The sequence below is a fragment of the Dermacentor silvarum genome, chromosome 1 (assembly GCF_013339745.2).
Source record: "Dermacentor silvarum isolate Dsil-2018 chromosome 1, BIME_Dsil_1.4, whole genome shotgun sequence".
Classification (NCBI taxonomy): Eukaryota; Metazoa; Arthropoda; class Arachnida; order Ixodida; family Ixodidae; genus Dermacentor; species Dermacentor silvarum.
In genome coordinates, this window is record NC_051154.1 from 181,304,321 (window position 1) to 181,448,499 (window position 144,179).

Below are 144,179 nucleotides of genomic sequence, written 5' to 3' on the forward strand. Positions count from 1 at the left end.
CGGATGGCGAACATCCTTTTTTTTTTCGATGGCGTCACGTTACACGTGAACTTGGGAGAGTAGGCACGTGGCTAAAACCTCGTATGCTACGTAATGACATGAAGACCGCCAAATTCGAGACCCTCGCTACAAGGGCCCCGACGAATAAGATGAACTGCCCCTTGGCCTCGAGCTGCCGGCTGAACTGGCCAGCGCTGCAGTTGTGTTTATAAATATACATTGTAAACAGTCTTCAGTGTTCATGCAAGCCCTCGTTCGCGTAACAATATACAAGGTGATCAAAGTTAAGTCGACAGATGTTTTTTTTTCTAATTAGGCGCTTAGATGTACGTGAAGACCACCTCTACAGTAAGGTTATGCGCCCAGGTCGACACAGAATGAGGTGGTAATTATTGATGTCAGTGGCTTAATTAACTAAAATTGAATAATTCACCTTTTAGTGGTTGCAGTAGGCAGGCACGTTTGTATTAAAAAGTTAGGTGCAGCCGTGTTTCTACACAGTTTCATTTGGAAGAATTCTTCTAGCGCATCCGTACTCCGACATATCGAACTGCGAAGTTTAATTGCCGTTCGCAAGATTACGCATAAAAGACAGCGAGGACCGGCGCAAAGCTCCTCCCTTTTGTGACGTCGCCGTTGTGGGGGACTTCGGAATAATTTGGACCCCCGGGGGGTTCTGTAACGTGCACCTAAATCTAAGTACACGGGTGTTTTCGCATTTCGCCCCCATCAAAATGCGCCCGCGGCAGCCGGGATTCGATCCCGCGACCTCGTGCTTAGCAGCCCAACACCGTAGCCACTAAGTAACCACGGCGGGTCGAGAGCTGCAGGGGTGATAATTTTCCTGTGCAGCGTTCAAAGGACAGGGCTAAGTCAAAGGGGACGACACACAGCGCTGAACCTCGAACAGGTTTTGTTCGGCAGAGTGCGCGAAAACATATACACCGGCGACCATTATTACCACCAAGGGTACCGCCACGTGCAAGGACTGTTTTACTAAAAATCAAATAAGGCCTATCTGCAACCATATACCTAAGAAAACGCAACTTCTCCTCTTATATAAAGGAATCAATGGGGTGGTAGGCACAGGACATTCCCGAGCGCGCAATCTTTTCGGTTTCAGTGGTTTCTCGCATTAGGCGATCCCAGTGTCCTCTCAGAATGGTACATTCATTTCACAATTCTAAGCAGGCGCACACGCGTGCTTCAATGGGCTGACAGGCAGCCTTCATGCTACGTTTGACATTGTAGTGATGTTCTATCATCAAAACCGCGGCCAGCCTGTCCGACACGTTTGCCACATGTGAGGGGTTTCAGGTATATACGCCACGTTTTCCCGCACATCCGACATACGTGGAACCACTATATATATATATATATATATATATATATATATATATATATATATATATATATATATATATATATTGTCACGTAGTAGTGACCATAGAGAAAGGAATTCAACAAGAGGGGACACTCCCATAGGGCCCAGCGGCCGAATGGACTGCAGTGTGCCAAGCGGTCGGTGTCGATCACTTACATCACTTCCGGTTTCGGTTTTGGGCGCGCGTATTTTGAACGTAAGCTAGCACGCCGGCTGCGCCCCCCCCCCCTCTTTTTTTTTTCTTTTTTTTTTTTTTGCTCTTCGTGCAGAATCAGTTTATTATTTAGTCAAAATGATTAAAAATGATTGCGAACGATCTCGTAAAGTCCCATCGAATCTGTGCCACGTGCAATTTCACAAAGTAGACGCACGACCTTTTGTGCAATGAGGAAATATTTATTTTGCTCTATATAAAAGCTCGTTCCGCGCTTTTTGTGCGTTCATCCAACGTTGTGACACCAGCAGGTAAGGCAGTAGTTCCTGTATGAAGCTCCACCGGACGGCACCAGCTGAAAAAAAAAAAAAGTAAATTACAAGCATGTTACATTTTCAAGCACGTAACAGCATGTTACAAGCATGAGTCATTTTGGTATTTAGACATAGGAATACTGCGTGTAGAGGCGAAACGTGCGAAAGTGGTGAGTGGGCGGCATTACAAACAAAAGCAATTCGCTTTTACATACATGGCGTAGAAAATACCCGACTCATCCCAAACATATATGAAAACATCTGATTTCCAAGCGTTCCCCCATTTCCGGGCATTACTTACTGCACTTTGGCAGCACAAATACACGAGTGACTTCGCGTTTCCAAAACTTGGCCTCGGGCGAGGTGACGGTACGCTAGATACATAGAGACGGACGCAACAGGCACTCAAGACAAATGCGTGGGTGCAATGCCTTTTTTCACTCCTTTAGAAGACGTAATTTTCGAATTACAAGTTTCTGATACGTTCGTCGTTCGCGCGTTCTGCCGGCGCCAGCAGCACACCCCATGTTATCACTCTTGGCAATCGCCCATCGCGTTTTCAACAGGCGTGAGTACCGAAAGAAGGTATATGTTGTTGCGGAGCCATAAAAAACGTCACAGACTTGTCCCTCTAAGATTCATTACACGCCAAACTAACTTTATCACCACGGCCGAGCTGCTTATCGCTAACTGCGTCACAGCGCGCTGTGCGGCTGCAGCGTGCCTCAAAAGTACCCCAGGAAGTGCATGGAGAGTCACGCGACGCGTCCAAACTTCCGAATCCGAATGGGAGTCCAGGCGAACCAGCACCGTGGTTCTAACGTTCGCTCCGAACACAGACCGCCCAGAGAAGATCAACTTGGGCTTCACAAGACACGAGACCATTGACTACGTTGAGACACCACCGCGGTGCTTCAAGTGTCAGCGCTATGGACATGTGGCCAAGTACTGCCGTGGTGATCAGCGGTGTAAGAGATGTGGAGGACCGCATGATTTCAAAACATGCACGTGCAGGGAGAACGTTCTTTGTGCAAAATGTAGTGGTGGTTATCCAGCTAGTTATAGCAAGTGTCCTACGCGGGCAGCGGCAATAAAGCGAAAGAAAACGTTTATCTTGGGGCCAACAGCAAAGGATGAGAAGAATAAGACGAAGAAAAAGACGGAGAGTCGCAGAGAGTCAGATGACATCAAATGGAGTGAAACTGATTTCCCAAGCCTGAAGCCTCCTTCAGGAACCCAGAACGCAGTGGTGCCATTGCGCAGCGGACCGGCTAAAGCAGTCAAATCAGTGAACAGAAACCCCATAGAAGAGAAGACTGCTGAACAACCGGAACAGCGAAGCTATGTGTCTACACTGCAGCGACCCCAATCGCGTTGCGTTGAAAAAACGCCACAGGAGGACTGCCAACAGGTGCTACGTGCTCTCTTCAAGGCCCTGCGATCACACATAGAGAAGATGCCAGCGAGCTCGATGAAGGACATGCTCGAAGTAGTCCTGGCTCTCGAGTCAGTGATTCTAAGCTCTGCCTCTTCTTAAAGCACCAAACAATATGGATGTGGTCAGGACACAATGTTCACTGTCTCGCCCAAAGGTGCCACTTATTATGCAATGGAACTGTGCGGGTCTTGCGTGCCATTTACCTGAACTGTCGCTTTTCTTACGCAACATGCCTGTGCCAATATTGGCCCTGTCCGAGGCTGGTCTTCCAAGTTCCAGATCAATTGCTGGTTACGTCGCACATGGAAACCAAAGTATTCCGACATTTCCGAATGGAAGCGCCACACTATATGTGAGACGTGAAATACCGCATTACGTTCTCCCAGTTCAAGACCTTTGCAGCAGTGCTTTGGAGGTCACTGCTGTACAAGTGCGGCTGGGAAACCGAAGCCTCAGCGTTGCATCCGTGTATGTGAGCTCTCGCCAGAAGGTCTCGATGGGAGAGATCATAAGAGACCTCTGCAGCCGCTGCCCGGCTCCGAGGATTATATGTGGGGACTTTAACGCACACCATACTCTTTGGGGCGACAAGGTGACTGATGCACGTGGGAAGCAAATTGTGAGTGCCTTAGACACTGAGGGACTCTGCGTGGCGAATGACAACAACCAACGTTTTTTCGACCACCGGCCTCTTACAGTGTCATTGACTTGACATTATACTCAGCAGACATCCTCGCATCGTCAACGACGAGCAAAGATAGAATGGGTAGTGACCATTTTCCTGTCTTCGTCAACATTGCTGGATATAGAACCAACGGCCGAAAATCCTGTCCTGTCACGCATTGGGATACATACAGGGACGGCCTAAGTGAATCATCTGGAGACCTGTTCGCGGACATGCTACGTAGCAAGAGATTAGCTACCGCTGAGCTGAAGCTACCCGACCACTTTCCCGCTCCGGATCTAAAGCTAAAAAATCTATGCGCTGCTCGTAGAAGAGCGGAACGGAGGCTGATGAGGACGAAGGGCGACCCACCAATGAAGACAGTATACAACAGAATTAACGCGGTGATTCCACGTTACACGAAGAAACTAAGAAGAGATCAATGGGCAGCATTTTGTGCAAGCCTATCGGTCTTCACGCCAGTTCCAAGGATATGGTGTGTCGTTAATAACCTTGCTGGAAACTTTCGACCAAACAAGCCATTTGAAGCCCTAGCATTGAAGTTAGGCAAGACGCTCGATTGTCTTGCGAATGCCTTTGCCCAAGTATACTCTTCTGGAAGGTCAGCCGGCACAACCAACCCGCCTCCGCCGCTATCGTCGTCTCCGATGGATGCTCCTTTTACACTGAGAGAGATGGAGCTAGCTATGAGCAGCCTCCGACGTCGCTGTGCAGTGGGACCTGACCGCATAAGTAATCAGATGCTGACGAACCTACCTATTGAGCAACGACGTGACTTGCTGGCATTTTGTTAACAAAGTGTGAGCTAGAGGGGATATCCCACATTTATGGAAGGTACCATGGGTGGTACCGGTTCTGAAGCCTGGAAAGAATCCTGCAGCTCTGAACTCATACAGACCGGTATCGCTGACCTCCTGTGCAGCGAAGCTAACGGAGAAGATGGTGTGCACAAGACTCACTTGGTCTGTCGAGCAGGGTCGAAAACTACCGCCGTGCATGACTGGGTTTCGCCAGCGTCTAAGTGCTCAAGACAATGTGCTAGACCTGCTAAGCTACATAGAACATTACAGTGCGGATGGCCTGTCGACACTTGCTGTTTTTATGGATATTTCCAAGGCTTACGACTACGTGTCTCCAACAGCCATCATCAGCCAGTTACAAGTTATAGGCGTCACGGGTCATCTCTTGCACTTCATACATACGTTTCTCAATGATCGCCGTATCAGAGTCCGTCTTGGTAACACTTTGAGTGATGAAATAGGTATATTTCGCGGCGTGCCACAGGGAAGTGTTTTATCTCCCTTATTGTTTAACATCGCCATGGCTAGCCTCCCAAGAGTACTAAACCATCGAACACCAGTGAAGATATCTATATATGCCGATATCTGCATATGGGTCTCCGGCTACCAGCATCGGCGCCTCGCACGAATAGCCCAGGGAGCAGTAAATGCCATTCAAGGCCACTTGGCAACGCTTGGACTAACACTATCAGCAGAGAAATCATCATTCATACTATTTCCTGGAGTTAAAAGAAAATCTACACGCTTGAAGCTGAATATGGACGGATACCACATTCGACAAGTCACCAACGTCCGATTTCTTGGTGTTACCTTGGACCACAGGCTAATCTGGCGCCGCGCTGTTGACCACGTTGTGGCGTCATCGTCACAGAGGCTACATGTGCTCAAACGAGTCGCTGGCATACGCTGGGGCAACCACCCGACATCGATGCTACGGCTACATACAGCGTTGGTTACCAGTCGGATCCTGTACCAGCTACCCCTGATGTCACCCTCAGATAGCCAATACGAGCGCTTAGAAGCCATCCACAGAAAAGCTATTCGACTTTGCCTTGGAGTCCCTCAGCCAGCGTCGAACAAGAAAGTGCTCTACGAAGCTGAGTCACGCCCTCTGCGACTTCAGGCTTCCCAGAGTCTCATGATCCAGTTACTACGATTGTGTGAGTCTACGCCCGGGAAAGCCCTGTTAAGACGTATAAGTAACAGGCCACGGTCACATTTTTATGCAGCACTGAACACACTTCGCGTCTTAGGATTGCGCTGCTCGAGACAGAGGGAAAAGATAGAACCGCCCTGGACATTCGAGGACATCACATGCGACTTAAGTATACCACGATTGCAGTCAAAGAGCTGCATTCCATCTGCAGAAGCCAAGTCATTAGTCCTACAACATTTGCACACAACTTACCCGAACCACCTACAAGTATACACAGATGGCTCTGTCAAAGTAGACGAAGACCGCTGTGCAGCTGCATTCTGTATTCCCTCTCTGAGATATACATGGTCTGGCCGTCTAGACTGTATGGCCTCGTCGACAGTTGTAGAAGGCATAGCAATAGCTTTTGCGCTGCGCAAACTAAAGTCTCTGCCTTCGCAGAAGGTGGTTGTCCTTACGGACTCAAAGGCCGCGTTACAACAACTATACCGCGGTCTGCCATCCACCAAGTTCCCACGCAAATCACTAGCCCTTGTGAAAGAACTCAAGAACAAAGGCTTCACGGTAAAGTTTCAGTGGATTCCCTCCCACATTGGTATTACTGGCAACGAAAAAGCTGATGCGCTTGCCTACGCAGCGCTCTACCATCCTCCCAAAATCAAGGCTCCAAAGAGTAATCAAGTGAAAAAATCGGACATTCGAAATCACTTTGGGTCGCTTTGGGTTCCACCACATATGCCCTGCGTAACCAAGAGATTTCATCGAGAGGAAGCATCACTTTTATATCGAATCAGGACAGGATCTGCTTGTACACCGGCCTGGTTATTTAAGACGGGACGAATCAATTCTCCGAACTGTACGGCATGTGATGAGACAGGAGATATTGAACACTTTCTGTGGTCATATGCCAGCAATTCCAAGTTGAAAGGGACGCTCTCCTGGAGAATCTACAAAAAAAAGACCTTCCGCATGCGTGCCTGCAACACCTTATATTTCCCGAGGGATCAGTTATAGCCCGCACAGAAACTTCACGTCTCCTTATAGAATTCTTGAAAGAGACTGGTTTGATGGACATATGGTGAAACCATTCAGCGATATTGTAAGAGACGCTCAGGCGGAGCAATTGCCGGCCTTGATCGCCAGGCTAAACCCGCCTGTTGCTACAATCCACCACCACCACCACCACCACCTACCCCAGGAAGTAACGAAATTACTTTTTCAGTAATGTCTGGCGTCAGAGAAAGCGGCACAAACTTCTAGCAAGATGCACTAGACTACACATGCACCACGGCTGAGTTCTCGCTAACTGCGACACGGCGCCCTGTGCGGCCAGTGTGGCTCAAAAACCGAAATAAGTTACAATCTTCCCATAGGAAGCGTAGGAAACATGTCTCAGCACGATTTATTAACTCAAATTAACTGCGCCAGGATGGCCGAGCTGTTTTTCGCTAATTGCGTCTTAAGTCTCGGTCCCGTGCCGTATAAGCCTAATTGCGTCGTAGACTGTGAAACAAGATTTCTCACCTTGCCGTAGTCCAATAGTGCAGTGGTGTCTTGTCCCAGTGCAGAAGGAACGCAAGAATACGCCGAGAGCCCAATAAACCAGGTTACAGTTAAGAAAAAAAAAAAAAAAAAGGAGACAGACGGGTCGCCGCGCGCGAGCGCTCGAACGCGCGCGCAGCCATCCTCGCTGGCTTCGGGGGAGTGTCTGGCGGATGACGCATGTATCTGGCGCGTCATTGACCTGTGGCTAGGTAAGGCAAGGAAAATAAGTAGCAAAGCTTAAGTTCATTTATACGAAAAACGTTTTAGTTTTCGCGGCAAGTAATTAAAAAAATAAATCAATGCCTGTTAACTTAAGTTCACTTTCTTTTTTTTCGATGCTCGCGGCAGCTAACGTTCGGTGTCAAAAGTATAGCGTGACGTATGGTGACGTGTTTCCTGTTGCCAGTTTTTGCCGAGTGTCCCCTCTTGTTGAATTTCTTTCTCTATGGTAGTGACGCTGAAGTAAACAGTAGTAAAACTGTGCATGACGAAACTGGTTGTTTATTGGGCGAACCTGTGCCCACAAAAGCAAGCTACACTCGAAGCACAACGAAAGCGGCGAACACAGTCGGCGGTCGTCGAAATCTCATCAGCGGCGAAACGCGTCGGCTTTTATACCTGAGTCATCGAAGGTTCCAGATTAATCCCTGATGCCCGCGTGTCTTCCAGAAAGTTCTAGACAATTCGCGTCAGTCATACAATCAGATAACATAAGCGTCGGTGAAAACAGGCAACGGAAAGAAGCATCGATAACGTTCTAGAAACTTCCGATACAGGCGCGTCCTGCGCCGAGCGATAACGTTTAACATTTGTTAGCCGGTGGAAAGCGGCCACCGGTGAAAGATAAACATGTATACGTGTCAATACCCTCCCCTTAAAAAAGCATCGTCCCGATGCTACAAACATGAAAGCGAAAACAAAACTACGCGTACAGAAAGGGACAAAAATAACAAAGCAACAAAAAAGTTCGTCAGCGGGCGTAGAAAGGCTTAAGACGCACCACGTGGACGACTTCAGGTCGTGCGCGGCGCCGCTGTGATTGCGAAATACCGTCTGGCACGACCTCATAGTCCAGTGCGCCAATCCGTCGGATAATCTTGTAGGGTCCGAAATAGCGTCGTAACAGTTTCTCGCTAAGTCCTCGTCGGCGTATCGGAGTCCAGACCCAAACACGGTCTCCGGGCTGGTACTCGACGTAGCGTCGTCGAAGATTGTAGTGTCGGCTGTCGGTTCTCTGCTGGTTCTTGATGCGCAGGCGGGCGAGCTGTCGACCTTCTTAGGCACGCTGCAAATAGGTGGCAACGTCGAGATTTTCTTCGTCGGAGACATCCGGTAGCATGGCGTCAAGCGTCGTTGCCGGTTTCCTTCCGTAGACCAGGTTGAACGGCGCCATGTGCGTCGTTTCTTGCATGGCCGTGTTGTATGCGAAGGTCACGTACGGAGGATGGCATCCCACGTCTTGTGTTCTACGTTGACGTACATTGCCAGCATGTCGGCGATGGTCTTATTTAGGCGCTCGGTGAGGATATTCGTCTGCGGGTGGTAGGCGGTGGTCCGGCGATGGCTTGTCTGGCTGTAGCGCAGGATGGCTTGAGTTAGTTCAGCCGTGAAGGCCGTACCTCTGTCGGTGATGAGGACTTCTGGGGCACCGTGGCGCAGGAGGATGTTCTCAACGAAGAATCGGGCTACCTCGGCGGGACTGCCTTTGGGCAAGGCTTTTGTTTCGGCGTATCGGGTGAGGTAGTCCGTAGCTACGACGATCCATTTATTCCCGGACGTAGACGTCGGAAAAGGCCCCAGTAAGTCCATCCCGATCTGCTGGAACGGTCGGCGAGGTGGCTCGATCGGCTGTAGAAGTCCGGCTGGCCTTGTCGGCGGTGTTTTGCGTCGCTGACAGTCTCGGCATGTCCTTACGTAATGGGCGACGTCGGCAGAGAGGCGAGGCCAGTAGTATTTTTCTTGTATCCTCGCGAGCGTGCGGGAAAAACCGAGGTGTCCAGCCGTTGGGTCGTCATGGAGAGCTTGCAGAACCTCTGGACGCAATGCTGAGGGTACCACGAGAAGGTAGTTGGTTCGGAGGGGCGAGAAGTTCTTCTTTAGAAGAATGTCGTTTTGCAAGAAAAATGACGCCAATCCTCGCCTGAACACCTTCGGTACAATGACGGTCTTGCCTTCCAGGTAGTCTACAAGGCTCCTTAGTTCGGGGTCGGCTCGCTGTTGTTCGGCGAATTCGTCAGCACTGATGGGTCCCAAGAAAGTGTCGTCATCCTGGTCGTCTTGTGGCGGCGGTTCTACGGAGGCGCGAGGCAAGCAGTCGGCGTCAGAGTGCTTTCGCCCGGACTTGTAAACGACGGTGATGTCGAATGCTTGAAGTCTAAGTCTCCATCGTGCGAGGCGACCTGAAGGATCCTTCTAGTTAGCTAGCCAACACAAGGCGTGGTGGTCGCTCACAACTTTAAAGGGCCTGCCATAGAGGTAGGGACGAAACTTTGATGTAGCCCAGATGATGGCGAGGCACTCCTTTTCTGTTGTGGAATAATTTGCTTCCGCCTTCGATAGCGACCGGCTAGCGTAACTTAAAACCCTTTCTAGTCCGTCAGTCCTCTGCACAAGAACGGCGCCGAGTCCTACGCTGCTTGCGTCGGTGTGGACTTCGGTATCGGCGTTTTCGTCGAAATGCGCAAGTATTGGCGGCGATTGCAGGCGTCGCTTGAGTTCTTCAAATGCTTCGACTTGCGGCGTCTCCCACTTGAACTCGACGTCGGCCTTCGTGAGGTACGTCAGTGGCTCGGCGATCCGTGAAAAGTCCTTGACGAAGCGCCTGTAATAGGCGCACAGTCCAAGAAGTCTACGCACTGCTTTCTTGTCGGCCGGTGGAGGAAAGTTGGAGATGGCTGCAGTTTTCTGAGGGTCGGGGCGCACTCCAGACTTGTTGATGACGTGGACCAAGAACAAGAGCTCCTCATATGCGAAGCGGCACTTTTCTGGCTTTAACGTGAGTCCTGAGGTTTTGATTGCTTGAAGAACTGTTTCAAGGCACCGCAGGTGTTCTGCGAAGCTTGAGGCAAACACAACGGCGTCGTCCAAATAGACGAGGCAAGTCTGCCACTTCAAGCCTGCCAGTACTGTATCCATGACGCGTTGGAAAGTCGCAGGTGCCGAGCAAAGACCAAGCGGCATGACCTTGAACTCGAACAGTCCGTCTGGTGTTATAAAGGCAGTCTTCTCCCGGTCCCTCTCGTTAACTTCGATTTGCCAGTAGCCGGTTTTGAGGTCCATCGACGAAAAATACTTTGCGTTGTAGAGTCGACCCAAGGCGTCGTCAATCCGTGGGAGGGGGTATACGTCCTTCTTCGTGATCTTGTTGAGGCGACGATAATCGATTGATTGATTGATGTGTAGTTTTTATTGGCGCAAGGGCCAGATATGGCCAAAGAGCGCCATGTACGTAGTGATGAGTAATCAATGAATGGTTTGTTAACAGATTAAGAAATTAAGAATGGTGGATAAATGTGGCTGTAAAGGGGCCTAAAATCAATCACTAAGATGTTTAGAATATAAATATACTAAAATTATCGCAATGATTTGTGATGTGCGCTATGATCATAAAATATTTGCGATGAAGAATGGTTAGCAGGACCTGGAGGTGACAGCAGCACTAGTACCTCACAGAGCCCTTGGGGGCAAGGACTGGTAGGCACGTGCTTACAATTGTGCTTGTATTGCAGCTGCAACCTCCAAGAGGAGGTCGTGCTACAAGTATCCGGGCCAAATGACTTTTAAGATGTTGGTTTCAGCTAAAAATTTCAGTACTGTTTGAAATTCAAAAAGCGGTTCATTGCTCAGAAAAAATGCAGGGTGTGTAAGTGGTGACGATATGCGAAACGGAAGTACTTTTTCCTCTCTGCTTCTACTTCAGGGCACTCAAGAAGAACATGGAGGACTGTAAGACTATCGCCACACTTTGTACATGTCGGAGGATCACTTCCATTCAGTAGGAAAGAGTGAGTGCCGTAAGTATGCCCTATTCTTAATCTACAGAGGAGCACTTCCTTGTGTCTTGCTGTTCTCTCAGATATCCAGTTTCCCAATTTTGGTTTTATGGTGTGCAGTTTATTTAATACTTCGTCATCCCACTGGCTTTGCCAATACTTCCTCAACTTATGGCGTAAGAAGGGCTTGAGGTCTGTAGCTGGTATGGGTTTATTTACGTCTGTCTCACTAAAAGTAACTAACGAAGCATTTTCATCAGCAGCTACATTGCCTTTTATTCCTCTGTGGCCAGGTATCCAACATAAGACAATGCTTTGGTTTTGCACATATGCTGAGCATAGTGAGGTGTATAGCTCATTAAATACAGAGTTTGTGTGTCTTCGGAAGCTCATTAGGGCTTTTACAACACATAATGAGTCTGTGAATATGATAGCCTTATTGAGATTAGTCTGCTTGATATGCTTTACCGCTGAAAGTATTGCGTAAGCTTCAGCTGTGAAAATACTTGTGTTTGGATTTAGAGCACCGGACGTCGAAAACGACGTCCCGAGGGCTGCGTATGCGACACCAGAAGATGACTTCGACGCATCTGTATAGAATTCTGAGCGGGAATACTTCGCCTGAAGTTCAAGGAAGTGCGAGCGTATGTGCGCCTCAGGCGCACGTTTTGTTATTTCGACAAAAGAGATATCGCACTCTATGGTCTGCCATTCCCACGGCGGTGGCAGGCGAGTGGGAGCCATAAGGGTATTTTCTGCTAGTGGAATACCTATTTCTTCTGCCAATGCTTGCAAGCGTAGGGACAAAGGTGTTCTAATAGCTGGGCGGTTACGACGAAGTGTGGCAGTGGAGAGGTCCTGGATAGTTATATAGCATGGATGCTCAGTATCTGATTTTACCTTCATGTAGTAGGATAAACTGAGATATGTGCTTTGAAGATGCAGAGACCATTCATTGGACTCAACATAGAGGCTTTGAACGGGGCTTGTCCTAAAGGCACCTGTTGCCAGACGAATACCAAGGTGGTGGACTGGGTCTAGGATTCTTAGGGCACTGCGTGTTGCAGAATGGTACACCACGGCACCATGGTCAAGGCGCGAACGTATGAGACTCCTATACAAGCTAAGGAGACATCTTCTGTCAGAACCCCAGCTTGTGTGTGACAGAAGCTTCAGCAGATTCATCGTCTTCAGGCACTTCGCTTTCAAATATTTCAAATGGGATATGAATGTTAGTTTAGAGTCTAGAATGACACCTAAAAATTTATGTTCGCGACTCACAGATAGGCGTTCTCCATTTAGATGAATAACGGGGTCTGGTAATATACCTTTCTTATTAGAGAAGAGAACGGACGTACTTTTCTGAGGGTTTAGTTTAAATCCGTTCTCGTCTGCCCACTTAGACAGCTTATTTAAACCAAGTTGTACTTGTCGCTCGCAGATAGCCAGATTACATGATTTGCAACCGATTTGTACATCATCCACATATACAGAGTAAAACAATGTACGTGGAATGATGGTATGCAGCGAGTTCATTTTTACGACAAAGAGGGTACAGCTTAGCACACCGCCTTGTGGTACACCAGTCTCCTGCGTAAATGGACGGGACAGGGCGTTACCGACTCTAACGCGGAACGTGCGATTGGAAAGATAACTTCAAATAACGTTCAGCATATTGCCTCGGACTCCCATACCAAACAGATCACGGAGAATTCCGAAGCGCCATGTGGTATCGTATGCTTTCTCCATGTCAAGAAATACCGACAGGAAGAACTGCTTGTGTACAAAGGCATCACGGATGTTATCCTCAATGCGAACCAGGTGATCTGTTGAAGATCTACGTTCCCGGAACCCACATTGTAAGGGGTCTAGTATTTTATTAACTTCGAGATAGTGAAGCAGGCGTCGGTTAATCATTTTCTCGAACAGTTTGCATAGGCAACTTGTCAGAGCAATAGGCCTGTAACTGCTGGCCAGGGATGGGTCCTTGCCCTCTTTGAGAATTGGGATTATAATTGCTTCTTTCCAAGAGGAAGGAATGTACCCGGCAGACCACATTGCGTTAAAAAGTGATAATAGTGTTTTCTGGGTTTCAGAGCTTAAGTGTTTTATCATGTCATAAATTATTCGGTCGGTTCCTGGAGCCGAATTATTGCAGCAGTTCAGTGAAGCTTGAAATTCCGCCATGTTGAATGGATGATTGTATGGTTCAGTCTGTCTGCTTTTTTGAACCAGAGGAACTCGTTCTGCTTGTCGCTGATAGCTCAAGAATGTGTCAGAGTAGTGGGAGGAACTGGAAATGTATTCAAAGTGTGCTCCTAAAGTATCAGCTTGTTCTTTAAGCGTGTCTCTCTCGGTATTGACTAAAGGCAGAGGCTGAGATTACCGGCCTTTTAATTTTTTGACTCTGTTCCAAGCTTTCCTCTCGTCTCTGTAAGAATTTATACTTGAAATGTATTTTTGCCAGCTGTCCCTTTTGGCACGGCGGCGTGTTCGTCTACCCTGAGCCTTTATTTCCTTGAAGATGATGAGGTTTTCTGTTGTTGGTGAGTCGCGAAGACGACTCCAAGCCTTATTTTGCTTCCTGCGCGCTTCCCTACATTCGTCATTCCACCAGGGAACACGACGTTTTGAAGGCGTCCCATTAGTTTCCGGAATACATATTGACGCTGCATCGACTAGAAATGCTGTTACGTATGCCACTGCGTCATCAATATGGAGTGCACAAATATCATCCCAGGTCAAGTACGTGAGCTCTCTGTATCGCTTCCAGTCGGCTGAGTCTACCTTCCACCTGGGAGCATGTGGAGTGTTTTCATCTTGTTTTGCACAGTTTAAAACAATGGGAAAGTGGTCGCTCCCATAGGGGTTCCTAATAACACTCCACTCCAGATAGGGAACAAGAGTACTTGACACTATGGTAAGATCTGTCGAGGAAAATGTTTTGTGGCAAGACTGTAGAATGTAGGTTCCTTCTTGTTAAGTAAGCAGGCACCCGAGGAAAACAGGAAATTTTCTATTAGGCGCCCTCTCGCATCACAACGACAATCTCCCCAAAGGGTACTATGCGCATTGAAATCTCCTGCAACTATATAGGGCTCAGGAAGTTCATCGATAAAGTTCTGGAGGTCTGTTTTCAATAGTTGAGAACCAGGAGGAATATATAAGGAACTAATTGTAACTAATTCGTTAAATATCACAGCTCTAACTGCGACTGCCTCAAGAGGCGTTTGCAGCTGTAATTGCTGAGCAGCAACTCCCTTATCAACTATAACTGCTACACCGCCGGACGATGCGGCAGCATCGTCACGGTCTTTGCGGTAAATGGCATATTTCCGGAGAAAATCGGTATGTCTAGAATTAAGGTGTGTCTCTTGGACACACAGCACCTTTGGGTTAAACTTATGTAGTAGTTCTTTAATGTCATCAAGGTTCCGCAGAAGACCTCTGACATTCCATTGTAATATTTCAGTATTCATGTCTAAATAAAAAGAGGTTTGTGCTGTGTGTCTAAGAAGATTACTTAGCTTACAGAGCCCTTCCCGGGCGCCGTAATGCATGGTTTGTCTTTCTTGCAGCGGTCCTGAGACTCGCGGCGGTCCTTCGGCGCTGGCTGCGCCGTCTGGCTGGGATTAGTGTCCATTGCCTCTTGAGAGGTGCTGGACATCCGCTCTTGTGAGCGGTGTGGTCGTCGTGAAGACCTCGCCTCAAGAGACGAAGCCTTAGAGCCTATCAACCCAGAGGTCGATGGGCCTTGCATTAGGGACGGCGAAGCAGTGCTGGCTGCTTTCACCAGAGGGGCTGGTGGCACTTCCGCGGCCACACTCTTTGTGGACCGGGCAGATGCCGGAGTCTGCTGCGGCGCTGCCCCCTTGCGCACCGTATCAGCATACTTTGTGGTATGAAGAAATGATACACGCTTTCGCGCTTCCTGGAATGAAATGTTTTCCTTTACTTTGAGGGTGATTATATCTTTTTCTTTTTGCCACGTAGGGCACGCTCTAGAGTAAGCTGCATGTCCACCGTCACAGTTCGAACAGTGGAGTGCGCCATCACAGTCATCTGAGGGGTGATCATGGTCACCGCACTTGGCACAGGTTTGTCGGCCTCGGCAACTTTGTGAACCGTGGCCATACCTCTGACACTTGAAACACCTTCGAGGATTCGGTATGTATGGTCGGACACGGACTTTCGTGTATCCTGTTTCTAACGTTTCTGGCAGCACACTGGACGCAAAGGTGACGATCAGATGTTTAGTTGGAATTTCCTTGTTTTCCCGTTTGATTATTATTCTCTTAACTATGGTGACATTCTGCTCCTTCCAGCCCTCTAGGAGCTCTTCCTCGGTCAGGTACAGCAAATCATCGTCGGAAATCACTCCTCTGCTTGTGTTCATGGATCGATGTGGAGTCACTGTGAGGTTCACACCACCGAGTGAGACCAGATTTGGGAGTTTGCCATATTGTTGTTTGTCGCGGACCTCAAGAAGAAGGTCACCGCTCGCCATCTTTGTAACTTTGTAGCCGGGACCAATTGTTTCGGTGAGATTTTTCGCAACAGTGAAAGGTGAAATCATTCTTACGGTCTTTCCAGGGTTTTCACTGTGAATGACATGGAATCGTGGGAAGGTTTCTTTGCGTTGAAAGAAGAATTGAGCTGTTTCTTCGGTGCGCCCTCTTTTTGAGAGAGGACGATCAGGTAGTTTAGGGAATGATGCTAATGCCATACAGGTTTATTGATTTCGGCAGCGATGGTAGCCGCCCACCATGGAGCCCAACAAGGGGACGGTACAAGGTTTGGAGATTACCTGCACACGCCAGCTATACACCGCCACTATAACCTAATATATATATCCAAGGTTGGATATAATACACAAGGTTAACCCTTGCCGCCCAGAAATTTGGAAGTGAGAAGAAGTGACTAGAAGACAGGAAAGAACGAAAAGTGGGAGAGAAAGACAAAAGATTGAAGAGGGGGACAGGAAAAGGCGACTGCCGATTTCCTCCAGGTGGGTCAGTCTGGAGGTGCCGTCTGTGTGAAGCAGAGGCCGAAGAGGTGTGTTGCCTCTGCCGGGGGGCCTTAAAGGTCCGAACACCCGGCATCGGCTCAACCCCCAGGATCCCCCTTTCCCCAGACACGGCTCAGCCGCGCACGGCTACACGCGGGAGGGTCCAGCCCTCATGTGCTCGGGTCCGTGGTGTCGCAAACCACCAAACGCCTGCTGACGCAGACGCCCCTGCGGGGGAGGCGACGATAATCGACGCAGAAACGTAGGGTTCCATCCTTCTTCTTCACTAATACCACGGGGGACGCCGCCCACGGACTCTTGGACGGCTGGATGATGTCGTCGCGTAGCATTTCGTCGACTTGTTGCCTGATGGCTTCGCGTTCGCGCGCCGAAACTCGGTACGGGCTCTGACGGAGTGGGCGGACATTTTCGTCGGTTATGATGCGGTGCTTGGCGACAGGGGTTTGTCGAACTTTTGACGACGACGAGAAGCAGTCCTTGTATTGCAGGAGCAGAGCTTTTAGTTGTTCTTTCTTATGCCTGAGAAGGTTCTGATTGACGTCGAAAGTTGGTTCAGGTATTATAGTCGTCGTTGCAGGTGCAGTGGAATCCGTGAAGGCGAAAGCACTGCTGGCTTGTACTATTTCGTCGATGTAGGCGACCGTGGTGCCTTTGTTAATGTGCTTGTATTCGGGGCTGAAGTTCGTGAGCATCACCCTTGCTTTCCCTGCACGCAGCTCAGCTATGCCTCTAGCGACGCAAATTTCACGGTCGAGCAGTAAGTGATGATCGCCCTCGATGATGCCCTCCATGTCTGCAGGCACTTCGGTACCGACGGAAATCATTACGCTGGAGCGAGGCGGAACGGTGACTTGTTCTTCAAGCACATTCAAGGCATGGTAACTTATGCTTGTATCCAGTGGTATCGCGTTGTACGTTGAAAGCGTTATCGACTTGGACCTTAAGTCGATGACTGCACCGTGTTGGTTTAGAAAGTCCATGCCTAGGATGACATCCATGGAGCAGTGCTGCAGGATTACGAAGCTCGCCGGGTAAGTGCGGTTGTTTACCGTGACTCGCGCTGTGCAGATTCCAGCCGGCGTTATTAGGTGGCCTCCCGCTGTCCGGATATCGGGTCCTTGCCAGGCCGTTTTCACCTTTTTTAAGTTGGCGGCGAACGCGCCACTGAAGACGGAATAGTCGGCGCCAGTGTCGACGAGAGCGGTGACGTTATGACCATCGATGAGCACGTCTTAGTCGGTAGATCGTCGTCTAGCATTACGGTTAAGTCGTGGCGTCGGATCACGGCTTCGTCGGCTTGCTCCGCTGCTGCTACGTCGCGTCGGCCGGTCTTCCTGCGGCGGCGAAGTGCTGTCAAGGCTGTTGGTAGGCGGCGTGCTAATATCTCGTCGTGATGATTCGCGAATCGTCGTCGTCGTCGGCGGCGGCGGAGGATCTTCGGCATTGCGTCGTACAGCAACCGCACCTCCATCGGTTGCTGCCTTTAGTTTCCCGGGTAAGGGCTGGAAGATCGGCCCCGGGTGGGACCGGTGCACTGACGGCGATGCGGCGAGATGTAGCGGCCTGGTGACGGCGAGCGTGAGGGTCGTCGGGGTTGCCACTGGGCTCCGGCGAGGTAGTCGGCGATGTCGCGCGGTCGTTCACCCCGCACTGGACGCGGCGCGTTGACGGCGAACCCTCGTAGGCCCATCTCGCGGTATGGGCATCGGCGGTAGACATGGCCGGCTTCCCCGCAGTGATAGCAGAGCGGGCGGTGGTCGGGGGCGCGCCAAATGTCCGTCTTCCTTTGGTAACTGCGCTGGGTGACGGGCGGGCGTGCTGGCGGCGGCGGCGGCGGTGGACGACGGAACTGCGGCGTTACGGGGCCCTGGCGCGAGCGCGGAGGGGGGCCTTGACGACGGGCGACGGCGGCGTAGGTCATCGCTTCCGGCTCGGGTTGCGGCGATTCGGGAAGTCCTAACGATTGCTGTATTTCCTCCCGCACGATATCGGCGATGGAAGCAACTTGAGGCTGCGACGACGGTAGCAACTTCTGCAGCTCTTCGCGTACTATCGCCCTGATGGTGTCTCGTAGGTCGTGGGAGAGTCCTTGGATTCCGGCGTACTGTGGCGTCGAACGGCGACTGTATTGCCGGTTGCGCATGCCCAGTGCTTTCTCGATCGTCGTAGCGTCCGAGAGAAAGTCTTGGACTGTCGTTGGTGGATTCCACACCAGTCCGGCGAATAGCTCCTGCTTAACTCCCCGCATGAGCAAGCGAACTTTCTTGTCTTCTGGCATAGCGGGGTCGGCGTGCCGGAATAATCGAGTCATTTCTTCAGTGTACACACCGATGCTCTCATTCGGGAGCTGTACACGGTTTTCCAACAAGGCTGCAGCTTTCTTTACGGACGACGCTCGTGAAGGTGTCCAGGAATGCGGCTCAGAACAGGTCCCAGGTTGTTAGTGCACGCTCCCTATTCTCGAACCAGGTTCTGGCGCCGTCTTCAAGCGAGAAGTAAACATGGCGCAGCTTGTCGTCGCAGTCCCACTTGTTGAACGTAGCGACCCGGTCGTACGCCTCCAGCCAGCTTTCGGGGTCTTCACATGGCGATCCGCGGAAAGTCGGCGCCTCCCTGGGTTGTTGCATCACGATTGCAGATGTTGGCGCAGGGGCTGTCATGGTAGCTGCTGCCGAGGTCGTGACTTTTGTCCTCTTGGTCGCTGTGGTCTTCTCGGGAAGAAGTCCGTACTCCGGCAGAAGTCCTTGCTGCCTACGGCTAGCTCGCTGGTCCTTGGCGACGTTGGCGCTGTCCTCCGGTTTCGGGCTTGGATCACGGCTTTGCGGGGGCGTTCGCTGCATGAACGCACTAGCACCTCCACCAGATGTCACGTAGTAGTGACGCTGAAGTAAACAGTAGTAAAACTGTGTATGACGAAACTGGTTGTTTATTGGGCGAACCTGTGCCCACAAAAGCAAGCTACACTCGAAGCACAACGAAAGCGGCGAACACAGTCGGCGGTCGTCGAAATCTCATCAGCGGCGAAACGCGTCGGCTTTTATACCTGAGTCATCGAAGGTTCCAGATTAATCCCTGATGCCCGCGTGTCTTCCAGAAAGTTCTAGACAATTCGCCTCGGTCATACAATCAGATAACATAAGCGTCGGTGAAAACAGGCAACGGAAAGAAGCATCGATAACGTTCTAGAAACTTCCGATACAGGCGCGTCCTGCGCCGAGCGATAACGTTTAACATTCGTTAGCCGGTGGAAAGCGGCCACCGGTGAAAGATAAACATGTATACGTGTCAATATATATATATATATATATATATATATATATATATATATATATATATATATATATATATATATTGGCTTCTTCTGGCGTTCTCTGAGCGTTGCGCTGCTATAAGCACGCGGTGGCGGGATCAAATCCCGGCCACGGCGGCCGCATTCTGATGGCGGCGAAATGCAAAAACACCTGTGTACCGTGCATTGGGTGCCCGTTAAAAAACCCCAGGTGGTCAAAATTAATCCGGAGTCCCCCACTACGCGTGCTTCATAGTCGGATCGTGGTTTTGGCACGTATAACTCCAAAGTTTAAAAAAAAAATTGGCGTTTTGTTCCCGACTAGTTTTTAGGCCGGGTCAGGTTACCGTCGTGTCTTACACGAACGTGTCCAGAAAAGAATGACAGAAGCAGCACAAAAATAAATCGGTTTATGAACAAAAATAAATAATCGTTTTGACGCGCTCGGTGCGCTTGTTTGCGTCAATGAGTGTTTCAATCGTTTCAAGGAGCGAGTTGCCACGACCAAAGGAGAGCGTTTGCTGCCTGAAACGACGCCAATATAAGCCAGTGACATGGCGAACCGACCGTTCGTTACCATAGCGACGGGACCGCGTTGGTGGCTAGGCCCCTTTCAATCCTCAATGTCGAAAACCAATCTCAAGACTATACCGCCGAGATAAGGCCCGAACTTTGCTGCCGAGGTGAGATGGCAGACGCAATAATAGGCGCATAAACGAGGCCGAGGACATACAGCTTGCCTTGCGTAGCAACGGCAACAGTGTTTCCAGGTACCGAAGACAATAACTAAAAGTTATCAAACTATGTTTCCAGGTACCGAGGCTAAAAACTGACGAGCAGAAAGCGAGCGACAAGAGCTGGACAAAGCAGCGGCCACTCCGGCAGCTAGCGACACTCATACCTACCACGAACAATGGAGGAAGAATAAAGACTAGGAGAAAGCTTGATGTCAGGCAGCCTCGGCAAGGCATACCTCATCTGACGCTGTCCCTCGTTTACTTCGGGGGCCTAACTGCGCGTTGAATCTTCGGACCTAGGCCATATACATGGTTACCGGGCCTTTCAAAATGACATACTTTTGGGCTGGTTGGTTTGATACAATTACCGAGACCACAGCGCTCAAGCGACGCGGACAAGACAGCGTACCATACTCGTCGTCATTTTTGTCCACGCCGCTTAACTGCTAAGGTCGCAGTAAATAGTCCTTTCAAGGCATTGTTTGGTTCGCAGTAGCTCTTAGTGACGCCCTCGTCACGATCAGTCCTCGTCGCCCGCTTTCCTCTCCCTCACCTTCATCCACGAGCTCGGCGGCTAGAAATTAACGGTTGCCTATCAAGAAGTGAGGGCGTATTTTCCACGAGTCTCTATATTTTTCATAACTAAGCTTTAAAATTCTCCCGTGGCGCTCCCTTCTAGTTTATTTTTCCTTCCTCTATGTCACGAATCAAGCCACGAATGGCGTGCTGTTCCCAGGATTCAACGCGGAGTGTGTGCATTGCCATTTGCCATGATTCCTCCAGGTTAGGGTGGCTAGAATTCTAGCCACCCTATCCAGGTGAAAGCACAGAAAGACACCAGGTTGCCTGGCGAATGCCTGACGTCATGCTCCCTTATACTTTTTTTTTCCCCGCTATGCTAACAGCGCTTTTCTGAAGCGTACCAGCATCGTCTGCTATATAAAGGCGCCGCCGTCGCGTATTTACATATGACAGCGCTCATGCAGTGGCACAGCAAAGTAATTTTAAGCTCCGCTCGAAAGCAGGTCGTTGGAGCATGTTTAGCGTTCTCAGTAATCAGAAAACCTCTTATGAAAAAGTGCGTTAAATGCCACGTTATATGCATCAATATGCTTATTCACTCTTTTCGCGATTTTAGATACCATAACAAATACAGAGTCCGCCTCAAATTCTTCGCGTGGCAAGTCATCTAAAATTAAGATATAACACGCGCTCGTTGGTGGAGATATAAATCTGTTTGAATGTCCTTTACCGGTTGATCGATAATATTAACCGGTCCATTGGCCATATACAACGTACCGTTTCTATGCCAACGCGTCTCTCCAGGACTACGGACGCCAGAATCGCCGAACGATCTCGGAAATTTGGGGGCCTCGCCGCTCATAGCCTACGATTCAGGTGCGCTGAGGGGAAGCCTCCTTCATCGGGCACTGGCCATCGAGCGAGAGCTAGATAGATAGATAAGCTTTATTGCAAATATAGAGTTTTGTCTTGCCCCAATGGGGCATCGCTAATGGTCGGGGCCCCTAGTCCAGGGCTCCGCTGGCTCTTGCCATCTTCTCTGCTCTCTGGATCAGCTTGAGCTGCTCGTCGAGGGCCGAGCTGGACAGCAGTGCCCCCATTGCTCCCTCGTGGTGTTCGTGTCATGGTGTTCTATGTTGTGTAGCGTGCACTCCCACCTAATGTGGTATAGGGTAGGTGCGGCCCCACACCACGGGCATTCGTCCCTGTAGGCTGTGGGGTGCATGCGATGTGATATGTGAAGGTTCGTGTAAGTGCCTGTCTGGAGCCTACGCCAGGCAGCGGCATCGTCGCAGTCATCACAATTCAATAGGAGCCCCCGGTTACAGTGTACTTCTAGTACACTGTACCCCGGTACCGCCATGACTGACAATGCTAATTAGTAACGTACGTTAAGACTGCGTGTCAAAGCATTGAAACACACACACACACACACACACACACACACACACACACACACACACACACACACACACACACACACACACACACACACACACACACACACACACACACACACACACACACACACACACACACACACACACACACACACACACACACACACACACTCAGTGCAAACTGGTATTCTTTCTAAACTCTACATCCGTTCCTTTTCTGCATTAGTAGGTAGGTTACTAAAAAGGAAATGAGTTTTTCTTTATTATTTCGCGCCGAAACCTTAGCGCCGGGACGCCAGTGCGACGTCACTCATTTCACAGCATTTGTTCGCATTTGGGACGATGTGGCTCAGTAAAAGTTCTTGAAGCTTGTCAAGTTCAGTCTATGGATCTTTTTGAACACAATGTAGTCCACTTTAACCGATGGGAATTTAACTAGGTCCGACCAGACGCAGTCAATATCCATGACGTCACGGCGAGCTGGTGCGGGAACTTCAAAGCGGCCTCGCCACCAGTCTTTCGTACTTACCTTGAGAATCATGCAGAAAAGACGGCAAGAGTGGCATTTTTTAAGGCTAATTTACAAATATCCCAGTGAACCACAAATATCCATTGGATGTACCACAAAAGACCAAATATCCAAGACATTTAACGACGTCCAGTTTACATCTATCTTACGTTCGACTGGTACGTGGCAGTCAAAGGTGATCCAGAGGACGTCGAATGTCCTTATGATTTGGACATCTCTTGCACATTCAAAGCTCTCGTGCATTGATCGTACATAGTGCGTTATGAGTAGATGCACGCACTATGCCGCAGAAATACAAGCAAATTGTCTCTAATGCATAACAATGGGAAGCTAGGAGAGCAAAATCATTTAATTAGTTATTTTGAAATTTAGCACGACCTTTGCTCGCACTGTTGAAGGTCTAGTAACGTTGCTGCCGGACACCGCGCGCAAAAGCCAATACTTTCGCCATTTTTTCGCTATGCTTTCGGTCTCGGTTACGTCATTTTCTTTCTCATACAAAGATGCTTTATTTTTCAGTTATATCTATTAGTACACTGTTGAAAATACGTAACCTTTAACTTGCTGATGTAATACGACAATTTATATAGAAAAAAACAAGAACTCGCAATAGCTCTGACTTCACATCGCCACTGATATCAATTCAGCAACACGCGCCTCGATGCAAGTGCGCAGCAATGTTCCGGGCGTGAGCAGCGTGTGCTTTATTTGTGTCTTTTCGACTTTTGTGCGGTTGACCATGGCCCAAGTACGTGTATACTAGGCAGAACTGTACAGTTGCGTGCTGAAATTTCGAGCTGTGCTTCTGACTGCTATTTGTGGTACGTTTGTTCGCCTTGCGGAGCGCTTACGGGAATACTCGGGAGGCAATGTTTTGATGGTTAATTTTCGCACATGTTTGTATCGCTTGGTTTCCTGCGTTCCTCTTCAAGTGTCAGGTATATTTCTCATTTGCAATGCCTATCTCTAAGTCTCTGGCAGCTCTATGTTATTGGCACTTTTGTGATCTGAGAAGCTGCCTGACCAAGTTGCCTATCAAGATGAACATTCCATCTCTGGATTCTGCTTGCGTGGAATTTATTTCACCATATATTTTTCAATGCAGCTAGAAAGTACTGGCTTTCTATCTTGAATCCGGTGGCCCCAGAAGCAAATGCTGGCAAGCAGGCCATGTGCTTTTGGTCATTAATTAGTATGTTATACTACCTCTTACGAATCAGTTTTATTCTTTTTAATTATAATTGTGGCACTGTGCCTACTAGTCATTTTGTGCCTACTCGTTACTTGTGTTTTAATGAAGTTTAATTTTCCAGAATCTGTTTTTGATTACGTTTTTTTTTTAAGATCCGCGTTTAACCTGTTTGTATACAGCGAGAACATGTAATGAATAATTTCATACATGTGCGTGGCTGGGGGCCGATCATTTTTGTAATAAAGCTTTATCAGTTGTATAAATAAAAAAAGTAACATTGGTATGACATTGTGAGTTTCACTGGTGTGCTTTACCTAGTGCTTACTGAACTCACTATTTTTCATTTAACCATTGCAGGATTTGTAATGATGCATAATGATCAAAATGCGGATTTACGGTTTTGTTAGCACAGTTTTCGCATTTTGATGAGCGCTAGAACTATATATAAAAGTTGACAGTCACTTTAGCGAACACTGAAGAGGATGAAGGCAGAAGCCTGTGCACTCACGAAGCAATAATTAAATTATTTGTGATTCTCATTCGTATGCGTTCTTACTTCTATTGTTTTCTCCTACCAAAGTTGTGGGCTCGAATGCCTTAATTAACTTCGTCATAATTAACACCAATGGTTGCGGGCTCTACTCCCACCAAAGGTCGAGGGTTTGAGTGCCTTAATTGTATCTTAATTAACTTTGCCTTAATTAACACCAAAAGTCGTGGGTTTGACTTCCACCAAAGGTCGAGTGTTTGAGTGCCTTAATTAACTCTGCCCTAATTAACTTGCCTTAAGTAACTTCGCTCTAATGAACACCCAAGGTAGTGGGTTCGACTCTACCTTCACCATGTCAATTGGAATCCAACTTGGAGATAATTTGGAGATGTGGCCGATTCGCCCATCTCTCCAAGTGGTTTTGACTCCCAACAAAGGCCGTGGGTTAGAGTGCCTCAATTAACTCTATCTTAATGAACTATGCCTTAATTTGCTTCGACCTAATTAACACCAAAGGTCGAAGGTTCAATCCCCAATTTTGGTGCCATTAAATTTTGGTGCTGCAACGCTGGACATCGGATTTTTCGACCATTGAGCCATCTAAGGATTTCACCTTAATAAGTGTTGCAATTTATATTTTCACATTCACACGTTTACACGTTAACAAAACATTTCAAGCAAAGTCACTAGCTACATGCCGACAATGGGGGTAACTGTGCCATTAGTGTGCCTCAGCAGATGTACCATCGAGGACAAATTAAATGCGAACAGCGGAGTGTGTGGCCGAAGCATAACTAAAGGTATACGGTGCATGTCGTCGGCCAGTCGTTGTGCACGTGCGTGGGGATGTAGTTCTCGAGGAAGAGTGCAGCGCTGCTCGCCCTATTGCGATAAACGTCAGCCGTATTTTGTCCGAAAGTTGTTTTCTCATCTCTCCTCGACAGTGCCATACCCACCTGGCAGTACAGTGTTATGGTGACTAGCACCATCGCTACATCTGTAGTGTGATATAGCTGGCATGCTACCCAGCTTGCTAACGTGCATTGCGTTGCTTTTGTTACCACCATCAAAGCTGACAGTGTCTACTCGTAATTTGAATAGCACGAAAAATGTATTGCACCTTAAAAGTGATCACAGATAGGAATGGCACTGCAATAGTGGGGTGAGAATACAAGCTTCAAACAAAATACAGGTGACGTAATACGCACTAGGACAAGCAGCCCCGCACTCCGCATCGAAACCACATGCATGTACATGTGGTTGTACATGTAACCACATGCGTGTAAAATGATCGCTGGCCGACGCCGCAGACTGTGCTTTTAGTTACGTTTTGGCCACACACTCTGCTGTTCCCATTTGATTTGTATTCAATAGTACATCTGCTGTGGCACTCGCAGGTATGCAGCTCAGTATAGCGTCAGCAGGAAATATCCACTAGATGTTCTATGGACCTCCTGCATCCCCAAAAAGAACATCTATTAGAGGTTACTTATGTCCAGCTGCGACATCCTTTCAACGTTAGAGCAACGTGATCTGGATGGGACTTAGATTATCCATGGTACGTATTTGTAATGTTGTTTGGATAAATATAGATATCTATAGGATGTGTGCAATGTCTCAAACATGATGTTCTATGGACATCTATGGTACATTAATGGTTCACTGGGATATCTCGTTATATTTCTCATTAGCGTCCATTTAAAGGGTCCCTAAATCCCCACCGACATATTTTTACATTTTAATTAAACACGCGCATCAGGTACAGTATAACACGACGATAATCTTTCGCGAACACGTACGGCAGCGCTACGCGCCGCGGGTACACCGCCAATTCACAAACCAATCCCGTGCTCCTCTCAGGGCTCTTCCTGTCCCTTCTTCGTACGTCGTGACGCCAGCAGGGTCCTGCGCGTGACGTCACCATGGGTAAATGCTGTCGATTGGTCTGCCGACGAGGGACGATGGTACCAACGTGTGATGGAAGTCGGCTGTGTGTTCCGAGAAGCGCGGGAGGCTCGCCCATTGTGCGCGACTAATCATTTTATGAAGCTTCCATTCAGTGGGCGTCGCGCGATCACGGGCGGACAATGCCTTTCTTCTTGGCTGACAATGCCAATTGATGATTGGCGGACAAAGCCAATCACGGGCCTTTCTTCCTGACGCACCCCGTAGCTTTCGCTACACTGTGCGGAGTTGGTGAGAGTGTGTTCACCAGAGGCCTCGAACTTTGAAATTACGAAAAAAAAAAAAAAAGAACCAACTGGTTGCGATCCAATAATGCGTTTAGCATCCTTTCACAGGCGTTTATTAGCGGCACAATGTTGCACTACGTGTCATGGGTGGCGCTCTCCTTACCACCGTGCCTTTCTCGTACGCGGAAGCCAACTGGTACTTCGAAGCGAGTTGTCTTCAATTACCAGTTCGGAGCACCGTGCAGCGTCTCAACGACAGCGTCTCAAAACGCTAGCTGTCACGAGGGAAGAATGCGAGAACGCTCTTCTCACCATCGCACGTTAGGACGCCGGACTTAATAGTAGGTGACCGAAGTTGATGTGCCACGGGAGTCAGGAGACCAGGGGTTTATCCAGAATTTCGACTTTTGGGGGGGGGGGGGGGGGGGTGGATACACAGTATTGCTCTTTTTTTGAGAGGAATGCGGGGGGGGGGGGGGGGGGGTAAGAGGTTCAATGGGCTAGCGCTCTTTTTACCACGTTGTATTATTTAATTTAATTAAGGCTTAACGCTTGTTTTCAACAAATGGCGACGGAAAGGCTGCTACTTAGCAGAAGTACACTAAACCACATCTTACACGGTAGTTCGTCCTTGTTGGTGCATGTACAGCTGATGTTGCTGCGCAAACAATACTACAACGAAGATGGAGACAGGCAGGCACGAACGAGCGCTGTATAGAAGGCCAAAATGTGTGCCTAGTTTTTCGGGAATATAAATACAGTACTATATTTAAACACCCATGGCATTCTGTCACCACGTTTGAAAATTGCAAGAACGTAAGAGGCAGCAATTAGAGTTTTCATTCGATTGCACCAAATTCATTCATTTTTTCTATGCAGAACAAAGTGAAGCAAGTTCTAAACCTACAAGTCCTATTGAAAGAACAAAGTGCAGATGTTTTCAAAACTAAGTACAAGATCACTTCGCACTAGGAAAAAAAAATAACAAGCACAATAGGCACGCAGAAGCCATATACCTTAAACAATACATTTAAATATAACTAAGAAGGAAAAAAAAAATGCGACCCGCCGCGGTGGCTCAGTCAGCTAAAGCGTTGCGCTGCTGAGCGCGAGGTCGCGGGATCGAATCCCGGCCACAGCGGCCGCATTTCGATGGAGGCGAAATGCAAAAACGCCTGTGTGCTTGCGTTGGTCAAAATTAATCTGGAGCCCTCCACTACGGCGTGCCTCATGATCAGAACTGGTTTTGGCACGCAAAACCCCAGAAATTAAAAAAAAAAAAACGCCGTCAGTTCCCACGCCCTGTTGGAGTCGATGTTATGCGAAGCAGTGTGCGGGAGCCCACCAAGTTGACCAAACGACCATGAGAGCCCCCAGACGTAGGCGGCTGTTTCATGACCTACATGACGCACATGCCATGACCTATCATTTATGTTCATCATACACTCTTGTCATACTATGCCAATTTTGGTACATACTAAGTTAACGAAACGACCATGAGAGCACCAAGACGTAGGTGGATGGATAGATAGATAGATATACTCTCAAAGTGGTACATGATCGACGCCATGATCGACGTCAATAGAAGCCGTCATCAGACTTTGGGCGGGCGAGTATTTTGGCGAAAAGATGCACCGTATTCCTTCCGATTATCTGCTCAGTTAACCAAAATTCCCCTCCCTTTTTTTCCAGCGAGAAGGTGATTCCCTTGCCCCTATAGTGTACTATATATACTTGCCCCAGGTGGGCACAGCGTTGTTGAGTGTAGAGCTTCCTTTCTCCGCGATGCTAACGTCTTCTGGACAGACGGAAATACTTTCAAAGCTCCCACAAAGGGCCGACAAACGACGTCAGTGACGCTCCATGTGGCCGCTGCATTCCACCAGTCGCGAAGTTTCCGTCTTCCACAAAGCACGAACTGTGCATTCTTTGTTATACGAGAGGGACGTTCTCCATCACCGCATAGCAGCTATCACTCAAAGATGATCTTGTTGACCGGATGCCCTTCTCGAACGACGCGACACTCAATAGATATTTCGCACTTGTGCGAAAGATCTATTGAGTGTCGCGTATCTGTCGAATGTTGATATTGCACAAGTGATATCTTGCACAACAGATCTCGTGCACTTATAAAAAAGATCTATTGAATGTCGTGTCGTACGTCAATATCCCACCCTTGTAAGGATGGGGTATTGAGGTCAGCGTTCAATCAAGCACCACCCCACACACACAATATTAGGGATGTTAAGTTTCTCGCCGTCTGTCCTCTCGAGCCACTCAAAGCATAATAGAATTGCACCTTTTAGAAATATACCGCGCAGTTAAATTCGGCAGGCTGGTGCCATGCCAATCACAAACATACAAGGCGTGAGTCGCACACCACACTTAATTGCTTTGGCGGAAGGCCAGTCGTAAAACACTGTACCACCGTGCGGTTTTTACCGCTGCAAGACCACACTATCTTCACGATCAGCCCACGAAAACGGTTAGACAGTCAAGAAATCGCTGTTAGTTCCCAAAGAATGCTAAACGCATTAAAATTCTTGTGGCTGCATGTTCATTGAAGACTGGCACACAGCTCAGGATGGTGTCCTAAATAACAGGAGCGCCGCTCTCGGAAAAAAGTGGAGAGGGTTCCGCCATTCCAGCTATGGGCATACTTCCGTACTTTCTGTCGTTTGCTTTCTTCGCAGCCCGCAGTGCAGCGCAGACACCCTTAGCACAGCGTGTTTCGTCATGGCTAGTCATGGTGCACCGCTGCCCTGCCGCATCAGCCCTAGATTTTTACAGAAACTTCAATGCGACGGGCACGAAATGTCACTTTCTGCATTTCGTATTTTGCAACGTGCTCGAATGAGCCGAGATTTAGGCACACGCTGAATAACCACAGGTAGGCAAGTGTTGTCCGCCCCTTTACTTACCCACACGGCGTCCCTCTTCACCGAGCACCCAGACTCCCTTATTTATTTGAGAGCTCAATCAGTCTCATGTTAGAGCCACGGGAAGTCAGCCTCGAATGATGCTCAGGCGCATTCATTCGAACATACAATGACAAGCTGGCACACTTCAAGGAAATGCTTCTCTTTATTTACACCGACAAAAAATAAAAGAATTGAGAACAAAGCTGACCACCAAAGCGTGTGTGTCATCGTGAAGGTGCAAAAATCCGCACACCCGAACATGAACAAATGCTTCATACATGGCGCTTCAGCAGAGTGTCAAGGTTACATTTATATTAAGAAAAAAAGGCAAGCGCAACATACACGACCACGCTGGTACTTATAGCAGACCGATTTAAACAGAGCGAGGTCAACAGGGCGAGATCCACATGCTCTTTCTCATATATCAATTTCTACATTGCAGTCATTAAAATAAAGCCTGCCTTTGGCGCAGGGGCATCTCGGTTGTTACTCGAAGAGAAGTTACGACACAGCAGAAATGCATACACGACAGCTCGCGTAATTTAGGCCCGCACTAACAGACACTGCACTGCACTAGGGAGGCTAGGAGCCGCTCTATCGTGCAGAGCAGCGCTGGGGACAACAGCAACAAGCGGTGCACAAGCCGCGGGCGATAAGCAATGGCTGTCAGACCCACACCGCGGCCGTTCGGGGAGGTGGTGCAGATAGCAGGTGAAGCGGAAGCCAAAAATTACGCGAGCCGTTAACTCGTGGGCAGTGTTCCCATTCCAAGCTGCCTTGAAGTTTCAGAACAGCGTTGGCGTTTCACAACACAACTGGAGAGCTGAAGACGCCTTCGCATGGCACTCGCTATGCGGTCTGGCGCTCCCCATTTCTGTGACTGCAACGACTCAACGAAGCTCGCAACGGAAAAGTCAGCCAATAAATTGTGTAGTTATTAACTAGGCTGATGGCACCAGCGTGGTTGCGGTTGCGACACCTTTTTGTCAAAACAGGTACCTCCACTTGCTGTGGCAACACCCTGCATACTACTTGTACCTTGGCATCCCTGCAGCATGACACTTCTGACTCAAGTTCACCAAAGAACGCAAAATAGGAATACTGAAACAATTTGGCTGCTTTGTTGCTATCTGGGTACAGAAAATCACTGAAACAATGAGGTCAATTTCTTTCAGCACTGTATCCCCAGAGCAATGCATTAAAAGCTCAAGGCTCAGCTCTTGAATTCTTCAAGCATGCAATATGCAGTACCTGACCACCACCACCACTGCGAAGTTCCAATATGGCAAAACAATACTGCTTTCTAGATGCTGCTACTACTTCTACCAAAGCCACAGCATAAGCAGTTATTCTCGCTAGCTTATAAACTACTGAGAACTGTTTCCACACCACATAAATATTTTTGATCGCTCTAACAATGTCATTTACAATCAGTGCACAGAATTATTCTTTTCCTTCTCTGAACTATTGCTGCAGTTTCCCTAACATCCAATTATTTTGCCATAACAAGAGGTCAAACTCCAGGAACATACTGCAAGATGTCAGCAAAAGCTCGCAAGTCAATTCAATGTGAACCATTAGATTATGAGAATATAGAAAGCTGTATGTACAAAATAACACAGGAACCTTGAATTTGCAGACTTCATGGCTTAAGTTTTTTGCAGAAAGTATGCCTCTGATACATTAGGATCCTATTGCAGATAAGTCAGCCTTTCATTATGTAGTATATGAAGGGAATGAGAATGGAGACAGCTGTTTGTACAAAATAACACAGGAACCTTGAATTTGCAGACTTCATGGCTTAAGTTTTTTTGTGGAAAGTATGCCTCTGATACATTAGGATCACATTGCAGATAAGCCAGCCTTTTATTTAGTATGTGGAGGGAATGCATTGAAAGTGGTAAGTACACTGAAAGCTACCAGAGGTGAACACGAACATTTTAACAAAATACTATGTAATATCTCATTGCTCACTTTGCAATCTCTCAATGGCCTGAATGACAGGCTGACTAAAAAATCTGTACTTTTCCCTTGCTGACCCTAGCAAAGGTGTTCAGAAAGAAAGGTTTGATTATGCTATAAAAGGTGAAAAAACAAAACCGTAACCATTCTGCATATTCATGCCACTAACATGAAAGCCCTGCATTGTGCGCAATGATAAAAAAGAAGGAAAAAAAGAAAATGAAATAGGTACATTCAGTTGAACTTAAATTATGTGTTTCCCTTCTCTAGCCTACCCACCTGCCTTACCCCCAAAAACAATTTTCAATAAAATAGTACACCTGAATTTACAAATCGACACACTTGGATGAGATTTCTGTGCGTACTAGACAGAAATATTGTACAAAGTTTCAAGCCTATGAGTATGCTGGAACACAACAATGAACTTAGAATGTGTGGAATATAAACATAAACCAGTGATGTATTACCATGTACTGGAACAGTAAACCTGGGGAAATGTGCAGCATATATACATAACGTACCAAGCTATATTAGAGCAGGATTTTCAAATAGTCAGGTGAAATGCTGCAACACAACAGGGCTGCTACTTTAAATTGCACACGCATACATTGCAGCCCTGTACAGAAAAAAATTACTAGTCGGCGTCACATGAATAAGCTGCTTATAATTGCATCTCAAGGTATCTCATAAGATATTAAGCATGGGACCATGTTACCAACACAGAATATATTTTTTTAGCTACACATGCCATAGCCTCTGCCAAAACAAATTCCACATCACCTCATGCTTTTTTAGATTTGAAGAGTAGTACACTGTGCACTGGTATGGATAAAACAAGCAACTATAACCTTGCCAGCAATGGGGCATGCAAGAAAGAAAAAAACAACATAGCCGCTTTACAGTAACAGCAAGTTACTGCATGACGACGGATATGTCAAGCGTGTTCATCAAGAACTAGACCACCTAAATAAAGCGAAAAGCTTCGTAACCACTCAAAGCAAACGTGCTTGTTTGCCCCTAAGTCTTTATAAAAGATATACATATTGTATGTTCGAAAATAAATCCACCACATGCTGCTATTACACTTTCAGTAACCAAGATTACATTTAGCTGCTTACGGCATCATACCGATAATGTCTCTACATTTATGTATTTTATCTTGGTCTAAACTGCTCAACCTTAAATTTGCAGCAATAAAAAATTGTAGCAGAAAAGCTGCCCTGGAATGAAAAATGTCGCTTGAAGCACACAAAGTGCATTCTCAAAACGAGAAGCTGCTGCTGCTGCTGTGACAGTTACTGGTTAACGGCAGCATGTGGCAAGAATACCAACAATGATCTGCACTCTGCCGACAGAAGTTAACATATAAAAATGGCTTCACAGAAATAAAACCAACAAAAACAAGCAGCCATAGTAAATCCCCCCAAAACCTTGTCCCCTTTTGCAAGACAGAACAGTAAAGGCAATAAATGAAAAGTCAATTTTATGACATGACAGAACTGCAAAAGAAGAGCTAAGGTTGCGGTACTGTATTGCTGCATAAGACATACAGCCAATGTTGGTCAAGTAGTGTAACATGACACACCTGGCTCTTTTGTAATGAGAAATGCTACATAACCATCACATAGCCCTTTAACATAACACAAAGGCAATACACTACAATGGTCCACTCCCATGAAGTACCAAGCACCCACGCACGACTGGCACAGTGAATGCACATTTGATGCCTCAGGGCAGAATACTACATTAGGCAAATGCCCAATGAGCTATGTTAAATCATGTTTCCTGCAACAGAAACATTGAAATTGGGTTCAAATAAAAGGTAATGTAGATTGACATCAGTGCCTTTGTTTTTCTTTTTTAATTTCACCACTGCTCATACTCAAATAAAGTAGAATTTCTTTGGCTGAAACCTAACTGCAAGGGTCCCGTAAGTCAAGCCTAGTGTCCGCACATTTTACAACAACAAATTCATGAATGCAACATGAAAACACCACACTGAAACAAAATAAAATCCAGAAATAGTAAAAGATATGAACATAAAGATATGACCTCTTGAAAATATATCCCTGGAAATACATACACCACAGACTGCTGAAGTGGCACCAACGGAACTACCTGTTAGATCACGAAAGTAGTTCCCAGCTTGACTGAGACCTGCTAGGCAGGTGTGGCTTTGAACTATGCAGCCGCAAAGCCTGTGTGATGTTGCTCAGACTCTTGGACACATCCTCAATCTTGTTGCGAAAAGCTGCATGGCACTGCAAACAGATTATAATACATAGACAAATTCATGTTGTACACAACACTACCCCAGAAGTAAATGCTCCTTTACTATGGGTAATCTAATTCCTGAATTCTTCCAAGAAAAAAAAATTAGTGCAACATTTTGTCAGTACTTATATTTCAAAAAAAGTATTACGCATAATATTATTGCTCAAAAATTATATTACATTTATGGAATGTATCATTTATATTCACATACGACATTAGGGAAATGAACTAGTTGAACAAAATGCAGCAGATCCAACGAGTTGGAATCTATATATAGCGAAGCTTTGTGTGAGTGCATAAAGAGTCAGAACACGAGTACATGCACACACACAAGCGGGGGCACACACAAATTATACCGAGCCTTTTGTTAAGCGGAGTTGCTGACTACTAGCGAGTACGACAGACGCCTTGAACGCATCATGGTTTCAGAGGCAGCATGCGCATACATAAGTAGTGCAATTCGAATCCATTCTATCTTCAAGAAGCGTTTAATTCCTCATTACTGTGCAGCCGCGGATGCACGAAGGCGAGCATTCTGGTTCTTTTTTTTTTTCTTTCCCCGCAGGGCCGGCACCGCTGCTGCTGTGGATGGATGGATGGATGGCTGCTATGAGCGTCCCCTTTAAAACGAACGGGGTGGTGGGTTGTGCCACCAAGCTCTTGTTCTTATTTTGCCTAATGTCCTACCTATCTTTAAAAAACACACAAAGAACTTCCAGCATTAAACTTTCTGAACCACTATTGGGATCTTTGTTTTTGTACGTCTCACTACTTTTCTGCCACAAAACCTCCAATTGCTCCTTAATAATTTATTTATACATGTACCTACAGCGCCCTCTAGGGGCATTTCAATAATCTTTATTGCAGACATGTTTACTTTCCCCCTGCTATCCCTGAACCCAAGGGCTTCAAGGAGGCTAGAGGAGCCTAAACCGACAGCTGGCTAGATATCTTCACATTCCAATAAAACATATTCCACTGTTTCCCTAGCTTTACCGCAGCAAGCACATGCTTCTTCCTTGGTGTACCTGGCTTTATAACTGTAGCGCCCACCAACACTGCTAAGCGGGGACGCTAAGGCCAGAGCTCTCGGCCGGCGCCTTGGGGCTGGCTGCGACTGACGAGAAAAATAAAGTTGGGCGGCGCGTGCCAGCGGCGCAAGCACGGCTCGCGCTAGTCCGTTCTGAAAGCCTGCCGAGCTGGTCCTCTTGTTCTAGCACTCCGCTGCGACCCCTTGGTTCCCGACAGTGGCGACTCCGGCCTAAGAGATGACCGACCCCAGCAACCTTCCGCCTGACGCTACCTCGCGCCCACGGGACGTCGCAGCTCTACAGCTCCACCTGCCCACGTTCTGGCGCCAGAACCCGCAGGTTTGGTTCGCCCAGGTCAAAGCCATCTTCGATCTGCACCACAACACCTCGGAGACTTCGCGGTTTCGCCACTTACTTTGCAACCTGTCTCCTGAGGTGGCTCAAGAAGTGGCGGACGTTATCACTGCACCTTTGAGTGATGCCCCGTACCAGCAACTGAAGCAGATTATTTTAGAATGCACCACGGCGTCTGAGAGCGCGCGCCTCCAGCACCTGCTCACCTCCGAAGACCTTGGAGATCGCCGCTCTTCCCAGCTGCTCAACAGCATGCGACAGCTCCTGGGCACAAGCAACGTCGACTCGAACAGTGCGCGGTTGAGAGCGCTCTTCCTGTAGCGCTTACCACAGTCCACCCGCCTTGTCTTGGCCGCTACAGAGGACTTGACCCTCGACCGCCTCGCCCAGCTCGCTGATCGAGTCCACGACGCGACTTTTCCTTCAGTTGCCGCCCTCTCTTCAACGCCACAGTCCTCAATCATGGCCCGCTTAGAGTCCCGGAGTGACCAGCTCGCTGTTTCCATCGACACCCTTCGGACGTCCTCCCATGACCAGCGCGGCTCCACCTCATGTCCCAGCCGCCATCCCTCTTCCCCGACCAGTCGCCGCTCGCGCAGTCCTCGACGCTCGCCTATCTCCTGGTACCATCGCACTTTCCAGCACCGCGCCCGTCAGTGCAAGTCCCCATGCGAATGGTCGGGAAATGCACCGTGAGATCACTGACGGCGGCATGTGACCTCGCCTTACAACCCGGCCGCCTTTTCATAGTCATGGATCGCATTTCCGGCCTGCGGTTCCTTGTAGACACGGGTGCCGAGGTCAGTGTACTGCCTTCCTCCAAGCGTGACCGCATTTCCAAGTCACCTGGACCTACGCTCCACGCGGCAAACTCTACCTCCATCGCCACGTATGGTCTGCGGTCCCTCACACTCGACCTTGGCCTGCGACGCACGTTCCGGTGGGTCTTCATCATGGCCGACGTCCATCAGCCTATCCTCGGCTCCGACTTCCTGACCCATTTCGACCTCGACGTCAGCATGTGCCGCCATCGCCTGATTGACAGCAAGACGTGCCTCTCCATCCCTGGCGTTCTGCCGGCTGTCGCTCCCACTGTCATCCGCACGCTGATCCCATCATGCCCGTACGCTCGAATTCTCGAAGATTTCCCTGAGGTGACGAGGCCCTGCAATTTAAATCAGCCGCCCAAGCACAGCGTAACCCACCACATTGTCACACGTGGTCCGCCCGTCACAGCCCGTCTGCGCTGCCTCTTCGGTGAGCGTCTGGCCATTGCTAAATGGGAATTCGATCACATGCTCCAGTTAGGTATTATTCGCCCTTCGTCCAGCAGTTGGGCCTCCCCACTCCATCTGGTGCCCAAGAAGGAACCGGGTGACTGGCGTCCGTACGGTGACTACCGGGCGCTCAACGCTCACACGGTCCACGATAGCTATCCCCTTCCACACATCCAAGATTTCACAGGCCACTTGGAAGGATGCAACATCTTTAGTAAAGTGGACCTTGTCAAGGCCTATCACCAAATCCCCGTTGAGCCTGACGATATACCGAAGACAGCCATTACTACACCCTTCGGCCTTTTTGAGTATGTGCGCATGCCCTTTGGGTTGCACAACGCAGCTCAAACGTTCCAACGATTCATTGCCGAGGTAACGCGTGGCCTCCCGGCTGTATTTGCCTACATCGACGACATCCTTGTCACGAGTCGCAATCCACAAGATGATGAGCATCACCTACGGGAACTCTTTGAACGCCTTCAACAATTTGGCCTCGTTGTCAACCCCCAGAAATGCGTATTTGGGTCCTCCGAGCTCGAGTTTCTGGGCCACCACATCTCGGCGCTGGGAATTCGTCCGTTGCCCTCTCACGTCCAGGCTGTGAAAGACTTCCCAGCACCCACTACTCTACGCCAGCTGCGTGAGTGTCTCAGCCTAGTGAATTTCTCCCGACGTTTTATTCCGCACTGCGCTGAGCTTCTACACCCACTGACTGACCTTCTTCGCACGACCAAGGGCTCCTCCTCTGCGATTTCCTGGTCTCCCGAAGCTGACGCTGCTTTCAGGGCTGCTAAACAAGCCCTCGCCGATGCGGTGCTTCTCATCCACCCGAGAACTAACGTGCCAACCCGCATCATGGTGGATGCTTCCAGTGTGGCCATTGGCGCTGTTCTCCAGCAGAAAATCAACTCGGAGTGGTGCCCACTGGGTTTCTTCTCTTGGAAGCTCCAACCTGCCGAGACTCGCTACAGCGTTTTTGCCCGCGAGCTGCTCGCCATCTACTCCACCATCCAGCACTTTCGGCACTTCTTGGAGGGCCAGCCATTTTATATTCTAACAGATCATAAGCCTCTGGTGTATGTCTTCCAGACAAACTCTTCCAAGTACGTCGCACGTGAAGTTCGTCACCTGGCCTATATATCAGAGTTCACAACAGATATCTGGCACATCAAAGGCACCGACAACGAGGCAGCTGACGCACTTTCACGCATCACCTCCCTCGGCACTTCTACATCGACTGTAGATTGGCAAGGTCTAGCTCGTGCGCAGATAGAAGACCCCGAGCTGCAAGCGCTGCGTGACCATCCCCGTTCCCTCCGTCTACAACTCGTTCCTCACCCGTTTGTGCCTGGCTCCCCCTGGTGCGACATGTCAGCGGCTGCACCTCGCCCCTTCATTCCGGCTGATTTCCGTCGTGCGGTGTTCCAATCACTTCATGACATCTGCCATCCCAGCATCCGAGCCACGCAGCGCCTCGTTACACAGCAGTATATCTGGCCAAGCATTAACACTGATGTTTGCCAGTGGGCCCGCTCGTGCCTCACATGCCAGACCGCCAAAGTGACCCGCCACACGAAGACTCCCACGCAGTCGTTCTTGCCATCTAGCTGCCGTTTTGACCACGTCCATCTTGATTTGGTTGGACCACTTCCTCACTCTCACAACTGTTGCTGCATTCTCACAATGATCGACCGCTTCACCCGTTGGCCTGAAGCCGCGCCCATTCCGGACATCACTGCTGAAACGGTCGCCAAAGCCTTCGTTTCAGCATGGGTTTCCCGCTTCGGCTGCCCCAGCATTGTGACAACTGATTGTGGCCAGCAATTTGACTGTACACTCATCACTTCGCTCAACCACCTGCTTGGCACTAAGCACTGCCGTACCACTGCATATCATCCCTGTGCCAACGGCATGGTCGAGCGGCTCCATCATCAGCTCAAGGCTGCACTCACTGTGCGCCTGGATCGAGAACACTGGGTCGACCACCTTCCTATGGTGCTTCTCGGCCTACGTGCCGTCCTTCGTCGCGACCTTGGCTGTTCAGCGGCCGAACTCGTCTACGGCGCACCCCTGCGGCTTCCTGGAGACTTGTTCGTTCCTTCGGCCCCCTCGCCCCAGCCGCTACAGTACCTCCAATGCCTACAGGACTGTATTCAGCAACTGCGCCCCGTATCGCCTCGATCACCGGACCACAGCATCTTTGTGTACCCGGACCTTGAGTCCTCGTCCCACGTGTTCCTCTGACGAGACGCTATAAAGGCGCCTCTTACACCATCCTACGACGGACCATATCGTGTCCTCCACAAGACGCAGAAGTCCGCCACCATTCTCTTGAATGGCTGCGAAGAAGTCGTTTCGCTGGACCGCCTCAAACCAGCCTACATCAAGCCTCCCAAGGAGCTCCCCACGGATGTCGCTAGCACACCCGTCGATCTGCTTGACTCCAAGACAGCCTCATCTCTGCCTCGTCGACGAGTACATTTCGCCGTTCCGTCTGGGCGGGGGGCCCTGTAGCGTCCACTGACGCTGCTAAGCGGAGACGCTAAGGCCAACGCTCTCGGCTGGCGCCTTGGGGCTGGCTGCGACTGACAAGAAAAATAAAGTTGGGCGGCGTGTGCCAGCGGCGCAAGCACAGCTCGCGCTAGTCCGTTCTGAAAGCCTGCTGAGCTGGTCCTTTGTTCTGGCGCTTCGCTGCGACCCCTCGGTTCCCGACATAACTACACGTTCTAAGGCATCCTGATCTCGCTTCTAAAAGTGAAGAGCTTCCCTTTGAGTTATCATAAATTGTCTTTTTCCCGATTTCGTTCTTTCCTCTTAGGTAGCTACTCATAGCAGGTTTCTTTTCCATTGCCGCCACCGATAAGATTGTCTCAACCTATCTGACATTGCGTTTGCTGTTCTTTGTTGCCATGTTGCTTACTATACCAGTCACATACTTGTTGGTAAGCTTCCTAGTTCTCTTCCTCCTCCACTGTGAGTCAATCTCTTTCCTGTACAAATACCTGGACACTCCTCTTTCATATTCTTCAGTTGTTCTTCAAAATCAATTTTACTCTGAGCTTCCCTTACTTAAAAACTTGTCCAGCCCATATGCCCCTGCACAGCTTCATTTATAGTCTTCCCGTTTGCACCCAATGTGAGGCGCCCCACTGACCTTTGGTTGCCATCGAGTCCTGATTGTACCCCTGACTTCAAGCAAACAACTGCATTTCCAAATGTAAGTCCTGGTACCATTAGACCTTTCCACATACCATGGAGCACCTCGTACATATTGTACCCCCATAGCGCTCAGTGTTTCATTATGGCTGCATTTCTCTTCCCCTTGGCTATTATTGTTTTTTCCTGTGTTTCTATGTATTTATTGCATTTGTTTATCCATACACCAAGGTATTTGTATCCTTTTACCCGAGGTGATTCCTGGCCCTGCATTGACACTGTTCTTCACTGTTTTCATTGAATACCATAAAACTGTATTTTTTAAACACTAAATTTCAATCCTAAATTCTCACCTTCCTGTCCACAGATATTAGCCAGACGCTGCATATCACTTTGCTTGTTAGCAAGCAATACAATGTCGTCCGCATAAAACAAACCTGGAATTCCTTCTAGCGCCCTTTACATCCTTACCATGTACATCATAAACAGCAGCGGGAATAAAGGGTACCCCTGTCTCAGTCCCTTGGTGATATCAACTTTCTACTCGCTCCTCATCCCTTCCCATCTGGTGGTGCTAGGAACCTAGTGGTGTGCACGGCCTGCGTGCTCTGCTGTGATTGGTTGGCCTATTCAGCAAGAAAACAGCCAGTGCCCACGGTCACAAAACCCAGCGAGGTTTGCAAAGAAATGCTTTGCTTTTAAAAAAAAATGCTTTCTAACACAAAAGGCTAGCTTTACTTACGCAATAATGAAATTAATGCAAATTACCAAGTAAGATCCATAGAGTAGCTAAATTGAATGACTGACAATGGGTAGACAAGTGTGGTCTACTAGTGGCAAGCAAAGCAAAGTGACTGTGGACCTCACGGGTAGTAATCATCTTCAGCAATACGAATATAAAAGCTAAGACAAGCACTGCTCATGCCTGAGGGGGAGAGAAGGAAAAGAAATACAAGGAGGTTAGCCAGTGTAAGTACCGGCTGGCTACCCTGTGCTGGGGAAAGGGGTAAAGGGAATAAAAGGTGATAGAAGAAACAAATAGAAAACGCTCATGCCTGATGGTTAAATGTATGCTGTAGGCCTACAAACAGCATGCTTTGCCGAGGTACTGAATTCAGAATATTCACCACATCCCAAATGATTGCGTGTTAATATTTAAGGGTTTGTTCACATGGCTTGACAAGTCATACAGAGTTAAAATGCACAAATGCATTCAGTGTACTGCAGGGTGAAAATATAAAATGAGTCATTCTTTATCAGGTGTCACATCATGAGGGTGCTTCAAAAAGCAACTGCAAGTTCAAAGTATTGAAACATGTCTTTCAAGTAGAGGCACAAAGGTCACTTCATCTTTCACATAATTGCCCTTCTTTTCAAAGCAGTTCACATAATGGTGTATCAACTTCCATTTACTCCAGGAGAATTACTTCTTTAAGGTCTTCACTCTCAAGCTTCTTAGGTATGTTTCATCAACCTGCCTCCTTTCAACCACAACCACCTCATGAATACACCATGCTCCTTAACAGAGCGGATAGCAGAATCCATCTTGCCCAATGACATTCTAATTAAACCCATACTGCAATGTATCGTCAACATTCAACACATTCACTAGAGATGCTTCTTGTATTTATGAGGATTTAAAATGCCAGGCATATTTGTTTTAGTAAATAGTGTGACCCGAGCTTTTATTCTAAAATCTAAAAAAAAAAAAAAAAAAACAATCCTGCCCCTACAGCTGCTTTTTTTTTTTTTTTTTTGCACTAAAAGGGCACTACAAGATCACATTTCTTGGTTTGAATCATTCAGTGTAGCACTTGGTATCATTGCTTGTCTGGTTTATCCATAAAAATTTTTATAGCACCATTATTAAGCATAAGTGAGCTGATTCATATATATGGACTCATTTTGGCACCTGTCGACAACTAAGGAAAATAGCATGGATAACAAGTGCAGACTTCGAGAGTTTGCTGTTGATGTGAAATTTTTATTTTGTCTTCTCGCTTTGATTGAGATCACAAAACTGTTATGCACTACTGAAACTCGAAACAACACAAAGCAACAAATCACATGAAGCTGCTACACTGGTTCACCTGTTATCCATGATGTTTTATTTAGATGCAAACAGACGGCAAAACTAGTCTACTCCATGTGGAAGCTCACTAATGCTAAAGAACCAGGCATGCAACAATGTCAAGTGGTATATTTAACAATTTGTATCATAAAATGTGATCCTGTGGCACAATTTCAGGGCAAAAAAGGCAGTGGTAAGCACAAAATCTATTACTGAAGTTGTTAGAATAAAAATGTAGGTCACTGTACAATCATCTTGCCATTACTTCTTCAAGAATGCACCATCAGCAGTGCCATGCACAAGAACATAGCTTGATAGAATGCACAAATTGCAAGAGACTCTCTTCCAGTAATGAGTCGCTGGGCTAACAAGATACAGGCCTCATCGATCCTCATAAACACAGTGCAAAAAAAAAAAAAGAAAGAAAGAAAAACATGCTGCCTTAATGGGACCTGGTTTCTAACCAGACATAAATATGAGGGTCATACTGAAAGTAAAGACCAACTTTTCTCAAATGATTACACTGCATTACTAAAAGTGAAACCTTGTCGCTTTATTTTTCAAGCTTTTGTCCATTTTTCCATATATTCTACATTTCTCCCACCAATCGCGCAACTTGAATATACCCCTTAGAACTCCATTCAAGCCTTGTAAAGATGGTGATGCACCACTGCAAGGATCGTCTCTTGTGTCTCGTATCATGGGCCTCGCATTTGAAGGCATTTGAGGTGATTGCGGAAGCGCTTCCCTTCTATTCTGTCAAGAAATGTAAGGGCGTGCATAGTCATGCTGCTAGATCACTTTCATGCATTTATGCATATTGTGCAGAGACAGAGCTTTTGCAGTGTTTCAATGTATAGAGCAACATTTATTTTTGGGTAACCTAAGCTTTTAATCATCTCCTGGACAGCACTGTGCCCCATTAAAATCCTTCTCGCTATTTAATCTTTTGTTACCCCCTGCCTTCTTTGATGAGTGCATCAACGCTCTCCTTGCTGGCTTCAGTTGCAGCGTCCAAGCACCACCACTCTGAGATTGATCTTCAATTTTACTATGGTCATCGTTAAGATGCCCGATCTATCTTCGCACACTACTCGAGCTCATTCACACGTCACCATACACCACCTGAAGCCTCTAATGAATTTCAGCAGCTTAAATGCACTCTTTCATCAGAAATTATATCACCGCACACTGACGAAACGAGATGCCGTGTGTTGCCATGTTGCTTAGCCTACTGGTGGCCAGATTATGTAACCTGTTAATGCAAAATGGCTATTTGTGATTGCAGAAAAGATGGTGCCCTGTACCACAATACACCTATTGTGCACTTTCAATCTTGCATAAAAAAAAAATTGTTGTTCATTACTTTTAGTGTGGCCCTCATATTACACAACAAATATGTGCACGAGAGAAACAGTCAAACATTAATGACTCCTGAAAAAGCTACTTACAATGGAACTTGACTTGAAATGCTCTTCAAGGGCATTCTTCATATCAGAACTGCAAACAAAGTGCAACACTTAAATTGGGTGAGGAAAAGAAATGATCATGTAGGCTATAATACCTTCCACAGACAGAACTAGCAGATTTTACTGCCCATAGCAAGCACATGTTTGACAGTTCTACAAACACACTACAAACCAAACTACAGAGCTTCACATGAACCAACTATGCATGCGTCCTACTTGCGCTGTGGTGTAAACACACAGCGCATGATCACATGGCTAGCTAGTTCAAGAAAGCACGCTACTTAACACCTACACAGATGTAACTAGCTGTATGTCATTTGCAGTCATGAAATAAACCCCACTTCTTGCATGGTTCAAGGTTCCGCAGTGGACAACAATTTCAAGCGCAATTGCTACATTCACAGCAGCAAACGGTTCTTAAATATTGCAGAATGCTTGAAACTCAACTTCCACAGGACCTCTGGGCCAATGATTTAGGATCCATTTACCTGTAGCATGTTAGAGAGCAGCGCTATCAAGGTGCAGAAGCAAGCTATCATGCAGGTGAGAAAGTTCTGTGGGCTCTCCTCTACAGGTAGTACTATGCTGCAAACAAGTGAGTGCAAAACTTTTAAAAGCTATATGCACAGTGCTACTTGGGACATACATACTTATAATTTTTTTATATCTTAGCTTTAGTTAGCTCGTAAAGCAGAATTTCTTAAAAATTACTGGCGTGTTCGGAATACAGTTACTTATAATATACAAGTAGTATTACTGTTGTATGTTGGCACATTTTTTCTTTTGAGTTTGGCACAAGTTGGTTGGTGCACTCTGCAGTAAGAGTAGTTGTTTGCCTAAACCGCAAATAGATTTTAAAGTGTCAAAGCATTTTCTTCAAGTGAAACCCATCATTAAACATACTATACTGCACTCCCCACAAAGTCACACCTGCAAAAATATACTGGCACATCTTAAAAAAGTATTGATACGTACACAATAGGTGTGCAGCTACACACGTGATCCAGCAAGAGCATTACATGAATAAGGGGGAAAAAAAAGGAGTTCAGCAATGAGTAAGGAAATTGTAATGGCAATATTTAAGGGTCAAACACGAGCAGGTATACTGAGCAGCCAGGGTGCACAGAAAAAGCAGTTCCTCCTGCTCTTTCACTAGAAAATGCACATTGCATAAAAGAATGTGAAAGGTAAAAGGGCTAGAGCATGAGCCTTGTCACTACCTTTCTCCACAGCAGCGCAACTCCAGTTTTCACACTGGCGTGTGCTTTTTTTGTTTTTCCACACACTTCCTGCATTTTCAACTCTTTGGTGGACCACCAGTGACAAATGTTTATGGGCACCAGAGTGTACCACACAAAACCTAACAGAAACCTAATGCTGTCGCCGCCGGGAATTGAACCCGTGACCTCCTGCTCAGCAGCAGAACGCTACTGCACCACCGTGGCAGGTCCATAATGACAACTTTCAGGACTAAGACTATCGGCAATAATGATCAGGCCCCTGTCTCAGTTCAACAAGCAGAAGATGCATGCCAGCTCACAAGCAGGCAGGCAGGCAAGCAAGCAAGCAAGCAAGCAAGCAAGCAAGCAAGCAAGCAAGCAAGCAAGCAAGCAAGCAAGCAAGCAAGCAAACAAAGCGTAGTGCAAACAACTGTGCCACTCATGCATCTATGTGATCATGTATACCAAAGATAGATAGTTCACCTCAAGAACAGCTCGTACATTTCTTACTCCAAGTCAAAGGTGCATCAATGATCAGTACAGTATGCATTTGAATCAGTAAAGCTCTAACAACAGTCGCGTGAACAGTGAAGGAATTACAGGGTCCCGACCCGTCCCAAAATTTTCAGTCAGCCATGAGCATGTATATGTATTAGACGTAGTTGGCATGCTGGAAAGCCCTTCCCGAAAGAAAATCTAGGTTACAACACTCTTGAAAATAAAAAATACATAGTAACCTTTTCTCAGAAACAAAGCCTCCAAATCCAAATAGGAGTAGATTCACAGTAACGAACTTTAGTTAACTTCCAGATTTGTAAGCACCATTAGATTCAAGTAGTTAACAAGTAGCAAAGAGGCTGCCTAGTTAACTGTCACAAACAGCAGCAAGTTACTAAACTCGTAGTTCGTCAACCAAGGCACATATTAGGCCTAACAATGACAATAAGTGTAGCCCCACATACTAAAGCTAGGCAAACTGCACGTTAAGTTTTTCTTGTTTATCAACACACTTTTGCATATGTAGCCAAAAGCAAAAGGTGAATGCTATTTCGCCTTGGGGAACCACTCATGCTTCGAGCTTTAAACCATCGCCGACTGCCTGCACACCGCTTATTCTGGGGGCCCCCTCAAACGGGAACAGCTGCAACAATGGTGTTGGGAAGTGTCTGGTGCTGAGCAGCAACAGAACCAAAATTTGCAGAATAATAGAGTGAAAGAGATAGAAACAGACTTCAGCATTTCCTCCAGCTCTGAACTCATTCACTGTGACAGCAGCAGGCTCTCACAGTGGACATCATCTTCTGAAAAACTTCTTAGCGATGCACACAATGTCACCTTTGTCTGCTACAGTACCGCTGGTATCAATTTAAAACTTCTAAAAAATTGACTCAATGTGTTCCCATCAGGAATTATTCTAAATGAGAAGGATAAAGAACAAGTGAATGGAGTGAAGAGAACTTTAAAAAGAAAGTAGGAGGTCCCCTTTTGATGGGCACAACTTGTGCAGCTTCAGCAGCTGTCGCAACACATTATATCCACTTGCTGCCAGAAAGCTGTGTGCCACCTGGTCAACGGCTCAGTCCATGCCAGTGCCACTTAGTGTGCTGCAAGGCCCAACTGCCTATAAGAACACCTTTGCATCTATGAGTGGGCTTATAAGAACCATAAAACAGACTTCGTGAAAACACTGCATTTCACATTTTTACATTTCACCCCTAGTGAAATGTGGCCCCTGCGTTTGGTTATTCAATCCATGACTTCCGTGCTCAGCAATCAAAGCTGCAGCAGCACTACAGCAGTAACTCTCATATGGATGCTTCCTCCTCGCATTTTTGCCTACAATCGCTGCTCTACTCTTTCGCATGCACTTCTTGGACATTTTCCTTTACCCATAGCCAAGGCTTTCTACAACTTTGTTTAAATGCTAGCATCTCATCTTCGACAAACAAATACCCTTCTATTTCAGCACAAAATAAACCACGGACAAACTTGTCTCCGAGCGATATATCCAAAAAAGGCAGCCACATTTGCATAATTCAACAGGCATTTGCAATTCTGCTACATAGTAGTGTATGATGCTTGAATGATTCACCTAGTTGACTGAGCCTGTGAAATTTAGCACATTTACCAACGACATACACTTTAGGCATCAGGTGGTTGCAAAGAAGTTTTGCAAGTTCCTCGTGCATCTTTTCTGATGGTTAAGATGGTGCAACTAATACTTATGAGCTCTACAACTCCGAGCAAATGATGCGCAATGTCATCTGTTTTTTTACATATGCTTGCCAATGCGTCATGTATTGCGTGGCACTCGAAGCCAACCACAATAGAGAGCCGAAGAGGAAGTGGTGTTATTTGCACATGTGCACCCTTTTAAATTGTGCCACTGGTATGGCTACCAGGTGATGTACTCTAAAGAATAAAATAAAGTAAGTTTGATCTCTTTACCCCCTTAAAAAATTGCAATAAGTGAAGTTGGGAACCAAACTTTCAACCACATACAGCAGCACACTTTACCCACATTGCCTCAAGAACAGGTCAGACCAATCGTTTTAAAGTCTTGATCAACATTTGTATTAAATATCAGCTCAGAATAACAGTAGTAAAAAAATTTCAGTTAAACATAAGCACATAGTTTATTACAACAGATCCGGTTAATTTTCCTCTGTACTTTTGTGACACTTCCAAAATTATGCGCTGTAGTCACACCTATTTAATCAATTTCCTTTTGACATTGTTTTTATTTATTAAAAAGAAAGCAGTTCAGGATGTGTGGGATACAGCATACAGTTTGCTTAACCCTTTACAACACTGTGTACACATCTACAAATGCATTCATTACGTTCAAAACTAGGCATTTTTGTTAAATTTACACAAATCTTGTGCTTCTGCTTTGGCGATCTGCACGTTTGCAGCACCCTGCTATTAAAGAAGCATAAACTATGCACCAGAACAAACAGCATGTTCCCGCCTGTGGTAACGTCAGCTGGTAAGTGCAAATAAACATTTTTTTTCAGATTTTCTCGAATGCCCTGCAACGTTTATAAATCTGTCAAATGTGTGAAATTCTTCAGACAGTACATACAACATACATTGCCTTGGTCAGCACTCTGGCAGCAGCAGAATTAATGCATGGTAAGAAAATGTGTACAAAGCGCGATGATGTACCTGAAGTGACCCCCCCCTCCCCCCCGCTGGTCCTCTTGCGATAACCACCTTATGCGTGTACCCTGCGCAACATGCTTAAAAAGAAAAAAAAAAGTCTCGCAACGGGACGTCACATTCAGTGGAAAGGACATTGCTAGAGGACATTGCTTCTGGTAGCATATAAGATTTTGGTGAAAGCTACAAAGATGAGGTTGGCCAGGAAAGACTTCATTCTCAGTGTTCTGCCCATAAAGATGAAAACATGCTGCCGGATGCATTACTGCAAGAAATACCTTCTTCAGACAATGTTCAGAGGAATTTCCAATAGAGAAAGATACAATACATGCTCCGCTTAAGATGGAGCTGTGCAGCCTCACTGACAGCAAGATGAAATGTGCCCTCCATACGACTACTTTGAAAAGTATGTGCCCAAATCTGTTTTTGAGTACATTGCAGCGCAAACTTACACAGCGTTCAGACATTCCAAAATGTCAGCACATCTGAAGAAATAATAAGTCTTTATTATGTATCAAGGATTATCCAGAAGGTCGCAGGACAAAGCTTCTAGACTTTTTGCACTTCCTACTACAGGTTGCAGAGGCACTCAATACATCTGTGCCAAGCGCAAGGAAGCATAGAAAACCATCACATGAAATTCAAGCCCTGCCGCCTGAACTTCTCCAGGAAATAATGTGTTCAGTGGCCCAACGCAGATGCCCAGTATGATGCCATTGAACACTGGCCTGAAGCTCGGGGAGCAAGTAGATTCGTCCAGATGGAATCGTAAAGAATGCAAGAGAGGGTCAGTCGAGAATATTTTGCGTGAACTGCCAGATGCGACTGTGCCTCAACAAGAAGTGTAGTAGCTTCTTCCAATTTCACAACTAAAATGCCTATGCCGGTTTCATGACCACTGAGACGCTTTCTACACAATTGTGTACACTCACATAAAAAATAAACCATGTTTGTTTTCTCTAAGCAACCTTGTCATTTGGTTTTATCTGGTCACGTGAAGGAGATTCAGAGTGAAAAAATTTTTTTGCAGTGGACAACTTTGAAAAGCAGTTCTACATGGTGTTTCAGTAAAGGTGTTTCCGTAAAGGTGTCTGAAGATAGAGAGAAATAGAGAATGCAAGATAAATGATTGGTTTATTAGGGTTCAGTTTAGCCATAATGGTTGGCATATTAAAAGCTCAGACCTATAATCAATCATGTAATTAACCAGCATTCATTTGTTCTCCGCCGACAACAGCCAGTGGAGAGACAGGTGAAGGATACTTATAGTCTCTGGGCATGAAAAACACTCTTCATGCATACATTTCAGTTTTAGCCTGTGAAACTTGTCAAAATTCATTGAGTCATAGTATTTATTAACCCGAGCCTTCAAATTTTTTAAAACTATTCTGCAATGCACCTGAAGAAACTACAAGCTTCAGATTTGCATAAACCATCTAAACGCACTTGTTAGAAAGTTTGTGCATTTTCAGTTAGCTGCCACAAGCGTGCCACTTTGTCTGATGCAACCTCATTAAACCAACACGCATATCGCATACTATACATAAAGGAATTATCTGATACATCAACTTTGACACATTGTACTTGACTGCCTTAAGGCTGCTCTAACAATTAAACTATATTATACATGTACACAGGACCAAACGTCACTTATGCAGCTTCTGGGACAGCATGCTAAGTGTTTCACCTATCCAATTAGTGATTTCTTCAATACTTCCTTTTTCCAGATTTTCTTTTCTCTGGCTTTTGTTTTTCTAGTCGTATTTTTTTTTCTCCGAATTTCTTTCTTTCTTGTCATTTTCCAATGATCAAAATGGGCCTACACAAGTTTCTTACAAGTACAGTTCGTTTGTAACCCACCATGCAGACACACAGGCGTAATGCAGCAATGTGTAAAGTTCAACCAGTAGTTATACTATCATTATGGCAAACAGCACTGGGGCAGGACAAATGGCCACAATAAAGCTGACACAATGCTACACCCCGTTTATTTTTCTGTCTGGTCCTTGTTGGAAAATTAATTTTCCATGAATTCATTACTTTAAGTACACCTGACACACAACATTTGTCTTATTCAGTTCAGCTTAACAGGACCCTAGTAAGAACTTCAAAATTAAACCTTTATTTAAATTTACACTTCCTGTGCTTAAAGTTAATTAGTTTTCTAAACCTATGTGTCTGTAGCTCAGAGGCACAAGTTCCATCTCAAGTAAATGATAAAAGAACCATAAATTGTTAATGTAGGTACATGGTTAATTCTTTCTTTCATATCTAAAACAAGTCAATATTGAATAGACTGAAGAAAGACCTTTTAATATACACCTCACACACAACGTGTAGAAGCACCCCTACAGGCAAACTAGTGGCCACTTCTGCAAGCACACTGCATAAACAGCTTTTTCGTGATAAGTTTTCGTCCCATGGAGAGCACAGCAAGATATTTTTATTCTGCAGCAACAATAACTCGACTGCCGTTTGCGAAAGAAGGACTGCACATCATTTTTAAGCTGTTTGGAGTTATACAAATCACACAAGCAAAAAATGCGATCTTTCAACAGCCATGGCAAACACTGCTCCACTGTTGCAGGCAGCGCAAGAGTCTTGGCCATGAAATATGGCTCATTATATACTACTGCCACAAATTAGGTTTTAAATAAATGGGTTGACTTAATGCCGAGATGAAAAGTTGTTGGACTCTTCATCCTAATAGCGTGTGGTACAACAGAATATGCGCAGTACTTTGCAAACTATCACAGCTTTTAAAAAGGCGCGCGAATCTGCTGAAGGAAATAAAGATTTGGCCCTCTGACCGAGTGACATCACTGTTCTTTTTAACATCTTTGAGATAGGCATGTGAGGCGCTCATGTGAAGGGGTGTCAGCCTTTTACATACCACCGAACAAGAGGTTAACCTTCTTAGTTTCGTGTCACAGAAATCAAATGGAACACCAAAAATAATTAAAAAGTAGCAGCAAAATGAGTAAATAACTGGAAGCGTGGTGTGTAGCAGGGAGAACTTTTAAATGAAGCAGATCACGTGTAATGGGCATTGCAGTAAAATACATATTTAGAATATATGAAGGCAGCTATTTGCAGCCAACTGCAAATATTCGAGGGCTAAGAATACTATGCAATGGTGTGTGCCAAAAGGACAAGAATTTATCATGGAAAAGAAGCAGTACGAAAATAGGACGACTGCCTAAGGACGCAGGAGACAGCCCTGTCTACAAGGATTCTTCTTTCTAGGGTTTTACGTGCCAAAACCAGTTCTGATTATGAGGCACGCCGTAGTGGAGGGCTCTGGATTAATTTTGACCACCTGGGGTTCTTTAATCTGCACTACAACACAAGCACACGGGCGTTTCTGCATATCACCTCTATTGAAATGCGGCCGCCTACAAGAATTATTCATTCTGAAAGCTATATTAAGTTGTTTCTTTGGCATAAGTCCCCCAACTAGCTCACATTGTACACAGCATTTTAATTTCTTTAAATTTTGATCCGTGATTCACGAAATATATGTAAAGTAGGAAGAATACTATATTGAGTAAAGGTGCCAAAAGGTTAAAGTAACAGATGCACAGGGGCATCACTAGGGAAGCCACGCAGCTGAAATGTCCTTATGCAATGAAATTGGCAAGGTTCCCCAGTCATTTTAGAAACACCTATAGTGCCCTCCAATCAGGAGCGATTTACGCCTCTCCCACGCTTCCGCCGCCGCCGCGGGTGGTGAGGAAAAAAAGCGCAAGAATGCACGAACAAAACAACACCAAAATGGTGGCGCTCGGTAGAGCGGTGGAGAAAAGGCGTTCGCGCCAAGTAGGGGTATTTTGAGCGCTTGAGGGCTGCCACGGCTCGTTATAAACTTTTTTTAAATAGTTTCGCGATGAATTAGACGTTGATATTTACAGAAATGGTAGTTTATAGGACATACTGCCCGAATATGTGGTTTTCCAAAAATCGACTTTTTCATGATTTTTCGGTTTTCAAAGGCACGCCGCGGCGTCCCTCCTTAAGGGGACATGCATGTCGAAAAATTGCATTAATCTTTTAAAAATAATTTTAAAAAATTTTGGTAACAAAATTACACTTCAGCATTCTAATTTCATGTGTAAAATATCAAGACATTTATACATCCATAAGACTGCAAAAAATTATTCTAATTGAGGAGTGGTACAGTGGAACCCCGATTATATGACTTTCTCGAAACCGTGCGAAAACGCTGTATAATCCGAACAACAAAAATTAAGTCTTTAATGCATGGTCTTGCTCAACAAAGTTGAGAGAAGTTTCAATTTAAACTACAAAATACTACTCTACATGACTCAGAAATAAAAACCAATAAAACAAATGTGAAAAAAATACTGCATATTGCGATCCTCACCAGCCAGCATGCTAAAGTGCTTTTCTTTCACCTGCACACTTAAAAAAAAAAAAAGTCGGTCAGCTTTTTCTGGACCTTCTTTAAAACATACAGCAACAGCTTTCTTTCGAGCCAGCAATGTCCGGAAGAATGCCACCTACGGCTTCATCTGCACAGGTGCATCTCTGAATGCTGCCAATGTTCCGTAGCACTTTCGCAAACGTAGACACAGGCACAGCAGCATCTATGTGGTCGTCCTCCTCGTTCAAGGTGGCAGTGGTGTTGAAATGAGACAATGTCTCTTTGATGGCATCATCCAATGACAGCTTGCCGCAGATAGCAACATTGTCGCAGGTATTAATGAACTCCATAAAGGTCACAGGAACGTTTTAACCTTCAAAGTCTGGATCACCGTCGGCCGTGAAGGTGCAGTCCATCCAGGTTGTGGCGTCACAAGCATAGGAGGCACAGTCTTTCCTGAAGCCACAGTTTTTGAATGAATTCACAGTGGTGGTCTCAAAACTGGCCCGTGATTTTGCAGTGATGCCTTTTCCCAATTTTGGCGCTTTCCACGTTTGTGAGTGGTCAAAGCAACACTCAACACTGCCGCCGTTCTCGTCCAGCTACATCTAAAGCCCCTATATTTATAAAAAGTAGCGCCATTCTTAGATCTTGCCGCCACCGCGCTCACCCCGGCGCTTCCTCCTCGCCCTCTCTTAGCCGCCTCCTGTCGCCCCAGCCTCCTCCGCTCCTCCATTGGCCAATCCGTGTCACGTGGAAGTTCGCGTCGTGCTTTTGTATATTTTTTTTCTTTCCAGTGCGCTCCGACTGCCATTCTCGGGCCTGTGCGACGAAAGTGCTGTACGCACAAATGGATCAAACGTGTTAGGGACAAGAACTTCGTTGTGATGGCATGCTGCTGCGCCTTAAGTTGCCGCAACCGACAAGGCGAGGGCAAAAGGCTTTTCTTGTTTACCATCCGGCGAGCGCAAGCGCTTGCTGCACACTTGGTATTTGCGCCGTCTCGCATCGTCTCGTTGCTACATTTAAAACGGCATTATTAAGACCAGTTACTGACTGACGAAGCAAAATCGCGCCTCAAAAACGTCTCCGCAGGGCGCGATCGAAGTTTTCCTCGGATTTCCTCTGGTAGCGCTTTAGCTGTCGTCTGCCATGGCAGGCCCGACGCAGGCGGCGCCACTGTCGATATCGCGCCTCGATCGCGCTGGTCGCGCCGAGCGCGATAGTGGAACGGAGGAGGAGGGAAGTGGATGGCGCTACTTTTATAAATATAGGGGCTTTAGCTACGTCAGCACGTGGTTTGCCCAGTTCGAGGCGGCTCTGGAGCTGAACCACATATGAATCCAGGAGTTCAAGCATGCGGTACTCCTCGACATCCTGCCGCTTGCTCTCCAGCTCCACCTCAGTGTTCCATCTCCTGGCCCGCGCCCGTAAGACGAACTGCGGCAGTCCGTCCTGAACTTCTACGGCGCTGCCTACCACCCTCTTCCAGTGGCTGACCGCACGGTGCGCGAATCGCTGCCTGCGTTCCCACCACCAGCGCTACCGACATCTCATCCTGTGCCCGTAAGCCACCATCAGGTAAGCCTTCCTCCCTCGACTTGCCCCGCTACCGTCTCGGCGACCACCCGATGCGCTACCGCACAGTCCCCGGCCTCCGGCTCTCTCCAAGGGACTCTTTCGTGCGAGTACGCGCACAATATTGTCGACAAGGGTATCGTCACGACCATGACACTGGCCACGTCATCGCCTTTCTCGCCCTCAACGATGGCAAGCGACAGTGGAGACATCGCTGACCCAACGCCGGCTACCGTGCCGCACACCATTAGGTCTGTCTCCAACGCCATCACTCCTGCAACAATGACACCCGACCCGTCCACGCGGTCCGCAGAGCCGGTCTCCGAGCCGGCACGCGAGCTCGGCACCATTCCGATATTCCTGCCTCCGACCCTGCCGGCTATCGCCACTGTGGACGCGAATCACGACTTTCTGTGACCCCCGCTGCTTTCCACGTCAGGGGTCCTCAACAAATCACCGGACGCTCCTGCGTTCCTTGACCCCCCTTTGCCCGGCCAGCCCGTGGCTTACTCGCGAAGCACCCCGTCGTTAGCTGCGCCAGATCGTGTTCGCCTCCCGACAGGGTGCGCCGCTGTCACCTGCAAGGCACGCATCGTGGCCCGTCCAGGGCTTCGACTCCATCGCTCGTGCACGCATCCTACACATCATGCGAAGGTGCGGTCCGTGATACGCCTCCGGCAATGCGTGCGCTGGCATCGTCGACGCACCTTTCGCCTTACAAGCCTCCCCCTTCCTCCAGAGAGATGTGGCGTCCGTCATATCAGCGGGTAGCCGCGCTCCTGCCAACAGCGTCCGTTCATTCCGCGAGTCCCTCGCCCGTTGAGGAGCACCCAGTGCCACACGCCTGAGTGGTGGTGGCGACCCGATGCCTTCACGTTGACAACTCGGACTGGACACGGCCACTTTTCAATTGAGATACAACTGGTTCGTCATTTCAACATCCCGTCTGGGCGGCGGGCCCTGTAGCGCCCACAGACACCGCAACGCGGGGCGCTTTGGTCGGTGCTCTCAGCCGGTGCCTTAGCGCTGGGTGTCGAAGTGAAAAATAAAGAAGCACAGCGCGTGCTCGAGGCACAAGCTCGGCACGCGCAGTGTCCTTCTAGAAGCCAGCCAGGCTGGTCGTTGCAGCCGCCACTCGGCTCGCCGCCTTCGCCTTCCGAGTAGGGACAAGGGCACGGCTCGTACAGCCGCCATCACGTCCTACTACAAGTCTTAGTATTTCATGTTGTTTCTAACTCCCTTTATTGCATCATATGCTCATAAAATGCATAAAGGGTAACCTTCTTTGATGAAAGAAATGATGCCAGTGCTAGAAAAGTGGAAATATAAAAAGTATACCGTACATACTCGTGTAAGGGCCGCACTCCCAACTTGGCAGCCCAAAATTTGAAGAAAATTTCCAACAGAGAAGCAATCGCGTTCAGTGCCCCGATGCCGCGCACGCGTATCAGCGAATTTTCGCACGCAGTGTACTTCTGCGTGCCGCTACTCCATCTAGTAGTGTCTAGAGCAATCTAGTAGCGGCCATTACACAGGACTGAATCAAAAGGTTCAGTCCTGTCTAAGGGCTGCACCTTGTCAAAATTGTAAAAAAAAAAAGTGCGGCCCTTACACGAGTCTATACGGTAACATCGGAAATCTGTGGTAATTGGAAAACTTTATTCAAGACTGACCTGCATATTTTAAGTGAATCATATCTCATGCAGACCGAGTGCAAAAAAACTGGTCATGAGCAACAGTATCCCTACAAATAACGAGAGGCTAGCACATGGCCAACTTCACGGCACACAAATGTAGCTTGGAAGCTTAAATATTCTCGGGTGGACCATATGATGCACCACTTTCGGCTTGCACGTGCAGCTCCCGAGGAAGGAGCGATTGCCTAGTAGGCAATACAAATATACATATGCAATGGCAGACTGCTTCCCTCCTTCCCCACCCCACAGTATGCTAGATTAATGCTGCTGGCAAGTGAAATGCAAACATGACAAGCAAACATGCCAGGGGCATTTAGCAGATCACTGAAATTTTGAAACACAATGAGAAGAGCATGAAAGAATTAAAGCCACTGTCACTTTCCAGAGTGTACTTTGCAGGGACACCTACGCCATTGTGCACAGGGTGTATGTATAGCAATTTACCAACTGTCACTTTAATGCGGTCACATTCCGCAAGTTTCAGCAGTACCTTGCAATCGAGAAGCTGCTTCAAATACAATAAATTTCTGTACACAAGCCATAATTGCGCAGCTCTGTACAAATTGTTAAAATAGGTAGTCAAAAGAACATATTGCACTGTGGTGCCTCAAAGGGGCTATGAAACCATATTTTCACACAGCAGCTCTTCACCTCACCGTGTTCATACATTAAATGACCACTCTGTGAAATATGAGTCAATTTGATGGTCTAGATATCTTTATATGACAAATTTTATGAACTTTTGAGTGCCTTGGTAGACTTGAAACTCTTGAGCTTCCACAGCTACTAACGCTAATAACCCTGACTCACTCCTTATGTCACCTGCTGCATTGAATGCTGGCATTTGTTTACAAATGGGTGCATTGAAGAGGCCACCTCTTGTTTGCTTGACACAAAATACAAACAGCACGTAGCTAAAAGAGCACCTGTCTCCACCAGAACTGCTTACTATGTACCCACAAGCAACGATTGCGTGTGCACAAACTTGGTGTGATAGACCCAACATTTACATAAAAGTAACAACACTGAAAAAAATTTTTTTATATATGACTGCCAAGAACTAGGTTTTGGCGGTCTGAGCTTCAGGGGCTAGATTCTATCCATTTCGAGCACACAACAAAGTAGATAGAGCTGCTGTCATCTAGGCAGAATTTCCTTTTTTTTTTTTTTAGAAAGTTTTGACTCAGCAAGAGATCTCCCGATTGTCTGATGACAATGAGATTATTTGTGTTGGCACTGCCAGCACAAAAGCTGGCCAAACTAAGTTCAACTTGTCAGCTGCGTCTGCTGTTATCGGCATAGCATGGCAGACCAATATTTCAGCAAGAATGTATGTCAATGGCTCTGTGATCATTGGCACCAACATCATGTCAGTGTCATGCTTGCCTAGAATGACTATGGTCACACAAGGAGAGCACAGTTGCACTTTGCAACTGACGGGAAAAATCGGCAACCCTAATCAATTGTGATAACTGTTTAAATGCTGTGTCAGCTCAGTGTAGCTGTATGTCATATGTACTATGGGTCTATGTGTTGCATACAATGCACAGGTGTGCCAAGGTTCTTGACGTCACACCCTACATATCAACATATTAGTCACCGTCGGTGGGACCAGCTTCAAGCTTATAATTCAAGTTGATTTTGGAAGAACAGAAGTCTGCAGAGTCAAAAACTTCTTGATTAAGTAACCAGGCACTCTTGGGCCAATATTAAAGCAGTTTCTTCATTTAAGTACCTGAATATATTCTTTAACTTCGATATAAGCAGGAATACTCAAACAGAACATATTACTACTAAAGCACTAAGGACTTGGGTCTTTTCAAATATAGTCTATATCTCACAAATGCAGATACAGGGCTATGTGCATACAACATTTTAATCAGATCATATCGGAAATATGCATCAATCATATGGCACCCTCATCATGAAAACCACAGGAGTCTGCCAGAACCAGTACAGAAAAGAGTAGCATGCTTTATCTCCCAGTCATATGCACATAATAATGTCTAAACTTTGAAAATGAGCCTTAATCTAATGTTGCTTGCCCTACCAAAAAAACTTACCTTTCTTTCTTTCCATCACACAGTAACTTGGTATTCGCTTGCACTCACATGTTATAGGCAGCAGTAGCCATGCTTATTAAGTTAAAGTGATTTTCACTCTAACTAACAAATATCAGAATTCACCGCTTGTTCAATAAAAGAACTACCTACCCTCTGACTTTGTCGCACCTAACAGATTTGTCCACTTTCCAATTGGTGCTACTAACCTTTATAACAAGTGTAAAGCAGATAGTTTCTTTTTTTCCTGTTGTCGCGATTTTTCTTATTTCTTTCTTTTCTCTTTCTTGAACTTGCTTTGAATACTTAGTGTATATACATCTGCTATGTTCCCCCCTGCCCCTTTTCTTTCTGTAGTCTCCTATGCCATTGCTGTTTCAACTGTACATGACTCACTTTGTGACTCACATTGTGATACCTGTGACACACTTTCCCTATGTAATAAATAAAAAAAATAAAGAAACTCCCAGTATGTCAGTAAACCGTGTCACAGCCACTTTCTCTAATCATCCGAACGAGCAAAATAACAGGCATATGAAAAAGAATGTCGTAACATACCACAATTGTAGAAAATAAGTGTCATGATCTTGTAACAATACGTTTTACTAATAGGACATTGATATATCGCAAACAAAAGACCTTGAACTTGCTGCAACCTGTGGCTTATGCTGCATTATATGAGCTAGTAGGCTTCTCCGATTAAAAAAAAAAAAGACTAGTTTACGTAGCAACTGCACATGAAAATCCATAGGTTTAGTTTTCATCAGGCCATCAAGAAGCTGTTAAGATTGCACAGTAGCCCATCTTTTGACAACAAACGTCTGTTTACAATTTTGAAAACCCAACATTACTATCACTAAGCAATGAAGCACTCTGCCATCAAGAAAGACAACCTGTCTGCAGTGGAGATTCCATTCAGAAAGCATATGAATAATAACATAAAGGATATGTTATAAGTATGTGTACACCATGCAATGCACCTACTGGAAAAACATACAATTCCAGTCATAAGAAGCAGTTGTTATGCACATTTTGAAAAAACATACATGCAATGTTAAACACCCAGTCTAAGGGCAACTATTATGCACTAACATAGACAAGAGCAATTCCACTTTCATACAAGTAAAAAATTTATGACTAACATACTGCTATCAAGGCTAATCGCAACCACAAACACTTCACTAATTCTTTTTTTTTTTCTCACAGGAGACAAGTGTTATTAGTCCCATATCAGTATGTATCAGTGACCTTCACTGCATAAAGAACAGAAGTAGACTGACCACAGCTGCCAGCAACAGAAAACCTTCTTTTAACTCACCTGCCAACAACTAGCACACACACACAATTATGCTCAGTGCTCCACAATGAACAGGTCACATGTGCCAACAAATGCACAGAAAAAAGTACACACTGAGTATGTATAATGTTTACAAATATAACATATTCAGTGTTGAAATTGCCATGAGCTTCTCAGAAATTGCACATGCATCTAAAAGAAGGTATGCATTTGGATACACATGTTTGATCAAGCAAATCGCACCTTTAATGCTTTCTGGCCCAAATTTTTTCAATGAAGTGAGCATTTTATATTATGCGTATCTGAAAGCAAGCCCAGGAAAATTTTAAAAATATTTCCATAATGTTCTTGGCAATTAATCAAAGGATTTTCTCATGAACTTCCAAAAATGAAATGTGTTATCACCAGTGATTTGGTTCTTCAGATCTGAACTCGCACTCATAGTGGCGTGAAATATGGCCACAAATTATTTGGAGACTGTGCCACCCAAGGCAGGTTATATGCATTAGGCAGCAGGCTCCAAAAATTGAGCACAGAAGCCTAACCTCAGTGTGATGCAGTGTATGGACATTTGTGAAATTTCAAGGAGAGCCATATTTATCTGCAGCACAAAATCAGCCAATCATGTATTCGCATTGCTGGCACTGACATTTCCGAAAAATATTTTGCTTGTTTTTCCCAATGTCAAATATTTCCTGCAATACATTATGATTCCTACAGGAATCATTGGAAAAGAAATAGTCAAAAACACATGCATTAATTTGTGCCCCTTAATCCATTACTTGCAATTCAAGCAGCCTTCATATGTGTAAAGTGTATGTAACCTTCCTAACATTGTGCACTACACCATGTTCCACCTCTTATCTTATGCGTGCAATACACAGAAAAACAACTTTACAGAAAAAAAAAACGAAAGAAAGAAAGAAAGAAAGAAAGAAAGCTGGAAAGAAGTACATCAGCAAGGCTTGCAGAATAAAACAACATGCTCCTACAGCCCATGACACCATACCTGTCCAATCCGGAAGCTGCTCAGAGGTAGCAGTAACAAATAAGAAAGAGAAAAGAAATGAAGTCACAGCCTACCTGGCACACCATCATAAAATAAAATAAAAAAAGTTGTACAACTATGGTTGTGGTAAAAATTAAGCCTAAAGGGCATAAAGGGGCCCTGCAGCACTTTTTGAATACGGTAAATAAACCTGCCCAATAACTATGCCATGTTAAGAGTACATGAGCCAAACATAATTCCCCTACACACAACAGGGACTTACAATTTCACTAAAAACATTGCTTATCGTTCCTTGCAGACATTTTAAATCTCTATCATCCTTTGTTTGCAAGGCTGACATAACCAAACGGCTATTTACCAGATTCCATCAACAGGTGCGGTATTAGAAATAACACAAAAATTGAAACGCCAAAGTGCCACAAGTTCGACACTTAAAACAGGCCAGAACCATTTTAGACATGCAAGATGAAAAGATACTTTAGTCAACCCATGAGTCTTCGAAGAATTATTGTTCAAAGACCAGCAAAGCTTCCCCAACAAAGAGGATCCTTCCAACCTGACATTTAGTTTTTATATGGCTTCTCGATTATCTGCACAGCCCACTACAATAGTGCAACTTTGATCATTTGTTACGACTCCCACAAATGCCCCACATCTTTTAACTTCTCTAATGCGTTCTAAAAAGTACCCATTCTACCTTTTAAAGTTTCATTCCAATTTAACTAAGTTCTCTTACAGCAATCATTTCAAACATCCTGGTGGGTGTCACTTGCAATCAGCAAAACTGATAATTCTATGCAACTTCTAAAATTAACCCAGATCTTTATAATTTCACCTGCACATACCTCCATATTGTCACATTGTAGTGACGTTGAAAAACTCAGTAGGAAAAACTGAATCCCGAAACTAACTCTTTATTGGGCCAACCTTAGCCCAGAAAACAGGTTACACTCAAAGCATAACGATAGCGGTGAGCACAGTCGGCGATCGTCGAAAATATGATCTGCGAGTCAAGCACATCGGCTTTTATACATGACTCATTTAAGGTTCCAGCGTAATCACTGGGGCCTGAGTGCCTTCCAGGGAGTACTGCACAATTCGTGTCGCGCATACAATCTGATTCCACAAGGTTCGGTGAGAACATACACAACAGATAGAATCAACAATAACATTCGAGTAAGTTCCAATCATGCAGGGGCGTCTTGCGCTGAGCGATAACATTAAGTTGCTAGCGGGTGAAATGCAGTTCCCAAGAAAAGGATACGTAAATAAGTATGCGTGTCAATATCATTAAAAGGTTTTGTCCCAATCTAATTTTTAGCTCTCTTGCACTTAGTGTAGACACTTGCTGTGCACACACTTTTTGCACACTCTTCTTTGCATACTTTAATGTCCGATTCTAACTGCAGGAACAGCTTTTCTATAGTACTACAATTTCTCTGCCTACACAGTGTCCCCCTCACTGACAAAGGAAAAGCCTACTAGAAAAGACAAAATGAAAATTCTAAACGAAATTTATTTTTCTTTTTTTTTAATGCTGCTGCTGCATAATACTTTGAGAGTATTCATGTAAGAGAAAATTGACAAGCTGAGGCCTATTAAACGCCAAGACTTATTGAAACTTTCATGAAATGTGCTGTAGGGCCCTTTTGATGCAAGAGATTGCTAGGCATAGAGTATACTGCATACAGAGCAAGCACTATTCAGTGTAAGACAGCCATAGTTTTTGATAAACTACACACAAACTTTTAGTCACAGCAGTAGAGTAAGATGGACAGAAAAAAAAGTGAAAGAGAGAGGCTTCTAAGAAACAAGCAGCCTAAAAACAATGCAGTCCTCAACCCACCTGACTAAACGCCCCTGAGAAGAACCCTCCTCCGAAGATGAGATGCTTTGAAGAAATTTTGGCTGTACATCAAGAAGAGAGAGAGAGAGAATAGAAAATAAAGGACCACACAAAGAAACATGCACAGAGTACCTACAACATCATCTCTGAATGGTCATAATTACAGAAAGACATGCACCATTATTATACACACTAAAGCACTGTCATGTATCCCTTGAAGTCGTCAATATCAGGTATTTTCACCGTAATGCTAACAAAACGTTAATATAACATCACAGAAAGAATGTGAAAAGAGAAGCAGAACAGAATACAATACACCCTTTTAGAATGGAGTTCAAAAGTCCTGCCACAAAACAATGTTGCCATAAAAGAATGTTAAAAGTGAAATTTGCGAATTGCAACAGCTAGTTCTTGCTGCAGCAGTCTTTATAAAAATAGGTGATTGATAATGCCAAGGTAACTAAGGCCAACATATACACAATACAAGCCTATCCCCTGTAGCATATAGCAGGATTCCTGTTTGAGCAGACGTTCACTCAATCCCAGCTGCGGTACAATATTATTCTTTTCTGAACCAAGGGCTTACTGCAAGTACTATGACCTAAATATACAAAATATTTCATTTGTTTAATGAAATAGGAAACGTGATAGTGTATACGATAAAAATGGGCCGACAGAAAAGGAAGACAAATTTCATAGGAAAGTTTATGAAAGATTTGCTCTTAAGCTTCAACTTTGTCAAAAACATATTTTTGGTGTGTTTTATGGCTTTCATTGCCCCGGCAAACGCCTAATAGATAATGTGCCATTCCGAAACAATAGGTGCCATCACAAAAACCTTGTAGGAGCAGTGAAGCCAACCTTGTGTTTTGCAGGTTTTAGAAAGGCAGAGCCCAGCTCTCACTCTGTAGCAGATGGGTTAAGGCAGTGAAACGTTTGTTGAGTGGTTAATTGTAAAATGTTAACTCACAGTAAGCTCATTTCTTGAATTTTGCAGGTATCACCACCTAAAATGTCATCATTCAGTTTGTTGTGCTAATTCTCTCACTATTTACAAAAGTAGTGATCATTCAGTTTCTTGTGCTAATTTTCTCCCTATTTACAAGAGCACTGACAGGGCACATCTTCAATGTTTGGTGGCCAGCACTACCACTGCAGTGCCACTTAACAGATAGTTGAGTAGTAGGAGAGTCATAATATTAAAGGCCGAGGAGGACATTGATGAAACCTGAATTTTCTTTTAGCCAAAGCATGCAGCATGTCATTCAGAAGAGCAGTCTGTGCTTACACATGTCACTATTTTAGTGAACCTCTTAAAACCATGGAAAACATGGACACTGCAAGATAATTAAGCTTTCTCACTGCTCGAGCTATAGTCTACAAAATCTCAGTCACCAATAGCACATGCAACATACATGTAGTTTTCACTTTTTTTTTAAAGAGCACAATAAAAGCAGTAACAATCACACGGATGTTCAAGTATGAATGTAAGCCAAACCGATGTCAACAGCATGTTTAAGAAAAGTCGGTTTGAGTGTTCAAAAAAACTACATGGGGCAAAATTATGAGGCAGAAACTCAGGTCTGTCTCTATTTGAAGCATGAAGTCAACAGCAACAACTCAAGCATCTTAAACTGTGTTTACACCTTGCTCTACATGTTTTGTGTTTTCCAACTACGCTTACATTTTTTTCATTCTTAAGCCCCTATATGCGTTTAGTTCCTTTCTATCAGCAACTGTCAACATCTCCAAAAAGCACTCACCAATCATTAGAAGCATACAGCTGAAACAAACTGGTCAAAAGATTTCTGATGATTGATGAAAGTACCCCACTATTGTGGGGCCTTGGGAGTGTCGTGTGCCAGTCTGAATCAGCATGTGACTAAGTGTCAACCAAACAGTGGGACTTAACTATTCATAATAGCTTTTTGATACTGTAACATTCCAAGATTTATATACATGCAAATGTCAATTCATTCTGCTCTTATTTGCTTAGTCGCTTGCTAACTTGCTCACCATTGCTCAGTATGTGTTCAACATGTTTTGCTTCTGTGCTCTGTACACACTACCATTTAAGCAATCCAGGCATACCAATTGAAACATTAAGCTAGTCTTTACATCAAATTAACTGATAACCTTGACAGTTTCGTCATGAGTACTTGGGGCATCAGCACTCTGAACATTATTTACTACTGCCATGTATAAAACAGGTAACATCCAGCAATTGCTACAGAATGTTAATCACAGTTTACAGGCAACATGTCGAATAATGCTGTGAAAGTAATTCTCTTCAATTTCCTTTTACTATTTTGGCAAAAATAATTTCTTACTATTTAAATCTCTTTTTCAGCCTTCAGTAGTATGAATTCTTTGGCAACTTAAATGGAAGTATCGTCAAGCAGCTTGACTTTTATAGACAAGGCTTCAGCAAGTGATGGTTTATGTTTCAGAAAGTGCATATCGGAAAAAAAAAAAAAAAAACAGTGATAGAACACTCAGGAAATGAAGGGCCATAAACTGTCATATCACATATTTCCAAGTTCCACACAATCATGTCTCAAAAGATGGTCACTTGCGTACATTGGAAGGAACATGAGGTCTGTAAATCATCATGAACACTGAGCAACAAATGCACAATGACTCCAAAAGCATTCATCTAGGCCTAGCACCATTTTTTTTCAGGTACAAACACATTAAGATGAAGCTAATAAAGAAGTGCAGAAACAGGCAGAAAGGAATACATTTAACAAAAGGCACCCTACCACCATCTATGCAATCACCCCACTTACTCATGCTTTGTTAAAAACCTGCACACTCACAGTGTTTTATACTAGACCCCAATTCAACAAAGAAGTTCCAATATTCAACATAATGCAATGCAGGTAATAGATTTTCCAGCAATACAAAATGGTAAAAACTTCTTAATTTGGATTTTACTGAACCAGGAGAAATTTTCAAATTTTCCAAATGTCAAATAACCGTATAGACAAAAAGGAATTAAATCAGCAATGGCATGCCTTTATTTAGTGAAAAAAAAAAAAAGAGGCATAACTGATTTTCTATAGCACACAAAATCTCGGTGGAAACTGCAACTTTCATTGCAGAAAGAAAGAACTCTGACAAAATTTCAGTGGAACATCATGGGCCTCATGACTTCGTATTACAAATACAGCATCACGTGCAGTGCAACTAAAAAAATAAAAAAGTTATATTTTGGGAGATTTCTACAGCACTTCATGATAACTGGTGTTTGCACCTGCAAAGAGGCATCCTGTAGTGGACTCAAGTGACAAGCAACCCTCTATGTACACCGGCCAGCTATGCACTATCACCTCCTAAAGCAACCGGCTTCCACAAAAAAGAGTGCTGTTATTTTGTTGCTTGTTGTTTTACAGTCTCAATGGTCTCTGCTCTCTCTCTGTCAAACTTTTTTTCATGATGTGGTTTCTATTTCACCTCCAGACTACTAAATACTGCCCTTTGCCACGCCAATCTAAGTCAGTTGCATCACTGCCTCTCCACCCTTTTCCTCTCTTCCATGCACAGGATATCACCCTTTTCTCTCTCCACCATGTTCAACAAATCCCTGCCACTTTTTTTTCAGCAGGCCACCGTTGAAATCATTCTCCAGATACTGTGCTTAAGACAACTCTTCACCATAAAAAAACCGCAGAGCACTCCCACATAGATGGTTCTCAAAATGTTTATATGATGCCTACCATTTGTTTCCAAATTATTACATTATGCCATTATTACACGTCTGCCATTACGATTCAGTGAGATGCTAGCATCACTCTTGAGCCGCACATTTGTGATGCACTGCGCTAACTAGGCACCAGGGCCTGTCTTAAATAATGCATGACCAAACACATCCATATTGACGAACGTTTGATGCCAATGAATAAGGCGCATGTTTACCTAAACCATATGGTAAGCTCAATTTATTTGATTTTCCGAATTAACACGGGTCAAATCAAAAAGGTTTTACTGATTAACTACAGCAGCGAAAATCAGTAAATGCACAATATTTTCTGATTAACTAATTACCTCTATTATTATAGTTTAATTAGTTTAGGCAACACATTGAAACTGTGCAATCGAAGCTAGTCAGTTCTCAAGACATGTTTACTTTGTTGTAGATATCGTTGAGAGTAGTACAAGTTCTGAGATCATTAACCTCGCCATTATACTCTACAGATGAAGGCCTTTCACAAAGCCTTCCTTGCAAACTGCAGGGCATAACATCATGTAACTCCAATTTTCTTCAGGAAAATTTCAAAAATTAACATATCGAAATTGGAGCTAGTCTCAAGCTTCCTATGGATGTGCCTTGAACAGACTGGTTTCAATTTCGCTTGTGTCCTAAAGTAATTAATCAAAACATGTATTAACTAATTCGATAATAATTAATCAGTGGCTAACATACATTACGGCACTGTCTTCAAGATAACTTAATGCTTCTGGCTGAAACAACTGTACAAATGCTTCTTAACCTGTGTACAATGAGCGATAGAATACGCAAATAGTACCTTTTTAGTCTAGTAAGTTTAAGGTGTGGTAAAAGCACGCTTTAAAAACACAAGTCGCAACAAGAATCTTTCTTGTTAGACAACTCGCACTGCAGAAAAGGTATTTGGTACATGTTCTTGACAAGTAGAAACTTTCTGTGGCTTTGCGTCAAAAGTTGCAGAACTAAAGGCCACGTACGACAGCCACTGCTACAACCTCAGATTTGATTTGGCAATATTTTAGTAAAGAGATTTACCATTTTTATTATTTAGTCCATTTATGCAAGAATTACAAGCTAACAGTGTCACATGGTGGCAATACACATAATGTCATGTCTTTAGTTTAATGGGTGTTCCACATCTGCTGCCTTGGTCCCGAGTGGCACCAGCTAACACTAGCAGGTTTAGGTTGTCATCACCATTATCATCAGCCTATATTTATGTCTACTGCAGGACAAAGGCCTCTCCCTGTGATCTCCAATTACCCCTGTCTTGCGCTAGCTGATTCCAACTTGCACCTGCAACTTGGAATCTACAGTGATTGGCCCTAGGTTGTCAATACATGCAAATAAATACCCAAAAAATGTGGATAGAGGGACAGCCACCACCATAGGTTGTGGGAATCCTCGGGTCCCATAACCGCCGCACGGGCAGCGAACGTCGCGTCAAGCGCATGCGTGCCAGGGAGAGTTGGGAGAGGGGAAACTTTCCTTCCGCGGGCGGCGCGCGGGAATCGCAAGCGCTATCAGCGCCACCGGGTGGGTCACGTGAGATCCCGCTGATATCGCCCGGGTCTCTTTGGTCTCCAGCAAGCGGCGACGACGGAAGGCTCCGCCGTCGCTCCCGTATTCCCGCACGTGGTTAGTCAACCGCGTTCTTGCCGCGGCAAACGCCGTGGCCAACCCCGTATTCCCCAGTTGGTAAGTCGGAAGCCCTTCTTTACCTAGTGTATTATTCTCTTCGAGGGAACCCTCAGCGATGTCAACCATAGCTAGCTGGCCTGCTCGAAGTGTTAGTTGCAGTCGAAATAAATGCTTTCCGAGTGTACACGTGGTTGTCGTCTATTGTTTCCTCGAGCTTGTACCGGACCGCGGTGGATGCGCAGGCATGCGCCAACCGCGGGGCTCGGTGTGTCGAGGCAGAGGGCCGTTGGCATCCCCCCATATCCCGACATTTTGGCGTTCCCAACGTGGGGCAAGCTCTTGGAAAACGGGACGACGATCGGTTCGGATGCGAGGAAGCCTGAAGGCTTTGTCCGGACCAGCGTTAGGCCTCAGCCGAAAGCGTGATTGCTAGCTAGATCTGTGTGTGCTTTCTTGAGGGCGAGTTAACGCTGCGCCAGTGTCGCCGAACTCGTGTAGACGCCGAGATTTGCAGCGAGTTTTCTCCTAAGAGTACGCCCGAAGCGAGCGAGTGCAGCAGCCGACGCAGTGGTCGATTTTCCCTGTACATATGTAAATAGCCTCCTTTTTGTATCTTTGGCTCTGGGAGCTGGGCGCCGGAAACGCTGGCTAGGACGTCAGCGGGGCGCAGTCCCAGGAGTCGGCTCGAAAGCTGCGTGTTGAGCAGCGAGTGGGGACCACTTAGCTAGGCCTGCATCTCCTCGCGGCGGCTCATTGGAACCCTTTATGGGTCTTTTGTGGCATTGGTATCTGTCATGGACGCGATTAGGCCTAAGGCTTTGCGGAGCTGCCGGTCGCAAGTTCGAAGATGACCATGCCGCGACATTTAGCGGGTGCAAACGGATTTGCTAGTTTTGCTATACTCGCCCAAGCGGAGAAACCTCATTCGAAATAGAAAGCTTATGTTGTTCAGTTGAACTCAATATTTTGCGGGCGGAATAACCGAAATCTCGGGGGACCAGAGAGTGCTTTGTTCATACGAGCATCGCCCTTTTGTGCGCTGTATGGGACCGGAAAAATTCGGTCGATGCGAATAACTTCATTCAAACGAACTGGATTGTTTTTTTTCTTCTCGTTACCACATAAAGCTATGCGGTAGACGGGTGGTTCAGCATCGTGTCAGACGGCCGACGCTGCGGCGGGCTCTACTGCCTTAATTCTAAGTGTTTGTGGAGTGCATTTGAGCGACTTTGCAGAACGAGTGAAGCCGCCTTGACTTGCTATTGCTGCCATGGTCCACGTCCCTGCCTGCTGTCTCGGCCCCTCCCTGTTCGCGGCCCGATGCAGCAGCACATGACAGCCACGAGGAGGGAGGCCTACCATCATACTCCCACGACGGTGTGAGGTTCATCGTGCCGGCGCGCGCGCCGCTTCGAGAAAGTCCTGACCCGCTGTTCCAGGGTGGACATGGCGGCGCGCATCTTGAGGGCAAGCCATCTTCAGCCCCCGTCATCGTCAACCACTTTGACGGCTGCCACATGTGGGCGGCCGCCACACAGGACTGTGCTGCCTATCAACGTGGATTCGGACATTTCCTGCCGGAGTTTACCATCGCATCTGCCCGGATACTTCGTCAATGCCGTCGTTCCTGCGATTTCTCCGTCGTAGGGCAATATTTAAGGGTGGAGGGATGTGGGAATCCTTGGGTCCCATAACCGCCGCACGGGCAGCGAACGTCGCGTCAAGCGCATGCGTGCCAGGGAGAGTTGGGAGAGGGGAAACTTTCCTTCCGCGGGCGGCGCGCAGGAATCGCAAGTGCTATCAGCGCCACCGGGTGGGTCACGTGAGATCCCGCTGATATCGCCCGGGTCTCTTTGGTCTCCAGCAAGCGGCGACGGCGGAAGGCTCCGCCGTCGCTCCCGTATTCCCGCACGTGGTTAGTCAACCGCGTTCTTGCCGCGGCAAACGCCGCGGCCCCCCCCCCGTATTCCCCAGTTGGTAAGTCGGAAGCCCTTCTTTACCTAGTGTATTATTCTCTTCGAGGGAACCCTCAGCGATGTCAACCATAGCTAGCTGGCCTGCTCGAAGTGTTAGTTGCAGTCGTAATAAATGCTTTCCGAGTGTACACGTGGTTGTCGTCTATTGTTTCCTCGAGCTTGTACCGGACCGCGGTGGATGCGCAGGCATGCGCCAACCGCGGGGCTCGGTGTGTCGAGGCAGAGGGCCGTTGGCATCCCCCCATATCCCGACAAGGTCAATTGGTATAGCACCACACACATCATGTTGAAGTTGTGGATTTGGCTCCCATTAGCAGCAAAATGGCCTTTCCACTTTCATTTACCCTTTCCTGTATTGGGACTATAAAGATTATCGTAAATTTAACCCGGATCTCTAATTATAATAAAGCATTTATTCCCCCATATACCTCCCTCGGTTTGTTAACTCCAGAAAATTGGCACTAAATATTGAGGCCCTCTGTTCCCCTATTCTTTCTTCTCACACATGGTGGTAATCATATCCAAGCAGGCAGACAGGGAAGGACAGTGGACTTAGCTTAAAATTCTGTGCACCATATGATCTTCCCATAAACAATTCTGTGGCACAAAGAGTAATATTGCGGTCGGCAGCCATCTGATGAAATGATAACTCATTATATGGTGTTCCTATCTATAGGTCATCATGACACATTCCGGATCATGCAATGATTATCCTGTCATTTCCAGAACCTACTACTATATATGCATAACGGCATGCCTAACATACGAAAGTGAATGTGACTCATATCAGGACAGTTTTAGAACATGCTAAATACAAGAATTATGATGCGAGCTGAAAGACAACATTTAGCATGACAAATATAAAAGATGGCAAAGCAATACAAATACACAAGGCAGCATCGGTATTTATGTATGGCCCAAAACTATGAGTAACGAAAAAGCATGCACTGCCAGCTAAGATTGTATCAAGGAACACGGTCCCTTGACACAGACTTACATGTGTCTTACACTTTTGTGGCCTGCAGCTAACATGCCTACATTCCTCCACACATAAAATAGAAACATTTGTGGCCGTATCACCTGTGGTTTGCAGTCATGAAGGTTGACTGTTACATTAATCATAATGACAACTTGAGAATTTAACCATTAGGTATCCAGAGCAAGTTTAAGTTTGTAATATTTTTATCAATTTCTCAATCATATAACATAATATCATACTTACAGATATCACTTCAATGTTAAAAATTTTGGCTTACCCTTTCTGTCTGTACTGCAACATTGACTTTAACAGGATCCTTTTCAACGTTTGTAATGTCCATGTATTTGGTCTGAAAGGTCAAATAAAATGAATGAATGAATGCAACAATGAAAGTAACTCAAGGTAAATCATACAAGCAACAGTTTCACCATCTTTGAAAACCCTATCTTTGAAGGCCACAGCACTCAAACTGCAGCAGCATTTGCTACTGTGACTCATTAATGAGTTTAGGAGCCCTTTCAGCAAAGATATTAGTTAATGGAAGTATTGAACGTCATTAGAGGTATGAAGAACATGGTCTACAAGGCGAGATGTTTAGCACCAGGGCATTTGCGATCTGCAGGGTATAATATTTGGGATACTCTTTTCAATGCTCATCAAGAAATGAGATTTTCAGTTGTTTTTTATGAGCACTTATCACACAACATTTTATTGCTTTTTTTATTGTTTAATATGCGGCATCACTACACAGCACTATGTCTCCTATTCATATGCCAAGGAAGATAACTGAATGTGTTTCATTTCTGAAGCATTTTCAGGCGTAAATAACTGACAACTGTGTGGTGGTACATATGCAGCTGTTATTTTGAGAAATGCGAACACTAGGTAAGGGCTCTCCTTGCCATTAGGCCCGACCCATGCATGCGCGCCGGCCTCAGCGTCAGCTTGCGCCTTATTGTGGTAAAAGCAAATATTATTCCTAGACAAAATGCTTCTGGAAACAACCCACTTCGTACAATTAAGTTTTCGCCCTCTCCTCGGCCGACATGTCTCGCGAGGGAGACACGCGAGTGGTGCCCATATCTGTACCTGCCAGATATTTGTGCGAGAGGTTGGGGGAAGCAAGTTCTGTATCCACTTCAAAAACACCTCCACCCTGACCCTTGAGCAAAACTGGCAACCCTGCAAATTTCTGTAATCTCACTCTATCCATAATGGCTTGTGGGCACAATGCCCTATCCTGTCCCTTAGCTGGCATGCACTCATGATGTACCCTGCATGAGAGGCAATATGTCTCGAGTAATTTTTTTTTTTTTTTATTTTTATTCAGTTCCCTCAAGTGCCTCTAGTCATAGGTATTACACAAGGTGTGGACAGTGGAATCTTGTTGATACAATCTTCACGGTAACCGGAAAATAAAACGCATCATCTGAAAATCTTATTATTCAAAGCAAGGTCCACAAAAAGTATGAAAATAGGCGTACTCGGTGACAAACTCAACAGCAAAGATTCATGTGGCATCGAGTGATACTGCTCCGCATAACAGGCAATGCAGACGATGAGCAACACGAGAACAAGGTGAGAGCAGGAGCCAACGTTTCGACAAGTGGACTTGCCTTCTTCAAGGCGACATATGCTCTCCTCGGCATGTGCAGTTATGCAGAGCAGCATCACTCGACACCACACGAGCCACAGCCAACACACTTTTATTTAGCAACATTGAAATAGCTCGTCAGTTTGCGCTGAGCTTCCTTCTTTTCAATGCCATAAAACGTTCTAAAGTTTATGAGCAAAGCATACCGGAAAGAGACATCTTCCCAGTCGATTACACAAGAGGGTACTAGCGGCCGTGACATGCTCTCACGCACACCAACAACAACCTTCTTTATTACCCAATTCTCTGCATCACCGCCGATACCATCATCATCATCCACCCGATTCGAATCGGTGGTGTGGCAGTGTCTCTCTCCGCTCTCTCCCGGTTGCAATTTCTCTGCAACGTTGCTGTAGAATCTGCACGGCTGTGGGCGCGTAACACATTGTTCGTGAGTCATTGGAATGTTATTTAAGCTAGTACACTGGAATCTTAAGCTATTTAGAAATACCAGTAAAAGCCCACTACAGCTGAATTATCTAATTTCAAGTGAAAACGTAATCGCATTAACCTTACGAAAATACACTGTTCTTATGGAATGTTGGCCGGGAAAAGAAAAAAAAAAACTTATCTTGAAAAACGCATTATGCAGAATCGTTTCAATAAGATTCCACTGAGATTCACTACTAGTGCACACATTCACAACTTATGCATAAACAGTGCTAACAGTAGCAATTGTAAATGCTGCAAGTATACCAAATAGTCCCTCTTTACTTTTATTCTCCCTATAATTTACTTTCTCTATTCTTATTGCTTTTTGTTTCACATCACTTCTGACCGTTGTTCAGATCTCCACTGTCGCAGGACAAGCCAGCACAATTCTCCTTTTCCTTTCTTCCACAGCCACTAAGTCACGTTTTCCACAATCAGATGTGCGGTGACGCCGACGCATACAAACATATGGTTCCCGCTTTAAGTGATAGGGCTTGAAACAGTTTAATGTATAAAGCAGGCCTACTTTATAAATTTCACTCATAACAAGAACAAAAAAAAAAAAAGAATCCCAAAGCACCAAAACATACACATTAGATGGGCAGCTTGAGCAACAACACTAGCTAAGACAGAACTACACACATAGAGCTGCCCCTTAAGGCCCAACCACAAGGAATGGATTTCCGACGGATTTTCGGCGTCGGCGCCGGCCGGCGGCACGCGGCGTGGACGCTCATTGACGGCTCTCAACCACAAGAGACTCTCAGCGTCGACGTATTTCAAGCGTGGCGCAATGTGGCCAGATCCTTGGCCCCGAATTTAGCCGGTCAGTTTTGCAAAATGTTGCGCTAACAGAACAATTGTTTTTACTAAGCAAGGACTTCTTGTACTTTTAAAACTTCATAAAAATTGTCCGCAGCTCTAGTGCAAACATATACGCTGGTTGTCTGTGCTGAAAAACGTAGCACCAGTCGCATAGCATGGATAGCATCACCAGCAGCTTCTGTTCCTAGCAAAAATACTTTCCGCTAGATAACGTGACGCGTAAATTCTACATTGTATGAAAAACTATATCCGCTGTCGAACGTTAAACACGAACGAGAGCTCCGATACTTGTCGAGCTCAGCTACAGTGCACGGCTACCGGCGGCAGACGACCGGCTCGGTTGTGCCCGCATCACAGCCGACGGCGCCGCTAATATCAGCGCATTTTCTTCTTTGTGTATAATTATAGCGAAGAGCGACAACAACGGTGATAAAATATCGTGGCTGGTGCGCGTCGGTGATTCATTCCGAAGCGCCGTCAGCTTAAGCTTTCGAGTGAGCCGGAGAAGGCCTAGCGACGATATCGGCGCCGCCGAACGATCAGCGGCGGTGAGGCTACCGTCGGTGCCAGGGTGACCACCCCTCGGTCACTGATTGGCCACTTCGCTGTACATCTGCAGCACAAATGGGTCCCGGTCCCATCCTGTCGCAAGGAAATCTCGCCGCTCGCGAGCGAAACCACCGTCAAACGGCGACCCGCGAACGGCGTACGGCGAGTTGGCGTGCCGGTAACGTGGACGGGCCTTATAAGTGTGCACTTCGGCGTTCCTTGCATGTCCCTGTCTGGAAAGAGTATACATCATTATCCATGATACCGTACAAAGCTGCACCACTTGCAATGGCCGGAGCACGTGCGAGCGATCGGCTGTTTGGGACGCAGACGAGGCACAGGCACTCGCGGACGACAACGCCGAAAGCTCGCTTTTTAAATGGCCTCCGAGCTCACTCACAAGGCACGGTGCACCATCTCGGAGGCTATATTTTGTTTGTCCCCTGCGTCTACCGCCACTTCCGCCGTCAGCGCTGCAGTCTGGTCTGCTCGGTCTTGCGGCGCCGACCGGCGGCGCATTGTTCTCCACGCCGCCGGCCGCCGGCGCGTGCCGCCGGCCGGCGCCGACGCCGAAAATCCGTCGGAAATCCGTTCCTTGTGGTTGGGCCTTTATTCTGTGTGTTGGTCCTTGCAGTAACACGTGATGTCACATCCGTGTAGCAAACATCATAATACAAACAATACAACTTATGACTGGCATACACCCTTCACTGACACCCCAAGGAAAGACCTTTTTATCAAAACTGGTGTCACAATGTGGAAAGAGACAAAGATAGGCAAGAAACCACACAGACTTGCAAGGAGCTGCCATCACAGCTAATTTTTCCATGATTTCAATCGATAACGAAGCAATGATGCCGCTCCCAGAGAAGGCAAACAGTAACCAGTGCACCTCATCTATGCCAAACAAAAAGAATTCCCTCCATACTCTTGTAAACAACAGTATTCTTGCTGCACTGCACAGAAGGGCACTGCTTTGCTTCAATTTAGTGTACGGCAATGACAGCATGTATACTGTGGAGGACCCCCAGCTGAACAGGAACTATAAATGTGTGCAGTGGGCGAACTGGACCTAGAAATCGGCAGCATTTGCCGGACAGTTATTACCATGTACTAATGTAAAACAGACCACATTATGTCGGGACCGAGAGCATGTTATAAGGCCATTTTTTGTTTGCCTGCTATCATCATCAGCCACTTGTTCCATTAGAAAACAGTCTTTACACCTATCACTCCTGCAGTCTGCTCATTGATGTCTCTCCACAATGTAACATCCTCTTAATTATCAGTGAACATTACTGTCAGGAATCGTTTAAATTGCACTCTCGATTTTTTTAGTATAGATCTTTGCAGCAGAAACTGTAGCTGTATACAATCTATGTAACAGTTCTATTAGAACAGACTGCCATTAAGTACAGGGTAGAATCACAAACATATGATTAAACATTGAAGACCCAATAAACCAGTTTTTAGTTACTGAATTAAGATCATATCTGAAGGCTATTAATTAGAAAGCATCAATTTCCAACACTAATCTAAGTTATAAACTACCATAACAAACAAACATTTTAGTAGTTGCATTCAATCTGCTTGAAAATACAAAATGCTACATACCCTGGCACAAAGCTTTAAAAAATTATGCTGATCCAACGCACATGTTGGAATCTATGTGAAGCGAAGCTTTCGTGAAGCAGTTAATGAAATGCTATAAATTTGCCCATTTCGTTCCTGCGTCATTGGTATAAAGGAAGCTGGCGCACGCATGCGCTCTTGCGCACTCGTGTTATGCAATGCAACAAATCTTATATTGGCTTGTATTTCTTCATTTCTTCTAATTTATTTTAAATGTACTGGTCACTTCTTGGCCGATCGCCCGTTGCAGGTATGTGCCATATTATGTAAATTTAAATCATCAACTTGCAGTGATAATCTATCATCTCAAAGGGCTTGTTGGTGGCAAAATATGTACTGCCCGCTTCTTGGCCAATCCCACATTGTAGATATGTGCCATAGTACAGTCAAACCTCGATATAATGAAGTTGTACTTGTAGCAAAAAACTTCGTTATATCGAGTATTTCGTTATATCGAGGTTTCGTTAATTCAACAGAACTAAGATAGGAAAATAAAAATAGTTCATTAAATCGCGAATTTCGTTAAATCGAGGTTCGCTGTATAGTGGTTTGACTGTATAGAAATCATCATAACAGGCAGCAACCATTTGAAAGAGCTAGATGGTGATGGCACGAGAGAAGTAAATGTGTGTTTATGGCCTAATGGTTAGAGCATGTGGCTGCTACGCTGGCGGGACGAGGTTCAATTCCTGTCACTGAACGCATTAAGAATGAGGTTGGATTTACTTGGTGAGAAACTGACTGACCAACTAACCGACCCAGACGAAACCATGGATGGTAGGCAAAGAAAAGGAATCGGACCTATCATATGCCAGTTGTAAGATGCAAGAGGTAACGTGCCCTATGCGCAGGTTGTCTAAAAATGACTAGGGAGAATAAAACATTGACTTTTCCAGATGTACAATACAAAATTAAGCAGAACCTTATGGCCAGATGGGCACTTTTGACTGTGTGGTTAGAAATGACAACTTTGGCAATAAGCATATTGAAGGGCATTTTCACTGCAAGAAATTTGAAAAAATTGGACACTTCGGAGCGTGACCATCTCTAAATAACAATATACAGTAGAACCTCGGTGATACGAATCTCGTCGGGTCGCGCGAAATATTCGTGTCACCTAAAATTCGTATCATCAAAACATACACAAAATCAAGAAAAAATGAATTTATTTTTAGCAGAAAAATTCCTAATAATGGAACCCCGTTGATATGTTCCTCGCTGCTGCGTTTTCCGGGCTGCTACGTCGTGTTTACGCAGTCCCAACCTAAATCCTACATTTACTTCCATTTATTATGTTCCCCTTGATACGTCGCCAATCTGTAATTTTCCTGCATCTTACATTGCACTTGAATGTGGCGGTCAAGTAAATTTAGCGGTGCAGCCAGCTTGTACGTTGCAACAAGTGACCGGTGCATTGCAACAAGCAACCGGCACGTTGCCGATACGGCGCGGCCACGCCGGCGCCGTATCACATGGCTGTATCTTGAAAGTGATCTGCGACCTGTGCAAAGCGCGACTAATGCCGGATACCTTAGTACGCGCTGCGCTTTCGACGTCTAGTTAGCACTGAAGCGAGAGACAGCGCAAAGGTCAATTCGCTCGCTGCTGGTGCCGCGCTTCCTTACTCCAGTGATTTGACAGCGAACTCCCACAGTCATCGAGCGAGATGGGTTCGTGTTTACCTGTGCGCACGTGACACCGTGCTTGTTAATTTAGTTAGTAAGCGAATGTTTACAAGTTTATACAGCTGATAAAACTACTATCCTTGCTTCGTACAGCTGTCTACTAATTTGCTATCGCAATCGTTGCCTTGCATTTTGGGTGAAACTGCGACTTTTGTTTTTTTTCGCGGTCCCTTGAAAAGCGTATCAACGGGGTTCTACTATCCGTGTGCGTTTTCTTCTTGCCCAAATCGTCAACGATTGCCTTCTGGAAGGCGTAAAAGTACGCGCACATGATCTCACAAATGTTTTCACATGCCACTGAACGCCTCAGCATGTCGAGTACAGGGAGCGTTTTGGCCGTCATGGCTGCTGCCGCGGTCGTCGTTGCTGCAGCAGCCCTCGTTTTCTTTCTCGCTTGTCAAAGCATCAGCTAGGGTGTGATGTGGTCCGGTCCGCTCGACGTGGGGACCAATGAGAGATCGCACAGCCGCTTGACGTAGGCTGTTGCTTGGCGACTATTCGCTGACTCGGCCACCATTGTTGCTCATGCGTTCGTATGATCTGCAGCGGCGCGGCGACGCGGCGACGCATTCGTAACAGCCTATGTTTTCCGTATTAAGAGCAGTGTATTTCGGCCGGGAAATGTTAAAAATTCGTATCACACCGAAATTCGTACCAGCCGTGATTGTATCACCGGGGTTTTACTGTAAGTGTGTCTAAACCCTTGCAATAAAACTTCATGCACTATTGTCTTTGTCTAAAATAGTAGTGTGACTACTCTCCTCTAGCCAATATACACAGCTGAAAAGATAAATGCATATCAGTTATAAGTTTATTTATTTAGTCTCTACAGTAAAACGAATTGGTCTGTAACCAATTAAAGTGACATAAACTGCATAAAATTTCAGACGAGTACATACGTAGCTTATTAAGTGAAGCAAGATACAAACACACTTTGACTCTGCTGGTAAGAGGTAGAAGCTTATACAGTTAAACCTGAATATAACAAAATTGACCAATTCCCGAAAAACTTCGTTATAAAGAGGATTTCGTTAAATACAGGTTCTGCACGAAAATTCGAACAAGAAACGCTTACCATATTTACTCGATTCTTACCGCTTACTGATGGCGTCGTAGCATCGTATAAGGCCCGTTTATAGTCCGACAATGGGCCTCTTCGATTATCCGTCTCCGACAGTCCCGGACTGTCCGAGAAGCTGCACACGCAACGCTAATTGGCTGAAAGCATTGCTTCGGGCAGTCCAGGACTGTCAGGGACGGATAATCAAAGAGGCCCATTATCGGCGCACGGGCCAGCGTCGTTTGCGGCCAGTCACGCTACACCGGTTGCGCTGCGCCAGCTGAAACACCATCCCCTCTATACTCCGACGCGCGCGCCGTCGCCTGTTATCTTCAGAGCATGCGCAGAACGATCCCAACCCACGCGCCGCTTTGAACGGCTGTCTGCGACCGTCGGCGAAGCAGCGTGGGTGCCTTTATTTGTTCATGCGAAATGGCATTGTGGGTCGGCGCAGTCGACGCGACCAACGCGCGAATGGGTCAGGTGCCAATTCGGCGGAGGGCCCGTCGGGGCGCGTTGGAAGGCGCCGGTGCGCTCGACTATAGAGGGGGTCGTTTTGCCAACAAGACGTAGCTAGCTCGCGTTACGTCGGACTATAAACGGCCCTATATAGTGTCACCTAGTGTAGGTTAGTGCAGTGAAGCGCAGAGACTTGCGCTGTAACCAAAGAGTGGCGCTGCCAGCGCATTGAAAAAAAAAACATTTTTTTTTCTTCGGCAATGTCAACTGGAAAAGGAGAGTGCCGGCTTGGCGGGCTAGGTCAGCTGCAGCAAGCGGCGGGATCAGGTTTGAATGAAAGGAGGGGGAAAGGTCACGCCCACGGCGGCAAGATCGCTGGGTCAAAGAATGCAGGCCTGCCTCGCGCACGCTCGCATGCACCCACACGTGCACTCGCTCTCGCCTCGCAGTCGCCGTGAATTCGAGCGCGCCAAGCGCGCCGCCGCCGCTTCGCATTCCGTCGCAGCGGAGAAGGTGCTTCTAGTTGCTGCTGGCGCAAAAATGACAAAATTTAGGGCAAAATATCTAGGTTGTCAGCAGGGAAAATTCATTATTTCGAGGGGGACTCCCGCTGTCACTTCGTTATGTAGAGGTCTCAAATACATGTGCTTCTATGGAGTAACGGCGGGGAATAAAAAAACTTCGTTACATCCAGGAATTCGTTATATGGAGGTTCGTTATAAGCAGGTTTAACTGTAGTACATCTACCAGTAGCAAGTTTTGTTGCACAATATACTGTTAGTAGGCAGTTTGACACTCTCCTCCAACAGCAGCCACACAGTGTGGTGGCTGTGTTATCTCCCTGGTACGCTTGAGCGCATTTTGCCAACACTTCAATATAATAATGAATTCCGGGGTTTTCCGTGCCAAAACCACAATATGATTATGAGGCATGCCGTTGTTAATTCAGATTAATTTGGACTCCGGATGGGTAATTTTGACCCCCTGGGGCTTTTTAATGTGCACCCAATGCCCGGTACACGGGTGTTTTTGCATTTAGCCCCCATCGAAATGCAGCCGCCACAGCCGGGATTTGACCTCGCGCCCTAGGGCTTAGCAGCGCAACGCCAAAGCCACTACGGCACCGTGACGGGTCTGGCAGTTGTTTCAATTTTAGAATAAAGAACAGTAGAAAATGGCTATTCGCAAAGTGAGTCAAACAGCACAACTAAACAAGGGCAAAGAAGCAAACATGCACCACAGGACTAGGGCATGCTCTCCGATGCACGACTGCATGTTTGTCCTTGTTTAGCTGCACGGTTTCGGCTTACATTGAAGATGAACTAGCTCTCTATTAAGATGAAGCGGCTACTTTCAATTTGGCACGCAAAACTACCAGTCAGTAACTGCGGCACATGCACACATTAATTTACTGTACTTGTGGCTCCTTGTCAGGTGCTTAGCCAGAGAGGGCACACTGGGTACACGCTTGTCTGGAGGATAGTTTATAATTATTGAAATTTACATTGCTATTCTGAGGAGGTTGTCTTGAGTGCTTGAGTTCCATTCATGCCTTACAGAAACAGAAGAAAGAAGCTGAACTTCAAGAGGTAAAGGCACAAATGCTAAAACTGATATTTCAACCAAAACGTCATCATTCAAGATTGAGAGATTCACATACGCATGCTACCTGCCTAGCACCACACCACACAAGCTGCTTCGTTGTTTTGGTGTGACACTGATTTTTTTTTCTCCACTAGAACTAATGCATGCGAAACAAGAGGCCAACTGTGTCTTTTCCAAGTGGTAGATGAGAAGTGAAGGGCACGCCACACTGGTAGTGCATTTTGTCCTGCCGGCATGGTCCTATAGGCACCTCCTCACTCACTCACTCTTATCTCTTAATCAGGCTGCAAAACACTCTACAAAGTTAGCACTCACAGCTAGCAAAAAGGCAAGGAAAATAGCCCACGGAATGCCACAGCATAAAGAACGGAATAGGAGGAGTGAAAGAGTGAAGGCACAACAGGATGCTGGGCGTGAAACTAAAGCAGTGATATAATGCAACAATGAATGTGAGAGAGGAACCCCGCTGCTACCCATGTCTCAAATATGCAAGCACATCTTACCATCTGCTGCTGAAGAAGGTGAATTGTGCGGTCCTTGTCTTCCAGCTGCTGCTGCATTAGAATGAGTTGCCGCTTGAGGTCCATATTTTCCTGTTGGTCAAGGCCACAACAAAATCACAGCATGGAGCATTCATATGGCAAACATGTTACTACAATGTTGTCAACTTGCAATCACAGCAAAAATAATAAAGCTATAACGTTTCACAAAAGCACATTAATGTACACGGTGCACTAATATAAAAAAAAACACTGTCCAAGCCATGACGATACTTGGAGACATGTAGACTAAGATTACTTGCTATATAATTCTCCGATTGGAGAAGTGACTCTATAATGCTCACTGGACTTTAGCACAAGAACAAGAAGCATTACCAGGGCTGAATGCAAATCTGGTGTTCCCTTTTATACTGGTGCAGAGGGTACACAAAAGCAAATGACCACCACAAAACAGGCAACTTACAATACAATGAGAATAAATGCACTGCAAGGAATAGTTCAGCATAAATGAGTCATAATGTTACAGTTAGTCCACTGAATATAAACTATGGAAAACTAGTAAGAATGCAGAGCAAAATCTAACTACCCTAATAATGCTTCAAAGAATACATCACATTTGAGAGACACCACATGACAGAGACACTGCTTTCAATTAGAGACTATGGAAAACCAGTGAGAGCGCCAACACAGTGCAATTATCCTAACAGTCTAGTGTCACTTGCTCTGTTGTTTCCTTATTAATCGTTTTAGCCAACAGCTTTTAGAGCATGCATATGTATAGACCAAATCCGAGGTTAACATACCTGCAAAACATCATTGGGATCAATGGGGTTGAAATCAGGCGTGTCGCCAGTTGGAGTGTGCGTAAAACCATGGGGCAGATCAGTACTAGCCAGCGCATGATAGAAATAGTTCTGGAAAGATAATTTTTTTTCCTTCTTATAGACACAAGGAGACACAGCCGTCATTTCATTTTCTAACATTGGACAAAGCATTAACACTACAACAATCCTAAGCAAACTTTTTCACTACCCAGGAGGTGCAACCTTCAAAGAAGCCTAAAAGAATTTTTACAACTGTGTGCGAATGCAGTGATTTGAAAGGAGAGATCTTTGCATATATTAAGACTCGATTTTAAGTGTTCCACATAGATCCTGCTTTTTAAGAACAAACTTAAAGGACCACATCTCTGCCGGCCACAGTGACATCTCCTGGCACATTTTTTTCTTCTACCCATTTTACATTGAAAGCAGTTGCTGATGTCACTCCCAACGTATGTGCTCATTGGTTTCCTACGCAATTTGTCTGTAGTACTCTTTACATAAGAATGTAAAATTCTCTTTATAATAGCCTATGAATATATAGTAATTTATTTGACTCTACAGAATAAACTGGCGAGAAAAAGGTGCTTAGAAACCTATATCAACACAGCACATGCTTCTATGTTGACATTCATCTTTCACACACGTTCCCTTCAGGACACTCGAATGCTGGCTCTCCCATTCCTCTTGCACATTGAAAACATGGCGGTTTCCCTGCAGTTTTACCTAGTTTGTTGACATTTGAGCACCTGAAGAACTCTTCGCTACACATATGCTGAAACTGGCTTTTTTTTTTATAACTGTGTACAACATCGAATGTGGGCTGGCGTGGGCAAATGGACGGAAATCCATGCAGCATGCTGGGAGAGGCTGTGCAACGGGTCACACCAGTGCATCCAATGGTGGCACTGCTACCACGGTTTGTCGTATCCCCTTTAAATGTCACATGCTCCCCATAGTTGCAGCTAGAATAGTCTGCACCACAGGCGAACAAATATATGCACAAGTTTTTCGTTGCTCTTGAAAACACTGGCCCCGTTTTTTTCATTTCATGTGTTCAGATGCACCAACAGGTTGTGCTAACCAGGGTAAAAAGCATTAACATTAATGAAGTACAAATGTTAATGCACTTTTCCTTATTACAGGACCTTTCAAGTAACATGAAATCTGCAAATTGAGAAGGAACAGTACAAAGTTTAAGGTGCTTTTTGGAGACCACATCTCTGTAACGCAGCAATAATGCACTTGGCAGGACCCATGGAGGGGAAAAGGGAAGCTGTTCATGCCAATGCAATAATATGTTGCCATTGGTTGCTATGAGGCTAATAACAATCGCCAACCAATTTTTCTGACACAGATTGATCTTTACAGATGTTTCTTCACATTGTTGCTTCGGAAAAATACGAGAGATTTACATTCTTTTGATATCAGTTTTTTTGCACAGGTGGACACACAAAAAATTAATATTATAGGGGTGATTACAATAATCAGGCAATCTAAACAAATCAGGCATTCTGTAATAAAATTGGAAAACTTGGCAAGTACGCACATGCTGTCTGTGAGATTCGTGGGTTCATAGAGCAAATGTGCAAATAATATGCCAGGAGTAAATGCAAATAATATGCCAAGAGTAAATGCAAACACAGTAAAAGATAGTAAAGGCAAACAGTGATAACACAGTGGCCCAAGGATAACTTGCATAGGGCTTGCTAACCAGGCATGTCTTCCATGTCCTGCTTTCCAAAGGATGGTGAAGCAGCCATTGTGTATATGCTATCGCGTGCACACTAGATAATTTTTCAAAATTTATTATTATTTTTTTTTTCAGAATGTGGGGGGGTCACTCAGCGTTTTATGTAGATCTGTTCAGGCAGCAATGGTTTGGGGCAACCTTCACAAGATCATGTGGAAGTATAAATTTATTGAACAGCCAAAGGACACACGAGTACAATTTACGTAACTCTGATAGGAGAAATCAAAGATCACTAGAGTCTGGAACTTTTTACAAATTTTCTTTACACTATTCAGCCAATGAACATGCTCGGCTGAACCTTCAAACAAACCCACTACTAATAACTTTCGCATTTAATGATGAAATAACACACATCAAAATTTCATAAGGACAATAAGGTATCATGGAGGACCGAGACGCAGGAAAAATGATAAAGAGGGCCATTGAAAGGACCCTTTTATAGTCAACGATACTTTGCTTACACATCATATAGTGACGCTAGTCACCAGTTAAGGGAAAGCATATGTTAATGAGTATTATCGCAACAGTATTGCTCAAATTAAAGCCTGACAGGCAAGATTGTGAGCTCCTGTCACTGAATGTGCCCAACAAGTCTAATGACATAACAAATGAAAATGCTAACTCTGAACTGCACAGAATTCATGTCTCATTGGACACATGGGTTATTTCAAGCACTGAAAATCCTGAATTTGTTACTAAGACTGCCACGTGAATAAAAAAAAATGGTTTTAGTTCAGGTTATTTTTACATCCCATGAATGCTGTCACCTTTGAAGCAAAGTACAAAGTGAAGAGAATGCTCACTTTCCAACCAGCACAAAAAAGCCAGCACTAGCTTACCTTAGTGTTTGAGACTTCGAAGGGATTTAGCGTCTCAGCCTGCAAAAAAAGAAAACAAGCCCAGGAATTATTAAGTCGCAGAGCTTCAAGTACATTCTATCTCTGTGAATAGACCTCGCCCTGTTTGCAAACAGCGTGACGTCACTGCGAGTGCCCCTCCCATCTGCCGCACCTCCGAAGTGGGCGCTAGTTGACAAAAAGCGTTCATGCGACCTTTCTCTCTGCCTAAGAGCACTGTTTGTATATCTACTTCTGCGATCGTAATTCCGGAATATTGTTATTTTTCGAAGTGGCAGCATCTACGAACTGTGCTTAGAAAGTATAATCGTCTCGATTTCACCAGCACAACAAGGTAGCGTTGTTGCCGAGTGCATACGACCCTTAATTCAGCATGTAGTGATTTCGTAAGAATGGACCTTTTCTGTAAATCTAACAGCCACAAAAATTTATTACTCTTTGAAAGCGAACATTTTATCACAGAAGATGCACATTTACATGGTACCGAAATTATATTTCGTTTAAATGACTGGTCTTTGGACAAAAAAAAAACAATGTATTGCATTGTTGTGAAGGTATAACTTTCGCCCCACTTACACTGTAGTGTTAAACGATATACAATATGAATTTCGTCTACAACTATCAGCCATACCCGCCATGGCAGCTCAGGGGAGCCGTACCCAGCCTAAATTCCCTAAATTCAGATAAGGGAGAAATGCAAAAATACCTGGTACCGTGCTTTAGGAGCACGGTAAGGAGACCCAGGCGGTCAAAATTATTCTGGTGCCTTTCCTTACAGTGTCCCCCAGAAGCCACTGTGCAGCTTATGGATATTACGCACCATTATTTAGTTTTAATTATGAGTCATGGTCATGTGATTGCACAAGGCAAAAGCGTACATAAATACATAATCCGTTGCACAGGAACTTCATTGTGTCTGCTGCTGCCCTTTGCTGCTCTCAACTTTATAAGACCCAACTCTTGCATGTTTATGAGCATCATCACAGCATAAAATTTGTTCCGTAAAGGTAAGTATCACAATAGAGAAAAAAAAAGAAAGTTCGGTTTTTCTTAAGACCCATGAGATCTGCGTTAAAAGATAAATTCAGTCGTTTGCCTTTTGTGCATTCCCCGTGGTGAAATGTACACACACAGCTTCGGGAGTGGTCAAAACATTCTAGCAGCTCATTTATAGCCATACCTTTCAGTCGATAGATTATCTCAAATGAAGGTGTTCTTGTTTTTTTTCTTTTTCCAGCACACAGCCCAAGTGGCAGCGAGAAACATGCACTTACTAATCAGTCTCATTCATCCTCACCTGCTCAAAAATTACGGGTCCTGAAGTTCTATCGGCACCTGATCACTACAAGTGGCCTTTTTACGCGCAATACGCGTCCACAATCTCGCAAGGGAGATGCATTGCTAATCGCGTAATGTGCGTGCGCACGCATACACACACAATGCAATCTGTTTCCCTGCGCAAGGATGAGCCAATATCGTTGCTGTTTTTCGCCATACACTTAACCACACCCCAACAAACGTGGCACACTTCTACTGAAAAGCAGATATTCATCGCACAATCCATCACAGACCACCACATCATTCAAGTTCGCAAGTCAAAATGGCCAGCGTCACCATATTTTCATCATGCAGTTTACCACACACCAATGTTCTCCGACACACAATACCGCTAATGTGACTGACAAAAGAATTCTAGAGGTTTGGAAAAAAAGAAGCGTCCACGTGGCGCCCACCTGCCCCAGGCATGCGCGACTACACCACGCAGGAAGCCGGCGGTGGCTGTATTTTGCCAACCAGGGTCACTGAACATGCACCGCTTACGTCATGCATTGACGTTGCCAGCGCTTTGTGACATACCTAAGGAGACGTCTATTATATTTCTAACTTTTCCATCTCCCACAAATCACTGCATTAGCACTTGTGGATCAAGTCTGTATAGGATGCCCAAAATGTGAAAGCTGGGCTCATTGACAAAGGGGTTATACTATTTTACCTGCACTAATTCTCATAACAGGAGATCAGTGAAGGGATTTACGCTAACTTTAATATGTTTTCTGTCATAATGATGCACTTCAAGCAGAATGTTCAGCAATTAACACTTAAAAGGAGCTTTGCATTTTCCTAGATTCTCACTGCCCTACTGTCATTTCAAAGAGTTTAAAATTTGAAACGTATTTAAGGAGTTGTACATGTTGGCCAAACCCACACACTGTACCAGCCACAACCAAGAAGTATACCGTGTGCACAAGGTATTTGAGAACACAGCTTTGAATAAGCATAGACCACCACGATTCTCACTCTGTCTATTTAGGCGCTTAATTTTGTCTTCACCGATGCCTGTGACACCTATCCAGCACATTTATTTTAAGGCATCAGCTTACAGTCTGACACAGGAGATCTCCCAAGTTCCTCAGGTCTGTGATGGCTTTTTGCCTGGAGGACTGCCCAACTTACGCATTCAAAATAAAGTGGTTTGGTTTGGTAAGTCGTACGCTGTCCTAGTCACCTTCTGTGCAAATCATGACAACTTACAAGATTCAGCAGCCAGGCTTTCTGAGCACAATGTCATTTTGCACCACTCCTATGTAATGAATTTGCTTACTCCCACAAGGCCCGAGCAACCCAAGAGTACCTGGCTGTGAATTTCTGCAGCCAGATCGCCCTCAATATGGCATCTTAATTCCCAATATAGGCTGGCTACGCTGTTATGTATTAGGGTCGTAACTGATAGGGCGACTAACAAAGTACCACACCATGCTGAAAACTCGCTCAATGTTGCTATTGTGGAACCACTACCCAACATCAACACGCACCATCTGATCCGAGCATGCAGACATTATCGAAGCTAGATTCAGCCAATAATTGACGATGAAGAAGGTTTTATTCAACAGTCCTAGAAAACAGCGGTAAAAGAAACAATGAAAACATTTTGGAAGGAATATTTTTATTCTTGTCAGAAATAATGTTGCTATTTATAAGTCGTCAATACCGTATTTTCCTGCACCAATAACCTGCACCAAAAATTGAAAAAAAAGTGCTTAAAAAGTGGGGGTGCGGGTATCTGCAAACATTCGCGAAGGGAGGGGGTGGGGGTCGGCTTCGCGGCAACGCGCAGCCTGCCGTGCAGAGTCCGCATTGTCCGCATGCCTATCGACATCGACGTGTGTTAAGCCAATAAGAGGCCAACACAGGTAATTGCCTGATCCACATTCATAGTCTGGTTAGACACTTTTCGGCATGGAGGAAGAAAAATGCTTTTCGGTATGGGTGTTCTGTGCTTTTCGCTCGAGTAAGGTGCCGTTTCTTGTACGCCCAGTTTGCACAGTTGGCCAGCCTTAGGCATCAGGAATGTGTCTCAGCAGCAGTCTTTCACTCTGAAAGAGAAACTGAAGATTATAGCTGCTGCTGAAGAAATCGGCAACAGAGCTGCTGCGAGATGGTTCCAAAGACGATTACGTCTTCGAGAGCGGTGACGATCCTTGGATGGCAGCAGTGAATCGGACGACAGCGCTGACAACGTTGCGGCGGTCGTTTTGAAATAAATTTGTTTTGAAAACGAAATGATGGCTGCGCATAGTTGTAACCTTCCTAGTCCTCATTTTTTCAGATAAGCGTGCGGGTTATACGCGAGGTTATTTTTTTCTTTTTCGTGGAGTTCAAAGTTAGGGGTGCAGAGTTATATGGAAGGGCGGGTTATATGCGTGAAAATACGGTATGTTCTCAAATACCTAGATGAGTTCTATTTCCTAACTTGTTGAGGAGCTTTTTTCCCAAAAAAATGTTCCTACATTCCAAGTTCAAATAGTTTTGGTTAAAAAATTTAATTATGGGGCTTTACGTGCCATAACTACTATCCGACTATGAGGCACGCCGTAGTGGGGGTCTCCGGATTAATTTGGACCAGCTGGGGTTCTTTAACGTGCACCTAAATCTAAGTACACGGGTGTTTTTTGCATTTCGCCCCTATCGAAATGCGGCCACCGTGGCCGCAGTTTTGTTGCAGACTGCTGGGATTATTCTAGTTTGCCACATGGAGTGAAGTTAAAGTGAGCAGGAGCTTTGAGGTATAAGCTGTGATGATGGCCAACATTGCAGAATTTAGCAGGTGCATTCCACTCATGGGGGTACCAGTGCTATCATTGCACATGTGCACATTACAGTTCTGTTTCACAACTTATATTACAACTTCCCCAGCCTGCGCAACAACATTTTTTTTTCCCTCCATCACATATCTTGCAGTGGCTGTTGAACTCCTTATCTGTTCAATGTGTATTCGGCAAAACTGAATCCTTCAATCAATCACTTTTACCCTCTGCCATTGACAAATGGAACCGACTCCCAAACAACATTGTACGCAAGCAAGAAAAAGCCTGACAAATTTAGAGGGGCCCTGAAGAACCAACCCTCGGGCTTAGTGAAAAAACACTGTCCGCAGATAGCATACACTGCTGTGAACATCTCAGCCAAGTTCTGCAGTCGTGCGCGGCGCGTGGCGCTCGCAAGCAGAGCACGAAGTCACCTTTTAAACGCTCTCTTTTCAACAGAAGCTTGCTCCTCACTCATTTCTGGATGCCTTATTTCGTAATAAAGCGGATTCCCATATGTGGGTGCTATGGCCAACAGCTGCCGTCAATCAAGAAGGGTGTTTCGATCAGTGCTTCTTCCTACTGTTACTGTGTATATTTATTGACGAAGTTTTAATAAACAAGCAGAAGTAAGTGAATATCTGCTTCCGAATTTCGATAATTACGCTCTTCCGAATGAAGCCGACTATCATCTGCTCACGCTCAGCCGGCCATGCAGGCATTAAACTTTCGCCATCCTGCTTATCGGTGCCCTAGCCATTGAGTCTCGCTAATTTTGACTAGTTTTGAATGCTTAACTAGCCTGGAACCCCGCGAAACATAAGGCCAGACCACACGCACGCTTGCCAGCACGCTCACTCCAGGCCGCTCCTGGTTAGATGCCTTGGGAGACTTCTTGATAGCACTTCAAACTGCGCAAGTTGGATGGGAACCAAGCTGGTGAAGGACAAAATCAGTCCGCACCACATAGCACGGCCAGACTGGAGCATATGAGCACGAGAACGCACTCAAGTCCTGTCGTGCACAAAGCAAATGCTGAGAGCATGATCACGACGCTGGAACACGGTAGAAAACAGTGTGTCAGTACAGAACGAAAACAAAAACGATAAACGAAAAAAAATAATTTTGATCAGAACGACAACGTAACCGAAACATTATTTTGTTTCGGAGTGAAACCGAAATATTTTTCATTGGTTTTCGGTTCAAGGGAAAAGTCTGCAATCTGAAAGAACCGACGCCAGGCAATGTCAGCACTAGCGCGTATCTCAGGCAGGGATAGTGCACTGTAGATAGTGCGAGCAATAGCCAGTCCAGCGTTCCACTAATCTAAACCTGCCGCTCGGGGCACTAGCAGATTGGCATCATAGCAAAGCCCAGGGCTTGCGCGCTGACGAGCTTATCGTTTTGTTTTCTATGGGCACAACGCTTTGTTACCAAAGTATTATCATTCACCTAGGTTCGCTTAAGTTATGTTATCGGAACAGCTGTCTCGCATTTTGGCGTGTGCGTTCGATGATGTTCTGCTTCTGACATTATGCTCAGTGCCTTGACTCAGGGCACTGAGCATGATCTTAGAATTCATAATTCACTTATTGGGAAAAATTAATACCATGTTTTAACATTGCATTGCTTTGAAAATTTTTGCATTATGAACTGTTACAGAGCATTTTTTTTCGTTCCAGGGTAGCACCGGAATGGAACTTTTGTTAGTGGAATGAAACAAAAACCAGAACAAAAAACATTTTGTTCCGACACCCTGGTAGCAAATGCCATAGTTACGTTATCTGTGCAAGTAAGCGACTGCACGACGTGAAAACAAGCAGACGAAACAAAAGCACATCTCTCTTGCTACGGTACGAAAACAAGAACACGCAGACATTTGGTTTGTATGTTTTATTATTTCTCTAAACTTTAATTCTTCTACTCAAGCTACAGATTAAACAAATAACTGATGTTACATTGAATAATTCTCGAAGTCACGTCACAGCACTGCCATATACATAGGCTTACTTGCTCGATTGACGTCGATTCACCGGCTGGGAGGTTGGCGTCCACGAGGAGAAGGGCAAACGACATTTGTTTTGAAATTTGAGCTCTTTCCGGCACGCATTGTATGCACTGTAAAGGGCCCCTCACCAGGTCTGGCCACTTTAGGCTGACAAGCGCAGTGCATACAATGCGCGCTAATGATCGTGTCAGCCAGCTAAGAATTACATCGCTATGCGCCGCGGAAAGAGCTGAAGCTTCAAACTAAATGCCATTTGCCCTTCTCCTTGCGAGCGCCGTGCTCCAAAAAGGGGGAATGATGTACATCAGCAAGTGCGCCTACATACATGTACATGCTGCGACATCGCTCATAGCGACACGTGACACTTCGAGAATTATTCAATGCAACATCAGTTATTTGTTTAATCTGTAGCTTGAGTAGAAGAATTAAAGTTTAGAGAAATAATAAAACACACAAGCCGAATGTCTGCGTACTTTTGTTTTACTTCGCACCGCAGCAAGCGCGACGTACTTCCGTTTTGTCTGCTTGTTCCCACGTCATGCAGTCGCACGAGCTGAGAGTGAAACAATGCCATTTTCTACCATGTTCTAGCGTGCAATCATGCTCTGTGATCCGCTTATGCCTGCCTCTGTGTTGGTGTAGCACTGACTTATACCGGTAGTCCGGTGTTCTCGCGCACAGCACGCAATATTGTGAGCTGCGCGAAACAAGACAAACGCAACAGCTCACACAAGCGACCATCAGCGGAAGTGCACCGTGCAGCAAAATGCGAGAGAGAGAAAAAAAAAGGAAGGTGGGGGCCCGTGACGTATGCGTCATGCGATCCTCCAGCTCGGTATGGGAGAACGCAGGGAAGGAATTTCGCTAGCGGAGGCTAGACGGGGTAAGTGGAGAGAGTGTCCTTGTTGGCGGTGACACTCGCCTCCTGAAATCATGGGTTCATGGTACTGAAATATTTTTATCTCGGCTATTAATAAACAAATTTGAAAAATCCTTGCGGAAGAACGCTCCCAAGAGGGCATGTAACAACTTCCAGCGCATAACCAAAATTTGCTATGCGGCCTGATGAAGGGCCTTTAAGGGTAAATAATTTAAATGAATGAATGAATGAACTGCGGTTAGTTAACTGTCAAAAATGTTCCAATTACCAGAAATTACCCTCGCACAACAGGTTATTTGCCACTCATCTTCCCTCACCAACACAAGAGTCATGAGAGCAGTTGCCCTATTACTTACACACACAGCATCTTTTTGACAAGTACAACGTAATCCCAGTTGCCAAATTGTTCGACTACATCTTAAGCAAAACATTTAAAAACGAAAAAGTAAATAATAGCTCCTTTTTACACCGTTTAGCTAACCTACAGGAAAACACTTCTGCCCGCCTGACACGTAACACTATGCCCTGGAAAGTGAGAACTTATAAAACAATGTATGGTCTACAGACACTACAGAACAAATTACCCAATGATAGATTAAATAATGAACACGTTAAAATTGAAGATATAACATTCAGAGAACTTCGACAGTACTTTAAAAAATTCTAGGCCGTTAACTTTCTTAAATTTTCGTTTCTGCAAACCAAGTTTTTCTCTACCCCGTTACCCCTAACAGTGTACAGTCTGTTTCACACTTAGGGGAAAACTCCGAGCACCTTGCAAGGAGCTCGGAGTTTTCCCCTAAGTGTGAAACAGACTGTACATGGTGAGGCAACGGTTCCATCTTCCCTTCTTTCAATTCACAATGTGTGCTTTATCTGTTTTGCTTCTCTTTACCATCATTGTATATGTATTACTGTTATTTCTTGCGGAAAAGTGAAACTGCATTTATGTTGTTTCTTTTGTGATTCCTCCGTCGTTGATTGTGTTGTTTTATTACATGAGTGAACTTGTAATTTGCATTTCCATCTTGCCTTATTTCATCACAATTTGAGTAAATTACATTGTACGCTCAGGAAGTGTAATTTCAAACGTTACCATGTATTACATGCCTTTTTTTGTCGTGTAACTGCTTCGCGTATGGGGGACCTACAGGTCTGTCAAGCTGTCATTCATGACAGCTTTTACTGCAGGTCTCCCGTGTTGTGTATTTTTATGGGACACGAATTAAGACATTATTATTATTGTTATTATTATTATTATTATTATTATTATTATTATTATTATTATTATTATTATTATTATTATTATTATTATAGTTAGCAAAGCTGATGAACTAGCACAGTCAGTTCACAGATATGTGCAGACGAACTAATCTTGCCTTATCACCTACAGTGGAGGTGTGTACCTGCAAGCTTAATGCCTTCCCCTGTGGCTTTGCATTTAGCAGAAGCTTTGAGGCACGTTTTTGGCACTTTTAAATTATTCTCCAAGTGGTCGGTGGCTCCTCTAAACCAGAAAGTACAGGACCTCTAGTACAGAAAGATATTCCAGAAAGTCCAAAAAGCATGGACGCCTCCATGGCCCTGAATCAGCTCAAGAAAAAGAAACAATAAATGGCCCGTTTAAGCCATTTTTATAATTTCTTTTACTGCCTGCAATAGTTGGGCTCAGTAAATTTGTAATGTACATGCAGCAAGTCTCAGCAAGGAAGAAGCATCAGACCTGATATGTTCCACGAGATGTCAAATGTGGCCTCATTGCACAGAACAAGATGGGCCAATCTAGCAGTAGTAATAATGTACTCACCAGGAACATACACAACCCCATTCCAAGAAAGTTCACATAATATGATGAGGAGAAATTATTGGCCTAGATGCTCAACTGTGAATTTTCCCTAACAATGCAGTATGGAGGGCTGCACTTCCAAGCCATATAATAACTCGTTGGAAGCACAAAGTTTCCTTTGCCTCCTTTAATTTTCCAAAAATAGATCTGGAAAACATCACTAGAGAAGAAAATGCTGGCAAAATACCCTTTTGAGTTCCATTAATGAGATGTTATTTGCTGCCACTGAGCCACAATGCATACATTTGTGAATGAGAATTTTCCATGTTTGTACAATAAAGAAAGCATTAATCACTGAAACTAAATGTTGTGACTGTCTTCAATAGACTTTTGACTGTCTTACTTTTTTTTTTTCAATTTTTTTGTTCCAGCATACTTGTTAATTTAAGCCCAAATTGTTATTCTATAAATTAGTCGCACAGGGATAGAGAGAATATGAACCGAAGTTTTTTTTTTTTTTTTTGCAAGATTAACTTTCTCCTCGCCAACAATACCAGGTGACCTTGTGGTCTATGTCTGAAATGTGAAAAGCACTCACATCCTGTAGTATGCGGCGTAGCTTGAGGAGCATAGTCTTGAGTCCATTGAGGTCCTGGCACACTGACCGGTATGAAGATGAGTCTAACTTCACACCACCATCATCACACTCTTGCATCACCACCTGACGAGGAGGCCGCAGTGGCAAGCTGACGGTACGCGGACGTGCTTCAGCTGCTGTTGCACTGGATGGGGTTTTCAGAGGCCATCGAGATGCAAGTGAGTCAGAAGCTCGGCGCAAGGCTGCCCCTTCACTGCAAAGGAAGTGGTTGGCCGAATGCTTGAGTCTCCAGTATTTACAGCGCACATTCTTTTCAGATGGAGACAGCAAAGGCGGCCCCCCATTCCTTGCCCCCTTTGTCGAGATGTGACTAAGCATGTCCATTTATCACAAAGGGTGTAAATTACAAAAACGAAATATTTCATTGTATTTAGTCAGATTTAGCTCTCTCATTTGATGCCTTTCCTTCTAATGCAATTGCAGACCCAATTTACACTTCTCCACGCATGACAAAAGATATAATATACAAATATGCCATTTTACATCCAGTGCAAAACTACTTTGAAGATGGTGCAGATCTCTTTAGCCATAGTTGGTACAACTGCACCCGCCATGACAACCAAAGAGATTAGTGTATCTTTGCAGCCACTTTATGTTGCGGCTGTTGTTATCAGGTGTATCTTTCGTGTGCAATCTCAAAATAGACATTTTAATTATGCTCCGAGCCTTTATACCATGCATAAAAAGTGGTACTTATTTCCTACATTATATTCAAGAATAAAAGGTATTATTTACGATCACTGGGAGTTCTAGTTCTATCTTTCAAAGAAAAAATAAACTTCCTGGATCAAGAATATATATTATAGAAATGATATCTTACTCCGAGTGATTACTGTCCCACGAGTTCCTCTTTTCTGCTTGTGAAGCAACAGATGGACGTGCCACCCTTCTCAGTTGTGTTCCAGCATATTTAACAGCAGGACTGGATGCACTGCAATATACACATGCACAAGACCATCCAGGATTTAAGAAGGCAACAGAAAAACAAAGCATCTGCAAAGTATATTGTATGGAAAACCTGCTAAGTTTTAAAGAAACATTTCTTTTATCTGCAGGTGAGACAGTCAAGTAATGAATAGACACAAAAAATTGCCACACATGATATGGTCTTATATTTTTCAAGCAAGGTCATGCTGTGCGAATATTCAAAATTAGAAAATAAAACTTGGAAGACGCTTAAGCTTCGCCTTTAGAGCAGAACGCGATAGCATTCAATCAGAACCCCGACTGCTTCTCATGCTTCCCGGCAAGTGCAGCTTAAGTAACGGCAGTGTTTACCGAGAAACGCTTCCGGCGAACGCTATGCACGAAGGCGAGCTTTCTGGTAGAAATGCAGCCTCTTGCGTGGGCCAATCCCAGAAGTAGTGCACAGCCGCGCCAAAAAAAATGACACCATTTTCAGGTTTCTGTTATTGTTTCGCAGTTTTAATATTTCAGTCTGAAAAGATCATAAAAGGCATGTGCTATCGGTGTTTTGTTTCATGACATTTGCTTGTGGGCAGTCATTCTCAAAATTCCGAGGAATAGCTTTATCAAGAATGTAAGACAAGGTATAAGCAACTTTAGAGATAGAACGGTGCAGCAATATAACCGGCATACACCACATGTCAAATAGCAAGGCGTGGCATATACATACACCTAAATATAATTTTCTCTAATGAACGCCGACGACAACAACAGATTTTCTGTGACACGGGGCCCTTAACGCTTTTGCGTTAAAATACTTCCGATTCCATTTGAAGTACTAGATTAAATTTTTAAAATATTATTATGGAGTTTTACTTGCCAAAACCACCATGTGATTATGAGGCACGCCATAGTGAGGACTCAGGATTAACTTGGACCACCTGGGATTGTTTAACGTGCACCTAAATCTAAGAACACGGGTGTTTTCTTCATTTCGCCCTCATCAGAATGCAGCCACCGTGGCCGGGATTCCATCCTGCAACCTTATGCTCAGCAGCCCAACACCATAACCAGGGGCGTAGCCAGGGGGGGGAGGGGGGAGGCTGATGGGGCTTCAGCCCCCCCCCCCCTGAAATTTTTTCGTGCTGTCATTCACCGCCGACCAAAACAACCACCGGCGCCAGGAATCATTCTAGATTTTGTCTACAATGTCTTTTTGACGCTTGAAAAGAAATTTCGAACTCGGGCTGGATTTCGTGGCAACGCCCATGCACCTAGAGTCACATAACGTAAGGAGCCCCAGCCGAGCTCAAAGTTTCAAGGGCTTTTCGATAGCGAGCGGGCGCGTCGCGGCATCTCGCAGCGGCCCCGGAATCTACGGAGTGCATGGATTTCAATTCCGAAACTTGATGGCTATAAAGTTCTCATACACTTTTGACGCAAAAGGTGCACTAACATTTCCAAAGGCGTGCTTCTGATTTTTAATTCTGGAACTTTCTGGGTTTAATAGTTTTATAAACTTGGGCCAACATGCACGCACTCGAACGCGCGTGTCCAAGCCGTTCCAGAAATAGAAGCACGCGCTCGCTATCTTCCACACACATGAAAATATTAAATATCACTGTGACTGTCAGCTGGCATCTGATAATTTTCTCCAAACATTTTCAGGAAGCACGCCCAATGTGATCGATCAGCTGGAGCAGGGCACGCAAAGTAAAATAAGAGAAAACAGAACAAAGTTAACGGCCTATTAAATTTGAGACAGTTCTTTTTTGCGGGCGGCAAGGTCTGGCTCTCCATGGCGATAGAGACACTGGTCCTATGGATTTAAGCAAAGCCCCCGCTGAAAATACTGGTATTTCCAGAGAACTTCTTCGCATGCGAGCTGATTGTGGAGATACATATCTGAAGAACCATTTGGAAAGTTGCCCCAGTAATGCCTCGTATTTAAACCACATGTACAGAACCAAATTATAGAAATTTGTGGTGAAATTATCAAAGAAAGCCTAGATGCAAAAGTGAACGCTGCAGGCTGCTTCTCCGCACTTGCTGACGAAACGAGAGATATTGCTGGAATCGAACAGCTTACTGTTTGTGCAAGGTACCTAAACAAGGATGTCAATGATATCGAAGGAAGGAAGGAAGGAAGGAAAATAAGAGGTAAAAGGCAGAGAGGTTAACCAGGATAAGTGTCCGGTTGGCTACTCTGCACAGGGTGATCGGGTATGGGCAGAAAAAATTAGAAAACAAGAGAAGATTAAAAAGAAAAGAAAAAGAAACGTATCAGTCCGCACATTCTATAGTTTTTCACTAAGTCCCGTTTCTTTTAAAAAGCGTACTAGCGCTTTTGAAGAAGTTCGTTCCGACACCCGTTGGGACAAGTGACCAAGAATTCTGGCTTCCGTAAGCGGATGGCTGTCTATCTTGTCGAGTGTGGTGCTGAGGAAACGATATCGAAGAAGTCTTTTTAGGCACAGGTATAGATCCCCTCTCTCATTGAGACTGCAGGTTATATGTACATGTGTACAAACTGCTGCAGATTCTAGTCACCCTTCCAGTGTCACTGCCATCGCAGAGAGGTTTTCAAACATGAGATTACTAAAAAAACCACTTGCGCTCTGATGTCTGAGGAATGCATGGTTATGCTGGTGCCTCTATACACCTACAGAGACGTCGCCATCAATGTGTCCGAAGTTATTGAACGCTTCGCTAAACTTCCACGCCGAGTGAAGTTTATCGTTTAGATAGCGAAGCAGCCAAAATCAATGCATGTAAAAATAACTTCCTTCACGTTCCTATATAAGCTCGTAATTATGAAAACATATGGCTGTTCATTAGCTTTTAAAACCACAGAAATTTTCACCGTTTATTGTAACATTCAGCATGATGATCAAAATTATCCTGAGAATACAAAAATTACCGGGACATCAATAACCAATTTTGACCGACCTTGCTCATTGAAAGCCCGGCACAGGCAGCATTTCCCAAAAACACACTCTGATGTTGGGTAAATCAACTTGCCGCATCATCTGTGGCTTTCGTTTGTCCTTTTCTTTCCTTTTTAGCTACATGTTTTCACTTCTTTTTTGAAACGAAGCAATACCCTTCTTTAATTTGGGGTGCAAAATTGTTGCCGCTGTGCAGGCAGTTAAAATACACATTTTCGTATTGATTTCTGATTCTTTTTCTATTATTCTAGCCACATAGTGCTGTCGCAACTGCAGCATGGCCCAAATGCATATAACAATTTCTGAGATCATAGTTTTGTTCTTGCCTGGATCGTCTGTCTTTATACCCGTATGCGTGAAGTTTACTATCTGTGACTGCGCAACATGTTTGTCTTGTTTGACGCATTATATACAGTGATTTATTGCAGACTTATACGTATATTTAAATATCTTGTTGTGATGTTTTGTGTAAAGCAGTGAACTTGGTTTCACGCGACACTTTCTTGCCGTTTATCTTCGCATATGTATATTCCATTCTATTCGCATTTCTAATGTATACTTTGCGGAACTTCTGATTTTTATATGTACTCACTGTTGCAACTATAATTTTGGTGCAATTACAATATACGTCCGGTAAAATCTGCTCCTGCGCAATCCATTGCAACGAAGGACAGCGTCATTAATGTTTTTCCCTGGCTGTTGCATATGTACAAAAATGTAAACAAGGTTGTTGAATGACAAAGATTCATGAAAATATTTGTCCTCAACTTGTTCTTTTCATGGCCCTTACGTTTTTCATATCAGCTGCATGCATTGCTGGTTTCGAACTGATATAGTTCTAAAGTTCGCGTGATATTTTCTTTATTAAATAGACAAAAAAAAAATGCAGAAGCATTGATATCAGCTATTTCTGCCACAATTTTTGGGACATACGAAGATATTCTTTTATGAAAAAATACATAATTTACTTGTCTTGACAGTGCGTAGCGTTAAATAATTCGTTTGCAGCATCTAATATACAATGGCATTGACAATGGCAATGTAGTTATTATTCATGTATTTGACGCCTCGACAACTTTTATAAGGAGGAGGCCGCGTTGCAACTTGAGCCCCCCTCCTCCAAACAAAATTTCTGGCTACGCCACTGACCATAACCACTGAGCAACCACGGTGGGCTGCTAGATTTAATAAATTTATATAAATTTCCCTAAAAAAATATTTGATTATGCCTGAATTTACCAGAATACTATGAACATTAGAGGCTGCCCACAGTGAAAATGCATACCTGCCTATGGGTGAATTTTAATATTAGTAAAAATCCTATGGACACGACCTCACAGCATGCATTATTTTTTTTTTTAAAGCTTGCCCTGAGAAAATACCTTTTGTAGGATACATACACACTTTAACAGTGATTTACCTTTAGACATAGCACACAAGCAGCAAACTTAGATCAGCAGAGACTGACAAGCAACACATTGTTTTTGATCTAAGTGATATTTACAGCAATTTTGCTGGCCATAGAAAGTTGTCTGAATAAAGTTGTTCAAAGCAGGTACCCCTCTGGTGTCCATTCATCATAAGAAGACTTTCAAGGGTACAGTCGGAGACCAACGAGCAAAACCTTTTTTTGTGAACAGAATTTCTCGCAAACCTTGACACAACATTCGTCAAATCACGATTCTATATTGTGTAAACTAAAATAATTTTCTTTTATGCCGCCCCTCTAGGTTTCTTTTTTTTTGCGTTTATTTTAGACCAAAAAATACTCAGTACTCAAATTGATATTTGAAGCTTCTATTTTTTAAATATGTATTTGTATACAACTTTAATCATAAATTATACTATTCAAACACCAGTGAACAATTATGTATAATCATATTACTCAATTTCACTGCATGACTTGCTTATTTTGCACATTAATGAGTCTACAAGATTTACTGCCCTATTTAAAGACTAGTTTTTCTCATGTTTACTACAGTAGTTATGAAATATTTTAAAGGGACACTAAATCAGTTTAGACTGATAAAGTATTCTTTAAAAACTATTTTCGTTATTATCACATTAGAATTGGTTGATTATTCGAAAAAAAATGGAGGTCAAACTTGCATTTCTTGAATTTAGCACCGAAACTCTAGCGCCGGTACATGAGTGTGACATCGCGAATATCTAAGTGTTTTCTTGTATCTGGCCATTGCGGCGGAGTGAAAGTTCCCGAAACTTGCCAAGTTCATTCTTTGGTTAGTTTAGTATACAATGAAGTCCCCCATCTTTGCCAACAAAACATTAACTTGGCCTGAAAAGACGCAGTCAAAATCCATGAGCCCACGGCGAGCTGGTGCAGAAACTTCAAGGCAACGTCGCCACCGGTCTTTCTCTTTTGCCTCTTTTCTGGCTTATCAAGCCTCCTCTCAGAGTGGATTGTTTGATACTGTAGAAGGGCAATTTACTAATACAGTTCAAATTATTTTTTTCTTTACTGTCCCCTTTAAGATCAGCTAAAGACTCTCATGCCGTCAGTCCTACTACTTTTACTGCTGCATAGCATAGCTGTGAAGATAAAAGTTTTGCCAGCTTCTCTACTTTTTTAGTGGCTTATCAATTGCATAAATTTGCATTTACAGCATGCAAAAAATCTCCCAAAGTCATGCCTTAATCAGCACGCAGAAAAGTGTTTATCTCTATACCACCTTTTTAAAACAGCAATAAAAGGCACTTTGGTTATGCCCGCACCACCATTATCACATTTCGAACAATCCTAAACAAGGCCCATGCACATTGTAGCACATGCACACAAGACATTCAGGGGAAAAAATATATAGCAAAGATACTTTGTTATAATGATGGTTTACTATATGCCAAAATTTCCTATTAGAATGGTGCTGCATTGTCAGTGCCTACACCCGGCACAGGTTTAAAAACACCTGAGAACACCTAAGCACTATTTGAGTTGTGAATGCGAAAGCATTAATGTCCAATTGAACACCACTGAGCGATCCGAGTTATGAACTTCATGCAGGCAAGTGTTGAGATGCTTGAAACACCTCCTAGATAGCACAAGGCCGGTGCATTTCAATCCGTGGCGCCGTGCTACCTTGCCCGACTGCCATAGAATCTAATGGTCACGCTCCCAAGTAAGCCTCGGTGATTTTGACGTTACCGCTTTCGTCACACCGGGCTTGGCAATGGACATTTCGGCCCAAATAGCATGATGTCATCAAGCGAAGTGCACAGGCCTGCTATCTAAGAGGTACTGTTGGCTTGGTGCATTTTGATTTGGCCTTACCGAAGCGCAGTTAGAACACAGGCGAGAGTGTGCGTGGACAAGGAACGCGTGGATAACACAGGCTTCCGAGAGTGAGGATGATGTGGCATTGCCCTCTCCCCTCAAATAAAACCTGGCATGATAGTACAGCAGCAGGTGAGCCCTTTCGCCTGCTCTGCTCCTAAGGGTGATGTGGCGTTGCAGCAATTCCCTATCCCCTCAAACAACACCTGGCGCGTTAGCCCAGCAGAAGTGATCCCTTTCGCCTGCTCTGCTCCGTTGAGGCGTGCTTGTGACGTGGAGTCGCAGCCAATGGGAATTTAGGTGCCGTTTTTCGCTTGTCCTCACGACAGACATCGGCTTTTTCACTCAATGGGCCTTTTGATGCTTTTGCATCAAAAGATATCTCCAAAAGATTTCATGGAATATGAGCTTGATGTCATTTTGTGGAGCACTGAAAGATGACAAGACCTACAGTATCCTCAGGTTTGAAGTAGCATATCGAGCACACAGAAGTTTAGTACATCAGGAAAAATAAGTAGACTACTCACATTTCTGGGGAATCCTTGCATGGAGTTTCAAAGTCCAGCATAAGGTCATCGGAACCCAGGCTTGAACAAGACGATCCAGCATCAGAACATAAGGGGTGGAGGTCATCCAATGTTCGGTCAACTTTAGTCTGTCGCCCACTGAATGACTGTAGAGCATGCAGTTCAAAGATGGACTTCTTGACTGATGGTGCCCCTCTTCCTCTAGACCGCTCGAGAGCAATCAGACCAGGCTGATCGGAGATGTCATCATCGATTAGGAAGCCATCTGATGTGGGACTGAGAAACCCACCACTCTTCTCTTCCTTGTTTGGGGGGCTGAGTGGAGCTGACATCGTTGATGGTCCTTTTGCAACTCCCTCTCTCTTCTGCTCTGGTGAGCAATCCTTTGCTGCCTTGGCTCCCTTGGTCAGTATTCCCTTGGCAATGACAGCCCGAGTGGGGCTGCTGAAGCCCTTTGTGATCTTTGGTTCAACAGACCGCTTCCACTGAGGAGTCTCTGAATACTTCTTTATAGGGGTGATGCGCCGATAAGACAGGATTCCCCGGTATGCCGCGTAGGAGTCCGGCTGGTCATACACACCCATCTTGGAGGCAGATCCATCGGCTGTAGTCAGTTGTGCTCCAACAGGGAGCGTTGTGGGCAGCACAGCCGAGTCCAACTCCTTTCCTACACCCACGGCCTCCTTTAGAACAGGCGATGACTCCACCTGTAGCGTCGTGCTGCTGCTCTGAGCCTTCCCGCCACTCTCACTGCCAGCAGGTGGGTCACTCAGAGAGTGGCCCAGACCAGAGTCGTAGTCGGTGCTACCGCTGTCTCCGCTGTGGCTCCTGTCTGAAATGCTTTCCTTATCCGGTGACACCCGGTGCTGGCAACCAGCCCGCTTTTCTGCAGCAGCAGCCTCTCCCACTGGTTGGTTGGGCATGCGAGCGGCTGCATGTAACTTCTCACTTGTAGCCCTCTGCGGCACAGGTGGCACTCTGGTTGTCACAACAGCAACCTGAGGTTTGGGGAGCCCACTCAGGTGTGCTGTAATCTTAGTTGGGATTTTGGTGGCGCCATACTGAATGCGCATCTGTTCCGAGTTCTCGGAAGACACCTTGGCCCCCTCTGTTTTAAGTTGCAATGAGCAGCTGTCCGTTACATTATATGTACCACTATCGACAGCATCCTTTTTAAAGTTTGTGAAATCTTGGGATGAGCTTCCATCCTCAAAGTTGTTATTGAAGCTGGGGTTGTTCACATCAGCATTGTCAGTAACAGCTCTCCTGCTCCTGTCTGCAAAGTCTGTTGTCACTGTGACATTGGCTTTGCCTTGCAAATTTCCAGATTGAGAAGGGTTGGCACGGTATTTAGTAGGGGGAGGAATGCAACGTCTGAAGTTTACCTCCGATGTATCTATCGGAGCAACAGTCCCCCTTGTGTAAGGCGTGGCTCGTGGTAGACGTAGCGCACTATCTTGTGAAGAGGATGCCGACATGGGAGCAGAGGAGTACGGCTGCGAGGCTGACTTGCTCTTACTTGAGTAACATGTGCCCATCAAGGCATGGAACAGTGTACTTCAGCTCGAAATTCTGAAAAAAGAAAGAAATAATCTGTGGCCAAGCCTCTTTCAAAGAAGCTCAAGACCATGCATAATAAATGGCAGAAGGCTAGACAGTTGACAAAATAATTCCATGACAGCAGACACTTCACCAGCATCTTACAATTCATACTGCCTCTCGCAACAAACCAGTCATTCCTAATACATTGCCATTCCTAAGTATGTTGAACTCTGATGTGGCAGCACATACCAGCCAAGTGATATATGCACTTAATACAATAAAGTGGTTCAACTTAAGAGCAATCAATCATGCTTTTGTGCTACACCATTACAAGAACAGTTTTTGTACATGAAGCCCAGTTTGTATGCGAGAGTCAATGACAACTTAGTTATAAATATAAGAATGCGGCATGTCAATATCCAAAATGCCCATTGTACTTAAAATGATATGCAGTTGCCATCAATAACAATAAACGATTGCAAATGAATTCATAAGGGCAAAGTTCTTGCATATAAGGCAGACGACAAAGACAAAAACTAACTGCACAGAATTTTTAGTTTTAAAGTTCACAAGTACAAAGCGTCAACAGATGAAACTGTAAAAGTACACTACATGGAAAACAGCTCATCACTAAGAGCAGTACCAAATGAAGGCAAAGGGAGATGGCACAAAGAAATGTGTAACATAAAAAACAGACAAAAATCTATAGTAAAGGCAGAGAGGTCAGCCTGAGGTGGATTCTTCTAGCCATCCACTCTGTTCTGTAGGAAGGGAAAGAGATGCGTGATTGTTGTTAGTGAGTGTAGAAGCAAAGCACGTGAGTTGGTCTACACCACACCCATATGGGCAGACCCCGAAATATTTTGACCCATCATGGAGGGCTAATGGAGGGCAGCTTGGGGTCTAGTCTCTAGAAGTGCCTGTAAAGATTATCCAGATAGCCCTGAGTCTTTCTGTGAGTTCCAGTATAACACTGCAGAGAAGTCAATAAATGTATGGCCCGGAAAAGGGAATCGTGAGCACTTGCTCTGCATCGAAACTATTTGCTTTGGTGTCGGCAAGTTCCTTGCCATGTAGACCAGAATGCCCAACGCTCCATTGATTCATTATATGGTGCCCTTTCCCTTCAGCTAGGCAGTGCAATTCAACAAAGCCAGAAATCTATTAACCCTTTTCACGGAGCAGTCTGTTCTATGGAAACAAGATGGCGCTTACGGCAGCGCACCATACGTCTCCTCAGCGACAACACATGAATACGAAACCATTACCGCTTTTACCTTGCTTCTATGCGATCAGCTGTCGGAAATGCAACTGAGTTTTCGCTAATGCACTGTGCTCCATTCAGGTTAGTTTGAATCATGTGGATTGAAGACGTGTGCAGTAGTTGGCTGCAAAAATAGTGACTGGCATATTAAAGAATGTAATGAATATGTGGGGCCAAGTTTACGGACTGCTGCTGCAACTTTCCGTACATTTTTCCGGCACTTCGAGATGTGCAGCTTTCCTCGAGGATACACAAACTTGCTCATCCGCCAGCGGTGTATTGCTAACCTTTAAAGAAAGGGCTTCATTCAGCCTCGGTATGTCGGCTTGTCGGTACGTCGAGCAAGTACCGCTCGTTAAACAGTGATAACGGGAGTAGCGCCACTTCCTCTCATATTAGGTTTCGCGCACAGTATCTACACACATCTACCCCAACCAGCGCGGAAACTTACGCCCACTCTTTCGCCAACGTGTCAAGAATAAGTGAATTGGCCCACACTTGAATACATGCGCACTATATACGTACAATAAATGATGGTACTACACCGATAACGCATGAATGGTCCAAGCTGAATTTTTCGCGACGGTCCACAAGAGTAAGCGAGTTACTAGCAATAATATGCATTTGCTACAAGGTATTAAAATGTGCAGAACAGCTACGTTTCAAGCCTTGTGTGCAGCAAGAACAAATCTAACGGAACTGAGCACAGCCACGAGCGATTAGGCAGAAAATAATCGGGTAGTGACCGCACCGAGGAACTTTGCCGAGTCAAAAACATGACAAGCCGCTGCTTCAAAATATTTGCACCCCAAATAAAGAACGAAGACCAAAACAACACAATCTTAATTCAATTCATGAGCGGAAAGTTTGGATAGCTTCGAATACATATTTAGCGCGCTTTTAGAGCAAGCACCATTTACGCTGCTCGCACCGTTTGGACATAGCTTAATCAGCTCCGAAAGTGCTTTTGCATGTTCTCTGAAACTGCAGCCAAAGCTTCGTGTCATCCACCCAGTCACCGTCTACGATATCTCCCGAACGGAATTTTGCTAAGCCGCACTGGCGTCATACACATACACACAGACACATACATACACATACATACACATACATACAGGCAGTTGAGGCAAGCAATGGACGCATCACCACGTGATCAAACATGGCAGCGCCCATGGGCTCGCCGCGAAAAGGGTCAATAGAGGCTATCCTCCATCTCACATGCAAGAACTTTCAGTGCTGATTTTGCCTCGATGGATACTGTCAAAACTCGAGAACGCTGCCAAATAATGCAAAGAACTGCCTTGATCATTACTAGAGAAGAAAAACTACAAAAGACAGACCATGGTATACCAACAAGCTCAAATTTTCTCTCTCAGCCATTATCAGTGCCTTGTGGCTTGGGTGGAACCATTAAATGAAGCAATGTGGCGAGACGACAAAAGCAGTAGTTGAGGCTACAGCTTTCCACTTGTCGGTACACAATTGTGCGCATTTAATATCCTAATGCCAGCCATCTAAACAATCAGCAAATTATTTTCTTTACTATCCTCAGTGAAGGAAATGCTAATCACAAAATCCATCCCAAGGTAACTTATAAAACGTGACTCCGTTGTGTGGGACACCAACAGCATAAAAAACATTAACTGCATAGAGTCTATCACTCGCACAACGCTGAACATGACCACTAGCCAGTTTTGCTGGCACTACGTGGGTGCCCTTCAAGAAAAGTAATTTCACCAGACATTCACAGTATGTTTCACACCAAGTAGTTTCACACTGTTACATAATCAAGGAGAAGGTTTATTTATCATTACAAGAAGATCATGCAATGCATTAAACAAAAAACAAAAAAATGGCAGAGTGCAATAGAGCTTACATATCAGCATGCACTCCATATTTCATTCTGCCATTTTAGTCAAAAAATATGGCTATTTGACAAGCTTTGAAACTTTTCAGAAACAGATGTTACAAACACAAGTACACAGTAACAACACAGTAGACACAACACTACGTTGAATGCTGAAGTACACGTTGGTGATGTGCAACCCAATACCTCAAATTGAAAGATTAAGTGTTCTGCAAAATATAACTCTTCGTAGGAAAGATGAAAGCCACGAAGCAAGCAACACCAAGCATTCAGGGAAAAGAAGAAAAATGACAGAAATTATGAAAGTTCCATTTTTCAGAGCAATTCATAAACGACAAAATTCCAGGATATGAAGAATAAGAACTTTGTTTCCATATAATATTGATAAGCACCTTCTCCACCTGTAATACACAACATGAAGGAGACTAGGGCAGCCCTTTGTTGTCATCTTGCACTCACGAACCATTCAATATGTACCAGAAAGTGATCTAAGTCATACTGTTCCAAAAACCCAATACTCTAATGAAACTTAATGAAATACACCCTCAAATTTATTAATAGATCGCCAGAATATTGATCAGTGCTGTGGGGGAATGACTAACAGGGTTCTCCCTGACGCAGGCTATGAAGAGTGCTTCCCAGAGTACATTGAACATGCCCTCTGTTACAGTTTTTAGAGAGCCGAACTAAACGAAAGCTGGAAATTAAACGCACATTCAAGTTTCTGCCCGGTAACGCACCTAATGCCTGGTAATACACCGGATGATGCACTCTAACATCAGCTGTTACTCTCACAGTTTCTGCGCAAGTTATTGCAGTTGAGCACCTTAACTACACGCGGCTATAAGTCTTAAGCATTACGTGCAACGCTCTTTGCGTTTATCAAGGCGAAGGCAGGATACTTCTTTAGCCACCGGAGTTTCATTTACAGAACACGAGGAATATTGGTTGTCACGATAAAGAACGTCGACAGCCAAAAATTATGCGATCATGAAGGCCTATTGATACTAAAATCCACACGTAAACACCTTTTGACTTGGAAAATGAACGTACCATGTCATAATGCGCAAACATAAAAACAATTTTATATGATGCTAATACTGTGTTTTGCGGGCGCCGTGTAAAGCAAACACTTCATGCCAGTGGCGAGTGAAATCAGACGCGAAGCACTATAAAATAAACTGACGCGAACGCGTCATCGGAACTCCCACCCGGGCTAACGCACTCCTTGTACATTGCACATTTCTACCGGCATAGACATATCAAAGCGTGTGCATATCATATGAACTAAACAATACGTAAGTACACACACTACTGTGTGTTAATATTTTGACAGGCGCCGAAATAGAGCAGTGTGGAGGCGTCAAACGAATGGTCGACGCCGAGCGCCGACAAATGATCCCTTACGATTAAATCCTTGCGGGTCTTTCACCGTCGGCACATGCTTAGATGCGCTACATACCTGCTGCCATTCAATAATTTAAGAGCTGTTGCGAGCAAACTCCAAAGTTTAACTTACATTCATTAAGAACAGTACCCTTTTAGTAGACAGCTCACGTCCACTAGTAGCATCCCATCCGCAGGCGACAGACGGTTGAGAAAAATTATACGAAAGAGTGACTCGCCACTTTTTACACTATAGCATATTTGCCAAATATTTCCTAAACAAACAGGCTGAAACAGCCAATAAGGTACAAACCGACAGACTAACTGAGTTGCCGATCGTCGTAGACGGCCCACTTATTTTTATTCGCATTTGCGTCGCTAGATGGCTCTAGTCTAGTGTTCAGATTAGTTCAGATTCGATGCTATGAGCGCCCCCTTTGAAACAATGTAGTGGGTTGCGCCACCAAGCCCTTGTTTATATTTTGCCTAATGTTTTACCCTTGGTTCTACCTATATTTTTGAGAAAACAAACAGAACAAAGAATTCCAAGCATCAAACTTTTTGAAACATTACTGGGAAATTCGTTATTGTACATCTCCTTTATTTGTGGTCTCCTCACTTTTCTGCCACCAAACCTCCAATCGCCTCATGTTTACTTTGAACCCAAGGACTTAAAGGAAGCCAGAGCCGAGAAACTCTATGGCCAGAGGAGCCTGAACTGGCAGCTGGGTAGATACCATGTTTTTCAGCGTATAACCCGCACCCCCAATTACAACAGCCGGGAAAGAAAAATATATATCCGCGCCTATAACCTGCGGAAGTAACTGCATGCAACAACGCTCAAATATTTGCAAAAACAGTCTATCCATGGATGCACGACTCGTCCACGTAGTATCTTCGGCTAGCGGCTCTGTTCCACCCTCTTCGGCGATGCTGATAAAGCTGGATTCACATATGACAGACGTGGCCGCGGACGAATCGGTCACGTGACATCTGACGTGAATCGGATCGCTTAGCAGGCGCAGCTAGCATTCACGCGACAGAGGATGACAGTGCGGCCGGAGCAGCCCTCGCATGGGCAACGGCGATTCCTCTCTCCGCCGTATCGCGAAGCGCTTCGCTTGGACCGAGGGAGCGCCGCGGGAACGGGTAACGTACGAGTTCGCCGGCGCCGCATGCACTATTCGAAAAATGCCGACCCTTAAAGAGGAGGAGAATGGACGACCATAAAGGAAGAGAGAAGGGAGCTTCAACATGTAGTGGTGGGGAGAGGGTGGGATTCCTTAGGAGATCATCATCAGCCTATATTTATGTCCACTGCAGGACGAAGGCCTCTCCCTGCGATCTCCAATCATCCCTGTCTTGCGCTAGCTGATTCCAACTTGCGCCTGCAAATTTCCTAACTTCATCACTCCACCTAGTTTTCTGCCGTCCTCAACTGCGCTTCTCTTGGTATCCATTCAGTAACCCTAATGGTACACTGGTTATACATCCTACGCATTACATGGCCTGCCCAGCTCCACATTTAGGGGCGAAGCACCTTAGGGCCGAGCCTTGTCCCTCCCTCGTCGTCGCCCGTTGTCCGTAGCTCTGGTTTGCATGGAGTCCACTAGGGACGCTGCGGTGCACAAGGGCGTGCACAAGCTAGGGCGGTGCACAAAATGGGAAAACAAGGTATCTGAGCCTATAGAGATACAGCAGGGGCTTAGGCAGGGGTGCCCTCTGTCACCTTTGTTGTTCATGCTGTATTTACAAGGATTAGAGAAAAAGTGAGAGAGGAACGGACTTGGCTTCAACCTTTCCTATTTCAAACAAGGAGAATGGATTAAACAGTCATTACCAGGACTGATGTACGCAGATGACATTGTACTTATGGCTGACGGCAAGGAAGACTTCCATGGATTAATGGACATCTGTGGTAAAGAGGGAGATAGCTTAGGTTTGAAGTTTAGTAAAGAAAAACCGGCAGTCCTCATTTTTAATGATAATCAGGGCAGTGAGCATAGGATACAGGAGATAACACTGGAGGCAGTGGATAAGTACAAATATCTTGCAGTTTGGATAAACAATGGGGCTGAGTACCTAACGGAACATGAAAATATGTAACGACTAAAGGTAGCAGGAATGTAGCTGTGATGAAAAATAGGACACTGTGGAATTACAATAGGTACGAAGTGGTGAGAGGGATTTGGAAAGCGGTGATGGTCCCTAGTTTGGCTTTCGGTAATGCGGTCCTGTGCATGAGATCAGAGGTTCGAGCAAGGTTGGAAGTTAAGCAGCGAGGGGTAGGTAGGCTTGCTTAGGGAGCACACGGAAATACGCCAAATCAGGGGGTACAGGATGACCTGGGATGGACGTCATTCGAGGGCAGGGAAGCTAGCAGCAAGATAGAATTTGAGGAGCGATTGAGAGAAATGGCAGAAAAACGGTGGGCAAGGAGGGTTTTCAGTTATTTGTACATGAGGTATGTTGACACAAAATGGAGGAAGCTGACCAGAAAATTGTCAATCAAATATTTGGACTGCAGGAGGGGTGCAAACCAGGAAACAGCGGTTATGAATAAGGTTAAAGAAACAGAGAGGGGTCCATGGAAAACAGGGATGCAGGCGAAATCAGCACTGGTAACATACAGAACTTTCAAGCACGAAATTGCCAAAGAAAACGTCTATGATAATTCTAGGGGAAGCTCTTTGTTGTTTGAAGCCAGGACGGGAGTATTGCGGACTAAGATGTACCGAGTCAAGTACCAAGGTATATATAGACACGTTGTGCGGTGCATGTGGAGAGGTAGAGGAAACGGCTGAACACCTCACACTTTTCTGTAAAGGGCTTAACCTTACAGTGCAAAACAACGGGACTGATTTTTTCAAAACATTGGGGTTTAGGGACAGTGAAGGCAAAATAGACTTTAAGTGGGCATAAATTACCAAACGGAGGTTATCGGATTGGTGGCAAAAATCAAGGCAGGGTTGAAATTTCACCCTCCACAAAGTACAAAATATGTTAATAGTCAAGGCTAGGCGTCGTGTGCCACCGCCCGATTTAAAGGGTTCAGCCTCATCCATCCATCCATCCATCCATCCAACGTTCATTCCCGACGCGCGCTCTCTTTCTCTCTTCAGCCATGGATGATAACGGTCGCTTCTGATAACGGCGCGCCCGTTATGGATAAAAAGGCGAGAATGGCGGTTCAACTGCAAGCGGAGTCGAGGGCTCGCAAAGCTGCTGCAGCACGGCGACGCAGACAACAAGCGGACCCGGAGTCTAGGGCGCGGGAAGCTGCAGCAAAACGGCAACGCCGGCAAGCGGACCCCTAGCTGAGGGCTCGCGAAGCTGCAGCAGCACGGCAACGCCGGCATGCGGACCCGGAGCTGAGGGCTCGCGAAGCTAGCGCTTGAACCGAGCATCGGCGCCACCAACCTCAGGTAGAGAACGCTTCCGGCGTTTTGCCGCCTCTTCCCGCGCTCTCGCCGCCTCTGGGTCCGCTTGCCGGCGTCGGGGGATTCACGGTTAACTGAATGATCCCCCGGTGCTTCGCTCACTCATCATCATTCACTTCGTGGATATGCGGTGATTTTTTCCGCTTAATGTCAACTAGAATATCGGCTATCCCCGTTTGTTCTCTGATCCACACCACTCTCTTCCTGTCTCTTAACGTTAGGCCTAACATTTTTCGTTTCATCGCTCCTTGTGCGGTCCTTAACTTGTTCTCGAGATCCCTTGTTAACCTCCAAGTTTCTGCCCCATATGTTAGCACCGTTAGAATGCAATGATTGTACACTTTTATTTTCACCGACAGTGGTAATCTCACAGTCAAGATTTGGTAATGCCTGCCATATGCACTCCAGGCCAATTTTATTCTTCTATAAATTTCCTTCTCATGATCAGGGTCCCTTGTGAGTAATTGACCTAGATAAACGTACTCCTTTACAGACTCTATAGAGGCTGACTGGCGATCCTGAATTCCTGTTCCTTCGCCAGGCTATTGAACATTACCTTTGTCTTCTGCATAATAATCTTCAACGCCACTCTTACACTTTCTCGGGGAAGGTCCTCAATCATTTGCTGTAATTTGTCCCCATTGTTGCTGAATAGGACAATGTCATCTGCCAACCGAAGGTTGTTGAGATATTCGCCGTTGATCCTCACTCCTAAGCCTTCCCAGTCTAAGAGCTTGAATACTTCTTCTAAGCAAGCAGTGAATAGTATTGGAGAGATTGTGTCTCCTTGCTTGACCCCTTTCTTGATAGTTATCTTTCTACTTTTCTTGTGAAGAACCAAGGTTGCTGTGCAATCCTTGTAGATATTTGCCAAGATATTCACGTATGCCTCCTGTACTCCTTGATTTCGCAGTGCCTCTATGACTGCTGGTATCTCTACTGAATCAAATGCTTTTTCATAATCTATGAAAGCCATATAGAGAGGTTGATTGTACTCTGCAGATTTCTCTATCACCTGATTGATGACATGGATATGATCCATCGTAGAATATCCCTTCCTGAAGTCAGCCTGTTCTCTTGGTTGGCTGAAGTCAAGTATTGCCCTGATTCTATTTGAAATTACCTTGGTGAATATTTTATACAATACTGAGCGCAAGCTAATGGGTCTATAATTATTCAATTCTTTAACGTCTCCCCTCTTATGAATGAGTATAATGTTGGCGTTGGAAGCGCCCTCGTGAAGGGGAGAGCTTGCGTCGCCGCAGCCATAGTTGAGGCCGCAGTATGGATGGTGTCTAACTACAAGCGAAGCCTAAGCGCAGCCGGGGGTCTGTATAGTTAACGCTACTCGACTAGGTTTAACCAAAGCTAAACCACAACCAATTTTTTTTCCTAGAATTTTTGTATACGTTCAAAATATTTTTTTCTCTAGCACTTTTGTGTACATTTAGCGATCACATCGATGCCTATCCTCGGACGCCAAGCTCGTATGTGGAATCTCGCTGGAGGGTGCACAGCGAACATACCTTTGACGACGAGGGGGAAATTATCGCGTTTTCCTGAGAGGTCTCGGGAAGTTTTTGCGAATAAGAAACTTCTTAGCGTGTCGTTACTAATTTCTGATCTTCAATATAGCCGCAATATCGTCGCAATATCGTCAACGTTTGTCAAAACATTGGGCTGTTATATAAAGCACTTTTCTAACCGAAATGACCAATAGACAGCACTACATATTGAAGACAAATCTCTCTAGGTTCAGCAGACGACGTTGTGCAGCTATGCACGTCGAAATCACATTGATATTTTCACCTAGAAGCATATTGTTACATTAAGAAGGCGCGAAGGCGCTCAGCAGGACGACAAAGATGACGATTGAAGAAGCACGTTGGTGGTGGTTGTTATTCTGCCATCTTGGCTGTGACTTCTCTGTATATTGCAAATATAATTTTGCCTACTCTCTATCTACATCGCATGTTTGGTGGAAGTGCTGGGTAAGAACTCGTTACAATGGAGCTCCGCAGCGGCTGTCGATTGGATTTTTCCACAATGGCAGAAGAGGCAGCCTCTTCCTCAGCGAAGGAACACGTCAACGGTTGTCTTTTCTCAGCAGAGAGATCTATAGGCACGTTTTCCGGAACCGATGACACCGATATTGAAGACTGGTTATCCATATCCGAGCATGGAGTAAAAGCAACTGGTGGGACGATACGGTCGTGGTGGCGAATGTTATATTTTAGGGTGAGTCTATTCTTTTGACACCCGGGAGAATTTCTGAAACGAATTTCTCCCGACACTCACCTCCTATTGGCACTAGGAAGTCACATGACAAACTGTCGGGAAGAACTGCCGGGAAAACCTGCCTGCAGTGACTTCCTTGCGGTACTCCAGAAGAAACGTAACAAAGTGATGAAGAATAATTGTTTTGATTGATTCTGGGGTTTCGCGTGCCAAAACCAGTTCTGATTATGAGGCACGCCGTAGTGGAGGGCTCCGGATTAATTTTGACCACCTGGGGTTCTTTAACGTGCACTACAACGCAAGCAGACGGGCGTTTTTGCATTTCGCCTCCATCGAAATGCGGCCGCCGTGGAAGAATAATTGTTTACTACAGTAAATTGCTGTATATTTGTTAGAAAATTACGCAGTCATGTTAACGTAAGCGAATGTAGTCTTAGCGATGATAGTGTTAAAATCAAGCGGCAGTGAGCTACATGATCAAAGCCTCAGCGAAGTTAAGCAATATGCAATCGGTCTGTACATTACCATACAGGCTCCCGCATTTTTAACTATATCGCGCGAGAACACCGTAATATGGTTGTGCGTCGTCCTGAAGGAAACGTCGTATTAGACGACTCTTGCACAGGAAATGGCTTAGTGCGCTTCAGAATACTTCTGCCGGTCTCGCTGATTATCGCCGCTTAAACGCGCTAAAATGACGCGTGATGGACGCTAGCGCGAAGTAGCTAAAAATGTGGGAGGATGTACATGTTAAAATGCGGGTCAGTAGTGAATTGAAATTAAAAAAAAAAAAAAAACTGTTGGACTCTAGATGAGCGTAAATATGAGAAGCTGTGATATGCTCAAGTATTCTGCAACAAATCCATGTCAGGGAAATGGGACGATATTTTCCTAGGTGAATTTTTATTTCCACTTTTATGGACTGTCACCACCTTCGCTATCTCCCAGTCAGCAGGTAACTTTCCAGTAACGTAACGACTGCTGAAATGTGTGGAATAAATTATGCTTCAGACTGATGTATTTTATATTTTGGAATTAATATCGTCAGAAGAAGAAGACATTTTAAGGTTTTCTATGTTTTTAGAAATACCTTGGACTGTAATATCAATGGGTGTCATGTAAGAGTAATTTTGCTCGAGAATTTGCGAAGATGGTCATCTTCACTAGGGAAGACAGACGAAAAGAATGAGTTAAAAGATACAGACAATCAGTGTCAGGGATAGCAGTGTTATTTTCATGAGGCAAGTAAATGCAGTTGCTGCTGCAATCAGGACTTGTTGCTTACCAGATCTCCTTCGCATTAGTCTTAAGAGGAAGCTTTATCTCGGGACCAACTCCGATTTCGCCTATTCAAATACATGTAAAACGCAGAAACGCTTTTTTGAGATAACCATTGGCCGACTTTAACGACATTTGTAGCATTTGAGAGATAAAGTTAAATTCTAGTGACCGTTTGAAGCAGAATTTCGATTTAGGGTCTGAATGTTTAATGAAAACTTCAATAATTGGTAGGCTTGAAAAAAAAATTGAAGCACGAAGCTTATAGAAATCGTAGCTCTGCACGTACAGAACAGATATCGCAGTTCACTAAACTGCATCCATAACAACATCCAAAGCGGACAAATTTAATGTGTCAATTTATATCTTACGTGAATTTGTTACATCGATAGAAGGGTTTTGATAAAGTTCCCCTCACAAATCAGTGGTCTACTTTAGAGCCGTGCATAATATATCAATTATGGCCGCTTTAGATGTGCTATTACGTTTAATGTACAGAATTGTGAACTCTTGAGAAAAATACTTTTCCTTGCCACCAGCAATTTCATAACAGTAGCACAGCCAATTGAACTACAGTAGAACAGTAACAATTTCATAAAACCGCTTTTTAAAAAATTATTTCTGAGACGACGCACAGCCTCGTTACACCAGGGTTGTTTTATCATTAGTTACAGTTTTTAGTTACAGTTACAGTGCTTTTCTATTAATTTCGACATCTCATTTTTGAAAAGAATACAGTTTTCCTCGACTGAGCGACTGTGAAAAGACGCTATAAAAAAGGAAGTAACTTCCGTGTCAATGGCGTTGTAGTTAACATTGTTATAATCTCTAATTTTCTATGACTGAGTTCCTGCAATAGGTGGCTGGATAGCAAGAGTTACTTGTAGAAATGGTAGTAATTTGTGGTCACTAAATTCGTTGAAATGATATACGTGTACAATTGTTCCGCGTACAGTTGTTAGAATGTCTACCGTATTTGAAACACTAAAGTAAAGTTAATGAAGTCAGCCGAGTGATTAAAATAAAAATACAAGTACCCTCTGTTAATTAGTGGAATATTGAAATCACCACCGAGATACACTGTACTAGCCTAGCAGATTTCAATGGCACAATGCTACTGCAAACTCAGCTAAAAAGTAATGATGAGAATCGGGAAGGTGGTAACAGCTGCGCATCAATACATTTGTGGGATGAAATATGCAAACTACGCAGATAATTTCAATTTTAGAATAGGAAGAAAAGGCGTATGACATGATGTATCTTTTCATAGCAAGAAGGACACCAGCACCGCTTCTCTCCGTGCGATGACGTCGGTAAATATTGTAGCTGTTGGCAGGAGAAAAAAATTTCGCTGTCAGTGATGTCAGCGTTTAAGCACGTCTCAATGAAGACAAGAATATCTGAATGACTATCATCGACATAAGAAGAAGCCATATCACGTTTAGAAAGAATACTTCTGATATTGGTGGATGATACTGTTAATGATGGAGGAGTGGAATGCTGATGCAGCTCTTGCTGCCTACATGCGCGTTAGTTTACTTCTAGCTACCTGCGTGAGCATGCCACTGCGTTCGTGACGGCATGATAGACGTAGGTTTCATTCTTGATTCGCAGCTTGTCTACAAAAAGCTTAGACGACTTGTTCTGAGCTTTCGCGCATTCCAACAGCTTTCTTCGTGTCTGTCGCGCTGCCAAGGAAAAATACTCGCGTATGCAAAACGCTGTGCCCTTCAGCTTACGCTCACGCTAAAAAATTTGCTCCTTTTCCATGAAAAAGGCCAGTTTGGAAATGATCTGAATACATAGACAGATACAATTTTGGGGGATGATTGTGTGCTGTATGCAAGGACATCTAATGAGACATTGTTTTCTATTGGCGGCCGACGTAGAAAAATGGTTTGTCACTCACAGTGTCACAAAAGAGCGCGTAATCCAAGCGCGCGCCGCGTATCGCGCAAGCCAGCGAAAGAACACGCCGGCCCCGTGGCAACTTCAACAGAGGGGGAGAGCGCATACGCCTCAAGCAACAACGCTAACAACGGCGCCGACACGTCTGGAAGAGACTCGACGGAGCGACGTTAACCGGAGAGAGAGAGAGAGAGCACACGCGCGCGCCGAGACACCTTCTCACCTGGCGAGTCGACAGACATAACTACAGCGTGAACGCGCGCCAACAGCATGAGTCATCACCCCCCCCCCCCCCCCCTCGAGAATGTTCCGACAGCAGCGGTCGAAGGTACGAGAAAAGAGTAGAAGCTTCCCAAGCTTTGGCCATGCTACGAGATCACGACACCGATAAGAATGTTCGAGAACGCCTGTGGAAGCTATATAACCGCCGTGCGAGAATTGTTTAGTGGAATCGTTTAGGGGAATCCAGGAAATCCGGGAATTCAGGAGTTCAGTCCGCACCGGTGAAGTGATGTAACGTGAAGACCGAGCGTCTGCGGAAGAAGGGGATGCCCCGGCAAGCTAGTCGACGTGTTCTTCGAGCGTCTGCATTTCCGGAAGAAGTTCCTTCGAGATTTGCCCCCAAGTTACGCCGAGATCGTCTGACTTCAAGACCAACACGGTGAATACGATTGGACACTTAGTGTTCCTATTTATTTTGTACTTTACGTGTTGGACTCTTAGTGCTTGTTGTTAATTATTTTCTTGTGTTTGTTAATACCCATCTGATTTGTATTGTGTTGTGTCTAGCCTAAGTGTGCAAGTGTGTGTGTAACTGTCTTGTGTGAAGAATATATTTCGATGTGTTTTGACAACTCTGGGCTCTGACTCGGTCTTTGGAGAGCAACCGGCGTTCGCTGGCGCACCAGAGGGCCCACTCTTAATTGTCCTTGCTTTCGGGGGATTATTTTCGGAAGCTGATAAGTCGGCTTTGGAATTTAGTCTGGCGTCTGCGCCTCGTTCACCGGGGTCTGTGACAATATTTCTGGCGTCCGCGACAGGACCTTTCTGGTGCAAATTGTGTGTCCATAGTAGGGAGAAAGAGCCTAGGGTCGTTTACGTTGCCATTGTAAACGACTTTGAGTGTTGCACCACGTTTTGCCAACTTGTGTGCAGAGAGCAGTTTGATAGTTGAAATCTAGGCAGATAGTTTTTGCACGCGGCTAGATTTTTGAAGGGCAATATGGATCTCGAGAAATTAGTTGCCCTTGGTGAAAAGATGGGTCTTTCCGGAGCGGAACTACGGAAGTGGGTTAGTCAGAAGGAAAAAGAAGTTGTAGAAAGAGAGAAGCTAGCGGCGGAACGGGCCAAAGAAGAAAGAGAGGCGATGGAGCGAAGAGAGGAAAGAGAAGCAAAGGAGCGAGAAAGAGAGGCAATGGAGCGAAAAGAACAAAGAGAAGCTGAATTAGCTGAGAGAGAAAGACAAAGACAGCACGAGTTAGAACTCGAACGACTTCGTTTGCAGCAGCGCACAGACGTTCCCGCTCAGGCAAGAGTCGATAGCACTGAAAGGGAAGAAACTAGCTTCCGTCTGAACCCAAGCAAACTGCTTGTGGCATTCGATGAAAGAAAAGATGATCTGGATGCTTACTTGCACAGATTTGAGACAGTTGCTAAAAGCCAGAATTGGCCAGAGGATCAATGGGCCACTGCGTTGAGTACGTGTTTGAGCGGTGAAGCACTTAGTGTGTACGGTAGGCTGACGCCAACCGATGCCTCTAATTATGGAAGGGTGAAAGCTGCTTTACTGAAGAGATTTAGGTTCACCGTAGAAGGCTTCCGAGATAAGTTTAGGACTGGAAAGCCCGCCGATGGCGGGACTGCCACGCAATTTGCCGCGCGGCTCAGTCACTATTTTGATAGGTGGACCGAACTTTCAGAGACTGCACAGGAGTACGGTGCACTTAGAGAGCTTCTGATCAAGGAGCAATTCCTCATCAGTTGCCACCCGAGCCTGTCACTCTATCTGAAAGAAAGGAAAGCTAAATCGCTTCAAGATATGTTGGAATTGGCAGACCAATTTTTGGAAGCACAGGGAGGCACCAATCTCTCCAGGATCAGAAAAGAGGAGCCAGGGGACGCAAAGAAAGCGACATCCAATGAAAGGAGAAACCCTCAGAAGCCCGTTCCGAGGTGTTATCTCTGTAACCGACTGGGCCACCATGCTAGCAATTGTCGGACTAATTTTTCGCGCCCCAACGAGGTTAAATGTTTTAAATATGGGCGAACGGGGCACAAAGCCGATTCATGTCGCAACGGAGTGAAGGAAACTCCCCAAGCATCCTGTGTGTATGCCCCGCCAAAACACCAAGAAGACATAAACGCCGGCTTTGTAGAACTACGAAATGGGAAAAGAATTCCGGTTGTTAATGCGGTGATGACCCAACGCCCCGAATTTCCCGATAAGGGGATGCCCGTACTTGCCGGAAAATTGGGAGACAAACAAATCATGGTGTTACGAGATTCCGGCACCAGCACAGTGATCGTGCGAAGGGACTTAATAAAAGACGAGGAGCTCACGGGCGAAACCACTTTAGTTTTCCTGATCGATGGTACGACTAGGAAGCTTCCTGAAGCCAAGATTGAGGTCGATACCCCCTATTACAGTGGGAATGTCACTGCGCTTTGCATGGACAGCCCACTGTATGACCTAATTCTAGGGAACATCGAGGGAGTTCGCGCCCCAGATGATCCGAAACCATTGGAAGAAGAGTTGAAGATCGAAACATCGACGATTGAAGAGCCACGCGGAAATCCATCAGCAGCTATCGAGAGCACCGTGGTAGCAGACAACCGAACTCAAACAAAGGTTCAGACAAAACCTTTCCAGCTACTTTCCATGCCCAATTCCGAAAATAAACCGACTGGGACTCATAACCAAGTCAAACACCACCATCGAAAAACCAAGGAGAGGAAATTCAAATTTAAGAACCGTTGACGGTTAGTGTGGGGTGCAAAGTGTTTTGGTTGAGTGCACCGAGTGTTTGTTTATGTATCATGTTTATGTATTTGTTTCTGTTCTGTAAACTACCCCGTCATAGTTTTGTATACTTGTTGCACATGTTATATTTCAAATGTTTGCCTTGTTACGCGAAATATGTATTATTGTATAATATAAGTGCACTAGTTACACGAGCGATGTGTTATTGTGTAGTCCAAGTGTACTTGTGTGACTTGTGTTTGTATTCGATGTATCGCGAGTGAAGTGATGTGTGATTTGTGGTGGACTGATTTATGAACTTACGGACTCGTGTGTAATGGACTTTTGTGCGCGCTTCTTTTGTGTTTTCTTGAATATTATTGCATAATATTCTTAAAGTGGGGGGCAGTGTCACAAAAGAGCGCGTAATCCAAGCGCGCGCCGCGTATCGCGCAAGCCAGCGAAAGAACACGCCGGCCCCGTTGCAACTTCAACAGAGGGGGAGAGCGCATACGCCTCAAGCAACAACGCTAACAACGGCGCCGAAACATCTGGAAGAGACTCGACGGAGCGACGTTAACCGGAGAGAGAGAGAGAGAGCACACGCGCGCGCCGAGACACCTTCGCACCCGGCGAGTCGACAGACATAACTACAGCGTGAACGCGCGCCAACAGCATGAGTCATCACCCCCCCCCCCCCCCCCTCGAGAATGTTCCGACAGCAGCGGTCGAAGGTACGAGAAAAGAGTAGAAGCTTCCCAAGCTTTGGCCATGCTACGAGATCACGACACCGATAAGAATGTTCGAGAACGCCTGTGGAAGCTATATAACCGCCGTGCGAGAATTGTTTAGTGGAATCGTTTAGGGGAATCCAGGAAATCCGGGAATTCAGGAGTTCAGTCCGCACCGGTGAAGTGATGTAACGTGAAGACCGAGCGTCCGCGGAAGAAGGGGATTCCCCGGCAAGCTAGTCGACGTGTTCTTCGAGCGTCTGCATTTCCGGAAGAAGTTCCTTCTTCGAGATTTGCCCCCAAGTTACGCCGAGATCGTCTGACTCCAAGACCAACCAGCACGGTGAATACGATTGGACACTTAGTGTTCCTATTTATTTTGTACTTTACGTGTTGGACTCTTAGTGCTTGTCGTGAATTATTTTCTTGTGTTTAATACCCATCTGATTTGTATTGTGTTGTGTCTAGCCTAAGTGTGCAAATGTGTGTATAACTGCCTTGTGTGAAGAATATATTTTGTTGTGTTTTGACAACTCTGGGCTCTGACTCGGTCTTTGGACAGCAACCGGCGTTCGCTGGCGCACCAGAGGGCCCACTCTTAATTGTCCTTGCTTTCGTGGGATTATTTTCGGAAGCTGATAAGTCGGCTTTGGAATTTAGTCCGGCGTCTGCGCCTCGTTCACCGGGGTCTGTGACACACAGCATGTCCATGAAAATAAGTAAATGTGTATACGTTATCTTTACTGGAAACATATAACAAAATCAGATATAAGTATTTGTTAAGTGGCCAAGAAATAAAAAAAATATTCATCAGTCAAATATTTAGGTGCTATATATGCTGTCCGAAGATGGCCCTTGCGGAAATCGGACGCGAGACGGGGTCGTTTGTCGCCCTTTAGGGGAGGCCGCTCGTTTAACTAAACGGTGCAACCTCAAGTTCTCAATCGGCTCACACCGACCCGCCTTCCGTGCGCGAGAATGCCTGCAGCGGTTCCGAGAAAGCGCACCACAAAAAGAGGGGGTTCGAGGCCCCTCGTTACTGTCAAGCGCGATCGCTAATGTGGCGCCGGTGGTTTTCACCGCTCCCCGAGCTATGTGGTCGCATAGTCCATAGACAATACTTTCCTTCAAGCAAGTGTTTCATTCACGGCTGCGATCTGCCGACGTACCTGTTCCAAACTAATTCTGACGTCCTAGAACATTTTATGGTACGTGCGATTAGAATCTGTCACCATCGCCTGGACGGCTCGAGTGTAATCGGAATTCGGTAACAGCACACGACCTTGAATTCAGGTTGTCATTTACTGGCAACGCCACGCCGCTAATGTATTATTCTTTGTACAGCGCATAAAAGTCGCTTAAAAGTTTTTAATCGAAGCCGGTTGGGCCAACTAACGACAGGTTTCTCAGTAAGAAGAATTTTATGCACGTCGTCTGCTGACACACGAAGCCGCCAGCTGGATTTGAGTTTGTTTACTTTTTGTGCGTGCCTTGATTTCGGTTAGAAAACACTCTCAGATGTTCAAGTTTGGATACTGTAACTGCTATGACAAAATAGAATGTAAATAAAATAGAAAACAAGCTGGGCTATCGGCCGCAACGTGACCACAGAAGAAAAAATACCGCCGGCGCCCGCGGCGGCCGCTCGGCTAGTAGCGATACTCTCCTCCTTCGCCTTCTCTCCTCCTCGTTTCTCCTCTCTTTCGCGCTCCTTTTTCGACCGCTGCGCCGCCTACACCGCTTGAAGCACGTGCACTTGTTTATCTTTCGCCGCTGATCAGATTCGACGATCGCCGACTGTGTTCGCCGCTATCGCTGTGCTCCTGGCCAGTCGGTAGACGCTTCTCGGGCGAAAATGACGATGATGATGATAAGTGGTTCTTGAGGGAAAGGGAAAGGTTGGCGCTATCTTCTGCAACCCTTGAGGGAGCACGGCTCAGCGCCAAATACCGACGCGGCGTCGGCCTCGGACAGGGTGTGCGAGGAGGCGGCGGCATTCTTCAAAGCGTGACGCTACTTTTTATATATAGGAGTTTTAACCTTTCTTTTACTATGGCGCCCCTAGCGGCAGGCGCTAGCTCTATATTAAAATGAGGCGGGAGTTTCGTGACCAGAATTAGAGTGTACTTGAATGGGGGAGTAGGTCCATCGGACGGCTTAGCAAGCGCCGAGGGTGAAGCAAAAAACGCGGAAAATGTGGCAGCGCTGCCGTCGCCTTCTTCTGAATCTCCGGCCAATAAACGTTGGCTCCGGCTGTTTCGGCAGCGCTCATTGGCTGAGGCGAGCTCGCGGGCTGCGTAGCTGTCGTCTGCTCGACGCACCGTCGTTGTTGCGTCGTTTGCGTTCTTTTCGCCGCTCTTTTTCCATTTTATTTACAGTAGATCGGTGGGGAATAATCTCAGTGTTACAGCCACCGAGTATGCGCCAGTCAAAGCTTCATACAGCTGCGGTAGGGTCCCCGACGCGACAAGCGTCCGGCCGGCGAGCGGGGCCACTCATTCGGAAGAAAGCGACGGTGGCGCCGCCTGGATTTTCAATAAAAAATGCCTCAGCGCAGAGCCCTCGTTGGACCCACTCCCCCAATATAGTACACTCTACCAGAAGGGCGGTAGTTAGAAGTGCCACCTGCGTTTTTTTTTTTTTTCTACTTGCGTGCAAGACAACGCTCTGTGTCAGTCTACGACGCCCATCACTCCAATGGTGTCGGTGCGAAAACGAGCTCGTCGAGACGAAAGCCCACTGCCCAGATGGTCCGCGCTGCGCTTTTAGATTTGTACTACCGCTCGTGGTGGTGGGCCTACATATCTGTTTGATTAAAGAATATGAGCTAAGTGCAAAATTATTACCAAATATGTCAGCAAGAATAAGTTTTCCCGTATTATTCATTAGAAATGCAGACGATACGTAAGAACTACCTAGAATAAGAACTGCGGCTTTCAAATGTAGCTTAGCGTTAAGGGTAAGCTTTAGGATTGGTTCCGTATGCACTGCAATGTACTGGCCTAAAAAGAAGATATTTGTGCGCCCGCCGATTGGGCTGCGTGATTAGATATGATATCATCGATAATTACAAGTTTACAGCGGAGAATCACAATTTCGAATTATTTAAGGTGGATACACCATGTGGTGGCGAAAAACGGAAACTGAAGGAAATGTCCCTAATTCCTGGGTATGGGCAGAGTCCTTCCATGCTTCTCTGGTCACGAAACTGCCGCCTCAGTTTCATATAGAGCCAGCGCCCGCCGCTAGAGGCGCAACCGTGCATGGGAGGGCATGCGAACGCCGCTACCGCTGTGGTTGTGTGTGGGGCAGCCTCGGTATTCTAGCTTTCTGAACTTCCACAACCGTCGGTTTACTTTCACGTAACTATTTTTAACATTCCGCATGCTTAAATAACTGCCTGATTGCGTCTTCTGCCATGATATGAGCGCCCGGGACGAAAAAAAAGCCGCTCATAACATGGAGCTTGCGGCGGTCTCGGACCAAAAAAAAAAAAAAAAAAATCTGGGATTTTGAGTCAGAACCGCCATACGATTATGAGGGACGCCGTAGTGGTGGACTCAGGATTAATTTTGACCACCTGGGATCCTTTAAAATGCACCTAAATTTCAATAAACTGGTGGTTTACATTTCGCCCCCGTCGAAATGCGTCCGCTGTGCACGGCCGGGCGGTCTCGGTCCATATTTCTTCGTCATCGCCGTTCGCCTCAACACTTCGGTAGGCTCGCTGTTTAATATTTGCCTGAAATTAGACACCGCGCATTCGCACAAAGCGCCAGTGGTCCCACTTATCACCAGATGCCAACATATGGGCTGTTGCACCCCCGCAAGTAAGCGCCAACTCTCCGTTGCGCATACCGTCAGATTGTTCACCGAGCACAGCTGTTCACTTTCTGTTAAACTGTGGGCAGTATCTTATCCGGAGATCAAAAGTATGAAATTGTTATTGCAAAAGACTGCTTCTGTAGAATGCTTAATGACAATGAAAAGGAAATTGAGCTGCTCCGAGCGCTTCAGATTTCTCTGCAAAACGATGCCATTTCTGAATGAGATTTAGGTAGGATAAATGCAAGACAAAATTCACTACTAAATGTCTTCGGTGCGGCTTTTAGCAACGGATTAAGGCGAACGTGAAGTGTTAGGACCTGCACAGTTGAAACTAGCTGTATTGTAATTAGGCAATTGCCTTAGCAAGCAGTCTTTTAGAAGCGTCAGTAAGTCCAACACTTATTCAAGCTGCTCGTGGTTTCGACGCAGAAACGATGAGACTATGTATTTTGGTTCTTAATGCGCAACTATTTACAGGATGTTAAAATGTTGTAATCACCGGTCATGATATTCTTATCATGGTCGAAAAATAAAAAAAAACTGCTTTATAATTCGATCAAGAAAAGAAATAAAACGTGTTGGTGCAAAAACAACATACAAGCATGATCATTTATTTATCATGTAAAATAAGTGGAGCGAAATACAAACAGCACAAAGAGGTGTCCGGTCATGAATGTTCCACCATTGACAATGCAAGAAGTTGTTAAAAGCACTGATATAATAAGCATAAAGATAAAATAATCTGATGTAATAAGCATAAAGAAAAAAAAAACATCAAACGTGAGAGATATGTATTAAGGGGCAGGAAACAAACACCAGCAAACGAATGGCAATAAATGCACAATGCATAAGATTGTTTCTATAAACAAGAAAGTGTAAAGCAGGTCTTTCATAACACATGGCGAAACAACTCTCAAACGAACACAAGTAGCCACATCAGAAATACAGCAATTAAAAAATATGGCTGGTTAGAGATACCACTATTCCACTTCTTCAGCTGTTACTTAAACATGCACACACAACTTGCTCAACAAATCATAATGCAAATATAGGTTTGGGCTTCGTGAGGTACGCTGGAAGGCCTTCAAAAATCCTTGGAACGGCGTTAGTCTTCAGCGTCGGCTGCTCATGCTCCAGGGACACGGCGTCGCCGTTGATGTTGAAATTGTACGCAGTGACGATGTCGGAGGCGTCGAAATGTTTCGCGCACACACGCGTATACTTCGATTCGAAGTTAAAACCGCCACCTTCCTGCCCCGGGATGGCCCGCTTCCATTTCTCGCGCTGCTCCTTGTCAATGGGCGTCTTGCGCTGGAGTTTGAGGTATAGTAGCGGCGCCTGGCGGCGGCGAAAAACGTCATCTGGGTAGTACCAGCTTGGATAGTATTGAGCCCTGGCTGTGGCGAAGCACGTTTCTAGCCCGCGTTTTGCGTCGATTCGCACTTTTTTCTGCCCTGTTTCGAGTGCGAAAAGGCTCGTCACTTCTCACAGACTATGGCGACCAGGCTGCGAGCTGGCCGCAGCCTATAGTTTTACGAAAACGGACTCTCCGTGTGCCGTGGGTCGTAATGCTGGAAGCAGAAGACATCGGCGACGCCGATCCGGAGAGACCTCGCTCAGCCTCGAAAAAGCGTCACCGTCGTTCCAGCTGCGTCGTGGGCTGCCATGAACAATAAGGCCTGAATCCCAACATCAGATTCTACCGTTTTCCTTCAAGGCCTCACGCTGCGGAGCGTCGGGCGCGCTGGATAACTGCAGTTCGTCGCGCTGGGTAAGCGAAATGGAAGACCGACATAGCAGCAGGCATGGCTGGTGATTCACGATTCGAGACCCGGCCACAGCGACAATTAACAATTCGACCGGTGCGAAGTGGTGAAGTGACCAGGTGTGTGCAAATGACCAGAAATGGTCGGGCTCATTCGGTGACAATTCACTACCCCACTACGAGCAGCACAGGTTAGAGAGTGGAATGTGCTCATCCTTGACCTCAAGCCAGCACGTTGAGGCAGCACAGCAAGGTAGTATTGATTACATCACATTGATGTTCGAGCGCTGTCATTAAAAGCTACATCAAGCGAGCAGTGCACGAGCGCGCGCTGCAGCGCGATTCCCACGTACGTACGTTACTGCGAGCTTATATTCATTGCATCAGTTATTTATCAATTGCTAGACAGATGGCCGCTACTACAGCGCAGGTATAACTACTTGTCTAGCGGCATGCAGTCAACAAAGATTGCAGGAGACCCGCCGTTTCGCGGCATGTCGAAAGACCGCTGCCGTCGCGGCGCGTACGATCGTGCGCTCGAGCAGTTCGTACACCGCGGCATGCTGAAAGACTGCTGCCGTCGCGGCGCGTACCGTCGTGCGCTCGAGCAGTTTCGTACACATGTCTGCTTATCGCTGCTGTGAATTCATTTACAGAAAGAATTTCCTCGCTTTTGTGCGCCTGAATCTAGCAGCGTTCAAACCTTACCTGAAGTTCAATTTCGCACGTGCGTGACTCGCTTCACTTGCGATCGACACCGCGCGAAAACTTCGCTGCTTATTTCTTGAACGGCGTACACGTATTCGGCGTTGCATAATTTCTTGCCTTTACGCAGCATGCAACCCATGGAAAAATCTTCGGCGCCCGATATTCGTTGCAAGCCGTGGTACAACACAACCGAAAGTGGCGGGTCCGTATTGTAAACGTGCTTCCCGAAGCAGACGACCGAGCTTGGTACTACCCAGTTTCGGATTGAGGGCGCTTTTTAGCACCATTTTTGCAGCGCCCCCTGGGCAACGCAAGAGCCCCATAGGCAAACGGAACGACACCTTTTCGGTCGTGCCCTTGTAGCCGGAACGGCAACCCGGCACGCAACACGTGTTCGGCATCGTTGTCCCACCCCGCCACTTCAACTAAACAGTCCAGCACTCGAAAAATAGCGCAGCACATGCACAGAACGCACCCGATCACTCAGCTCGCCTCGCACTGCGCAAGCGTTTCGGTACGCGAACGATGCCCTCCGATGCGCAGTGGCGCCGCGTCGCGGCAGCTTTGGGCAGCGTATGAACCTCTCCCATAGCGTGACGGCGGAGTTTCGTGACCAGAAAAACATGGAAGGACGTATGGGTGTGCACGAGAGCCTGCAGGTGTGCCCTAACCTAACTTAACCTAATCTTCTGAGAACCAATAGAAGGTGAGTGCCGGCAGAAATTTGGTTCAGAAATTCTCCTGGCTGACGGGACTACTGTTGCGGCTCGAGGCGGCGTTTGGGCTAAGAATCCACCAAGCCCATTGATGAGTACGTCCGGTTGTAGGAATAAGAAAAAATGGTTTAATGTACATTAGGCAGTTTTAGAATTGCGTTTGTCGGCTTACGTACGTTAAACGTAAGCACGTTTGCGGGACGTTATGGCGCGCGTTCTTTCAAGACTTTTAGTTTACCGTGCGGGAACGCAAACGTAAGGAAGACGTTATAAAACTGGGCGCCGTCTGGTGCCTCGTGCCTAACGTATCCAAGCCAAGACAATCCATTAGCATCCCCGTGGCAGAGCTTGACGCACTTCATGTCGCCGCCGACAGTGGCGCGGTTCGCAGCGTCACCTGAAACTTTCCTACGCGTCGCGGTAAAACAGCTATCGCGTGTTGCTGTTTTCACCGTATAAAAGTAAAATGCACGACGTGCAGCGCACGAAAGTTCTTTTGGTGCACCTTCGCAGTGTGCAGTGAAATAAATTACTATTGTTGCGGCTGATCTACAGTGGGTTGGCGCGATTTTTTTTTAGCCGGAGGCACGGATGAACTAGCCTTGCTATTCATGCTGTTCTGTTAAAGGCTTGATACGGCCGCTGCAGTCACGGTAGCAAGAGGCACTCGAGTTTTTTCTGCAGCTGATCGATAAAATGGTCAGTGTGGTTTCGCCACAACGACCGCGCATCCGCGTTTCCAGCACCACCGCGCCGAATTTAACCACCACTTCGAGTTTTTTTTTTTTCGCAGGTAAGGCGTGCAGCGCCTTAGACATTTTCACGTTGCCCCATCTATTCACGAAATTAAATATTTAGGTATCACTGCTGCACAATATAAGCTGGTTAGCTGGTTATTTATGTATTACATCTTTCGTAACGTTAATGCGACATGAAATCGAAAGGATGAAAATACCAGGTACACCGGTGAGCAAAAGTATACAGACCACAGGGTCGCCGAAAAAACTCAATATCTTCGCAATTAACATGCATAAAGTGGAATTGACTAGTACGCGTTAAAGCTCGCAATGCCAAGATTGGACTGCAGTCCTCAATTTCAAGTTGCATTCGCAGGCAGTTGAAAAAAATCAGCTTTATCGCGCAATCCCTGGTCCGTATACTTTTGCTCACGGGTGTACATCTCTGCAATAATTAACAATGTTTATTTACAACGAAGTAAAGAATGATCCCGGATGAGACGGGAGCAGCCGGTGAAAATTCCGAATAGCTACTGTCTAGTGCGCTTCGGCTTTTCTTCGCGGTTGATTGGTCCCTTTCACACCATTTCCCTTTGTTCCTGGGCTTCGGTGTCGTCTTCGTCACGTACTGTGGTAAATTCGGAAGAATCGTGGGAACAGCGTTTTCTGATAGCAGTGGCAATTGTCACGAGGAATTCACACCTTTTTGCATTCTATATTTATAAGGTGCACAGGTCCCTAATTATGAATCGCGGTTCGAAGTGTAAATCACAGACTCGCAAGATTCCTCCAGTGTCTTATCTGCGCGGTTGAGGTTCCTCTCCCATTCCTTTCGCCGTTCTTCATCACGTGGAACGCTGAGCAAAGACGCCTTTGGTGCATCTTTCACACGACTGTAGGCAGATCTGCACTGGGGTTCAAAGCAGTATTTTCGACGGCGGCTAGCCATTCTCACTCACTAAGAGTGCACATTGAGTAAAGCGTCAAGCAGAGAGCAAGCAGAGAGGATACTGCTGAAAACGCCGGCGGGACTTGCAGTCGAGAGCCGACAACGTCGACATTAAGTGGTTAGTTTTCAGAAAGGAAAGGTTGGCGCTATCTTCTGCAGCCCTTGAGCCATCCTGGTGTTGTAATGCGGCAAGGTATGAGGACGCGTGGCGGTTAGGCCTACGGTCGCCGGAATCGCCACACTATCTCAGAAATTGGGCGCGCTATGCGCTCAAAACTAACGTTTCAGGTGAGTTTAAGAGAAAGCGAAAGCTCAATTCTATAGTTACTGGTGATCTACGCCAGTGAGAGCGCAACCATAACGAGAATTCATGCTGAAGCGGGAGCCAGTGGTGCCGCCATGTTTGACAACGTTATTTCTTTAGCGTCCGTAAACATTACGAACGTTAAACACGCCAAATAACGTACGTTGTCATAGCGCACGTAAACCGCAGAAACCGAATAACGTTCAGAGCATGCGCAGTGATGACAACGCTATTTTTTGCGTAAGTAATGCGTTTACGTTTGCTTGCAAATGCTAAACTAAAACTGTCTATTATTAGACAGTTTTAGTTTAACGTTAGCGTAATAGCGGGGTTAAGGGAAATAGCGTTACCGTTCCGCAAACGAACTTTGCAGAAAGAGAGTTTTAGTATAGCGTGATAGCGTAGTTTACGTGCGGAACGCTATTCCATTACCCTTTGAATTTCGCATACATAGGGCATCTAAGTCTATGTGTGTGTGCGTTCGGAAAGTGCGAGGGGCAGTGCAATGGGAGCCAGGAGCGCGTTGTATTTTTACTTCCCATGTCCGCCGATCTGCAGCGAAACAGACAAGCAGTACAAGCTGTCTACCATAGCCTCCGAAATGTTCCCATCTCAGAGGCTATATGCCGTCGTCGCGCCTATCTCCCGACTTTACCGACAGGTGGCACTTGAATCTTGGAGAAAATAGGGTGCCTCGATGTCAGCGCCGCCGTTCAGGGTGGTGCCAACCTTTGACCGCCCCCGCGCCGCCGCTTTCTCGCTGCGACGCCATATTGTGTCACAGCGAGCCGTTGCGATTGCTTGGTGCCGGTGCTGAGTTCGAGGCACAGTGCGCGCGGATGCTTCGCGGACGCTTCTACTTGCTAGACAGTGTTCAGCCGCATGACTGACAAGCTATCAAGTGCATCGTGTCGACATGACGGGCTGTTGTGTTCCCAAGTGCGCCGGATCGACGCGTAAAGGACTGCGTTGTTTTCGCTTCCCCCGGGACCCAGAGCGACGGAAGAGATGGGAAGCCCAAGTAAAGCGCGATCACTGGAAGGCAACGGATAACTCTTGCATTTGCGAGGTAAGTGTGACGAATGTTTAGACTACCGCACCGTGTTTTTCATTTAAATAAGAAAGTATTCTCTGATCCTCGCTCACGTACCTACGTTCGCTCACGAACTAAGTAAGCACTGCACCGATGCTGTCTGAGTAGCGTATGGTTTGCGAGCGCGCGTCGCATAGGCTTTTTTCGTTTTGATGGGCGCAGTCTGTACCCTTATTTTAAGGACTGACGAAGATGCTTAGCCGCGAAATAGTCTTACATTAGCTACGAATCGTCACGTAAGCCACCTATTTTCCTTTTTCACGGGAAGCACACATCGTGTGTGTCTCTTGTTTCTTTTTTTTTTTCGGTACTGGTTATTTGGGACTAAAGAACGCAGTGCTTTGTCTGGGGAGAGCGGCTGTTTTGTACGTGGTAAGCGAAACATTGTGATTTTCTCTGATTTCTCAGGAGATATCTTGCGGACCTCAGGGTGTTACGTTACATAGCTGATTTTTTAGACTTGTACATATTTGTAGCGTGGTGATCGTAAGCCGATGGTCATTCGTGCTCATTCCCAATCGTAGTGGGTACTGTGACGGTCTTTAAATGCCTGTGCACGGTATGCCCAGGTGTAGTAGAGTTAAGGGGCATCATGGGACCAAAATGTTTCGGCGCTTTCTGGCATGGTGTCTGTTGTAGCCTGTGCATTTCTTCGAAACGTGTGAAGCGAGGTAATACAGCATTGCTTCTGCTAAAATTTATTTTTAAGCACTGTAATGGGTTCTCTGTATTTACAAGGCAACTTTTCATATCAATAATCACTTTTGTTGTTTTACCTGTACTTAGAAACACTTTGAAGAGGACCAGTACGAGGGAAATCGACGGGATGGGCGCCGTCTGTTAAAGTCAACAGCCCTACATCATCATGGACTATATTTTCGAAGTGAAAAACATTGCTAATCTGTATTTGACTGTCTTAGTTTCATTTACGGTTTTTGTACGTGATATGTATGCAGTGTTGTTTATTTTTTCAATGTAGTTATCAGTGTTCTAATGGTTATTTATGAAATGTTCTGTACTCGCCATCGATGTGTTTGGCTGATGCGACGTATTCGATGGTAGCTGATGTATGTATTCTGGCTTGATATCTGGCTGGATATCTTGATTAATATTACCCGCGGTTGCGTTTTCTTGTTTGCATTCTTGTTTTCGATTTATATTGTGTGTAATAAGGTTGATGTACTCACTTGAACCCCCCCCCCCCCCCCCATGTAATGAAAAAAAAAAAAAAAACTCTCTCTATCCCGAATTGTGTGTCGAGCCTACCTTGCGAATTAATTTTTTATAAGTAAATGTATTTTGTGCATCGTTTGATTTCTTGTGTGTACTACGCAAGATGAACACAGACAAGTTACGTTGCATTTTTCTCTACAGCACTAACTAAACCTTATTTTCACATCGCAGTTATTTTTTACACCAGCTTAATCCTGTCAGCACACAGTTTTGTGGGCAAAAAAAAATTGCGCGTAGATATCGTCAAATAATTGCAACGAACGCGAAGAGCACGCGCAACGCAAGGGAAACTAACCGCCGTGCGCGAGTGGCTGGCAACGGTAAAGGAGGCGTGGCGTGTAAACCAAAATACAACAGCGAAAAAGAAAAACCTCCACACACAGGGGGTCGCAAACCTTATATACCAAGCATCGAAGCGCAAAAAAAATAGTGCGTATTTTAAACATACACACGGCATATTAAATGTGATTGAATTAGGCAACTTGGGGCATGTTCCCGGCGCCATACATTTACGTCTTCGACCTTCGACGAGTTAACGGCTATTGGTTATAAAGATATGCAGATGGGACACCGATAAAAAAATCCTCATCAAGGCAAAGCACTTGGAAGCGCGCCGCGAGTAACACTTTATGAACGCAAGCGTAGCTGAGTCTCAACTCGTGTGACACAATATGGCGGCGCCAGCGGGGTTGTCTCCACCCTGGACGGCGGCGCTGGGCATCGAGGCATCCTAGGAGAAAATAAAATCCCTATATAAGAAAAGTACAGCCATCCTTTGATAAACGCCGCTTCTCTCTCTCCTGTATCTCCGATTGGGCGATGATAGCGCGCGCTTTTCACTTCTTTATATTTTCTTTTTTTCCGCTTCAGATCCATGTTGAAAGTCCTCTGCGCAGCCGCAGTCGCCGGCGGCGGCCGCGGTGCGCGCCCGGCCTGAAAAGAGGGAAGGGAGGCGACGTTTAGCTGCGGCACCAAGTACCTATTTATATCAGAGACTCCGGCAACAGTCACCAACGCCGCACGCATTTTGTGCGAACGCGGGCAAAACGCCGACGGCGTCGACAACAGTTCTGCGTGTTGCCGGTGCTGCTGCATGTCCAAGTTTATACAGCTGATAAAGCTACTATCATTAGTCCGTATAGCTCTCTACAAATTTGCTATCGCAATCGATGCTTCGCCTTTCAGGTGAAACTGCGACAACTTTTTTCCAATTTATTTACAATAGATCGGTGGGGAATAATCTCAGTGTTACCGCCACCGAGTAGGCGCCAGTCAAAGCTCCATACAGCTGCGTTAGGGTCACCGACGCGACAAGCGTTCGGCCGGCGAGCGGGGCCACTCATTCGGAAGAAAGCGACGGTGGCGTCACCTGGATCTAGTACACTCTACCAGAAGGGTGGTAGTTAAAAGTGCCACCTGCGTTTTTTTTTTCTACTTGCGTGCAAGACAACGCTCTGTGTCAGTCTACGACGCCCATCACTCAAATGGTGTCCGTGCGAAAACAAGCTCGTCGAGACGAAAGCCCACTGCCCAGATGGTCCGCGCTGCGCTTTTAGATTTGTACTACCGCTCGTGGTGGTGGGCCTACAGATGTGTTTGATTAAAGAATATGAGCTAAGTGCAAAATTATTACCAAATATGTCAGCAAGAATAAGTTTTCCCGTATTATTCATTAGAAATGCAGACGATACGTAAGAACTACCTAGAATAAGAACTGCGGCTTTCAAATATAGCTTAGCGTAGAGGGTCAGCTTTAGGATTGGTTCCGTATGCAGTGCAATATACTGGCCTAAAAAGACGATATTTGTGCGCCCGCCGATTGGGCTGCGTGATTAGATATGATATCATCGATAATTACAAGTTTACAGCGGAGAATCACAATTCCGAATTATTTAAGGTGGATACACCATGTGGTGGCGAAAAACGGAAACTGAAGGAAATGTCCCTAATTCCTGGGTATGGGTGTGCACGAGAGCCTGCAGGTGTGCCCTAACCTAACTTAACCTAATCTTCCAAGAACCAATAGGAGGTGAGTGCCGGCAGAAATTTGGTTCAGAAATTCTCCTGGCTGACGGGATCATAGACTGTTGTGGCTCGAGGCGGCGTTTGGGCCAAGAATCCACCAAGCCCATTGATGAGTACGTCCGGTTGTAGGAATAAGAAAAAAAAATGGTTTAATGTACATTAGGCAGTTTTAGAATTGCGTTTGTCGGCTTACGTACGTTAAACGTAAGCACGTTTGCGGGACGTTATGGCGCGCGTTCTTTCAAGACTTTTAGTTTACCGTGCGGGAACGCAAACGTAAGGAAGACGTTATAAAACTGGGCGCCGTCTGGTGCCTCGTGCCCAACGTATCCAAGCCAAGACAATCCATTAGCATCCATCCTGGTGTTGTAATGCGGCAAGGTATGAGGTCGCGGTTAGGCCTACGGTTGCGGAATCGCCAAACTATCTCAGAAATTGGGCGCGCTATGCGCTCAAAACTAACGTTTCAGGTGAGTGAGAAAGCGAAAGCTCAATTCTATAGTTACTGGTGATCTACGCCAGTGAGAGCGCAACCATAACGAGAATTCATGCTGAAGCGGGAGCCAGTGGTGCCGCCATGTTTGACAACGTTATTTCTTTAGCGTCCGTAAACATTACGAACGTTAAACACGCCAAATAACGTACGCTGTCATAGCGCACGTAAACCGCAGAAACCGAATAACGTTCAGAGCATGCGCAGCGATTGCAACGCTATTTTTTGCGTACGTAATGCGTTTAGGTTTGCTTGCAAATGCTAAACTAAAACTGTCTATTATTAGACAGTTTTAGTTTAACGTTAGCGTAATAGCGGGGTTAAGGGAAATAGCGTTACCGTTCCGCAAACGAACTTTGCAGAAAGAGAGTTTTAGTATAGCGTGATAGCGTAGTTTACGTGCGGAACGCTATTCCATTACGCTTTGAATTTCGCATACATAGGGCACCTAAGTCTATGTGTGTGTGCGTACGGAAAGTGCGAGGGGCAGTGCAATGGGAGCCAGGAGCGCGTTGTATTTTTACTTCCCATGTCCGCCGATCTGCAGCGAAACAGACAAGCAGTACAAGCTGTCTACCATAGCCTCCGAAATGTTCCCATCTCAGAGGCTATATGCCGTCGTCGCGCCTATCTCCCGACTTTACCGACAGGTGGCACTAGAATATCGGAAAAAATAGAGTTACTGTATATGCTCCCTACGGGAGCTACCTTTGGTAGCATATACAGTAACTCTAGGAGAAAATAGAGTCCCTATATAAGAAAAGTACCGCCATCCTTTGATAAACGTCGCTTCTCGCTCTCCTGTATCTCCGATTGGACGATGATAGCGCGCGCTTTTCACTTCTTTAAATTTTCTTTTTTTCCGCTTCAGAGCCATGTTGAAAGTCCTCTGCGCAGCCGCAGTCGCCGGCGGCGATGCGCGCCCGGCCTGAAAAGAGGGAAGGGAGGCGACGTTTAGCTGCGGCACCAAGTGCCTATTTATATCAGAGACTCCGGCAACAGTCACCAACGCCGCACGCATTTTGTGCGAACGCGGGCAAAACGCCGACGGCGTCGACAACAGTTCTGCGTGTTGCCGGTGCTGCTGCATGTCCAAGTTTATACAGCTGATAAAGCTACTATCCAGGGGCGGATCCAGGTTTTTTTCTGAGGGGGGGGGGGGGGGTCAGCTTCTGTCAATGATGATGATGATCATAGTAGCCTTTCTTATTTACCGAAATTTACCGTTTTTCCTCACGATAAACGCGCGTTTTATGCGGCTAATGCATCACCTACAGTCAGCTCAGGCGTTGAGCACGAGATCGCGGGATCAAATCTCGGCCGCGGCGGCCGCATTTCGATGGAGGCGAAATGCAAAAACGCCCGTGTTCTTGCGTTGTAGTGCAGGTTAAAGAACCCCAGGTGCTCAAAATTAATCCGGAGCCTTCCACTACGGCGTGCCTCATAATCAGAACTGGTTTTGGCACGTAAAACCCCAGAAAGAGGAAGAAGGCCTGTAGCGAAGCCATGTATCGGTTTCTCCGAGCTTATAGGAAAAGGACGTTACCCAATACAGCCATGTGCTTGGCGGCTGCGCCTGATAATACAGGGTGTTCAAAACTAAGTTGTATGGTTTTCTTAAAGTTAGACTCTGGGAGGCACGCGAATACCACCTGTACAAATAAGTTATGTGGCCAGGGAGGCACAAAGTGAGATTATAATTATTGCTGTTAGCAGCCCAATTAACTAAAATTGAACAATTATTTTGGGTTGACTGCAGTAAGTGGGTATGTTTGTATTGAAAACTTAGAGACAGTCGAGTTTCTACACAGTATCAGTCGGAAGAATTATTCTAGCGTGTCCGTGCTCCGAGATATCAGACTCCAAATTTCAATTGTCGTACTGCGCAGAATAATCGAGAATAAAGACGCGACAGTTCTCATGAATTCCCGTGAATGATCATGAAGCTCAGTGACCACTTCTGCGGAGGGATGGCGGTGCCATCTTCTCTCTTGAGTCGTGGTGGTGTGTTGACTGGAGGAACGTTCTTGAATACGGGCGTAACGCCCCGCTCCAACGCAGCAACTACAAAGCTGGGTGTTTACGATATGCGAATCACCGCGTATGAAGACTCACGACGCCACCTACAAGAAGAACGATGTGGCGTGTTAGCCGAGAGCGCGAGCCAGCGTCTTCATGTTTTGTTTCCCACTCGACGTCATCCTTTTATACAAGGCGCGCATCTGCTCCCGCTTCTCTAACCACGCGACGCCATCCTAGGCCCGCGCGCTGGCGTTAGCCGCTGACGTCACGCTCCCCCACTTCGCAGCCGCGGCTCGAGGCTTCGCCCATAGAGAAAGAAGTTGAATTTCTTTCTCTATGCTTCGCCCCGCTCCGCGAGAACGCTCACTCAGATAAACGGATGCGGTGGGCTTGAGCCTCCTATGCTTAATGTACGACAATGAAAGTGCGAAGTTACAGTGAAAAACTTGTAGCGTACGAACGGCACTGTGCTCGTACTGGATATTGTCAACGTGTAACTGTGATCACAATGAGTGCTACAGTTAAAAAAAGTTGCCTATGCGTAGTTCTTAGTTCAGCTGTTAGTTGTTATTACTTATATATGAACACTTCAGCAAAAGATCTCTTTCATTAAGCAGGTTGGTCGCGGAACCGATGACAACCAATGAGGCAACCGTTGACACCCCAAGGGGAAACTAAGTTAATCAGGCGCGAAGGCGCTCGAGCGGACCTCGGCGTGTTTGGCAAAAGGGACGTCCCCTCGTTCATTCGACGCCACCGACGGGACGAGTAATAAGGCACGGCAGGCGCCAGGAGGTCCAAAGTGTTCATAATAAAAAATAACTACGGCAACTTCGCGACACCACACTCCTATGGAATACAACTAAGCTTGTGAGCGAGCTAGCTTTACTGACTGATGCTGACTGACATGGCTGATACCACTGGTACTCGCGAAAAATACTTTTGAAGAATGCTGGTGGCCATATTTTTTTTTTTTTTGCGACAGGGCCATCCCCCTGTCAGCGAGGGGGCGATGCAGAAATCTGAGGGGGGGGGGGGGGGGGTCCGGACATCCGGACATCCCCCTGGATCCGCGCCTGCCTGAGGTTGGTGTCGCCGATGCTGGGTTCAAGCGCGAGCTTGGCGAGCCCTCAGCTCCGGGCCCGCTTGCCGGCGTTGCCGTGCTGCTGCAGCTTCGCGAGCCCTCAGCTAGGGGTCCGCTTGCCGGCGTTGCCGTTTTGCTGCAGCTTCCCGCGCCCTAGACTCCGGGTCCGCTTGTTGTCTGCGTCGCCGTGCTGCAGCAGCTTTGCGAGCCCTCGACTCCGCTTGCAGTTGAACCGCCACTCTCGCCTTTTTATCCGTAACGGGCGCGCCGTTATCAGAAGCGACCGTTATCATCCACGGCTGAAGAGAGAAAGAGAGCGCGCGTCGGGAATGAACGCTGGATGGATGGATGGATGGATGGATGAGGTTGAACCCTTTAAATCAGGTGGTGGCACACGACGCCTAGCCTTGACTATTAACATATTTTGTACTTTGTGGAGGGTGAAATTTCAACCCTGCCTTGCTTTTTGCCACCAATCAGATAACCTCCGTTTGGTTATTTATGCCCACTTAAAGTCTATTTTGCCTTCACTGTCCCTAAACCCCAATGTTTTGAAAAAATCAGCCCGGTTGTTTTGCACTGTAGGGTTAAGCCCTTTACAGAAAAGTGTGATGTGTTCAGCCGTTTCCTCTTCCTCTCCACATGCACCGCACAACGTGTCTATATATACCTTGGTACTTGACTCGGTACATCTTAGTCCGCAATACTCCCGTCCTGGCTTCAAACAATTAACAAAGAGCTTCCCCTAGAATTATCATAGATGTTTTCTTTGGCAATTTCGTGCTTGAAAGTTCTGTATGTTCCCAGTGCTGATTTCGTCTGCATCCCTGTTTTCCATAGACCCCTGTCTGTTTCTTTAACCTTATTCATAACCGCTGTTTCCTGGTTTGCACCCTTCCTGCAGTCCAAATATTTGATTGACAGTTTTCTGGTCCGCTTCCTCCATTTTGTGTCAACATTCCTCATGTACAATTAACTGAAAACTCTCCTTGCCCACCGCTTTTCTGCCATTTCTCTCAATCGCTCCTCAAATTCTATCTTGCTGCTAGCTTCCCTGCCCTCGAATGACGTCCATCCCATGTCACCCTGTACCCCCTGATTTGGTGTATTTCCGTGTATTCCCAAAGCAAGCCTACCTACCCCTCGCTGCTTAACTTCCAACTTTGCTCGAACCTCTGATCTCATGCACAGGACCGCTTTACCGAAAGTCAAACTAGGGACCATCACCGCTTTCCAAATCCCTCTCACCACTTCGTACATATTGTAATTCCACAGTGTCCTATTTTTCATCACAGCTGCATTCCTGCTACCTTTAGTCGTTACATATTTTTCATGTTCCGTTAGGTACTCAGCCCCATTGTTTATCCAAACTCCAAGATATTTGTACTTATCCACTGCCTCCAGTGTTATCTCCTGTATCCAGGGGCGGATCCAGGTTTTTTTCTGAGGGGGGGTCAGCTTCTTTCAACAATGATGATGATGATAGTAGCCTTTCTTATTTGCCGAAATTCACCGTTTCTGCTCACGATAAACCCAATTTTTATACGTCTAGAGCAACACCTGTAGCCCACCGTGGTGGCTCAGTCAGCTCAGACGTTGCGCTGCTGAGCACGAGATCGCGGGATCGAATGCCGGCCGCGGCGGCCGCATTTCGATGGAGGCGAAATGCAAAAACGCCCGTGTTCTTGCGTTGTAGTGCACGTTAAAGAACCCCAGGTGGTCAAAATTAATCCGGAGCCTTCCACTACGGTGTGCCTCATAATCAGAACTGGTTTTGGCACGTAAAACCCCAGAAAGAGGAAGAAGCCCGGTAGCGAAGCCAGATATCGGTTTCTCCGAGCTTATAGGAAAAGGACGTTACCCAATACAGACATGTGCTTGGCGGCTGTGCCTGATAATACAGGGTGTTCAAAACTAAGCTTTATGCTTTTCTTAAAATTAGGCACTGGGAGGCACGCAAAGACCACCTGTGCAAATAAGTTATGTAGCCAGGGGGGCACAAAGTGAGATGATAATAACCGCTGTGAGCAGCCGAATTAACTAAAATTGAACAATTATATTTTGTCGACTACAGTAAGTGGGTATGTTTGTATTGAAAACTTAGAGGCAGTCGTGTTTCTTACTGCAGTCAATAAAAAGTTAATTATTCAATTTTAGTCAATTCGGCTCAGCTGAAAGCGATAATTTTCATCTGACTTTGTGTCCCCCTGAACACATAACTTATTTGCGCAGGTGGTCTTCGCGTGCCTCCCAGTGCCTAATTTTAAGAAAACCATAATGCTTAATTTTGAACACCCGGTATATCTAGCCTGTATTGTTTCTTAAAATAAAATTTGGGATGATCTGTTGCAAGTTCGTTATAAATGCGTAAGCACGGGTCCGTCTTTGTAGTTCTGTTGGGACATCTTGTTTTCCTTAAGGAGATTCTTTGTGTTCGGCTGAGACACCTTCGTTTGCTTTGGAGCTCCAACGCGGCACTACGCTGGTTGTTTACGATATGCGAATCACCGCGTATGAAGACTCACGACGCCACCTACAAGAATAACAATATGGCGTAGTAGCCGAGAGCGCGAGCCAGCGTCTTCATGTTTTGTTTCCCACGCGACGTCATCCTTTTACACAAGGCGCGCATCTGCTCCTGTTTCTCTAACCACGCGACGCCATCCTAGGCCCGCGCACTGGCGTTGCCGCTGACGTCACGCTCCCCCACTTCGCAGCCGCGGCTCGAGGCTTCGCCCCGCTCCGCGAGAACGCCCACTCAGATAAACGGTTCCAGCGGCTTTGACCCTACTACGCTTAATGTACGGCAATAAAACTGCGAAGTTACAATGAAAAACTTGTAGCGTACGAACGGTACTGTGCTCGTACTGAATATTGTCAACGTGTAACTGTGATCACAATGAGGGCTACAGTTAAAAAAGGTTCCCCATCCGTAGTTCTTAGTTTAGCTGTTAGTTGTTATTACTTATAAAGGGTTTGTCCGAAAAGTAATGCCAATGAGTCGATTAAAAAGAAATTATTGAGCAGATCAGTACAACACAATAAAATGTTTCAAAATAGGCTCCTCCTGCGTCGTTACATTGCTTCTAGCGAGATTTCCAACCATCGAAAGCGTCACGGTAGGCCTCCTTAGGAATGTCCTTTAGAGCCTTGGTGCAAGCCTCTTCGACTTTGCCAACTGTCACGAAATGATGTGCTTTACAGGGTATTTTCAAGCGCAGAAAGACTAAGAAGCCTGGGAGAGCCACGTCAGGACTGTAGGGTGGCTGGAGAACCGTTGGAATCTTCAATCGGCCAGAAAGCGGGTCACGAGGAAGGCGGTGCAGGCTGTATGTTGCGTTGTCATGGTGAAGTTTCCAATCGCCCCCGATATCAGGCCGGGTGCGATGAATCCTTCGTTTGAGTCGCTTGAGCACTTTCATGTAGAATTTGGCGTTCACGGTTGTGCCATGGGGTACAAACTCATGGTGGACAAGGCCACTGATGTCAAAGAACACAATCAGCATGGTCTTGACCTTTGACTTGCTAATTCTGGCCTTCTTGGGGCGAGGGGACGCCGAGCTGTGCCACTTAACACTTTGCCTTTTTGTTTCGGGGTCGTATTCAAACACCCAAGTCTTGTCACCTGTGATGACATTGTCCAAAACGTGGGGGTCACTTTCGCACAAGTTCCAAACCTCTTGGCACGTTCCAACTCGGCTCTATTGTTGGTCGTCCATTAACATTTTGCGCAAGATCTTCGCGCACACTTTTCGCATCTGAAAATTATTCGTCAAAATCTCGTGAACGGTACTTTTTGGAATGTTTACTGTCTGTGCCACTAAACGGACACTCAAATGAGGGTCTGAGAACAAAAGATCTCTCGCGCGCGTCACATTTTCGTCGGTGATGGTCGCTGATGGCGGTACAGCGCCGGCTTCATCGCTGACCTCTTCACAACCTTCTAAAAAGACCTTGTGCCCCCAGTAAACTTGATGCTCTGACAAACAATTATCACCAAAAGGTGTCTTTATCATAGGAAAAGTTTCCACTGCAGACTTGCCGAGTTTCACACAAAACTCGATGGCAATCCTTTGTTCCAATGAGCGCTGCTTTATGGCTTGCACGGTAAATGAAAATCAGTTGACGAAAAACCTTGTCCTTACTCTCCAGATGGTCGCAGACGACTGAGCGACCACGCGTGCGTAAGCTAACTTCCCCCTCCACCAATCCCAACTGGTCTTAGCGCGCTGCGACGTATAGTCGCTTCACAATATAATCACTGACATTACTTTTCGGACAAACCCTGTATATGAGCACTTCAGCAAGTGATCTCTTTCATTAAGCAGGTTGGTTGCGGAACCGATGACAGCCAATGAGGCAACCGATGACGCCCCAAGGGGCAACTAAGTTGATCAGGCGCGAAGACGTTCGCGCGGACATCGGCGTTCTTGGCAAAAGGGACGTCCCCTCGTTCAATCGACGCCACCGACGGGACGAGTAAGGCACCGCAGGCGCCAGGAGGTCCAATGTGTTCATGAGAAAAAATAACTACGGCAACTTCTCGACACCACACCCCGACGGAATACAACTAAGCTTGTGATCGAGCTAGCTTTACTTCTAGATGGCTGATATCACTGGTACTCGCGAAAAATACTTTTGAAGAATGCTGGTGGCCATATTTGTTTGCGACAGGGCCATCCCCCTGTCAGCGAGGGGGCGATGCAGAAATCTGAGGGGGGGGGGGGGTCAGGACATCCGGACATCCCCCATGGATCCGCGCCTGCTACTATCATTACTCCGTATAGCTCTCTACAAATTTGCTATCGCAATTGATGCTTCGCCTTTCAGGTGAAACTGCGACAACTTTTTTCCATTTTATTTGCAATAGATCGGTGGGGAATAATCTCACTGTTACCGCCACCGAGTAGGCGCCAGTCAAAGCTCCATACAGCTGCGTTAGGGTCACCGACGCGACAAGCGTCCGGCCGGCGAGCGGGGCCCCTCATTCGGAAGAAAGCGACGGTGGCGTCACCTGGATCTAGTACACTCTACCAGAAGGGTGGTAGTTAAAAGTGCCACCTGCGTTTTTTTTTTTTTTTTCTACTTGCGTGCAAGACAACGCTCTGTGTCAGTCTACGACGCCCATCACTCAAATGGTGTCGGTGCGAAAACAAGCTCGTCGAGACGAAAGCCCACTGCCCAGATGGTCCGCGCTGCGCTTTTAGATTTGTACTACCGCTCGTGGTGGTGGGCCTAAAGATGTGTTTGATTAAAGAATATGAGCTAAGTGCAAAATTATTACCAAATATGTCAGCAAGAATAAGTTTTCCCGTATTATTCATTAGAAATGCAGACGATACGTAAGAACTACCTAGAATAAGAACTGCGGCTTTCAAATGTAGCTTAGCGTAGAGGGTCAGCTTTAGGATTGGTTCCGTATGCAGTGCAATATACTGGCCTAAAAAGACGATATTTGTGCGCCCGCCGATTGGGCTGCGTGATTAGATATGATATCATCGATAATTACAAGTTTACAGCGGAGAATCACAATTCCGAATTATTTAAGGTGGATACACCATGTGGTGGCGAGAAACGGAAACTGAAGGAAATGTCCCTAATTCCTGGGTATGGGTGTGCACGAGAGCCTGCAGGTGTGCCCTAACCTAACTTAACCTAATCTTCCAAGAACCAATAGGAGGTGAGTGCCGGCAGAAATTTGGTTCAGAAATTCTCCTGGCTGACGGGATCATAGACTGTTGTGGCTCGAGGCAGCGTTTGGGCCAAGAATCCACCAAGCCCATTGATGAGTACGTCCGGTTGTAGGAATAAGAAAAAAATGGTTTAATGTACATTAGGCAGTTTTAGAATTGCGTTTGTCGGCTTACGTACGTTAAACGTAAGCACGTTTGCGGGACGTTATGGCGCGCGTTCTTTCAAGACTTTTAGTTTACCGTGCGGGAACGCAAACGTAAGGAAGACGTTATAAAACTGGGCGCCGTCTGGTGCCTCGTGCCCAACGTATCCAAGCCAAGACAATCCATTAGTATCCATCCTGGTGTTGTAATGCGGCAAGGTATGAGGTCGCGGTTAGGCCTACGGTTGCGGAATCGCCAAACTATCTCAGAAATTGGGCGCGCTATGCGCTCAAAACTAACGTTTCAGGTGAGTGAGAAAGCGAAAGCTTATTTCTATAGTTGTTGGTGATCTATGCCAGTGAGAGCGCAACCATAACGCTGAACCGGGAGCCAGCGGTGCCGCCATGTTTGACAACGTTATTTCTTTAGCGTCCGTAAACATTACGAACGTTAAACTCGCCAAATAACGTACGTTATCATAGCGCACGTAAACCGCAGAAACCGAATAACGTTCAGAGCATGCGCAGTGATGACAACGCTATTTTTTGCGTACGTAATGCGTTTACGTTTGCTTGCAAATGCTAAACTAAAACTGTCTATTATTAGACAGTTTTAGTTTAACGTTAGCGTAATAGCAGGGTTAAGGGAAATAGCGTTACCGTTCCGCAAACGAACTTTGCAGAAAGAGAGTTTTCGTATAGCGTGATAGCGTAGTTTACGTGCGGGACGCTATTCCATTACGCATTGAATTTCGCATACATAGGGCACCTAAGTCAATGTGTGTGTGCGTTCGGAAAGTGCGAGAGGCAGTGCAATGGGAGCCAGGAGCGCGTTGTATTTTTACTTCCCATGTCCGCCGATCTGCAGCGAAACAGACAAGCAGTACAAGCTGTCTACCATAGCCTCCGAAATGTTCCAATCTCAGAGGCTATATGCCGTCGTCGCGCCTATCTCCCGACTTTACCGACAGGTGGCGCTCGAATCTTGGAGAAAATAAAATCCCTTTATAAGAAAAGTACCGCCATCCTTTGATAAACGCCGCTTCTCTCCCTCTCCTGTATCTCCGATTGGACGATGATAGCGCGCGCTTTTCACTTCTTTATATTTTCTTTTTTTCCGCCTCAGAGCCATGTTGAAAGTCCTCTGCGCAGCCGGCGGCGGCGGCGGCGGCGCGCGTCCGGCCTGAAAGCTTCAACCTGGACTTTCTAGGTGCGCCACCGTCGACTTGGCTTTCGCAAGCAAAAAGTAAAGAAAAAAGCAAGCGCTGTAGGAGAGGAGGCGGCAGAGGAAAGAGTAGATGACGGTACTTTTCTTGTATAGGGATTTTAGGAGAAAATAGGGTGCCTCGATGAAAGCGCCGCCGTTCAGGGTGGTCAACGCCTCCTAAATAATGTCTTTATAGGAGGCGTTGGGGTGGTGCCATCCTTAGGGTGCCTCGATGTCCTCTTCGCCCGCAGCGGCGGGCGAGGAGGACATCGAGGCACCCTAGCCATCCTTTGACCGCCCCTGTGCCGCCGCTTTCTCGCTGCGACGCCATCTTGAATCACAGCGAGCGGTTGCGATTGCTTGGTGCCGGTGCTTAGTTCGAGACACAGTGCGCGCGGATGCTTCGCTGACGCTTCGACTTGCTGGGCAGTGTTCAGCCGCATGAATGACAAGCTTGTCAAGTGCATCGAGTCGACATGACGGGCTGTTGTGTTCCCAAGTGCACCGGATCGACCAGGCGCGGTTCCAGGGGGGATGTCCGGATGTCCTGACCCCCCCCCCCCCCCCTTCAGATTTCTGCATCGCCCCCTCGCTGACAGGGGGATGGCCCTGTCGTAAAAAAAAGAAAAATATGGCCACCAGCATTCTTCAAAAGTATTTTTCGCGAGTACCAGTGGTATCAGCCATGTAGAAGTAAAGCTAGCT

General features: G+C 45.8%; 1 protein-coding gene and 1 long non-coding RNA gene across 8 annotated transcripts; both read right to left on the reverse strand.

Moving 5' to 3' along the window:
- Positions 1-1,759: 1,759 nt before the first annotated feature.
- LOC125941163 (uncharacterized) lies at positions 1,760-7,839 on the reverse strand. Its single transcript, XR_007464162.1, has 2 exons — positions 7,456-7,839; positions 1,760-1,893 (listed from the first exon to the last, which is right to left on the reverse strand). It is a non-coding gene; the product is annotated as an uncharacterized LOC125941163 (long non-coding RNA).
- A 22,074-nt stretch (positions 7,840-29,913) lies between these two features.
- Positions 29,914-107,276, reverse strand: LOC119436487 (uncharacterized). Of its 7 annotated transcripts, XM_037703349.2 has the most exons (13): positions 107,054-107,276; positions 100,862-102,433; positions 94,012-94,122; positions 93,132-93,384; positions 83,757-83,795; positions 81,147-81,257; positions 80,347-80,436; positions 70,220-70,291; positions 61,617-61,678; positions 59,771-59,786; positions 44,339-44,353; positions 43,346-43,394; positions 33,893-33,992 (listed from the first exon to the last, which is right to left on the reverse strand). In XM_037703349.2, exons 2-12 carry the CDS (start codon positions 102,397-102,399, stop codon positions 43,389-43,391), a joined length of 2,313 nt encoding a protein of 770 aa, XP_037559277.1. In that variant the 5' UTR covers positions 102,400-102,433; positions 107,054-107,276; the 3' UTR covers positions 33,893-33,992; positions 43,346-43,388. The 7 variants fall into 7 exon arrangements, with proteins under 7 accessions (XP_037559275.1, XP_049514055.1, XP_049514059.1 ...); XM_037703350.2 differs by lacking the exon at positions 44,339-44,353; XM_037703347.2 differs by lacking the exons at positions 44,339-44,353; positions 59,771-59,786 and having other exon boundaries at positions 29,914-33,992.
- Between the last annotated feature and the right edge of the window lie 36,903 nt (positions 107,277-144,179).

Coding starts and splice junctions, on each gene's coding strand:
- LOC119436487 (XM_037703347.2), bottom strand. CDS start 102,399: ATGGGCACATGTTACTCAAGTAAGAGCAAGTCAGCCTCGCAGCCGTAC. Junction 94,123..100,861: donor TGCAAGGATTCCCCAGAAAT/GTGAGTAGTCTA, acceptor TGTATATTGCAG/TGCATCCAGTCCTGCTGTTA. Junction 33,993..43,345: donor ATTTCAAGTCAAGTTCCATT/GTAAGTAGCTTT, acceptor ATCTGTTTGCAG/TGCCATGCAGCTTTTCGCAA.